This window comes from Macrobrachium nipponense, chromosome 35 (assembly GCF_015104395.2).
Source record: "Macrobrachium nipponense isolate FS-2020 chromosome 35, ASM1510439v2, whole genome shotgun sequence".
Lineage (NCBI taxonomy): Eukaryota > Metazoa > Arthropoda > Malacostraca > Decapoda > Palaemonidae > Macrobrachium > Macrobrachium nipponense.
This window is the reverse complement of record NC_061096.1, coordinates 42017786-42154210: the sequence shown is the minus strand read 5'-3', so window position 1 is coordinate 42154210 and position 136425 is coordinate 42017786. Positions and strand designations below refer to the sequence as shown.

Genomic DNA, 136425 nt, shown 5'->3' with positions numbered 1-136425 from the left:
CACACACACACACATTTATATATATATATATATATATAATATATATATATATATATATATATATATATATTAGAGAGAGAGAGAGAGAGAGAGAGAGAGAGAGAGAGAGAGAGAGAATCTTCAAATAAGGCTATTTGGACAATAAACTTCATTACTCGTTGTAAACATTAATGTTCATCCCGCCTTCGCCTTCCCCCATCACACCCCTCCCCGCAAAAAAAAAAAAAAAAAAAAAAAAACTTTCCAGCCTCGCATGACAGCAATCCTTTTTATTTGAGGAAGAGGGTGTGGGGTTGTTCATACAAGAAACCTCCCAACCTTCCCCCGCCTATATACTTACCTCACCCCGAGGTCTTTGTACAAAATCACAACCATATTTGGTATCATCAGGATGAGCTGTTGCTTAACCATACCTTTAGAGAAGAGAGAGAGAGAGAGATAAGAGAGAGAGAGAGAGAGAGAGAGAGAATGATGACGAAGGAAGGGTGGGGGTTATATCTCACGTATTCGTTACACGACAAAATCTCCCACCTCATCAGACTTGAAATGGGTCTTGCCCAACAACGCCAGTAGAACCCTATACCCACACCTTACACTATAGAGCTTAGGACGCCTCAGGGTTGGTGGGCAAGAAGCCATAGAGGACTTGAAGGATCCCGGGTGGATGTGTATGTGAGGACGGGGAGGTTCAGAAAAGAGGGCAGGGTAAGAAGGGTTTCATAGGATGGAAAGGGGGGGGGGGGGGGTGGGGGGATGGGATGTTGGGGGGGGGGGGAGGCCTCCCTTGTTGTTTCAACATGAGAGTTTCCAGACCGGCTTAACCTTCAGGATACATTGGCGCCATTCCGTCGCCAGCCGAAGGCCACGATGCGTAATGGGGTATTTGGAGTCGGTCTCCTATTAAGGAGGGAAGGAAGGAATGCTGGACTAAACTAATGGTTGCTGTCGTCGACTTTTGTCCCAGGAGACATTATTGTGCTTGCGGACCGTTTTTCCTTATCTCCAGTGCAAAAAAAAAAAAAAAAAAAAAAAATCTCAATGCTCAGTCTCCTTATTACTTTTCAAGGAATCGCTTGTTAAAATATTACTTTCGGGTTTTCCCAACCCCAAGGCTTCTCAAAACAGATTTATCCACTATGCACCACCATCTTCATCTAGAAGGACCATTAAAAGAAACTTTGTCTAGACACAAACACGCGAAAGTTATTGCTAACGTCAAATTAATCTGATATCAAGTGGTATTTGTAGCTCGATATTTGAGAGTTAATGAAATGTCACATGTAAATTATTGACAAGACTGGCGTATATATAATTAATTTCATGCAATAAATGCGTGGGTCAACGTGTGCATGCAGCAAGAGGCAAACTAATACCATAAACTAAATTGAGCGTACACCTAAGTTTAAGATTAGGCTGCGAGAGATTGTTTTACAGCCGACCAGCATGAGATGGAAAGTTAAAAGTTTAAGATTAGGCTGCGAGATGATTGTTTTACAGCTGAACAGCATGAGATGAAAAGTTAAAACAGAATTATATACAACGAGAGATGGTAAAAACAGAATATATGGAGGACATGAACTACGACAAAAGCCTATGCATCCACAAAGATAAGTAATTAAAAATTGGGCAAATCTTCAAAACCAAAACCAACCCATTAAAATACCTGCCTTCACGAGCTAAAAGCTACTATTAAATATCAAAATATAAACAGGGATATTCATAAATCCTTCACGCAGGAAAAACCAATCAGTAGTGAGCTCACACCGGCCAAGCGTACAATATTCGGTAAATTAACTTTTTGTAATTTTCTAACCAAAGCGGTGCGTGTTACAAAGATACTGAAACGTGTTATATGGTGCCTTTATTGTATTTTGTTAATATGAAAAACGATATCATATATAGGTAATCCCGCTAATTAAGAACTTGCAATGCATAAAATTAATGAACTTGACTTTTAAGTTAAAACTGATAAATGTAATTAGATACTGGGCATTATCATACTAGCATATCAGCAAAGAAAGGATGCTTAATTATGTAACCAATTATGATAAATTTAACGGACTCAAATCTGTGACCTTGTCTTTGACATTAATTATCCAGGAAGCACTATTATATCTTATTAAAATAACAATGACATTACAACTATGAAATCTATAAAATGTTGAAACTGACCTCTCGGATTTTAAGATCAAGTTGTCACTGTAATCTGTCAGCCTAAAAATATACCCCATAAATGCAGCTAGCTATGTTACATTTTAAAGTCCCATAAATCTGTGACCCTGGGCTTTAACCATGCATTGAAAAAACTAACCATATCGATTTGAGTTTTGTCATCGTGATTCATAAAAAAACCCTTGACTTGTTTCCATTTAAACCAGTCAACAGGTCAGTATGCTTTAACCCTTGACTGGTTTCTCCAGAACGCTACCTAACAATTATTTAACGTTTTCATCAGAAAGACCTTTAGCTACAAGGCAGTAAATCCCTGAACAGTCTAGTAAAAAAAAGTGGTATATATATGTATATATATATATATATATATATATCTATATATATATATATATATATATATATTATATATATATATATAGATATTATATATATATAATATATATCTTATAAGAAGCCAGGTACTATTTTAAACTACAAGAGGAATTTACTTCATTGTGGATTGTATCCCCATATATATATATATATATATATATATATATATATATATATATATATATATATATATATATCTTAGTCTAGGAGCCAAATGCCTCTATCTGTTAAAATAAGGGATTTACCCTACACGGTGAGCCCCTTACGTTTTGATGCATTTATAAGATAGAATAATATATAGCACACCATCATCGGGACGGCTCTTAAAAATCTGGCCCTTCGAACACCTAAATATTGCCATAAATAGCTCTCTAGATTAATATATCTTATTCGCGTTGGCCACTTTCAATAATTAAATCTTATGCCATATGATTGTTTGTTTATATTTTTCACGTAATGTTCTGGTAAAATGACCTTGACACATTAAAGATGGAAATGATATACCAAAAAATGACAGCTATAGGCTTTTGGATCCTCTTTTAAATTAAACAAATGATGACTGGGAAAATTTACCGAAAAATTCCTACATCTTGGTTAAATAATCAAACTGCAATTCATAAAATATCAACGCTAAGATAAGAAAAATTTACCCAAATTTGCTAAATTTACTAGAAATTATATATAAAAACCACCTATTAATCTAAACTATCGGTCAAGTTTGATATTTGCATAAAACTTCGCCCTACCTCAAAAATATCCATGTAGCACCAAGTTACACAAAGCATTATAAATAGTATAGTATGTCTTTAAATAATACTGTTTTCTCTCATAACTAAAAATTAAATCAGATGTAAGGGATATGAAAACACAGTACAAAAATATATTAGTTTCCTATGAAGTCTCATGACCAATCATTGGCCATAACTCCACCCAGTCTTTACAATTTAGTTATACTTCTGTTTTCTGATGCAATTCCAGATAATGTAGGTAAAAATTAACTTCTTGTTAATCCTCAAGATATTCATGAAAGTGTTTTAAACATCTCACAAGACATTGTGTCTGCCGTAACTAGTTTGGATACACCCAAGCATGTTGGTTTAGCTGTATATGTGTATCATAAAACTAGGAGCAAAGATATCATAACTATGCTTAGTCGATTAGGATTGTGTATTAGTTACAGTGAGCTCCAAAGTGTCTTAGCAACTGTAGAGGCTGAAGTTGATGAACAAACAAATGATGAAAATATATATTTATTCCTGCAAATACAGTTTCAGGTAAGTTCACTCACTTTGCAACTGATAATTTAGATTTCTCTGAATGTACACTTGATGGCTCTAGTATGCATATGACAAGCATGGTTATGTACCAGCCAGGGTTACTGGAAGGCCATGTATTTGGCAAGGTACCTGTAGATATACGACACAAGCTTACCACACATAGAGAGTATTATGACACTTCTATAATGTCAATAAACATAGTCCATTCTGTAAAGAAGTTGAAGCGTGAGGTGTCCCCAGAAAAGGCCAACAGCATGATACTGGAATTCTTTCAGGGGTCACAATCAGATACCCCAAGTATTAATCTCTGCTCGAAGTTACTCCACTTTGTCCTAGTGAACTTCTTGAGGTAGAAGTTGATTGCCCGAATGGAAAGTGTTTCATGCTATGCTGAATCATAAACACATTCCAGTTACAGCAATTGGGCACTGCCCTTTCATACCCAATTCACCAACTCAGCCAGCAGTAGTAGCAGAAGCAGTGAAAATATGCATGAAAACCAGCAAAAAGTTGGGGAGGAGACATACTGTTATTACCCAAGATGAATCTATTTATGAATTTACACACTCCGCAAAAATACACCAGATGAATACGAAAACCCGATTCTTAGGCTAGGGAACTTCCATTTCTTAACAAAAAATCTAGGAGCAATTGGGAAGGTTATGTATGGTTCAGGTTTGAAAGTACTGTTTGTCTTCAGCAATGTACTGAAAGATGGCACGGCAGAAAAAGTCCTCTCTGGTAAAGGTTACCATCAAGAAATTATCGCCCACATGCTTGTGTATGATGCGCTGGAAGCCCTTAGGTTTGACGCATTTGAACACTGGGTGATTGAAGAAGGAATCAGTATGGATGTAATGGCAGAAATGTCTGACTTAATGTCCTCACTGGGCAGGGACCTAAAAGAGGGTACTCCAATAATGCAAACAGTGCACAAACTTCAAAAACTTCTACCACATTTTCAAATTTTTATAGACAGTTTGAATCTTGTAAAAAGTAATGATAGAAATCCTATTGTCATACATTCATGCAGAGAGGAGTGGTGAATGGCAGGAGCACTTATCAGCAACTGCAGAAATGGCTGAGTATATAGCAGCTGCTGATCATACCAAATACGTTAAAGCAGTAATGTGTTATCTACATGAAATGGCGATCTTCAAACTGAGGCTCCTGATATTTATGAGGCATTTGAACGTGGATACTTTACTGTGAAACGATCTTCTGGAGAATTTAATGCAATCTGGATAGATATGGTACTGGAATGTTCACAGAACTGTGATGCAAAAGGTAGGTATGGTCAAGCAGGATTAAAGGGAATAACAATGAACAAGAATGCACAAACCAGGTGGTTTGAGACTCTACCATTTTCTGCTGCAATATCAACTTCAATTAGGGTGATGGCACATATACATACCCAAGATGAGTTTCATTATGAAGGCAGCTGTGCAACAAAGAAAGAACAATGTAACTCACGTGATCACAGTATATCAGCCATTGAGAGTGCCAGATTATTTACCCATTTGTATATGGCAAAAAGCATCTTGTCTCCATAGCTGATGGCAGTGTGGCAACAGAACAAAACAGCGGTGATTTACTTGAGTTAAAAAAAAAAACAAGGAAAAAAAGCATTAGCTGAGTTTATGAGTATGTACTGGTAAAGTTAGAAACTTAATCTTCACACATTCAAAGCTATCACCGTGTACAATGACAATAACACAAAAGAGGAAGGTAAATGAACTTGTAAATGAGATAGTGTACTTGAAACGAGTGGTGATGGAACTAGAAAGAGATGGTCACTCTGTGGAACTGAAGGAAGTTTTGAACCATGAATTGCACAACTACCCTCCACCTATTGCCTCTATGAACGCCTCATGTAATAGGATTGTACTAAGAACAGGGAATAAATCACCACTTTTAGGAATGTTGAAATAAAAGTGCAATCTGACTGAGTGGCCTCCAGATATAGCAGAATGGAAGAGCAAGTCTGGCATTGTGGTGGATGCAATGGCACTGGTACTCTCATATAAGCCATTCAACAATGAGCAAGGAGTTACATGTGCCTGCCGTATCCTTAGTGCTGTTGTGAGAGGAACAAGTTATAGTGAAATGCACATGGTAGCAGATAGGTATGATGGGAACATGGGAAGTGGAATCAGTTTGAAAGATGCCAGTGGATGTTAGGATAGACGAGGACATTCACAAATGGAGTATAGTATCAGCAGTAGTCATGTCATAAGAAATTGGGATAGCATTCTTGCAAGTAACATAATTAAAGCTCATTTGTAACAATTTTTTTATGAACAGTCGTCAAATCTGGCCCATATCATTCCAGATGGTGTAACTGTAGTCCTGACTCGTGGGTTTGAAAATAATCAAGAGGTTAGAATAGTGAGAAACAGAAATACAAGTCTTAAGGAAAAGGACAAGGATAATGATATCGTGAATTTGGTATCATCCACACAAAAAGAAGCTGACACCCGTTTATTCATGTCTATAGAAGCCTGTATCCACGTGGGATGTTCAAGAGTTGTAATTAAGGCATCTGACTCAGACAGTGTGGTGATAAGTGTATATGTATATGATTACTTAGCAGCAGGAGGCTTGAAGGAGCTGTACATGCAAACAATAGACTATTTCATCTCTATTCATCAGATCATTGATGTCATAGATGCTGATGAGGCAAGGATGCTTTCCTTAGTACATGCCTTAAGTGGTGGGATACTACTAGCTTCTTTTATGGTAAAAACAAGAAAACTTTCTATGCTGCAACATATATTCATAAAGTTGATCTAACAAGAATCTGCTCCCAGTTCGAAAACGATAACATCAGTACTTCTTTAATTGACCAAATAATTACAGAGACAAAGTCAGTCACTATTGCTTCTTACCATCCACAGGAATTTAGCAATCTCAATGCACTTAGACATCACCTATATGCTAGGAAGAACATAAAATTACTACCACCTACAGATGATGCCTTTCGCCAACATGTTTTAAGGACCATCTTCCAAACATGTGTTTAGGTAAAAGCCATGCAGACTCACCCATCTCTTCCATCACCACTCGAATTCAGCTGGATGATGCTACCGAGTGGTGCAGTACATCCTGTAGTGATAACAAAAGATTCACTACCATTATCAATGCAGAGCACACTATTCTGCAGTTGCAAACAGATGTGCTTAATAAACTTCCCTTGTAGTCATAAGCAAATGAAATGTGATGTAACTTGTTCATGCCGTGGGGACATTAGCATGTGTGTGCGTAAGCAGATGGACATCTTTGAGGAGTAATATATAACTTTTTTCGGTAAATTGGGAGGAAGAGTTGTTTAGCATATGATAAAAGCAGTTTAAATGTAAATATATTTTATTCTACTATATATTGTCACAAAGCACATTGCCTTACCAAAATATTAAGTGGCTACTTGAACAAACAAGCATATGGCATAGCAGATAATCAGAGTACCCAGTGCTACTGAGATAGATTTATATGTGGCTCTATGGCAATATCGAGATGTTCGAAAGGTCAGATTTTCAAGAGCCGTCCCGATTATGGTGTGGGACACACTAATCTATCATACAAATGCATAAACTCATAAGGGGCTCACCGTGTAGGGTAAATCTCAATTTTGGTGACTGGCTCCTCGGCTATATATATATATATAATATATATATATATATATATATATTATATAATATATGTATATATATACGTATATATCTATCTATCTATCTATCTATCTATCTATATATATATAGTATATATATATATATATATATATATTACAAAACGCGAAAAGATTTTCGCATGGCCGAGACAAGACACAAGATAAACTATAAACTAGACAAACTAAGATGCCGCAGAACAAGTGTCCAAATAAAGGAAATGTCAGTGCTCTAGAAATGTAATGTACTGAATCTCACAAAAACAAAGGCAAGGGTGTTATTGTTAACTGCATAACTAGTACTACGAGGGGGATGGGGCAGTCCTGGAAGTCCTATAGTTTGAGGTTGAGGTTGTTATTACACTTCCCCCCCATTTATCACTATGCTTTTTATGGCGTCCAAAAGGGTTCTGTCCTAAACCTCCCATTTCCCCGGCCTTATTCGCCTTTTGATCTATACCATTCTTAAAGCCCTCTCAGGCACTGACGAATCTCTTAATCGTTAGAATCTTTCATTGAAGTTCGGTCTATTTTTCAATTAATCCAGCATGGCGGGAATCCCAAACTAGATGAGAACAGTTCCTGCTACATTTAATCTACCTCTTAATAGGTCTTGAAAAATACGCTAAAAAATGTTGATGATCCGCAGCAACATGTGCGGGAATGACCAGTCTGTCCTTCAAACATATGTATGTCTTTAGGTTTAGGGGTAAAAACTTAATTTCTGCTCTGAGAACGATAATACGTGCAGAGATACAGGCGTCTTCCCCTAATGGTCTATGAAAAGTCACATCAGTCAAACGCGTTTTGACCACAAGTACTACAAAGGCACTAGCGGCCACCGTTCCCGGAATGTGGCCACCTTCCCGAAAAAGTACTTGAATTCGCTGTCATGATCATAAGTCAAGAGTTGTGGCCCATCTTGCCAGCACATCGAGACCTCTACGTTCCTCTCGAAGTAAGTGTTTTATCCTAAATTACGAAATAATTGCATTATTCAAGCGCCTTTTCGGGAAGTGGCCGCAATCCGAGAGAGGTGGCCACTGTGTCGCCGTTCGGTCAATTATCTTATCTTGGGTGATGAGCGCATTATAGCAACTTGATCTTGACAATTTCTAGTTATAATTGGGGTACCTGAAGTTTACTTTTTCTATCAATTTGTTTACCTTACTTGGAAATAATGGGGGCGACCATTAACAAATCACAATAGCATTCAATTGGAGCTTTTTCGCGAGATATAATTCACAAGAAGCTCTCGGTAAGTCATAAGTCTACTGATCTAACTTTTGCGTTATCGCATCCTAACCTAAACAACCATAAAGGTGAATGGTTTTCATCGGTATTTATCTTAGGTATATAGCTACATTACAACGTGAAAATACATTTGCGATGTAACCTACAAAAACTAAATACATAAGCTTAACCCATTACGATAAATGGGCATACATAAAATATGGAAAATTAAATGTCATGAACATAAAATGAACACTATATAGGTATCCAATATGACAAGCGTATGTATGACTGACAACTGAGAGTAGAGTAGCAATCGTGTGGGTACCTATTTTGAGCCATAAAGTTAACTTTTTTGTATTAACCCTTCACAGGGAACATGAATGTTAAAATCAATGGAATGAAGGGCTGGGTAATGCGGCACCTAAAGGTATCCAGTTATTCTCTACAAATGATCCAACCCTACTATTTCAAAACAATGCGCTCCATCTTTAAACATGGGCGCCCGCAGCATATTTTCCAAGAGGTAAATTTCATATATAAATATATATATATATATATATATATATATATATATATATATATATTATGCAGTGGAACTGCGATGCCAATAATTTAAGTGAAGCAAGATACTATAAAGAAAACATACAATGTTGTTAGATTGACTTTTTTTTTAATAGTTCCCTATACTGTTCAGCTGAATTCAAATATTTCTGGAAAGAACGACACAGTTATATACTGCATATACAAATATCATACAGTACATAATGATACCCTTAATTTATATAAATTGAAAGAATATAGGTAGAGAATATATTGTAAAATAGAAGGAAAACAAAGTGATGTAGTTAAATGTAATAAATGTAATATATAGATAATTTTTTCCAGGATTTCAGGGGGTGGAGGGGGGCAAGTACCCCTCTTTCCTTTATGTGCGGGCGCCCAAACTTTACACAAACTAGGCTATCTAGCCTAGCCTTTTCTTTACAAAGGTATTTCTATCACTAATGCTTTTACAGGCTCTGTGATACCACTACAATTCTATAACTGGTACAGTGTTCTGCAGACGTTTCATTCGGCACGGTGGGAATAAAAACATACTAAATATAAGTTAACTGCAAAGCTTACTTGATATAGGTATAGGTATGTGAGTCTATCAAAACTAACATTGGCCTAGGCCTAAGTTGAGGCGACGTCAGCTTATTTCAAAATAAAAACACACTTCAAGAAAGATTCAATGTCTTACCTCGCTTTGGAGAGCAGACCAGTCCGTCCTTCAGTAGAAAGTTGCAGAATCTCCCTGATACACAGAGCCGAAATGCTTTACATACAAAGTTCACCGTCATTAGCGTATTAGAGCTAGCAGTACTGGAACAAACTAGGTTGCACTCCAAAAGCCTATTAACACACGTTTAAGCACATATTCAGTCTCCGGTAGCACATGACAAAATGAATAGAACTTGCCGTTTGTGTAATCTGTCTGGTTTTGACCGGAGATCGAAGTACAAACCAGAGACTGCTTCAAATAGCTTGATATTAAGGTTCCTCAAGGTTTCCAGTCTTTCGCGTTACACCCAATGGCTATAACTGAAGGCTGAAGAGTAAAATCTTCCTAAAACGATATAAAAAACTGTGTATCTACTTAATTTACGTTAGTATGAATGAAGATGTAATCATCCCTGTGCATATTTGCAAACATAAACCTGTAAGTCGGCTGGAGAAGCGATTAGATCATAATCGCTCACATCAGGCATTCAATGATGGCAACAACAAAAGCTGATGGCGAAAGTAACCGTATGCATCTTCAATATATCAAACGCTTTGATTACCACTCATTCTAATTAGAAATGTCAGATGTCGTATTTCGCTTTGATTGCTATACTGGTTCCAAAGAGCGGTGTCAGATGTATTTTTACGACTTTGCACAAGATTAATTATAAAACTAGCTCATCGAAGCTTTTGAAGGTTTTCTACGACATTAAATGAAAGTCAAAGGATATTGCTTCTATCGTTCGTTGGCTTTCGGGCATCAATGAGACCCATTGTCGCTTACATCAGACCCCAAGGCAGCATTTCATTAATTATTTCTTTACGCCCTTTTTAGCGGATTTATTCTTCTTGCAAGGGCAAAAATATAAGCTCAGTTAAGTGACATAACAGACTGGTACCAATAATGAAGGAGTAAAATCTGGTTAATCCTAGCGAAGCATTTGCCTTCGGTCTTAATTCTGGATTCTCTGCTCAATCATGACAAATCATAATAATAACAGTTATTGCAATTATCTTTAATGATAAGTACTATATTGTATTCTTGTGGAACCAACTGGGAGTCGGATTTATCTGCTAAGAAAGAATCCACTGAATAGGATGTTAATATTCTGAGGAAAAGCGAGGATATATTACGATGAGAAATACGGGAAGATAAATGTAAAAAAAAAAAAAAAAAAAAAAAAAAAAAAAAAAAAAAAAAAAAAAAAGAGCTAATACTTAAAAGGAGAAACACCGGATGTTGACTGTTAATTTGTTCATGATAGAAATCATTGAAAGATAGAGGCCAGAGGAAGGCAAGTTAGGTTTTAACTGATATTGTCGGCTAACATCCAAAAGCACCGCCTGTGAGATCATACAAACTTTATTCCCCATAAAAAGTATACACCTGTACATACACGAGAAATAACATACACACACGCCCACACACATAAAAGCAGGTTTTGAAACTTGAAAGAGAACGATTATCACCCTCGGCGGCGGAACTGCAATTTCGTGCACTATTCCTCCGCACTCCATCACCCTGCGAGTTGATCTCATCAATCATTATGTTGTCAATCAACCTTCTGAATCCCCCATCATCTACTTCATCATCACTCTTTTACCAGCTTCATCATTTCTGAGTTAGTTGCCCATTCCCAGGTTCCCCATCACCCAGTCTCTCTCCCCTCCACTTTTTTTTCCCCCCTACTATAAAGACGTAATCCTACATGCAACCTTCTCCGGGTGCGCCCTATCTCGCTCCTATGATCCAGAGAGGATCTGGATCCTGGCTCCTACAGCGGCCTAGGCCTACTTCAACCCCCCAGCTCTCTCTCTCTCTCTCTCTCACACACACACTCACACAAAACACCATCATATACGGACCCATTCATTCATACAAACATAGAATTGGCCGTTCGCCGTCCCCTTCCCATCTCTCTCTCTCTCTCTGAACAGTGATCGTACAGAATAAATAAGTTAAAGTGAGCGTCATTAGTCTCAAGCGATGAGGGGAGGACTTCCTTTTCTTCTTCTTTCTCAACTTTTTCCTTCTCGATTTCGCTTCATTGAATATTCATAGAAATTCTGATGGCTTATTTTAGAGGAATCATATCAGCTTCAATAGATCGTTTACGAGATATATTACCTCCCTTAGATCTCTCTCTCCTTTCTCTTTTTCCATCAGTTTTTGCGTTACGATTTTTTTAGACCTGAGAAATCAATGACTTAAGATGAATTCATATCAGTGTGGTCTTTTATTATTCTAATTTACCAGACTCAAACACGCATATACACAAATACAACATCAGCTCTCCTTAAACAGTCATCAAAAGTAACTTAAATCGTTTCCATCATAATTCCTCAACTTTGTTAACAGCTTTGCATACCATAGGCTATAGGCCTAATGTACGCTTAAAGATAGACGGCAATAAATGTAGAAGTTAAAGGTTAAACACCCACACACCCGCCCCCCCCTCTCTCTCTCTCTCTCTTCTCCTATCCATTATTGGTTTTAGCAGGTGGTTTACGGGCAGGTATTCCAATCTCGACTTCATTGGGTTAACCCCCTCAGCAATTTCTGAGAGAGCGATACGAATTCCCGCTCAATTTCCCTTATGATAAACTTCCGTATCCCCCGGGATTAGAACTCTCTCTCTCTCTCTCTCTCTCTCTCTCTCTCTCTGTCCACACGTGAAAATCGAAGTGAGTAAAATCAAAACAAAAATTCAATGTAGCGTTTGGTAGGGTTCGCCGTGTTGTGTAGCATATATATATATGAGCCTTGCATATTTTCAAAGTTGGTTGGTTTCGTCTTCGTCTTAATGTCAACTTCTTCTAGCTGTATTGCAGTGTTATTATTATTATTATTATTATTAGTATATTATTATTATTATTATTATTATTATTATTATCATCATCATTTTATATATCTTTATAACCACTGAGAAATTAAGATGTCAGTAGAACAAAATAGGAGAAAATACTTTGGATAAAGTATGATAAGATGTTTATCAGAATCCTTACATTTAAACAAACTATCGCATCCACATATATACACACATACATAAGTACACACATACACACACAATATATATATATAGTATATATATATATATATATATATATATATATATATATATATATTGATCCATTTATACACAACCACACACACCACATGCACACAACCACACACACACACATTATAATAATGTATATTATATATATATATAATATAATATATTCTTATGCACCTATATTGTATAGCCACAATGTCTCCTAACATCTCGAATTCTTAACACATTTTTCTTTGGATACACTTGTCACTAAAAGCTTTCAGATACAAATGAAAGAAATATGAAATCATAATGGCCGGTACCAGACATCATAATTTGAAATTATTAATTTCTTCATATTTCTTGAACTAGGATCTCAAGGTTTATAGTGACAAGCAATTTTATCTTAAGCCAGCAGTAGAAATGATGGCGATTACCTCTAGTATGTCAGCCTACCTTAGATTTTATCTTCTGCCTCAGACCTTTGCTTGATGAAATAAAAGAAATGGGCCTTGGTCAGTTAAACATCACTAGACTACGTGAAAATAAGAACATGGAGGAAAATTCACGACGGTATCCGGATAATGATGATAAATTATTGCTTCAATAACATAGCATCAGTACAATGAGGTTTGATATCCTAAAAAGAACATGGTATGAAACTTGATTGCCTATGATTTATGAATACTCTGTGGTGTGCACAGTATTATGAACGCTGTTCGGGACCACAAAACAATCATAGAAAACTAAACACAGAGGGTAAAGAAAACGTAAATTTTTACTGTATACTATCACAAATATGCTCTCAACCCCCTCCGAACAGGTGAAATGTTTATCTGTTTGAATATGTTATAAATTCTAAGAAAAGTCCGTTTGATTTGATTTTTGAACATGCATAAATTTATTATTTTACAAAATAAAAAATTTGAATCTCATATTAAGAAATAGGTAATTACTGTTTTGATTGCCTTAACCATACTTTTCCCAAATTTGGGAAGACAATTATTACCAGTAGGGTTACTACTAAAAATTATTCCCTCTGCTTTCTTCCAGATACCCCATAGACAAAGCGAACATAATTGGCTGTTCTCGTGAAATGTACTGGTATCCAAGACGCATGGCTGGAGGAGACTCCCGTCGGAGGAATGTGGAAGAATCGGCCTAAGATCAGTTCGAGTACAAGGTCTAGTTCTTTTGAAGGAAAGCAAAGTTGGCCTAATACAACTCAACTCAACTATAGCTTTCATCAGCAAAGAGAAAGAGGGAAACTTGCAATGTCTACAGCAGCTCCATCGAAGTTTGATAATCTGAAATTTATATTTACTGTAGTTTTCTAATTTGTCTTCAGTGTTTCTGAACCTTTGTCTATCCACGAGTGCACTTATTCTCTTTCTGCCCTTTCTTCCTTTCGAAAGACAATTATAAAATATAAGAAACAATTTTTTTTGGAAACGTACAACGACCCGCCAGAGAGGGAATAATCCATGTGGGTGGCTGTCTACAGAAAACCAAACGATTAACAATAAAAATATTTTTTTTCCTTTCATCATTTTCATGAGGCACCTCTATACTTTTCATGCTACTTCAGTAACTTTTACCTCCCTCATTCACCTACAGTCTACTATTGTTTTCAATACTTAAAATGAACGACGAAAAGAGAGCACTGGACGTATGGCTTGAAAGGTCATTGCAAATAGACTAAATGAAGTTTTTCGTAAAAAGTTTGGCGAACAGGTACTTTTTTTATCAAGTGAAGATTTTTTTGTTTCAAAGAACGAGTGCCAAGTTCATAGGCTCCTCATCTTTGTAGTTATTCAGAGGTGTATTTATTCCGATGTGCAACATCTTTATGTATAATTAAAAAAATAATATAGTGTCTCTGTTTAGGTATTATTTATCAGATTCATGTATTCAATCCATTTCTTCTTACCTCTGGCAACTCAAGGTGTGTGCGGCAAAGGCGAGTTCACCAAATCGCAAACGAAAGCGTTGTTTGATCGAGGTTAAATATTTGTTCGAATGTAATAAAATGTCTATAAATTTTACTAAGAATTTATAACTGTGAGGTAGGCATTCAAAATATGTTATTATTAGGTATGAATTATGTGTTAAAATACGAATTATTGTTGTATATATCAATATAGCTCTATTATACTGATACGATATGAGAAGAAAGAAGTTAGAAACTAATAGTTTCGGACAAGTTTTAACCGCGAAGGGAAGCTGAACGACAACAAGGTTCCTGAACGAAACTATCGGTGTTGTACTCCTATCGGCCATTACTACGACCGTCAAAATAAAACGTGGAATTCCAGTGCATTTTAACAACAAGAGGACGCAAAGCGATATAGGAACGTAAGGTAATAACATAAGCGTCATATTTAAAGCCTGTATTATTGTTTAAGATGTGCTGTCTGTGGTGAAATCAACAGTTCACCGTAAACAAACACAAGCCATCGCAAATGAAGGGGGAGACCAACGGAATGCGGCAAGCATAGCTAGTACCTAGTATAGTTTACAAAACGCCTCATAAACAATACCAGAAATCCTCTAACCATTTATGACATCTTTAATAAAGTATTTTTGGGTGTTAGTTTACGGTTTCCTACGCTTTTGTGTAGAGATAATGTTGGTTATATAGGAAAATTCGAGGACTTTTACTGAGCTTGGGTCTTATGCAAAAGCCTACCACGTTACCGGTAGGGTAGGCTAGGCGTTGGCTAATATATACATACGAAGGGTATCGCTAATTTTATGTCAATATTTGGAGATGGTCTGAGATTAGGCTACACCCAAGTAATACTATTACCTTTGTTCTCACAGCCAAAGTTTAGGCTAGCTTATTGGCTTGTTTTACCTAGGTATCGTGGAAGGCGTAGACCCAGCTACCTTGCGGCTCATTTAACTCCTGGAGCGGATGCTGAGTATGGGGTCAGGGCTACGGGAGGCCTAGTAGGCTTGGTCAAACTTGAAACTACTACCACAGTGTATGCACCCTTCTAGGTTTGCAGCTTTCAGTTCACGTACAAAATGAGCTCCTGTGTTTAGCCTAGAAGGCATTAGCCCCTTGAGAGTAAGGGTAAGGTACTGAATGTCTGGCTCTACCGTACCGTGACCATCTTCCCAAAAAAGTACTTTAACACATCATGTAACCCAGGATAGACATTAGTCAAGAGCCAGTGTCTGTTGAAGCAGCACCTCGAGACCTCTGCTTTCCTCTTGAAGTAAGTTTTTCTCCCATGGCACAAATTAGTAAGGACCTAATTTTGAATTTTCGGGAAGGTGGTCGCGCAGATGTAGAGGGGGCCACCAAGTGGCAATTTGGTATGTTACTGTAATGTGAAACACATAACATTGATGGTAAACATAAAAGACTTAACCATAAACAAAACAAACTGGATATTGATATGGCAGCGCCATATCCCTGATATTGGTACAGCTGTGAATTGCACATGCGTGAACCCTTGTTTACCCCTCAGACATATCAGTGACAGCAAGAAATTAACAACCGAGCATCGTGAACCATGTAATAATACATCAGTTTTCACTGAAGAATAGATGTTTTCAGGTTTCAATGAGCTGAAAGAGGCAATAGGCATCTACGAAGGGTCAAGTTTCCAGAAATTGTATATCTGTAGGTCATGAATGATCAAATCAGCCCTGAAAAGAGGTCCAAAGAGGAGATTTAAAGAAGATTTAAAGCTTAGCTAGTAAGGTATTGCAGCAGTCAGTAGTGTCCATTATGGGAAACATGCTGTTAATATAGACCTGTTTGGATGATTACTTACGATTGATTAGGCCGTTTACCAGATGATCGACTTTGGTAGTTTTCCTTACTACCATGAATACAGCAGAGCACAATTTCTGTGTACTTCGTCTTCTTTGAATCTCCCCTCGGAGCTCTTTTCAGGGCCAATTCGATCGTTCGTGACCTACGGATATACAATTTATGGAAGTTTGACTCTTCGTTGACGTCTATTGCTTTTTTCAGCTCGTTGAAACCTGAAAACATTTGTTTTTTTGGCAAAAACAGGTGTATTGTTACACAGTTCAGAGGAGATTCAAAGAAGATATGAATGAAGTACAGAGATAGATTAGGGTAAACTACTGACAGATGATCCATCATCATCGCATGGCCAGGCCTTATTCACTCTATATTTAATTGGTGAAGCAAGAATACAATTACAACTTTAAGCATACCATTCAACCATTCAAAAGATTGAAGTTTCGTCAACATGAAAACCCCATACGAACTAAGATAAGCATGTGAGCCCTTCATAAAATATTTCAAGGCAGTTTTGAAATCCAATATGGCAGCAATAGCGTGACTGGCCGTTCTAACCACAGACAATCCACCATCTTTCCCAGCCTTCCCAGCACTCATTTGAACAATGTTAGCGTATATATGGAACGTTTATTGATCTTACTCAAGATTGCAGTTGTAATCAGCACAATAAAACAACATTTTGTTGCCTATATAAGTGTAAGTATGAAACTTTTTATTCCCGGGGTCATGGTTTGAACTGAAATTCTTTTTTACCTTGTAATCGGTGGTTTTATCCTTACTGCCATCACAACTGAAGCTCCACAGTGCTTATTTGATTGTATAGTGGTCCCCCCGTATTCGCGGGGATGTGTACCAGACCCCCCCGTGAATAGTGAGAATCTGCAAATGTTTGGAACCCCTATGAAAATGCTAAAAACAGCCTATTTTGTTAGTTAAAACTCAAGAAAAACCCACTAAAGATTTTCATACTTGGTTTTTTAATAGTTTTATCACAAAAAGTGCATTTTATGGTGAAATTCATCAAAAAAAAAACCAGGAATTTGTGGATATTTATCATAGAAAAATACCGCGAATGCGCGAATTTTCCGCGAATAATGCAGGGAAACGTTCCCTAGAGAAATCCGTGAATGTGTGAGTCCGCGAATCTGGAGAACGCGAATACGGGGGGTCCACTGTATATATATACAATTCGGTCTAAATTCACTCCAAATTGCACTTGAACCACGTTGTGGTTCCTGGCTCCTAAGCACTCACTCCACAAACACAGTTTCGAGCAGTAGACAACTAGTACACTGTTTACGAGGTGCAAAGCTTTATTCCCTTAATTGTTTACTTTACTCCTTATTTAGTTTAACTTTACTTTGTTACTTCAAAATGTTTATTTAATTCATGTCTATTATCCCTCTTTTGCAACCAAATTAACCCCAAAAAATTACAAATATTTCTGATGTACTTATAAGTAGACGACGCGACGAAAAATGACTTATCATTGCCAATTTAGTGGAGCTTCACACATATGCCGATGCATTTACAAACTGTTTCCATGAATTCTAGCTGTCATAGTAATGCAGTAATGATAAAATTACTGTAATATGCATATATGCCACAAATAGATACGCTAATTTCACTTATTTCCCGTTTTGTGTAAGTCTTATACCCAGGTTGGAGGGTAAACACATACCAATTGACAACACTGATAAACAGTTGAAGAGTGCAAAACGCCGCAAAGAATGCCATAGTTCCCTCAGATAAGTAGTGGTTGGAAGCCATGTTTACGATTGTTGTGATGAAAGTGCCCCAGCGTCTATGGGTAGTACAAGTGGTGTGCGGATTTAGCACAGGAAATGGGAAGTTTGTTGACGCAAGTGACTCCGCAAACATCGAGATGGCATCAATCTTCTAAACATTTTTAATTGTAAGTAAAAATTTCGAAAGCGTCATGGGGGTAGTGTGCACTGCGTTGGCCACGCTTTTCATTACCTCTGTTTAAATCTCAAAATATGGCCTTAATTTCTAACTTTGGAGAAAAATACTTACTTTGAAAGGAGAGTAGATGTCTTGAGCTCCTGCTATCACCACCAACAACTCATGACTGATGACCATCTCTGGTATCAGGATGTGTTAAAGTACTTTTTCGGAGGGTGGCCAAAAACAAGGTAGTCAGTGAGTTGGCCAGTCCAGTCGGTTGTTTACCCTAGTTTAGTTTTATTTTTCATGTATGTAGTCAAAATCTAAGTATGATTAAATATTATTGAGATTTTTTATATTTAAATTTACAGTCAAAATCTTTTGGTGCTTTGTTGATGACAGTATGGTACTTTACTTTGACATTTTGAATTGAACATGTTCATCGAAACAATTCAGTTTGACTATTATTACTACTGCCGCTGATCTAGTGCCATACCTATAGCTCTTAGCAACAGTGTACAGCAACTGTTGCATGATTAGCAAACTGCTGTACCTACAGCAAGTAAATAGCGCATACGGCACCACTGACAGAATCAGACGTACCCCCACTACTCTTATGTTATTTGTACGGCAGGAAGTCTGAAATTGATGCATGCGCAATTCACTGCTGTACCAATTATCGCTGTCAGGCATACGGCTGCTGTACCAACATCCTGTGCCTAAACAAAAACAAAAAAAAAAGTAAATATTCTGGTTGGCTAGTGGTGGAACCAGGCTTGGTAGTACTAGAGTAAATGACCAAATGGTGACATAGCAGCCACCTCTCACGGAACGTGGCGACTTCCCGAAAAGGCGTTTGAATTATGCTGTTATTTTGTAATTTAGGAGAAAACACTTACTTTGAGAAGACTTAGAGGTCTCTGTGTGCTGCTAGGATTGGCCATAACTCTTGACTGATGCACATGGCAGCGAATTCAAGTACTTTTTCAGGAAGGTGGCCGTATTCTGGGATTGGTGGCCACTATGTCGCTGCTCTGTCATTTACCCAAGTATCAAGTTTTACTGTACGCTTTTTTGTAGTAGTGGTAGTAGACATTTCAGAGGGAATAGGTATGACCTAACCAAGCTCACCTTAATGTAAGCTAACCGGACACTGTGCCCTGACCTGGTCTGGTAAGGGTTTTGTCTCTTTTGGACCCCCCCCCCCCCCCCACACTGCAATTCCCCTTCCCCTCCTCACTCTGCATTCCGAGTAGGCTACCTAGGAATTAACAAGAGAAAATGGTAGTTCAAGCAGTATTCTAGGTTTGACCCATAAGCTTGGCTAATGATTGTGTAAGATACACAACAAAAAATTCGACAGTATGCTATCCCATATTAATATTTTGTCAATTCGGGTAACTTTTCTATAATGATGAAATGATAAAACTAAAGACTACTGTCACACCCCTCTGGTTTGTTAATGATCAGCCTACTTGCAGAATGGCTGCTGTGTTTAGTACCAGCCCCTTGGTGATAAATGTAGCCTAAAAGCATAAATAAATGACTATCGTAAACATAAATGACAAATGGTCAATATTCCTTTTTAGTGCCTCAGTGGCGTGGTTGGTTTGGTGTTTGCTTCTCACCTTGGTGGTCGTGGATTCGATTCTCGGCCATTCCATTGAGGAGTGAGAGATGTGTATTTCTAGTGATAGAAGTTCACTCTCGATGTGGTTTGGAAGTCACGTAAAGCCGTTGGTCCCGTTGCTTAATAACCACTGGTTCCATGCAATGTAAAAACACCATACAAACAAACAAACAAACAATATTCCTTTTGGTCAATGGCAATATTCTAGGTCTATGTATAATAATGTTTATTGTAGCCTGTATTTCTGTTTTTGTCATTCAGATTCACTATTTCCAAGCTCATGATAAAGTAATTAGAATTGGCAATTTCTTTTGGTGTTGAAATATGGATTGGTTAATTTTTCATGTTGCACATTATCAGTTCACCAGGTAAATTTGATATTTCAGTTAATTCTCATATGTTGATGAGTATGACATAATTGACATTCATGTTCTTAGGAAAGGCTTAGGTTAGTTATGCCTAATTAACCCTTAACACATCCCACTCAAAGATCTGTTTAAATACATGTTGATGGGTATGCCAGGTGGGAAACTACTGTTTTAGGTCGAACAGATATGCCTATGAGAGAAATACAGGTATGCATCCTAATATAGGGTGTTGGATATTTTCATGGCCGATTCTGATTCCCCCACCTATCTTGACTTAGAGCACCAAAGTTACTGCATTGAATAGAATGCAGGAATAGTACCTCCAAAACTAAACTAGGCTAGGGAAAACCCCTCCAACCAAACCTTACTTACAGCATCATGAAATAGTATATATCATATGCAGCACTAGGATACACCCGCCCCTTTCAGTTTCATTGAATTGCGTTACATTACCTAGACCAGTATTTGCTTGCTACTGTTCCATATGGAAATAAAGAAATTGGATGGATGAGTTAACAAAGTTTTTATAAACATTGAAAATTACTGTCCAAATGATTGAAAACATAAAAAAAAAAATTTATGGGAAAACATTTATCTTGAGTGGACTGATATAATCACGAGTACTAAGTAGTTGATTCACATCAACCGTGCACTGGAAACTCTGTCTCTCGAGAGTTCACATGAGTAGGATCTATGTTCCACCTCTTCTGAAGGATGTCTTTGAAAAGTATCCCTCAGGAGAAGTGGAACATACATCCTGCCTATGTGAACTCTTAATTAAGAGAGAGACTAAGAGTTTCCAGCCCTGTGATTGGCTTATGAACAGCCAATCAGGAGCGTCATAAGGGACTGGCCTAGACATCAAATGTACGGTTGATGTGAATCTACTATAGTAATACTTATAGGTTTTGGGTGATTGACGGATTTACCCATGGTGAGTAACATTATTACTCCCCATCGATTTTGGGGGAATCGGGCAGGAAAGAGATGCCATTACTTCTATAGCCCATAAATTCACTAATGGCGACTTTTAGACTGGCTAAAATCAAGTGGGCTGCACATGAGAGTTAGTTATGCTCTTGACTACAAGGGAGGATGTACTGCCTCTCTGTCTCACATGGTTGTAGTTCTTATCATTTATGTAGTATGTCAGTTATAAATGTAATTTTGGAATGAAAAGTGCAAAGAAATATTAGAAAAAGCATGTATAAATCCAAAAAATTTACTCCATCTTCGTTCCCGGTAAATTTATGTAAATATTTTATAACAAATACCCTCGGAGTTTGTTACTGATTTTATATCTTATCTATTTTTTTGATACTGTGTAAGCTGTAATTATAATTTTACAAAATACTAACATAAAATAAAATTAATTTTTAGATAAAACATGTGTAACTAGGTAAAATTTACGATTTTCTAAAAGAGGTCTCACAAGGGGTTTTAAATAGTTACTTTCAACTTCTCGTGGAATTTAGGGAAACTTTTTTTTTAAGAATTTTTTTATCTTTCACTTTTTTTTTTTTTATCTCACACCATTTGCATTCGCATATCTTCCTCTTTTCAATGATGCATTTTTTTCTTAAATTGGCCGACCTCAAAGTTACCTTGGCCTGGGTGCTGCATATTCATTTTTACCCTGGCTCCTAAGGGTTAAGAAGGGTGGTATTTCTGCATTTGGTAATTTTATGATGGTGTAATAATTTTAAGTGTATTTTGGAAGCTCATTTGTTCATGTCTTTTTGTTTTTCAAATAAGCTGCGTAGTATTTATATATTTCTGTTTCATGTTTCAGGATGCATCGTAATCAAAACCGTTCCAGATCCAGAGACAATTTTGGCAATAATCGCAATAGGTAAGGTTTTGTTTGAATGAATATCTGTGGTGTTTATAATTTTAACTTGAATAAAGTGACAGCTTTATATATTTATATAGTTGTAGGTAATTGTCAGTAAAAGGGGCTTACTGTCCACGTGTATATGTAGAGGATGTACGAATTGATTCACTTTGCATGGAGACTTTTAACCTGTAACATTGGTCTTTATTTCAGGCAAAGAAACAATGATAACAGACGAAGAGATGATTTTGACCGCAATAGTGGTCGATTCCAAGGTGGAGGAGGTCGGCGAGATGGTCAGGGTAATCAGATGTCTCAGATGGACAGAGGCTCATTTGGTTTGAATACTGGTGGATACAACCAGGGCATGGGGATGTATGGGAACAACCAAAATCAGATGGTTGGTTTTGGAGGAGGGTTTGGAGGTTCTGGTTTTCAACAACAAAACAGGTAAGGAATTTTATGGTTAAAGTTTGATTGCACATAAAATTACTGAATTTCCCCAAATTAGTTTTGTTTAGTGGGAGGACCAGTGAATAGGCTAATGAAGAAGAATGTATGTGTCCTCTGTTTCAAAATTAAAATATGTCTTATTGTTGCTATTGTCAACATCAGTATTCTTGTTACTTTTGGATACCCTCTTTTAAGTTCTCATCAGGTCCATTTGGAGAGCCTTATTTTTTTTTTATTATTTACTGATATATACATATATTCTTTTTATAACTGCTTTACAAATAAAAGATTGTTTTAGTGTAATAAGCTTTCTAGTCCAGAGAGTTAATTGAGTTATTTCCACAGATTTGGTATTAACCCACAACAAATGATTAATCCATGGGCAAGTACTAACATGATGGCTCCATCAATGGGTGCCTCTGGCGATGAAGCTAAGCTGGCAATGAACATTTTAAATGCAGTTTTGTCATCAGTAAGTTAAATTTTAGTAATAAATACATTACTACTCATTGTTGGATTCATGGTGTAAAGAGTTTTAATCTTAATGGTTATTGTTTGCTTTTATTTCAGTGTGCTCTGTGATAGTTTATTCTTTCTTTTACTTGAGGTTTCATTGTGGTGTTACAAAGTTAAATATTAATAATTTGGTTAGCTTTTCCAGTGTTAGTCAATCTGAGCACTGATTTCTATGAAAATCCTGAGTGAGTTTGACTTAAAGGTTTGTGGTCTGTAATTGATTTTTCCTGTTTTCATTTTGTTGAAGTTTGTATTCAGCATTCATTGTCCATATCATAGAAAGAGTGAAAACTCTTGTAGAATCAATTATTTTTGTTATTATTGTTTTTACCTAGTATTGTTGTCTGGACATTGTATAAGAATCCTATTTGCTTGATATTACTGTTTAATTTTGATGTAACTGATTTAATCTGAAGACATTTATTTTTTGTAGTCATGCACAAAGTTCTTGAATTTATGGTCATTTTGCAGAGTGGGCCCCAAGCATCAGGTAGAGGTATGAGTCCCCCTCCAAATAAGATGAGACGCATGGATTTAAGGGTAAGTACCCCTTATTATGTCTTCCTTATAGCTGTTACCAGGATCCTAAACTTACTCTTTATCCAACAGTGGCCCAGTATTGAAATACAAAGGATTACTGTATTATTTTGTATTTATGAGTTCTGTATGTAAATTTATTGCAGGTATTGTAGTACAGTCAAATATTATTTAAAACTGGAGGAGCTTTCATTTTATAAAAGTAAAATAACTCTGTTAGGGCAGTTTTCAGTTAGGGCTGGCAGTCTTATTCACTGGAGATTTCAGGAAAGTGCCAGGTGCTGATGTTCTTGAGATTATTGCACCATGAATTGCACAGTCATCATTAAGGCCTAGTTTTTTGGAAGTGGTTTCAGCCCAAGTCATATTGTAGAAATAGGGGCATCTGTGAATTTGCATGCCTACCTCACTGCTGCTTATGTAGGGAGATTATGATCAAGCTCCAATATGGTGTTGAATGATTTTTATGAAATCATCATATCAGGAGGGTAGACCTATGGTTATTGAAGTGTTGATTTGTTATATGATTTCCCTGTGAACTCCAACAATGGTTCTCATCCTTTGGTATGCCTCTAAAATTTCTATATAATCTAACTGCTTATGTCCACTACAGTAGGAATATTTGTCTATTACTGTTCATACATAATGATTTTGTTTTGTTTGCTAATGAGGTGCCATCTATGTGTCTGTAGTCCTCTAGTCTTCCTCCATTTTATTCAGGTTCTTGCCTGTTTTCCTTACTGCCCTCTCGATATTGTTTATGCAAAACTGTGTCCCACAAAGGCAACAGACTTGTTTTATTTTCTCCAAGGCTTGCCTATTTTGTACATTATGGTCTTCCTCTTCCCTTTAACATTGGCTCTTGTTATACTTGTAGGATATTGAAAATCCTTATTCCATGTACATTGTTCAGTCTTGAATGCTTCCCTCAGTGCTATCTGATTCATGTGATACATAACATTGCAGTCACCCTGACTTCTGTCCTATTGCTTCCACACAATATTTTCCTGACTGGATTTTCTCTTTTGTTTCTTCTTCTTGTTGCCATAAGGTGGGACTTGTTGACACTCCTCTCTTTTCAAAGACTTCTTACTTTGATTCTTCTGTTAGAACAAGTCGTCTGCACACAGTAACCTCCAGGTATGTCTGTTTTTGTACCAGTACTTTGTAGATTTTTGTATACCTTAAACAGTAAAGAGATCTTTGCTGATCTTTAGTTAACACCAACATTTATCACAGATCCTTTTGGTTTTGTTGCCGCCGTCTCCACTCATGATAGCTTGTTATACCTTAAACAGTAAAGAGATCTTTGCTGATCTTCAGTTAACACCAACATTTATCACAGATCCTTTTGGTTTTGTAGCCACTGTCTTCACTCATGATATCCTGTTATATAATCTAGCTAGCACTTGATCAGTGAGGCTTCTCGATGCCTTCTGCCTTTGAGTGCTTAAGTGATTTTCCCCCTTTTTGCTGTCAAATGCCATCTTATAATCTACAAAATGTGTTAATCTTTCCTTTTTGCATGGTACTTTTACAGTTACTTCTTTATTAAGATTACCTTTGTAGTTGGTTTTTCTGGCATGAAGACAGCTAAAAGTATTCCTCTTTCACCTTGTAGCACCTTGATTCATTCATGATGTGGTGCACTCACATTATGGTGCATCATTTTTCTTTGCATTAATGATTTAAAACTCATTTTCAACTTGTTGAATCTCTCCATGCTTTTATGGATTTTCACCGCTTCTCTGTTTGGATCTTTGGGTGCTTTTAGCAAATCTATTGGTATGTCTGATGGTTTATATAAATTGAGAATTTGCATACCCATTTTTCCACAGGAATAATAATTACTATCATAATAATGCCCTTATATATCTTTAATTAAAAAATACTGCAATGTCAGAAGTTTTTCCTGCACTGTATGATTTACATGTTGAAATTCTTATTTAAATTTTTTCAAATTGTCCTCTTATTGCTTTTCTTGAGGAGTTTCCACCTACCAAATTTTGATTCTGTATTTACTGATGCTTTTCTTTATACTCAGGTTTCCCCTTCATTTCTGTATATTGCATAGGCATGTCTTGTCTGGTATAATGGTGAAATCCTTTTTTCACCAGCATTTTTCATCATTAAAGGAGCTTAATTGTGAGACTAATTCTGCTTATGTTATCCTTTTATATAGTGCAGGTAATTCATGTTGAAAATACCCATTAGTAGTTCAAAAGCCAGGTATGAGATGGTTGATATTTTATTTTATGGAATGTGTATAGAAACAGATTTCTGGTAAGCCAAAGCTGAGTTTTAGAAAAAATAGGTCATTGTTTGAGAGTCGATACAAAGATGCCATAGGTAATTTGGTTTGTTTAATTTTCTGCCTGTTGATACTGCAGTGTGCACAGTTTTAAATGTTAAGGAATGTGTTGATAAAGAAATGAAGTTTTTTCTGCGTATTTCAATATGGGCCATTGTTCTTTTAACCTTTTTTTGCATTTAGATTAATCAGCTATTACCTCTGTTACAGAACTTGGAAAAAAAGTCATATATAGCTAAAATTCAAAAGAGAGAATGACAAAGACATTCCAGTAAAAGTCACCTGTGGCACAGGCTTCCTTGGAGGTGTGTGATGAAGTGGCCTTGCACTCCCTTCTTTGATCCATCCATCAAAATTCTTGCTGGCTTCCTGCTGCAAAGGGTCACAGTTAATTGAAAGGATGGTAAAGCTATGGGTGTGCTAATTACGCCAGGTATCAATGATGATGATGATGATGGGATGGGTCTTTTGGTTGATTTTCTTCTTAAGCAGATGGTCATGGAATGCTGCAGCATTGAAGTTAACGTTTTGAAGGAGTCTGAGATGCTACTACTGCTACTACCACTACAGCTGCTGCTGCTGCTGCTGCTGATGCTGCGGTTGGCTTCTACAGTGAAATTAAAAAAACAAAGACTGTGTTGTTGTACAGCAAGGTTGAAAACTAAACTTCCTAGGACTGCATTTGTGATGGATATTGTACAACAGCTGTACATCTTATAAGTGCGCCCTTTCTCTCTTTTATTATTTTTCAACAATTTGGGGGAAATTTATAGAATTTTTTTGTGCCTAATGAAGATACACTTTCTCATCTTACTTCTTGGTCGATGTCACTGGATGATGCAGCAGCATCCCAAGGAAAGGTCTCTTGTCACATTGCTTCTTATTTTTTTCAATATGCTGTCATAGACTAATAATATCCCCTGTGTCAGTGCATTTTAGATTCATATTTGAAAGTCAAATGTGGTAAAAAAAAAAAAAAAAAACGACTCCAATTAATATGCCCATTATATAGTATACTAAATTTTTTTTCTGAATCACGGCATTATAATTAGTGATGTATGTTAGTTGGATGTGAATTTTTATCGGTAATTCCACTGTCATTTTGAACTAGGAATTTGTATACTATATTAAAAGAATTCATGACATAATGTGTAATTTTGTTTGCACTCAAAAACTAAGTACTCTTTGATTATCTGAGTCTTAACCTCCTAACTAAGGTTTTAAACAGGATTGCATTTTTTTTTTATAGCTGTAGTTACTGCTCATAGGTAATTTTTAGATACATGTGCTAATGCACTAAATGAATTAATTCTTATTCTTAAATGAAAAAGATAAGTTTTAAACATTTTTATAGATATTTCTCTGTAGGTTTTATCATCTCTGTATGAAATCATAAATGCTAAGCTGTAATGCTTTCAGCATTTTTGTTCTGAGAATTATCACTACACAACTGGGTAAATTTAATTTATGACATAACACCAGCAACTAAATAACTACAGTACATATTAGCAACAAATTGATTAATATTTCTTATTGTAGCCCTTACACTGTGTGAGTTTCATACCACACTGTAGATTATACTAAAGGTTCTTTGTAATTGTTCACTTAACCTTTAAGTTTAGACTATTTAAATGTTTTTGACAAGCCCTATGAAAGTGTTGTACTGCTCACATGATGAATGAACGGTTAGCTCTCAGTGAGATGTGTGGAACTCGGAGCAAGATGGAATTTGGAGAAGTTTGACAGTTAGGTGAGCAAAGATTGTAGGGCACAGATGAAATATTTAAGGCAGGAGGCGATGCTGTCAAGGTTGGATGGGAAGTACAGAGAAATTCATGCTCTGTCTGCAGTGAACTGTTTGAGGCACACAATAGGCAGCATCTCTTCCTCTCAGGAATGACATAGCCCTTAATCATAACTCTTAATTGCTTGTGAAAAACACTTTTTTGACAGTGCCTCATTGAGTGCCAGACAGTTCGTGCTGTACTTAAAGAAATATTAATACTAGTATTGTGTTTGGAAATAATTTTTGGGTGCAGTAAAACCCAGAACTTCAAAGCTTTTGGTTATGATACATATAGCTATAGTCACTGCCAAGTTACGCTTGATAAACTGTTAAATCTTTTGTTTTGTCCTGACAACTTCTGTAAAAATAGGATTGTAATTGTTTTCTAGAAATGCAACGGCTCTCTCTCTCTCTCTCTCTCTCTCTCTCTCTTCTCTCTCTTCTTCTCTCTCTCTCTCTCTCTCTCTCTCTCTCTCTCTCTCTCTCTCAAATGTTGTGCTGGATGAATTCTCTTATTCATGGTTGACCCATAATTAACTGTAAATTTTTCTTATTTCTACTTAACAAATCAGATAATACAAACATACATTGCCTCAAATAGTGACGGATAATGGAGTACAGTAATGTACCATTGCACTGTTGTTTTCCCACTGAAAAACAACAGTTTTTGGCATTATGGAAAGGAAATTACTTTGATTAATTTTAATAATTCAGTTATAAATGTAAAGGATACACAATACATTATTGCTTAATTTTACTGAAAGGTTAATACAAATTTTGTTGTTTATTTTAATATCACACCATTGCCAAGTCTTACAAATGCTTTTCCAGATATGAATAGCAAATGCTTTCAGATAACTATCATTTGGTATGATAATCGTTAGTACTTGCAGTTAATATGTAATAGTAAAAACCTCAAATTTTGTGGCTGGTTGTAACTGTATGAGTCATGTAATTCACACTGCTACTCTTTCATAATGATGTGATCTGTAAATAGATTGTACTATATGGTATATGTGATGTTTTCTTTAATGCCATGTCTCAGTTTTGGTAATGTAAGAACTAATTTATTCATATATTTTGTGCCTTTTCTGTTTTACTTGCCACAATTTAGGGAATAGACAGTGCTTCAGTTACTTTTATTTACAAGATTATAATTTTGTTTTCTAGTCATTGAAGGACAGTTTACCTCTTTTATTTTGGTTCCTAGTTGCTGCATCATTCTCTTTGTAAGCATTAATTTTTCTTAAATGCTCCTAATGTGGTAAGGTAACGACAGTTTTGGTACTCATTATTTTTATGTCAGTGATATCTTTAGATGAGTGTAATGGGATATATTAAGATGGAGTCAGTTTGGTAAATTTATGTTGAAAATTTTAAGTCTGTGGCATTTTCATGTTTCTCTTCCTATATTTTAGGGGATATTTTAGTCTCATATGCAAATGAGCATTAAAGTTTAAGATGACACCTTTCTTGGTATAAGTAATGAATTTTGGGCATTGGTATTGCATGTTTGAGTGCTAATATCATCTGCACAAATTTGAACTTTTATCAATCCCACCTTTAGGAATGCTTAAATTTTGTAACCTGCATAATTGGATTTTAAACTAGGTAGTCTTTTACCATGACCTTACCTTTGTAAAGGTACAGGAGAGTTATAGAAAGTGAGGATGATTTTGGTCATCGTTTCCTTGAATAATGGGAGAGTGAGAATATTTGCTTTTCCCCAACTGTTGGTTCTGCTGTTTTTATTCTTTGATGATGTCATCAGATGCAGCATCTTCAATGAGAACCTCCATGCTGAGGCTCTTTGTGATGAATGGCTGTATTTGCTTGGTGGTGACTGAGTGGTGAGTGTCTTCTACAGGATGGGGGGTATGATGATCGCCGAAGAAGGGCACGTTCCCCCCCAGGCCGCTCTCATCAAAATCGGCAGCAGTCCTCTCAGCGTGGATCGGATCGCCGTGGGAGAGACGGCCATTCCTCTTCCCAAAGAAACGATGACCATAGGTTCAGGAATTCATTAAGCAAGAGTCCTGGAGTGTCTAAGTCCTCCAGACAGAGGTAAGGTCATATTGGATGGTGATTGATGATGATGTGCTGACCACACATTTAGGTCTGTTAAAACCAGTTGCAGTTGAAGGCTGTCTGTTGCACAGCAAGTCAACACATTGTCGAATACACCAGGAAGTTTATGTTGTTGATATGTCATATACTCAGCCAAGCATACAAAATGCTGCCAGGTTGCAGCTGCCAGTACTATATTTGCAGCATCATAGGGATTTAAATATTTATTTTAAAGATCATCCAGCAGTTTGCTTTGAAACTCTAGCTGACTCACTATTTTTTCCTTTCTCATTGGCAATACAATGCCATACAATGCCGTTTGTCCATGTGAATGGATGTGGCCAAAACCTTGAATTTGTATGTGTGGTGTCTCATCTCTTGAAATAATTCACTTTCTAACCACTTAGACATGATCAGCTGTTTTATGCTAGACAGTGGCAGATTCTTATCCGATAGTGTTGATAAGACCATCTCGAACCAAACTGCAGGAATCATTTTTTGCACTGTTTCATGTCCATGTTATGTTAGTTATATGTTGAATTCTCCATGCAATTGGTTATCAAATAACCATGTTCATTATTTTCCATGGCTCTTTGAATACATTATTTACTCCATGAGATGTGTTAACTTTTTTTGCTAAAAGTACCCAATGGAACCTCACCCATGTTATTAGTGTTTTGTGTTTCCCTTGCTTTTTTTTTTTATATTTTCATCATAAGAAAGTATACATTTTTGTATGTAGGTCGGTTGTTGTAATTAATCCTGATATTTGAAAAATAAATATTTTTCAGCATCTGGTATTCATAGTAAGTGCCTGTGCATTCTTGTTATTTTATGCTTGTAAAAACGTAATGAATTTCAGGTGGGGATTCAGGTTCATGTTTAGTATTTATTTCAAAGTGAACAGTATTGAACATTGTTTCACTCTTTCTATTGACAGTAAATATGATGCATATAATGTGATGAGTAGATAACAGTTGTATTTAATTTGGTCAGTAATTCCGGTGGGTTTTAAATTGCTTAGGGATATTTATTAAGGTTACAATATTAAAAATTTGCAGGGGAAAAGGAAATTCTAGTGGCAAACCTGTTTTGAATTTAATCAAGGTTGAGAATAACCCTTTTGTCTCATGTCAAAAGAATTGTGAATTATAAGTTTCCCCTATTTCAACTAGTCATGATGATAGTGGAATTAGTGTGTATTATAAATGAGATTTTCAATTATTTAGTTACTCTTAGCAATGAGACTCAGATCTTTATTTTGAAAATATCATAGTTATTTTATGTCTTAATTGTTTCAAATGGTAGGTTAGGTATAGAAGTAGCAGTATCTTTGTAGGGTATCACCAGTATCATCCTTGATGCCCTGGTAATGTGGTTATTTGGATCCTATTGCGAGGAAGGAATTGGAACTTGTGAGAGAGAGAGAGAGAGGGAGAGGGAGAGTTTAATTTTCATGAGAGTTCTTTGATGTCCTCTTATATCCATATTGTCTTAATATTTTGCAAGATCCTGCAGGACTGTTAAGGAAATAGCACATTTAATCACTTTGATGGACACTTCCGTAACTTGTAGAGGTATCAGTAATAACAGAGTGATTACTTTTGTGATTAGATTTTAACATTGCAAGTGTTTGCTTTATGGTATTCTTAGACTGTGCCATTTCCAATTTCTGCCATTGTGTGATGTTTCTGTTGGTTGTTCCCATACACTTAACTGCTTTGCATAATGTAGGTTTCATAGGTAGTGTACTACATAGTTGACTACTATCACAGTATGTACTTCTGAAACTGATCACAGTATGTGGTCATTAATTAGATCATTAGCCCTGCCCCTGATAGAAAAAACCTATTATGATATATCTACGTCTTTTCTGTATGTTGGCTATTACAATGACATGCTGTAAGTATGTGTAAGAATTTTAAAGTAGTTCCTCTTTGTCATATCCTGTAGCATGCACAATTCCTTTCGATTAGTTTTTTTTTAGTGTACGGAACATCAATTAGACATATACTACTTAGTTACAGATCCATATAGTGTGTAAATTTTTACCTGGATAGTGATTGAAGTCATTTGAAATCTTGATAGAGGTCCCTCCCTAGCCTTTAAAAGTGTTATCTTCACCAATCAAATTTGGTGAAAATGTTTTGAGCAATGTCTTACAAAATTGTATTTCATGCGTAGACTTACCTGCTTCAGAAAGGTCTAGTACATGGAAATAAACAGCTTATCAGCTAGCATAAATACTGACCTGTATGCAGCAGAGGAATGTTGCTGTTTAGTCTTCCTTCGCATTAGATTGTTTTCTTCATCATGTTAGGTCTTTTGTTTTACCCCTTTTCCTTATTTATGCGAGGCAGTTTTCCTGTTTCTTGAACATTGTGGTTAGTTATTTAGAGATGTATTTTGAAAGTAAATGGAAAGAAATTGGAGTGGCACTTATGTTGGGTTTAGTTTAGAAGGTATTTAGGAGTTTTTGGGGAATGATGTATTTGGAAGATGACAATATCAAGTAAATTAGTATTGAAAGTTTAATTCATTGCAGTTGTGTAATTAAAATGTTGCCTCCTACCTATCTGTGTAAATATTTTTTGACATTCAACACTTACAGTTCAGTTGATGAGAATTCAGAATTTGTCTTCCGTAAGAGACTGACCTTTGAAGAAAGGGAGCGAGAGACCAAGAAGGTATGACTTATTATTTCTTATTATGTAACATGATAGATTTGAAATATTTTATAGTAGCACTATAAGATTTTGCCTGTCAAATTAGTTTTTTTATCCATGTTGCTAAAATCAGAAGCCTTTAGCATAACAGTTCATAAATGTTCAGAAATTAAATGTAATTTTTTGAAAAAATTGCTATTTTTCCACCCATTGCTCAGAAATTTGACAAGACTTGTATATATTCTGTTATGTACATAGGTAATCCTAAAACATCAGAATTACCAACTTTTCTTGAGTAGTCATGCAGCTGAGTGATTGTCTTTGTTAGAGAATTTGTCACTGATGTATAAATGTTTCCCAGACTTTTTTAACACAGTTTTTTAACCCAAAATATTTTCCTTATTGCAGTATAAAGACCTGCCAGCAAAGGCTTTGAAGTGTCGCATGTGTGAGAAATCAGTATTTCACAATGTTATGGTGAGTATAATAGCATTGTTGCATGGTGAAATTGTTGTGCATGGCTCATTCTCAAATTTCAGATCAGATTTTATGTTTTTTATGGGTTTCCTTCAAAGTAAATGGAGGATTTTTTGTCACTTTTGAGTGAGTGGGCACAGCCAAGTCTGATACAAGAAGTACTTTAATATAACAATAATTTATCAGGATTTTTTTATGTATGTGCAGTATATGGTAACTCCCCAATTTATGAGCCGTCTCCTCTTATCAGGTACATTATTTTATTTATTTTAATTGTTAAACATGAGGCATTTTGCAGATAACTTAGTTTAAGCTAGAAATTGTGTTGAATTACTTTGAAGTAAATTGATTATTTAATGTACAGTGGGTTCCTGCTAGGTTGTGGATGAGCAGTTGGGCTCTCAATTAATTGTGTAATTGTTTGGCACTTGTCTCCAAATATGTCACAGAAAATGCACTACTTTGCAGATTTTTTCATAGACCAATATTCACTAGTTACTGTATTTTCATTTTATTTTTGTGACTAAATACACTTTATGATAAAAATGATTTAGTAATTTAAAAATATTAATGTGAACAGCAAAATATCAATAAAATATTAGAATAAAAACCTTCAAAATCACAAAACAGCTTACTGATATATTCATATCCTTTAATGAAAAACATTGCAAAATATCAGTAAAAGGCTATTTCAATTACAGAATCTTTTTACAGTGCCCCTGCATTTTTATGCAGGAATAGGTTCCAGAATGTACTGCGGGAATGGAAAATCCCCTCTAAAAATGCTTATAGCGGCATATAACTGCCAAACACCTTTTACCCTTGAAACCAAAATGCTTGTAACTGTCTATTTTAACATTTCACTGCTTCATAATTTGATAGTTCAAATAAAAATATACCTTTAAGAATAAAAAAATTTAATATTTCAAACAAAAATACATCCCAAACCATCATCGTAAAGCATCCAAAGTAACCGTACTATACTGTTAAGTAGTCTACACCCCAAAAATGCTTTTAACTGCTTATTTTAACGCTTCATTGACAAACTTGATAGCTCAAACAAAAATGTACCTCAAGCTATCATCCCAGAACACCCAAATATCATTTCAAAGTCATGTTGCAAAATTAAGTATCAGCCTAGAACTGTTACTCTTGAGTATCTCCTATCGCTCAGATGCACATTTTTTGGGCCCACGGCATCATTCTATAGTGCACTGGTTGTACATTGTACATATAGTATTGGAATTTTCCTGTGTTGTAAGATGATTTTGAGTTATATTTACTGTACAGGTACATATTGTACAGGTACATATTTTAGGATAGTACTATGTATTGTAGAGAGCATATCTAAAATATTTGGGTGGTTTAGAACAATGGAACACAACCCCCATATGTTGATATGTCATGTTAGTATATTTCCATGATTACTTACAAATACACTTATAATAGAGAAAAATTATTTGTACTACAGTAAGTTCTTGGGTTACATCATTATGTGGTTAGTCCTCACCATCTTCCATAAATTAATTTAAAAATTCTTCTATTGTCATTCTCATAGCAAAAAATTTTCCTGTGACAATGTAATTCTCTCTCTCTCTCTCTCTGTACTGTATATTTCATTTAATGAAAATAATATCAATTACTGTACAGTAATACCTCAATCTTGCGTGATTTGAGTTGCGCGAATTCACAATAGCGCAAACTTTTCATTAATTATCATACTTGAGTATTTCACAGGATTCGAAAAAGCAACATTTTCGAATCCGGGAGAAACCCTGTTAAGGTGTTTGTTCGGTTTTTTTGTAATTTATAAGTTTTCAAGCTTTTATGTGTAAATTAAATAACATTAAATAATAAAAGTAATATCTCTCTCTCTCTCTCTCTCTCTCAGGAATATGTACTATCTTTATTAGTATTTTAAAGTATTAATAATTATAATATAACTGTAATTACAAAATCGTGATAATATTTTAAAGAAAGAGGGGAAAAAAAAAGAAAGAACTATGTTGTACAATTGGACACAGGTTTACTTGGTACACCGTATTGAGAGACTGAAAAATTACATGGTAACAGTGTTTACTGAGGGAGATGGGGGGGAGAACTCCTTCTCTGCTAGCAAGAGTTCTACCAATAAGCTCTGGAGTTTGTTTGGTGGGCAGTTATTAGGTATGGTTGGAGAAAGACACACACACACACGGTGTAAAAAAAAACAAGAAATCTGAGCAGTTTATATCGTAATGAAGATTGTTGTCTCACTTGTAATATAAGTTTGTTTATTAAGGTTCCATTTAACTTTCGGCCAAGATATTATCTTGCCACCGTGTCTATTATTATATATCGGTCATATTCATTACACAATACTTAAAATGTATCAAAATTTTAAAGTTATATTGGTATTGCCGAAAATCATGAACATCATAACAGGATATTTTAACCTTATCACTTGGCCAAGTTTACAGCATTGGTTGCAGTGTGTTTCCTACAAACTCTACAATAGGAAGCTATAAAGAGAAGCGCAGCAGCACTTGATTCAAGTTGATTGAATATACCCAAAAACTCATTGAACGTGTTGAGAGTCTCCGACACTTAGCTCCTCTCTCTCTTATACTAGCTAACTTTCTCTCTCTCTCTCTCTCTCTCTCTCTCTCTCTCTCTCTCTCTCTCTCTCTCTCTCTCTCTCTCTCTCTCTCTCTCTCTCTCTCTCTCTCTCTCACACACAGCTATACTAGCTAACTTAGTGACATGTTGCCATCTAGAAAAACCCCTGCGCTCAGTATGCAGTTCTGATATGTCAATAGTGTATTCGGGAGAGGATCAGTGACCCAATAATTTCGAAGATTGCCCTTCCTGACAATACCCATAAGCATAACCAAAGCAAAGAAATTTCTCATCTCTGATACTGTAATGTCATACCACTCTTGTTCCCTTAAGTGCTCGCTTGATATATTACCCCATTTCATAACATGAAATTAACGATTGGATCTCTCTACAGTCAGTTCCATTATAGAATCATTAAAAACAAAATAGAAAAACTTTATTCCTGATATACTTTCATCAAAATCAAAGGTGTACAGCAAAAAATGATCACCACCAATCCTTTGCCACACAGGATTAGCTGGTTTGACATTTCTGACAACATCCTATGGCCACCCTTACTTCCCCTCCCTGACGCAGTTCATACAAATGGAAGACGAGCAGTGCAAATGGCCAGCAAGACCTCTAATAAGGCACTAAGTAGTACAGAAACAATATCGATACAAGCTATGAAGGCGCGCAAATTTAAAAACTTAAGAACATTGCATGACGTAAACAACGTGTGGGACAACTTCTGCAACTCATCATATGACGTGGTTGACCTTTTAAGGGTTAACTTGTTTTGCTAAAATTATGTATGCACTGATATATTATAGACTATATATTTCATTGACCTCAGGTGATAGGTGAAGTCATTTGGGCTTTCCTTATAGTGGCTGACATAAAGAGAATATCATCTACTGAATTGACAGTTACCTTTTAAAATATCCTACAGAGCATATGACCCCTATACTCAGAAACGACAATGACGTCCAAAAAATACGCCACATTTTTACTCTTGTTCATATAACTTAGGTTTTAACCAAAAATACATTGAAAATATCAGTAGCATATAAAGCATTACATTTCAAATAACGCAAACTATTTTAATAGACTCCAAGAAGCTAATAAGCAGCGAAGTATCATATCTGTATTGGCCACACCACATTGAACAAGTATACAGGTTAGGCAATTTGCCAATACTGTTACTGACCTCACAGTATGAAAACAGTGCTCGGCGAGTCATTCAGTTCTATAATTCAGTGCTGTTAACAAGAAACGGTGATTAGGAAGACACATCAAAAGCATGTGGGGCCTGAGTAAGTAGGAAAGTTTGCTGCAATGCTCTCAATATTGTATGGAGGTATTATGCCTTTTTTTTTTTTTTTTTTTTTTTTTTTTTTTTTTTTTGCAGATACTGCGAATATTATATCAAGAATATCTTGGTTATAATAAAAACTTGTTGTGAATATGTTTATTAAAACATATAATCAAATAACTAGTGAGAACAAAATGAGAATATTTTATGTCCTATTACAAAAAATATAACATTTATATTATACAATCTAATACCTTGACCATCCACCCTCTCTCTCTGTCACTTCCCTCAATCTGTCGGGCATCGAATGAACAAGGTTGAAAATTTGCTGCAGTCTCCGTCTACAAATTCCCCAATGAGAGTTGATGTGAGCCATGAGTTGCTGTGTTGTTTTCTATGTTCCATTTTCCATGTTTTCACCATCTGGGCCCACAATTGTTCAATCACATTCATATCTGCTCCTTTGCTCGGCCATTCAAAAAGAAGCAGGTTATCCTGTCCGGCAAACCACTCTTGAACAACGCGAGCAGTGGGAATGGGACTCCGGTCGTGCATGGACAGGATGGGCCCTGGTGGGAAGGGAAAATTCCTTTCTCGTAACGAAGGCAAGAAAGAGGTTTGCAACACATCACCCATGCCATGCAGACACACCCAGCCCATACGTTGCCGGTGACATGGCCGGATTGAACCACCTCAATGATGCCACTGTCCCTTACCTAATATTTATCTCAGAAATAGCACTCTTATTTATGTTTACTCCCTTTATATATTTTGACAGTCCACTTCTGTAAAACAAAATCTGAAGAATAATAATTAATGTAAAGAAGAATGCAATTGATAATTGATGCAAGTAATGATTTTGCTTATTATACCGAGTTCTATTTGTTCGCCAACAATGCAGCTACCCATGCGATGTGGACGAGAAGCACTTCTCATCAGTAAAGATGACCTGGCCCCAAAAGTCCAAACCCTTATCAGCATAACGTTGGGCAAAATCAAGCCTTCCCGCCATATGTCACTCCGTCAAGAGCTCCTTCATCGCTGGAGTTCTGTGATGAATCCCAGCAGCGTGGAGTCTGCGTCGTACTGTCATCGATGACACTTCTAATCCAAGGTCTTCACGAATGGCCTCGGCGTTGGTTAAGGGTTGCTCTCGAGCCGCCCTGATAATGGCGTCATCCTCAGCTGGGGTGGTTTTCTTTGGACTCCCTGGCCTAACTAAGAGAACATATTATCTTAATTGTTTAACTTATAATTTATATAACATCGCAATCAATTCTAGATTCTTCCAATTTTATACTTGAAGGATTGATCATAATTTAGTTAACATGGCCGTATATTTTTGGTTTCAAAAGCATATCAAATAGAATGTGATTACATATTTCCATAATATTCTCAATTTGGTTGGTGGTTATTAAAACTGTAAATCATTCCTGAGCCATCACTGAAATGACATTTAATATATAAACTATAGCTATCATAAGACGCACAATGACTGTGATGGGGTAGGCACAAATAAAATGCTCTTATAGGCATAATTTTACCGAGACAACTCAATCGACTATCTAACTTTGTTCATGGTTGAGGTCGGCAAGGGCCAACCACCCACCGGTGTGGAATTATGGAGGTGCACCTGAAATATTACTGTGGTGTTGGAATGGCTGCGGATATCTAATCTAACCAAAATTATAATAGTGAGACGAAATACATTTAAGAAAGAAACTTTCACATTAAATAAGCAAGATTAAATAACCGTGAACAATGTAACATATCCACCAATCATTCAGCATAAACGACTTACGCAAGCCGTTCAAGTTCCTACTCTCCTCCCACCTTCTTATTCACAACTGTATGGTTGGGGACACACCAACATCAGGTGCAATGGCTTGTATCGAGAAGCCATTGTCGTGTAAAGTGACAATTCGTCCTCGCAGCTTCAGATTTATGTCCCTTCGATTCATTGTGAGTGGTTATGAAGTCTGACCCATTTAAAAGTCCTACTGACGACCTCACCTCCGTTGGGATTCAGACTCTGTTTCGAGTCGAGTAAAACAATACCATGCTTCATATATCATTATATCGTTCTTTGATTGTAGGATTAGCCAATAGGGATCATAATCACCATGGTATGAAATAAAGATACTACTGTTAAATATAATATGCTCACATAATTATTGTTCCTGTTAATAATTACATTGAGAACTGAATACTCGTTGAGCAACTGCTTCGTAAAATGAGCTCGGTAAAAGTGTTCGCGAATTCTCTTACCTATTTCTCTGTAACTAAGATTCGTATAAGTACGAGCTTTTGCTATAGTGTACTACACCCAGTACTGTAATTTATAAGAGTATCATGAATCACAAATTATAAAGAATAGACACTTGTCCTGTACGAAGAGGCAAAAGGCTCGATTAGCCAGAAATGGATATGAACACAACAGTATAAAAAAAACTTCGCTACCATTCCTCCCTCCACCCCCACTTTCCACCCCCTTCCTCTCCTTCCCTCACCCTCCTACTCTCCTCTCTCTCTCTATCTCTCTCTCTCTCTCTCTCTCTCTCTCTCTCTCTCCTTTTCATTCTACGTATATGTATTTACAAGAGAGCGTGAGTTTAACCCAATCCTTCTTGTAAATGTTGTTGTTGAAAATCTGCAGTACTATAATAATATTAGGATAAACACTAAAAACACACAGGCATTAAAGATAAACAAGAAAATATTTCAAGTGGAGCTTTTAGTTAGCCGTACACTATCCACGAGCATATCTACTTCGTCCACTCATCGGGGTCGCAACAGGCCCACCTTACCCCTAGTCCCCCACCCATTTCAGTTGTAGCAAAGTCAGGCTGAGGACATCGGTACAGCAAAAGCAAGAAGCTTGTCAGTTTGAATTACATTTTAGAATTCCAAAACCTGTAAGACGGCTTAACAACAAGAACTCAATCCCTGACACCACTCCCCCCGCCCCCCGAAAAAATATATATGCATATATTAGTTTAGTCAAGATTGAGGGTATTAATGAAATATCGAAACTGCATACTTAGCGCAGTGGTATTTCTAGATGACATGTCACTTTAAATTAGCTAATATGAGAGAGAGAGAGAGAGGAGCTAAGGTGTCGGACACTTTCAACACGTTCACTGAGTTTTTGGGTATGTTCATTGTAGTGCTGCTGCGCTTCTCTTTATAGCTTCCTATTATATTATTGGTTGGAAACACACTGCAACCGATACTACAAACTTGGCTTACGTGATAAGGTTAAAATATCCCGTTATGATGTTCGTGATTCTCTCCAATACCCGTATAACTAAAATTTTTATCAATTTTAAGTATTGCGTAATGAATATGACCGATATATAATAACAGACACTGTGGTAAGATAACACCTTAGACAAAAATTAAATGGAATCTTAATAAACAAACTTATATTAAAAGTGAGACAGTAATCTTAGTTACAGCGATATAACCTGCTCAGATTTTTTTTTTTCTTTTACTCCGTGTGTGTGTGTCTTTCACCAACCATACCTAATGACTCCTTCCACTGAAAGAATTCCAGAGCTTATTGGTGGAACTCTTGCCAAGAGAGGCAGAGTCCTCCCCCCATCCCCCTCAATAAACGCTGTTACCATATAATTTTTCGAAGTCCCTCAAGAAGGTGTACCAGGGAAACCTGTGTCCAACTGTACTTATGTACGCAATCTTATTACCAATCATTTATGTATTTCTTTTTTTATGGGTAACGTATTAAGCTAAAACTTTTAAATGAAATTACAGTACATTTAATTTCATTTAAAAGTTAGCTTAATATTTATGGAGCATGATTAGAGTCATATTTAGTGTTCAAACTCTAGAAGTAAGCATTTATTAGCATTTTTAGACACCGTGCCAAACTTACACAAAACTTCCCTTTGTGCGAGGGGTCTGGAACTTAACCTCGCGTAAGTTTGGGGTATTACTGTATCATAAACAAAAAAATAAAAACTTGAAAATAAAAAAATCCTGGAATTTCACTGCTGGTAATAAGAGGTATATTGTTGACATTTTTTTTTTTTTTTTTGCTTTGTCTGGTTTATTGTACTGTATTTCATTACAAGTTTAGTTGACTATAATTATCACACATATAACAGTAGTACACAACAGAATGATTTATCACTGTTGATGTTACATCTCCAATCACTATAGGAATGTTTATATTAAAACAAAATGTAGGCAAACTCCACATTCTACTCTCATCCCAGCCAGTTTAAGTGTCTCTGAACTCTTTTCTCCTACTGCTCTCTCTCTCTCTCTCTCTCTCTCTCTCTCTCTCTCTCTCTCTCTCTCTCTCTCTCTCTCTCTCTCTCTCTCTCTCTCTCTCTCTCTCTCTCTCGCTGTGATATAGTAATTATATCATTAAAGGATATGCACAATGTAGAGAGAGAGAGAACTGAGGCAGTAGGCTCAATCTGAAAACATAAACATTTCAAATGGCTGGATATTTTTTTTTTACCTCATACGTATTACAATGATAATAGATCAATATAAAACAATAGTGTAAAATGATCCTGTAAGTGAAATAACATTATATTGATATTCTGCTTTTTACACATCATATTAATGTTGATATTATAACTGCCTAATGAAATAGGCAGTTATAATCATTTTTAGGAGTGGGTGTTTGAACTATTAAAATAGCCAGTTAGAGATAAGCATTTTTGGGGTGGGGATACGTACCAACTTAACGCAGGTTGTGGTTCCTAACCCCATCATTTATGTCTTTGGTTGTCTTAATAAATCTCCAGGAAATTAGTGGAAAAGTTTATACATTTTGTGGGTGTTCTATATACAATAATTTGCTATTATGTCTTTCAGGCATATTTGGCTCATATTGACAGCAAGGGCCACAACAAAGTTGCTCGCGCCTATCATGAAAAGATTGCAGCTTCCGCAAATCTTATGAAACAAACTGCTCGTGTAAGTAGATGCACTTTTGTGGTCAGGGAAATGCTACAAAATTTACTTGATTAAAAAAAAAAAAAACAGATGTGATAAGCATCATTCGTGATATAAAACCCTCCCTTTCTTAGAATGTTCTAGACATTTAAGATTGCTATAAAAGCAACCAAGTTCTTCAGTTCAGTAAAGGTACTGCATATAAGTGTCAGTCATCAAGACTGGACAGAGTAGTATTAGTATTTTAACCCTTACTGGACAGGTAAATACGTATATCAATATGCAGCACCTCATGCTGGGTAAACTTTGAGGTTGGTAAATTTACAAAAAAAAATACACATCAATGGAAAGAGGAAGATATGCAAATGTACATGTTGGAAGAAAATTTTTTTAAAATATGCAATTGTACATGGTGAAAGAAAAAAAATTCTACAAAATTTTCCCTACCTCCCACGAGAAGTTGAAAGTTATTATTTACAACCCCTTTGTAAGATTGTAATTACTGCTCACACAATATCAAAACATAAGAAATAAAAGCAGTAACAAATTCTTAGCATATTTGTTGAAAAATATTTATGTAACTTTACCGAGAACAAAGATTCAGTAGCTTTTTTTACTTTTACATGTTTTTTCTAATATTTCTTTGCACTTTATGTAAAATTATATTTACAACCAACATACTATCGTAAGAGACAAGACAAAAAACAACAACAACCCCTTGGTATATTTATGAGCAAATTTACAAAAAGACGTCGTGTTAGAGAGATGCAAAACATTCTCCCTTCAAGTCACAAGCACCACTGAAGTCCTGAGATGCCTACACTCGTGATTTTAGCCCATGTAAAAGTTGCCATTGGTGAATTTATTGGCGATAAAATTATTGGCACCTCTTTCTCGCCCAATTTTTTCCAAATAGATGGCGCATAATATTGTTGATCTGCAGGATCAGTTCATCCACCACCCCAAACCTGTTATTACGTACTACTCCCGAGGATCAATCTGGGTCTTAATTTGGCACTCAAGGCTAGCAAGAATGAAATTTTTCGATATTTCTGTGTTTGATTTTTCTTTTGTTTTTCATTTTGCTGCTACAGCTTGCTCTTCAGAAGGAAATGAAAAAAGCAAAGGCTCAGGGCTTAAAAGTTGTTGAAAAAGAATGCAGAGTGTGTGAGGGCCCAATGATTTACGGCAACTTGAAGCATAAGAATATACTGGCATGTAAGGTGAGTCATTGCAGTTGTCATATTTGATGTAGTGTTTATTTAATCATCTTTATTCAACTTTCAATAACTAACATTAAATTCATTACTTAGGTCACTTTGAAGCATGAAATGGTACCCTGAGACTCATGCAGTGACATAATTTTTTTTATTCAGTACACATGTTTATTATTAATGCGTTTCAGTTACCATGAATAAGTTTGCAAAGGAGCTAGGTGTGAGGATTTTTTTTTTTTATATATAAGGTGCAACATCAGTTTACTTGTCTCAGCTACCTCCAGCAAGGGGATTCTGGTTTGTGAGGTTGTTTATTTAGTGAAATTATGTGTTTCCCCAAGTTGGGTGAGGATTATTTTTTCTGTTCCTCCCCTTTTCATGGTATACGTACATGCGACCCACAATAGTTGACTAACAGCTAGGCATATAATTCACTGCGTAGGTTTACTTTCAAGTTTAATTACCGTTCATGCAATAGATGTTACGTTACTACTGCCTCTCCTGTTTACTGTAATCAGTAGTTTGGGATTAGGAACACTTTTAAGTCATTGTATCTTAGTGAGTCCCCAGTGGGCAGAGGGTTATCTGTACCCAAAAGTGAAGGGGAAGTTCTATGGTATCCTCTGGTGATAATGGCATACGAGTAGGTGATGGAATGTCAGGGGAACAGGCAGTTGATGTTGATGGATAGCACGTCTGCTTGAGCCAAAGGGAGTACTATATGTCTGGCACTATGAGCTTTCACTCCTTGAAAAACTGGAAAATTGTTATGCATTGTCAGACAATTTGGCCTTATTTTTCTAGTGCTAGAGATTGTTCATGGTTCATATAATATCTTTATGACTAATGAGTTCTTCCTAGGCATACTCAGTAACTGTGTCCAAACCTTTTAGCCTTCCCCCAAATGGATATTACCTAAGCACTCCCATCTTGGGAGAACAGCAGTGGATGCTAATTTATTGTGGTATTATGGTAGTTGCAGCTTAAAGTTATAGTTATTAAAGAATTTTTGTTGGAAATTAGACCTGAACCTCAATGGAGTATATCTGTATAAGAGTATCATTCTTTGATATATAGGTAAAGATCTTGCATGTAAATTTAAGGTTAAAAGGATGAATGGCATTTGATGTCAGAAGCTTGTAGTACAGTACATGTGGTTTGCTAAATATGGTGGCAACCTAATGGAGATTAGTTAATGTAAATTAACTATTTAACAAAGCTTTTGCCATCTGGTTCTACAGAAATATGGTAATGTCAGTGGTCTATTATGGAGTGGTTTTACTTATTAGCTCAAATTTTATGCATGACACTTACCTGGCAGGTATATATATAGCTATATCCTCTGTTGCACTGGCAGAATTTTCAAAACTCGCGGCAACCGCTAGTTCACTGGTAGTTCAGGTGATCGCCACCCCGTTCCCGTGGCGCTGGCGCTCGGAACCATTCCCATTTTCATCAGATTTTCTTTGCCTCAGATTTTCTTTGCCAGCCGAACCGTCAACATCGTTGAGGGTTCCCTGCTAGAATTTCGAGCTCGTTGGCTGACTTTTCTCTGTGTTTGGACTGATTTTGGGTATCGTATTGGAAAGTTAGCTTGGCAATCGCTTTTGGATTTTCCTTGAAATGTCTGATTCAGGTATGATGTTTAGAGTATGTGTGAAAGAAGGTTGTAAGGTGAGACTACCGAAAGCTTCGGTAGACCCTCACACTGTATGTAAGAAGTGTAGAGAGTTTGTGTATTTGGGAGAATAGGTGCAATGAGTGTGGGAATTTGAATGAGAAAGAGTGGAAGACTCTCACTAAATATGTGGAAACATTGGAGAAAGATCATGTTAGGAGATCTGTGTCTCGGAGTGAGAGATCGGGTTCATCTAACAAAGCCTTGAATGAATCAGTTTCTGTTTCTTCTCCAGCTCCTTCCCAAGTAGAAATTGTAGCACCTTCTCCCCAGGTTGCTCCTGCGCCCGCTGCTGTATCTGAGGAGACGAAGGATTCACAATATGTGAAAGTGTTTGCTGCCCTTGCTTCGATGGGCGATCAGATCCAGCGTTTAACGGATAAAGTGGGTTCCATGCAACGTAAAAACACCATACAAACAAACAAACAAAGTGGGTGTGTTTAATGTTTGTGACAGTGTTGTGGAGGGGGCGGCTGACCGTCTCTCTCATGCTCCTAGACCTAGACCGCTTCCAAGCTCTCAGACCCAAGGGAGAAGGTATGTCGACAGTCGAAGGGAGGCGAGAGGGGTTTTCATACGATCAGTCGTCCCTTCAGGCAGTCCTGTCGTTGCATCCCAGGCTGCAGCAGTATGCCATAGAAAAGGCGTTACTGGGAAGTGTTTGTCCTCCTCCGATAGCTCTGCGTCAGGCAGGAATCGGCGCTATTTGGAAGAATCGCGTCCCCTCAAGAGGACATTCAGACCATCCTCGTCTCAGGATGATCTTTGCTACACTCAAGAAGGATGGAGTAGCCCCGAGATTTTCTCGTCGAGTGCAGATGAGGACGCAATCCCCGTCAAGAGGAAGAGAATGTATCGTTCGAGAGAGGACGCAAGACGTTCTGTTGCCGGCTTTTCTCCTGATAGAGACTCTCCTTCTGCATCTTGGGTGCCTCCCCTGTCTCCTCTCCGTCTCGTAGACCTCAGGACCGCTCTCCTCATCGTCCCAGCTCTGCGCGTCTTCACTCTCCTCCTTCTTGTGTGATCCGTCAGGAAGCGGACGCTAGGACTTTTTGAGAGAGATGCAGGCAAAGTTAGCCGACCTTGTTAAGTCTTGGGAAACAACCAATCAGCCGTCCTCTAGACGTAAGGATGCGTTTCTCCCCGTCAAGTCCTCCAAGAGGACGCAGGACAAGATTTTGCAGCCTCCTGCTCGTACTTCGTACTCTCGGACACCAGGACGCAGTGTGCCATCAAAGACGGACGATCGCTCGATAGCGCAGGACGCAAGAGGAAGCTAGATAAACGTCCGGTGGACGCAACTCACGCAGTGGACGCAAAACGCAGGCGGCAGGACATTGACCCGTCCTCCTCCCGAGAAGACCGGGACGCTTTTCGTCAGGACGCGATCCCACATTTGCTTTCCAGACAAGTTTTAGAGCCAGATTCGGCGGCTAGTCTACAGCAGGACTTCGACTTTCAGGATGTTTCTTCAGCAGAAGAGGACGTAGAAGACTTGGTTTCTGAAGATGAGAGAAATGTCGAAGCACCATCGTCGGATTATAAGAGGCTGACTGATTGCCTCCTCTGTCTGTTCGAAGGGGACTTTCAGCCTTCAGCACCGTTGTCCCCCCATTCGCAGTTTTCGAGGACCAAAACCCCCAAGAAGTCTTCTTTCTTAAAGATGACTCTATATCACGGCCAAGAAAGCGTTTCAACAGATTAATGACTGGTTGAAGGAAAAGAGGAAGCAGGGAAGACTTCTTTCTCCTTCCCTCCAGCCAAGTTGGCTTCGAAGTCTGGAGTGTGGTATGCTACAGGGGAAAGTCTTGGCCTGGGAGTTCCTGCCTCCTCCCAGGGGGACTTTTCCAATATCGTAGACAGTTCTCGTAGGCATGCATTACACTCGGCCAAGATTTGGTGGACGTCTTCGGAGTTTGACCATCTGTTGAAGGGCATTTTTCGGACTTCAGAAGTTTTCAACTTTCTCGACTGGTCCTTGGGGGCTTTGGCTCGCACCTTGGAAGCGAAAGAATCTACTGACTTAGAAGTTCCGAGGAGTATTATGTCTTGTATGGACAAGGCCCTGAGAGATGGGGCGAACGAGCTTGCTTCCCTCTTTACGACTGGGGTCCTGAAGAAGAGGTCCCTCCTGTGCTCATTTGCAGCTAAGGGGGTGTCGAACGCTCAGAAGTCAGAGTTGGTGTTCTCCCCACTCTCAGGACAGCTTTTTCTTTCGGAAATCATCAAAGACATCTCTCTTTCTCTAACTCAGAAGGCAACCCAGGACCTTCGGACTTCTTCAGTGAGGAAGTACTTGCCTCTCCCAAGGTGATGAAGAAGACACCAAAGGAGTCAAGACCAACCTAACAGCCCTTTCGGGGTAAGACGTTTTCTCGCCCCTCCTTTAGAGGTAAAAGAGTTCCTCCCAAGAGAGGGTCGAAGACCACAAGCAAACAATGATGCTCAAGTCCTCCAGACGACAGTTGGGGCCAGACTCCAGGAGTTTTGGGAAGTATGACAAAACAAGGGAGCGGATCCTTGGTCCGTGAGTGTAGCCCGGGAAGGTTACAAGATTCCCTTCCTGAGAAAGCCACCTCTTCCTACATCCCCGAGAGCCCTCGGGGCTCATTACATCGATTTAGAGAAGAAAGAGGCTCTATGGGAGCAAGTCGTCAGCATGCTCAGAAAAGAGGCCATAGAACCTGTTCTGGATCACTCATCTGCAGGATTTTACAACCGTCTTTTCCTGGTACCAAAATCTTCGGGAGGATGGAGGGCCAGTTCTGGATGTGAGCGACCTGAACTTGTTCGTAGAAAAGACCAAGTTTACGATGGAAACGAACGATTCGGTGCTGGCAGCGGTGCGTCCAGGGGACTGGATGGTGACCCTGGACCTTCAAGACGCATATTTCCATATTCCCATTCATCCGGGATCCAGGAAGTATTTAAGGTTCGTGATCCAGAACAGGGTCTTTCAGTTCAGGGCCCTTTGCTTCGGGCTTTGCACAGCTCCTCAGGTGTTTACAAGGATGATGTCGATCGTGGCGAGGTGGCTACACCTGCTAGGGATCAGAGTCTCTCTCTATCTAGACGATTGGCTTATAAGATCCCAGTCAAGACAACAATGTCTGGAGGACGTAGAACTTACTTTGGATTTGACGAAGGAATTGGGTCTGATGGTGAACCTAGAAAAGTCGCAACTGATCCCCAAACAGGAGCTAGTCTATTTGGGGATTCTGAGTTCCTTAGCAACTTTTCGGGCTTTTTCATCCCCCGACAGGCAAGTCCTATGCCTTCGGAAGGTGCAAGCCTTCCTAGAGAAAGACCAATGCTCGGCGAGAGAGTGGATGAGCTTACTGGGGACTCTCTCTTCGCTGGAACGGTTCGTTTCTCTAGGAAGGCTTCACATGAGACCCTTACAATTTTTCTTGAACGAAGTCTGGCCAAAAAAATTGCAACCGTGTTTCAAATTCCTTTCAAGATCAAGGAGGAATTGGAATGGTGGCTAACTCCGGGAAAGTTGGCAGAGGGTGCATCGCTCCTAGTATTATTCTCCGACGCCTCGGACGCAGGCTGGGGAGCGACGCTGGGCCCTCAAGAAGTGTCAGGTCGTTGGAACAAGGAGGAAGCGTCTTGGCATATAAACAGGAAGGAACTGATGGCGATTTTCTTGGCTTTGAAAGCGTTCAAGGCGGTGGTCCGCGACAAAGTAGTGTAGGTCAACGCAGACAATACCACAGCTCTGGCGTACATCCGCAAGCAAGGAGGGACTCATTCCGTCTCTCTTTGCAATTTGGCGAAGGAAGTCCTTCTGTGGGCAGAGAAGGAGAACGTCACCTTGTTCACCAGGTTCATTCAAGGGGAGAAGAATGTGAGATCAGACCTGTTGAGCAGGGAAGGGCAACTACTTTCGACAGAGAGGATCCTACATCAAGAAGTATGCCAGAGTCTGTGGAATCTATGGGCCCGTCCAGTGGTGGACCTTTTTGCTACCGCAACGGCGAAGAGATTGCCAACCTACTGCTCTCCAGTCCCAGACCTTCAAGCAGTCGCGGTAGATGCCTTCCTACTAGATTGGACGGGTCTAGATGCTTACGCCTTTCCCCCGTTCAAGATTTTAGGAAAGGTCATGAAGAAATTCAGGGAGAGGCAAGGGACAAGACTTACTCTCATAGCTCCCTACTGGCCGGCCCAAAATTGGTTCACAGAGGTACTGGAATGGACAGTGGACACACCAAGAACACTTCCCGAGAGTAGATCTACTCAAACAACCTCACTTCGACAGGTTTCACAAGAACCTCCTCGCTCTGGGTCTGACTGCGTTCAGACAATCGAAAGACTTGTCAGAGCGAGGGGGTTTTCGAGAGAAGCGGCCAAAGCAGTGGCTAGAGCACGAAGAGCCTCAACAATCAAGGTGTACCAGTCTAAGTGGGAGACCTTCCGTAAGAGGTGCAAGAATCAGAAGGTTTCTTCATCCAGTACCTCTGTGACCCAAATTGCAGACTTCCTTCTGTTTTTGAAGAAGGAAGCAGGATTGTCAAATCAACGGTCAAGGGATACAGAAGTATGTTGGCCTCTGTGTTTAGACACAGAGGCTCAGATATTTCTAATGACTTGGATCTTAGAGACCTCCTCAGGTCTTTTGAAACAAGGAAGGAGCATCAATACAGAGCCCCTTCTTGGAATCTGGATATAGTACTGAAGTTCTTAGGAACTTATAAGTTTGAGCCTATGAGTAAGGCGTCTTTGAGAGATATCTCGATGAAGACAATCTTTTTGTTGCCTTGGCCACGGCTAAAAGAATTAGCGAGCTTCAGGCGATTAATAAGCAAGTAGGCTGGAAACACAACAAGGCAGTGTGCACGTTCCAGGAAGACTTCTTGGCCAAGAACGAGAACCCATCTCATCCTTGGCCAAGGTCCTTTGAAATTATGGGTCTGTTTGATCTTGTGGGTCAAGAACAGGAAAGAGTTCTTTGTCCAGTAAAGGCTTTGCGCCATTATGTGGAGAGAACCAGAAGTATTAGAGGGACCTCAGGATCCCTTTGGTGCTCAGTGAAAGACCCTAGCAGACCCATGACAAAAAATGCTATCGCCTTCTTCCTAAGGGAACTAATTAAGGAAGCACATATGCTTTGCCAAGAAGAAAGCTTCGGACTGCTTAAAGTCAAGGCACACGAAGTGAGAGCGGTAGCTACGTCCTTGGCATTCAAGAAAAATATGGCCCTCAAGGATATTATAGAGACGACGTTTTGGAGGACCAATTCAGTTTTTGCCTCTCATTATCTTAGAGACGTCAAGAAGACGTCAAGACAACTTTTGACAACAGTCAAACGTTGGGCCCTTACGTATCCTCAGGTGCAGTATTGGGCAAAGGAGTTTCCACCCCATAACCTACTAACATGCTAGGGTATTTTTAATTAGGTTGTAGTATTTTTATGGTTGTCTGAGAGGGTTTATTCCCTCTTCAGTCTATGAAGTGTCATTTGTTAGTGGTGGTATGTGTGTGTGGTTCAGGTGGTCTAACAATTCCTAGCATGAATGCCCGTGGTAAGAGAGGGCTAGGGTTTCCTGTCAACACATTGGTCACGTCCAGTTGTCAGACCCTTTTGATAGCTTCTTCAACATACAGGTCACGTCCTAGTTGAGAGCTACTAAGGTTAAGCAGGCTAAGAGGCAGGACCTATGAAGTCAGCTACCTTAGCAGGTAAGGAACCAAGGAGTATTTTAAAATTTATTATTTTAAGTTTTAATCTCCAACGATGTTGCTGTCTTTGACCCACCTCCAAATGTGTCTGTCAGCTATATATATACCTGCCAGGTAAATGTCATGCATAAAAATGATGTTTTTATGATAAAAAAAAATTTTATGTATACTTACCTGGCAGGTATATAAAACCCTTAAACGCCGAAGCGGTAAAAAAAGAAAAATGTCTCTTGTGTGCCGGAGGTGTTTCAGAGTGAGCGCGGAAGCGGAAAAAATACTTGTTTCAAAAAATCACAGCGCGCTTAGTTTTCAAGATTAAGAGTTCATTTTTGGCTCCTTTTTTTGTCATTGCCTGAAGTTTAGTATGCAACCATCAGAAATGAAAAAAATTATCATTATCATATATAAATAATGCGATATATGATAGCGCAAAAACGAAATTTCATATATAATTGTATTCAAATCGCGCTGTGCGCAAAACAGTTAAAGGTAACAAGTTACTTTTTTTTCGTTGTAATGTACACTAAATTGCGATCATTTTGGTATATAACACATTGTAAAACTATAAAAGCAACACAGAGAAAATATTATCACAAAATAATGCATGAATTCGTAACGCGCGGACGTAAACAAATATTTTTTTCAAAAATTTACCATAAATCTAAATATTGTCCTAGAGACTTCCAATTTCTTTCAAAATGAAGAAAAATGATTGAATATTACTATACTTTAAGAATATTAGCTTACAAATGCAGTTTTTGACCATATCTGACGAGTTAAAGTTGATTGAATGTCGAATTTTTGTATATATATTTTTTTATATGCAATTTTTTCAGTAATAAGAAAAGCTACAACCTTCAAATATTTTTTGTTTTATTCTACATGAAATTGCGCACATTTTCATATATAAAACTCTATGAAATGCCTAATATGAAACTGAGCAAATATTCCGAGAATGGGACGTACGGATTTCGGAGATTTTTGGCGGAGAATCCACGCGCGGAGGGAAGGAAAGTTTTTTTTTTAAATTCACCATAAATCTAAATATTGTGCTAGAGACTTCGAATTTGTTTCAAGATGAAGATAAATGACTGAATATACTAGACTGTAAAAAAGAGTTTTAGCTTACAATTGCGTTTTTCTACCATTTCGGTAGAGTCAAAGTTGACCGAACATGGTTTTTTTTCTATTTATCGTGATTTATATGCAAATATTTTAAAAATGAGAAAAGCTACAATCTTCAAGTATTGTTTGTTGTATTTTACATGAAATTGCGCACATTTTCATATATAAAACTATGTAAAGGCTAATTTAAAATGGTGCAAACATTACCACAATCGCATGTATGATTTTTTCGGATGAGTTGCCGCGCGGACGTAAAGAAAATGTTATTTTTTTCATAAATTCACCATAAATCAAAATATTGTGCTAGAGACTTCCAATTTGTTGCAAAATGAAGGTAAATGCTTGAATATTACTAGAATATAAGCGTTTTAGCTTACAATTGCGTTTTTCGACCATTTCGGTAGTCAAAGTTGACCAAAGGTTGAAAATTTGTCACTTATCATTTTTTATATGAAAATATTTCAAAATTGATAAAAGCTTCAACCATGGGTTGTTTTTAGTTGTATTGTGCATGAAATTGCGCACATTTTCATATATAAAACTTTATGTAACGGCTAATTTAAAATGGTGCAAACGTTACCACAATCGCATGTATGATTTTTTTCGGAAGAGGAACCCGCGGACGTAAGGAAAAAGTTTTTTCATAAATTCACCATAAATCGAAATATTGTGCTAGAGACTTCCAATTAGTTGCAAAATTAAGGTAAATGATTGAATATTACTAAAATATAAGATTTTTAGCTTACAATTGCGTTTTTGGACCATTTCGGTAGAGTCAAAGTTGATCGAAGGTTGAAATTTTGGCACTTATCGTTATTTATATGAAAATCTCTCTAAACTGATAAAAGCTACAATCATGAGTATTTTTTTGTTGTATTCTACATAAAAATGCGCACATTTTCATATATAATACTCCATGTAACGGCTAATTTAAAATGGTACAAAAATGATGTCAAAGTGACTAAATAATTTCCGAGATGTGTCACAGATACTTTTTAGTGCGGCAAGAAAGAAATTCGCGCTTGCGCGCCAGCGTAAAGATTGAAAACAAAACAACACCTTGATCCGTGAACTCCCAGCATCCCCCAAGGCGCGTGATTCAAGAGTTTCCGGCTGGTAGGCCTAAACGTATTTTTCCTTTCCCGCGAATTTTAAAAAAATTTTTTTAAAAAAAAACTTTTGTATGTAGACGTAAAATACGTCCAGTCGGCACCCAAGAGACAAAAAATGTCGACATAAAATACGTCCAGTCAGCGTTTAAGGGATAATTAAATTCCCACCCTCCTCCCCTCAGGAGACAGGGTTCAGAGAAAATCTGATGATAATGGGAATGGTTCCGAGCGCCAGCCCCACGGGAACGGGGTGGCGATCACCTGAACTACCGGTGAACTAGCGGTTGCCACGAGTTTTGAAAATTCTGCCAGTGTGACAGAGGATATAGCTATATATATACCTGCCAGGCAAGTATACATAAAACTGTTTTATCATAAAAACGTCATTTTTTTTTTACTTAGTAACCTATTAGCTCATATATTTGTACTTGACTGTACTAATCTTAAAGGAAATCATTTTTCTTTTTTCAGATTTTGCACAAGCATCATAACCAAACACTGTGCTGTGGAAAAGATCATAAAACTCGATCAATGGTTGAGGAGCACTGCCTAAGTCTTGCCCATTTGAAGGTAATTTTTGTTTTATGTTACCAAATATGTTTCTAAAGAAACTTGAGTTGTTCATACATGGAACAAACCTTTGTTCTTAACAGGATAAATCATCTGGTGCTAGCTGGAAACTGGTTAAAAACAACAAAAAATTGTAAATGCAAGGGATGTGATGCATCTGGCATCGGATATGTAGTTGAGGTGGAAGCGAATCAATGACCACGATTGAACCTTTTGACACATCAGTCTTTCTTCGACTGCCTTGGAAAGCAGATGTTCGCTGTGCTCTCCTCCTTCCCAAGCTGGTTTTTTTAAACTAAGGCCATACTGTTGTTTCATATATTCTCATATCCAGCCTAAAAAGTTCCGTGAGCGTCAATGTATTTGTTCTGGCCCTCAAGGATTCCTGTGATCACGCTTCCTCTTGAACAGATGCAACTTGCAGTAGATGTGCTACCAGGCCTATTCCTACTGCTTCGCCATTAGCTGTCTTATGAATAATGCTCTCTCTCTCTCTCTCTCTCTCTCTCTCTCTCTCTCTCTCTCTCTCTCTCTCTCTCTCTCTCTCTCTGGGAGAGCAGTTGGGGGGGCAGCTCTATCTTGTTTCTCTATTAACAAGCTTGCAATGTGAAAATTTTTTGAGGGGATATATTGAAACTTGTTTCTGACTTGCCGTTGAGTAGGATTTAGTGTGGAGTTTTTTCTCCCTTTATGTCATTATTCTTATTTTGTTTCAACAACACAATATCTGGGAATGTGCTAATATTTTAGTCAGAGATTTTGTGTGGTTCGGGATGTTTAAGACGTTATTATGAGTTCGTGTTGCAGAATTGGTTCATGTGCGAGGATTCGTCTTACTTAACATAGAAGTATTCCTCCACTTCCTCAACAAGAATTTTGTTGGCGGAAGTTCTCCGATTGCGGTGGCCCAGTCAGAATTTTCTGTCTTTTCTCTTGCCCGTTATTGGTATCATCGAATGGATTTCTCCCCACTCAGAGTTTCTGTTCAGTAGATAAAGAACTTTGAGCAGTCTTGATCACCTAAGAGAGCCAGACCACCTACGTGGGATCTTTGGTACTGAGTAATCTCACTTGAGCTCCATGCGAGCTCATGCATCAATCGTCTTTCAGGAAACTGACTTTGCAAACAGTTTTCCTTATGACCTTGGCTTCCTTGGAAGAGTTGGAGAGCTCCATGGTCAAAATTATGATGTAATTCACAAGGAGTTGGGGTCTGTAGCTTTCAAATTTGCCCCGGAATTGGTGGCTAAGACCCCGATTCCTTCAGTTCATAATGGCAAATTTGCTTCCTTTTCCATTCCTGACAGTGTTGAGTTTATCAGCAATCTTCCTTTTCCATTCCTGACAGTGTTGAGTTTAGCAGCAATCTTCCAAAATTTTCCATTCCTGACAGTGTCGAGTTTATCAGCAATCTTCCTTTTCCATTCCTTACCGTGTTCATTTTATCAGCAATATTCAAGAGTTTCTGCTTTGACCCATCAAAGCACTGTGTTGTTAGCTAAAGGACTTGTCATTTAGAGCTTAGGTGTCGCAGACTTTGTGTTAACATAGCCCAGGACAAAAAAAGAGGTGTCCTAGAATACCCTTTCATTTTAACTACATGAGGTGATTAGGCAAGCCTCCTCGTCATTGTCAAGTTCTGTCTCCAATTCTGGGCATGCAGAAGTGCATGACATCAGAGGAATAGGTTCCTCCCTAGCATTTAAGAAGAACTTGACTGTTCATAGAATTTTAAATACTGGTTTCTGACTGTGTCTGAACACTCACTTTCTTCTATCTGAAGGGTGTTGCCCACAGTTCCAAGTTCCTCATTGGATGAGTGGGTTTTGCACTCAACTACCAATTCGATGGTTCGAAATTCAATTCTCTTCTTGGCCAACATGGAATTAGAGGAATTTATTTCTGGTGATTGAAATGAATTTCTCAATATAGTGTGGTTCGGCTCCCACAATAAGCTGTAGGTCCCGTTGCTAGGTGACCAATTGGTTCCTAGCGACGTAAAAAATATCTAATCCTTTGGGCCATCCCTAGGAGAGCTGTTAATTAGGTCAATGGTTTGGCAAAACTAAGATATACTTAACTTGCTCACAGATCCTTGGATGCTTTTTCCTTGGGTCCAGTGGTGGCTGGTCATCAAGTGTAACTCATCCAGTGCCCCTGGCAGGACAGTTTGTATCTTGCCTGAGATGATTGTGTGGAGTAGGGAATGAGTGAGATGACTGGTCAATGTTCTTTCCCTTTTCTTCTGTCATACTTATGGGCAGTTTGAAGAATAGCACATTATACGCTGGAACTGGCTTGATGCAGGTGAGTATTGCACCCATACTGTTACAGAACCTCTATGTTCCATACAACATACAAATCTGCTTCTCAGTAGTTTAAACTCCTCTCCCCAGCAAGAGGAGTGAAGAATGGTGACAAACCTGGTACGTGTGATTAAAGTGGGTTGTTGCTGAGAAGAATGATTGGGTGTGCCAAACCTCCAGTTGGTTCAGGATTCTCGTACCTCCCTCCATGTGAGTCTATCCTACTGTTAAAAGTGAAGGTTGGTTCTGCGTATGAACTAATGACAAATTTATTAATTTGTATTTTTCAGAGCTAGCAAACCTGAGGTCTTAATATTGACTGCCCACCTCTAGCCACCCCTCTTACTTTCATCCTGGGTTAGAAGAAAGACTGATGCATCACTTACATTCAAGTGTGGTCTCAGACTCACTTCCACCTCAACTACGTATCAGATGTCAGGTGCCACAGATTCTTTGCATTTACAATTTTTCATTGTTTTTAACCAGTTTCCTGCTGGCACTTGAAGATTTATCCTACTGTTAAGACTTCAGGTTTGTTAGCTATGAAAAATACAAATTAATACAAAATTTGTCATATTGTAGTTTATGCACTGCTCAAAAGAGCAGCAATGTGTTGGCATAAGTTGATAGTATTTGAAAAAGTATAAAAATCAAAAAAGTATTTTTAACTTGAAACTGTAATATAGTATAGTAATAACCTGAACTTACATGAGGTTAAGTTCCAGACCCCTCACACAAGGGGAATTTTTGCTTAAGTTTGGCACGATCTCTAAAAATGCTAATAAATGCTTACTTCTAGAGTTTGAAAACTAAATATGACCCTAATCATGCTCCCTAAGTATTAATCTAACTTTTAAAAGAAATTAAATTCATTGTAATTTCAATTAAAAGTTAGCTCAGTACATTACACTTGAAGTAAGAAATAAATGATTGGAAAAAATATAGGTGTGTGTGAAGATTACATATGTGCAATGTATTTCTTTCTTCTTTCCCCTTTCTAACTGACCGATCAATCTTTTTCTCTTTGTTCTGAAATTCCTTTTCATGAACAAACAGTGCTTTTTATTTGGACTAATACAACTCTCAGTTATGTGTCTATGTTTTAGAACAGTGCATTTAGAGTTCTAGACGGTAAAGATAAAAATAGGTCAAATGAAAATTATCTATCGCTAACTAAGAATGAGAGAGAGAGATAAGAGATTGTCTTTACATAAGTATTAAGCTAACTTTTAAATGAAATTTAAGTTACTATAATTTCATTTAAAAGTTAGCTTATCACATTACCCTTAAAAAAAGAAGTAAATGGTTGGTAATAATATAGGGGAGAGAGAGAGAGAGAGAGAGAGAGAGCGAGAAGAGAGGCGAGAGAGAGAAGAGAGAAGAAGAGAGAAGAGAAGAGATGGAGGAGGAGAGAGAGAGAGAGAGAGAGAGAGAGAGAGAGTTACTAAAACTCATTGACTGCCAATCGGCAACACTCCCCCTCCTGTCACATTACTTGACGTATTTGACAGCTCTTGGCATCAAGCTTCTCGTGCAGTTGAAAAGAAAGATGGGGGGAAAGTATTTTTCATAGCCTTTTCATAATTACCGTTATATTATTATTATTATTATTATTATTATTATTATTATTAGAAAATATCAGTAAACAGTACATACATGTACCATAAAAATTCTCTCATCTCGGTAAGAGAGAGGGAGAGAGAGAGAATTATTATTTTTATTATTTAATGTTATTTAATTTACACATAAAAGAGTGAGAACTTGAATTACACAAAAATTGAACACTTTTGCAGGGTTTCTCCAGGATTCAAAAATATTGCATTTGCATTCATGTCTCTGTGAAATACTTGCATATGATAATTAGTTGTTCCAATGTAAAGTTTGCGCTATTGTGAATTCACACAAATCGATCGTGTAAGATTGAGGTATTACTGTACTACTTGGTTTACAAAACCTGTGAAAAATTTATTGAAAGGCTAATTTCTGGAGTAGTATTATGTACCATATACATTCACATGTAGTAGTGTCAAAATAAGGTATAACATGGATTTAGGGGTATGAAGCATGCAAGTGTCAAAGAACTATTGGACTGCACTTAAAATGTGAAGGTGATTTAATCATATAATATTGTTTCCAGGCCAAATTTGAGTCTGATGCACATGATGAAGATAAGGAAGCATCTGAAGGGGAGAGGGGAACTACTGAAGAATTTGCAGAAGATGAAGAAGAGAGCAAGAAGCGATTGAAGAGAGACGTGGCGAGAAGGAAACGAAAATTCGGAGATGATGAAACTGACGAAGACGAGGAGGAGGAAGAGGAGGAGAAGACTGGCAGTGATCATCAAGATGAAAAACAAGAGGTTGATAAGAATAAGGAAGAAGAAGAAGAAAAGGATAATTCAGAACATGTAAATGGAAATGACACGGAAGAAAAGGACAGTGAAGAAGTGGAACAGATGGAAACAGAAGCAGATAAGGAAGAAAGTAAAGAAGAGGTTAAAGAAGTAGATCCAGAGTCAAAAGAGGAGCAAATGGAAACGGATGTAAAAAAAGACGAAGATAGTAATGAAAAGGATGATGATAGTATAAAGAAAGAAAGGAGTAACCAAAACCAAACCAAGGTTAATGAGGAGAGTGATAATGTAGAAAATGATGACGAAAAAAGCAGAGGCAATCGGAAGAAAGACAACAAGGCAAAATTGAAGAAAGAAAAGGATAATAAATATCAAGGTAAGAATAGTATTTAGTTTAATGTAATAAGTTTGCTCATGTGCAAGTCAGTCTGGTAAGTGAAAAATGATACCATATTCAGTGCTGATAGCAGTCAGGAATGCTGGGTAGTTATTAAGGTAATTATTTAGTTATTGCTAAGCATCTGTGTGTTGAATACTGGTTATCTCGGAAGTGATAACTAAACTAGCTTCTTGTGAAAAAATATGTTGAACTTCTTAAATTATATGTTTAATTTGTACTAAGTATTTAACTGGGCTTTTTTTTTTATCTTGAATTTCCATTGTAATTAGATGAGCTGTCTATTATGAGCTTGGAATATCTTTTCCCAAGTTTTTGAGCCTTTTCTTTGATAGGATTTTTGAGCCCCTTTGTAAAAGGTGTGTGTGTGTGTAATTGTATTTGCACAAAGAAAGTTTGTGTCATGATGGTCTTAACCTTGCAAGAGTGATTGTTACTTTGACGATTAAATAGGAACTCACTATATGTAGAAGTTTCAAGGATTCAGTGATAATTTTTTTCATTAATGAGATGTAATTTTACCCTATAGATTTGGCTCAAGTTATTCAATTGAGATATTAGACGCATGTTTTTTGTGTCATGTTAAGGAAATATTGATGTCTGTGATATAGTCTGGAGGCTTTGAAAATTTTTTGTTGATAACCAGTTGAGAGGGTAGTAAGAAAGAGTAGGAGTATGGTGCAATGTAGAAAGAAGTAGATAGTACACTACTGATAAATTAAAACATCTCATTACTAGAGAGAAGCAGCTGAAGACTGATACATAAGGCCTTCTCCCATATTATGCTGTAGTCTAGTTTAGTAGTATGGTAACTGGAATCTATGCATTTGACAGTGTTTTTTCTTACAGGTAAAACATTACAGCAATTAACATACCATGAATTACTAGAATTCCACAAGAAAAATATGGTTGATGATCCTGAAAAGCTGATGGTTTATGACCCAGCTCAGCCAACAGGTATTGTATTCTTGTCTTTCCAAATGTTATGTATGCAAGTTAATCTTATCCTAGTTTATTTATATAAATAAATAACTTAAGTTTACAAGGACTGTTCTAGTTCATGTAAATATAGTGAAGTGCTGTACTCACATTGAGAATAAGATTTTCTTACAACAAAACTTTTATTTCACTGATAATTTTAATATACAGGCAGTCCCCGGGTTACGACGGGGGTTCCGTTCTTGAGACGCGTCGTAAGCCGAAAATCGTCGTAAGCCGGAACGACGCTTGGAAATATGTCTTAAACTAATAAAAAGTTATAAAAACCTTACTTGTAATCCTTTGGTTACATTATATGTTGTTTTTTCCGTAGTTTTATGTACAACCTGGAGTATTTTCATAAAAGAATGCTGGTTCTTGAAGGTAAAAACTATTGTAATCCTCTGGTGACACAACATTCTTGAAGTTTTATGTACAACCTGGAGTGATTTTGCCAAATCTTGAGGGCTACAAGAACAGCTGATTACTATTTATGTATCATATAGACTAATTAAGTAAACGTATATTTAAATCAGGCTTATATATTAGTATCAAACAAAACATTTCCTGCCATGAGTCAGGAGGCCGTTTAATGAAACGAACACTTCTCTGTCCTATCTGTTCAGAAAATAAACGTTACGTCAATCCCGGGACCATTGTTGCCAAGGCGTCTCTTTCTCTCTCTCTCTCTCTCTCTGATCAAATTACTACTGGATAATGTCTCTCTTTGGATATTTCGATTTTGCCAAATCTTGAGGGCTACAAGAACAGTTGATTACTATTCACGTATCATATAGACTAATTAAAGTAAACGTATCTGTAAATAGGCTTATATTATTTGTATCAACAAAACATTTACTGGCATGAGTCAGAGGCCGTTTAACGAAACGAACACTTCCTCTGTCCTAACTCGGAGCGTCAGAAAGACGCTCTCTCCTCTCTCTCTCTCTCTCGTCTCTCTCTCTCTCTCTCTCTCTCTCTCTCTCTCTCTCTCTCTCTCTCTCTCTCTGCTCTCTCTGATCAAATTACTGGATAATGTCTCTCTTTGGATACTTGGAATTTGCGTTGTAATCTAACCAGAAACTTCGTTTGTTATTATTACTGGAAACAAGCAATGATTTTTTCATTATTTGCGCTTTTGGACTGTTATATGTAAACTTTGCGCACCGCAAGCTAGTATGTATTCATTCGCTCGGAAACTAGTTCCGCATATGAGGCGTCACTAAAAAACATAGAAAAATACGACATAAGTGTTGAAAATCATCATAACCTCAAAATTTTTGTTGTAATCTAACCAGAAACTGATTTTTATTAATATACTGTGCTAAACTATAAAGGATTTTTATCATAGTATGCGTTTTTTAAAAGCGTCGTTAACTCAGAGCGTCGGAAGCGTCAGCGTCGTAACCTCGGAACAAGCGTCGTAACCCAGGACGGATTTTTCCATTGAATATTTAAGAAAAAGCGTCGTAACCTCGGAACGTCGTAAGCCGGAACCGTCGTAGCCCGGGGACCGCCTGTATTTGAGAGATAGCAGGTAACCAGTCCTTATTTTAGATAGAATTTTGCTATTAAGTTTGATAGTACAATAAAGAAATTGCTCTCCTATTTTGTATATGTGCTCCTTGTGAGATTTCCTGTAATTCCTCCAGAACTAGGACTTTCTCCTCATTGCTTTGTTTAAAGGGCCTGAACTTGTATGTGTTTTATATAAATAATTATGGGTAAGCTAATAGACAAAGGGTCAGGTACCTTGACCAAGACAGATTTTTTGGTGTAATGACTGATTAATGAAAATAAAAAATTAAACTTAATACAAGTAATTGTGTCGCTCTCCTTGAATCATTTGGTTAAGCAATGGAGGCTACAAGTATGACTGGCTGTTTATGTAAAATTACTCCATAGAAATAGTATGCATATATGTCAGTCTTTAATTTTGATTGTTTTCAGGTTTGAATTACATTGACACTCGTGTCTCTTACCACTGTATGGCGTGTCTTGAATATTGTCCTGCATTTCCTGATGACCTGACAGCTCACAGTTGTTCCAAAGAGCATTATGACCTCTTTAGAGTAAGTTTCATCCTGTTTTGTAATTTTCATCTCTTGTTAGGAAAAAATTGTAGATGTATTGATCACACATGCCCTGCTCTGTTTTTGAATATCAGATTTAAAGAACTTATGTGATCAAAATTTACCTTTTCCTCTCATTTTGAAGAAAAATTTTTAATCTCCAAGGGAAGGTGTACTAGATAATTTTTTTCATATCTTTTATTTAAGATGGAAGGAGGTTCCATCCTAAATACTTTTTGTTAGGTGTGGAATCTATTAAGACTTAGGAAATGGGAAACAATGTAGTAGAAAAGTTTTCCATCCTAATGCTGCTTTGTTTATTAGTTTTTCTTTTGTACAATTTTTTTTAAATGTATAGGAATTATTGAAATGGAGTGTAATTTAAAAAAGGAACTTGTATTCACATCAGTCATATACTATATCATTATTTCATTCATGAGTCTTCCCATATACTTCAGCCCAGTTGTTTGGTTAAAATAAATGATGATAATTTCTTGTGTCCAGGGTGTTATTTTATTCTCTCCAACTAATTAATTTGAGCAAGGATACTAATGCTCTCTCTCTCATGCACATATGAATTTAAGATTTTTTCTTGACAGAGTAAATATATGAAAGTCAAAGGTGTAAGAGACTCTCCTACAAGCTTGAGGAGATTGAAAAATTTGGGCAAGAAAAAGGAAGATGATAAGGATAAAAAGGACGACTCTAAAGATAACAAGACAAAAGAAGATACAAATGACAATGACGATGAAAATATTGAATCAGAGAAGACTGGGGATGAAAAAGCAGGATCAAACGAAAAGGCAGCATCACAAGAGAATGAGGAAGTTGGAGGCGATGATGCGCTATATGACCCATATGAAGGAGAATCGGTGAGTACATATACATAGGCATCATTTTCTTAAGTTCATACAGGTACTGATGAGGCATTGACACTGAGCAAAGTTGCTTGTGAAAAACTTTCATCCTGGACTATGAGAAAAAGAAAAGGTTTATATTTTCCACTCAAAAGTAATAGATTACTAATGTGAAGTTGCTTTAAGAATGGTGATCATAATCTTGGCTGTCTTTCAAATAATTTACCCCATTCTATTGAGTTTTTATCACACCATTATATTGAAGCAATAGATGTGATTCCAAATACAGGTTGTGCTAAGTAACTTAAGGAAGGAGCTCTTGTGTCAGTGGTCATTAGTTACTGATCATTTTTAACAGCATTTATTGTATTCCTTCGAGTAATGACATTTCTGTGAACCATCTAAATGAGTAATAGGTGAAATGGATTTTTGTTAGTTGGAAAGTTTTTTTTTTATATTTACCTAGAACCACAAGTGGTTGAGTGTAGAAATCAAATCTGTTAGGAATGTGAACCTTCTTGGTTATGTCCAGCTTGATCTTTCAAAAGTGGATTATAAATAAGGAATTCCTGATTTGATAATTCCTAAATGAATTCCTTGAAGTCTTTGGCACAGGTATGTATGAAGTGTTATCATGATCTCAAACAGTTTTAAGCCTTAAAGCTTTGCATATTGAAAATATATGATTTTCATAATTAAAGCTGTTTTGGATTATTTTTTAATGATGAAGGGCAGCTGTATGTTAAACTTTTGTTAAAACAAGTTATGAAATTGGCTTTTCAATAAGTGTAAAAAGCACCTGGAAGAGGCTTTTATGTCATAATTACAGTGAATCATAAGAAAAATGAGATAACCAAAATGCTTGAATATGTTTTCCTTCTATAGTGGTTGCTCTTGGTGTAATGTAATGGAAATGCATGTACGTAAAACCATTCAATGATGTGTGTATACTATACGTTTTTCCTCTTCGAAGTTCTTTGTGAAGTAGTTTGGCACATTTTTCAGTTGTGTGGTTTTTAATATCAATACTTCATATCCTCTCAGGTATGTAATGTTGAAATTGCTCAACATTGCAGAGATATCAAATATTTATTTTTTTCTTTCTTACAGGGTGATCTAACAACAATGCTGCAAGAAAAGCAAGCTGCTAGTAAACAGGAGGCAGAATCCACGACTGGTTATGAAGGTCATGACGAAGCCCATGAAAGGTATATGCTCATTATTGTTTAGTTGTAGCCCATTCCTCTACATGTAAATACATGAATAATATATTTATTTTTCATAATTATATCTTAGAGCATTTTTGTCATTACATCCATTTCCTTTATTGCTGACACAGACAATGTCCTACAGATTTTAGCATAGTTTCCTTCACTGTCAGTTGGGTCACAGCTGTCAGTGTTGTGTTGTCTCATTTGGTATATAACAGTTCAGTATTTTTTGTTTTTGTGATGGTATATTTTATCACAATGAAGTCTGCTTAGCTCAGCTCGCTTCTTGATCTTAATTTCATTACAGTTTCTACATATCCTTGAGACCAAATGTCAGTTTCTATATTTTCATTCAAGTAAAAATATTGGCAAAATTTAATTAGGAGTCTCTCGTGTTCCAGTTGTAAAGTTGTTAGCTCTAATGGAAACTAACACATTTTTTTGGAAATGCTGAGAGAGGTTTGTATTGTCTTGGCCAGCTTGGTTACTGTCGATTAGGATGCTTTGTAACTGCCATCCTTCAAATATTTTCAAGAGGTTAGCTAGCATTATGCAACTTCTATGTGGATTTAATTTTAACCATAACAACTTATATTTCCCTTTCAGTGAGGCTGAAAATTATGAGGATAATATCTTGGACTATGAGGAGGAGGATGTAGAAGACGACGACAAAGAAGAAAAAGACCATGGTGAAGAGAAGGAAAATCAGGGTGAAAATGAAGAGTACAATGAAAATGAGGAATATCAAGATGATGAAAACAATGAAGGGGATAATGATAATGCAAATGAAGAAGTAGAAGCTAATGAAGATGAGGAGGAATATGGAAATGATGATGAAGCAGAAGGCAATGAATATGGGGAAGAATACGAAAATGAAAATCAAGAGTATGATGATAATGAAGAGTATGCTGAACAAGTAGAAGATGAAGAGGAACAACAGGAAGAGGAGGACGAGGAAGAGGTGGAAGAAGAGGAGGAGGAGGTGGAAGAGGTACCACAACCTACAGCTAGAAGGGGACGGTCAAGAAGAGCATTTTAGTGCTATAGTCTTCGTCGTTGTTTTTACGTCTTAATTACCGTATGTATGTGTGGTTAGACACAGAATGAGTTTTCCCTACTCTTCTGTCTTATGAACTCCCTGCGTGAAATCCTATCTTCTGTAGGTCCTCATCCATGCCCTTTCTCCATGATTTTCGTGGCCTTCCTACTGGCCTGTGTTATGCTACTTCTGTATCTACTACTATTTTTAACTGCTCCCTTCCCTGTCTCATTCATGTGTAATACCAGAAATTTCCTTGTATATACAAACAAATTATTTACAGCGGTGTTGAATTATGAACTGAGTACTGTATTGTGAAACCAGTACACCTTTATAGATCTCTTATACCAAAGTAATATGCCAACTTGTGGGTCTCTGCCATTGTGAAGGAAGGAGTGCTTTTGAGAACGAGGTGGTAATAGAACAGTTTGGTTCATGGTACAAGTTCTTTGGTAAATGCCATTGCAGTGTACTTTTGAAAGATACTAGGTGATTTGGATGGAGCGTTTTGCTATTCCATTCATGGGGAAATAAATGCATCAAGTTTATTGCCTTGGTTTTTTTAATACTGTTTTCAGTGTATGAAAAAATTATTTGCTCCTGTTGTGAAATATTCTTGTAGAGGGTTGAATTTTTACATGAAATAGATACAAACTAAAATAGTTTTGTTTGCTGTGGATCATTCAATATTAGTTAGCAAATAATTTCCCTTTTATGGATTTTCAAATACCGAGCATTACATCATCCTGCAGAATTTGCTATTGCACATTAATGTGCTTGTTAAATGCTTAATGATCATAGTCTTCTGTGCTCTCAGAATTTTTCAACTTGGACAGTCATAAGCAATAAATATGACAGTTTTTATTCATTGATTTACTGTAAGTCAGCCCATGATTTCATGCTTCTGATAATGTTCATATAAGGAATTGGCTGTCTTGGTAGGGATTATTGTGAGAATTGTCTTTCAGAGGAACCATCTGCCCATAGATATATATATAACTTGCAGAGAGCTCTAAAGTCATCATTTGGCTTTGCTTGTACCTTACCTGAATTACAAATGTAGGCTTAGATATGTCAAAACTATACTGCTGCCAACAGCTGAGTTTTTGTATATTATATTAAGAAAGGTGTGATGCTAATATTTATACTTGTAAAAATTTCATTTTTTCCTTATAAATGATCTATGAATCAGTGTACATTATTTTTTCTAAAATTTATCCATTGACACAGAAGATGTGCCAGTTGAAAATTTGTACTTAGTGTTGAAGGAAGGTAGTTTACTTTTGGCAGTGTCCTCAGATGACTGATTTCAGTAGCTGAAAACATGAAGAGTTGTAATGGGAGCTCTAAAATGTTCTAGATTGTTTTGTTTCCATTTTTTAAATTCTCTTTACCTCGTTGAATGGTATCAATCTCTGCTTTACTTAAAGCTGTTAAATACATCACTTGAGTTCCTCCTGGTCATCTACTACAAATGATAAATACACACCAGGATATTCTATCCTTTTAAGTTTTCTTGAATATGCTTCCCACTAGCTTCTTACACATTCCTCTGTATATTATTAAACAAATGTATGCAGTCTTATGGGCACTGATTTCTGTTTTTCCAAATATATCTAAATTTTAGATAACTTCTTTTTTTTTATGCAACCTATATTTTTAAGAAATTAAGTACGTTCATTGAAGTAGGTTGTGAATGATATGGTTTAGTTCAAATATCTCTCACAAAAATTCTCTAACAAAACATTATGCAGAAATTGTGATCATTGTAATGATTAGTTCCACTTACAAATTGCAATTTTGCTAAGGGTTCTTTTAAGTGACCCTCCAATGCCAGCTGCATTGACCTCTGCCTTTTACTTTCCAGCAGTTCTTTTCAGCCCTTTTCTATTCAGATATTCAACGCCAACTACAATGTTCATACTTTCCTTTTTTTCACTCAACCACAAAACCTTTGGGAAAGCCTGTAGGAGTAGGAATGTGGCTTCATGGTCTTTTAAAAATAATACTCTGAGCATGTTGTGCTGGATGGGGAAATGGTCCTCAGTAATGTGCAACTTATAATGATGTCAGGGTCATCAGGAAGTGCAACAATTATTGGAGTAGGAGTTTAAATAAATGAAGCCTCCTACTGTTACCTCACACAGTGAAATAGGAGTTTCTGACTTAGTGGCCTGGTTGAATTGTAATGATAACTGCATCTTTAATGGTCTAAAATACTTCAAGCTTTATAATCTGTATTTGCATTATTGAGCTATTGAAAACTTAAGATACCTATAGTTCTGTATTGCAATTGGTTATAAGATTTCTTTGCTGCATTTACAGTTAAGATCTTCAAAGTACATCAAAAGAAATTTTTATTTATTAAAAAATTCTTACAAGTTCACAACAAATAAAAACTGTAAACAATACACTTAGCAAATGATGGATGAATGGATGAAGACGATAAAGTATATACATAATGTACAAAATCCAGCATTATGTCTGTTGAACAACATACCAACAATATCACTCTTCAGGTACTATTCATATTTGAGAATAAAAAAAAAAAAAAATTGTTCTGTGTTTGACTATGAATACGTAAATAAATTATTGTTCCCAGAGGGTTATGGCCCTTTGGTAAGTAGCAAAACTAAAATAAACGAGTAAGGGTGAAACAATATATTTACGTTACTGTAATGAGCAACCACATTCTCATTATTTTTGGGTGTGAAAAGAGTTGTGGAGATGATTAAACTTTAGTTAAAAAATATCAAACTGGAAACCACTGCTCCTAATGCTGTTACCAAAAGTAGCAGAGTGTACATGCCACTTCCTTACATGTTAACATGTTGGGTACCACTTTAATAGTGTTACTCCTACATATTCTTTAAAAAAAATGTTCAGCTAAAAATATAACTACCTTGTTACAATATCGTAAATTCATTTATAACTACACATTGAAGAGACAAAGATGTAGATACGTACACAGAACAGTCTTTTAAATGGCTACTTTTAAGTGAACAAGCTATTTGCTGATTTTTTCAAGTGTAATTTGGTGTTATACGTGCGCAGGGACACTATCCAGAAAGTTCTGAGTGCTCATTATGACAATTGCTTTCATATAATGTAAGTATCAAGTTTAGCTGAATTATATTCCTGCAGTTACTGACAGTGAGGAGGGAATGTAGCTTTTTTTTTTTCTCTTTCTTGCTTATGCACTATAAACATCTTACAGGACGGGTGTAGTATGGGTATATCAATTATTTACAAGTACACTTCACTATGTGGATACAAAGTTGGGAAGATTTCATCCATTGCTGGATTACACTTAAAACTGACACTGATTTCTTAATGTCTTAAGAATCCTTATAAAAATAACTTAAAAATAAAATAGCAATATTATTAGATACACTTCTGTTTCATTTATTTAAATTCTAGCCCAAACATTTTCTTTGTCTAACTAGAGTTGTGTATCCCTTCAGGCAAACGGTGTTGAATTGGAGAACTTGTAGCTGTAGTGAATTGCTGTGTTTGTAAGGTAGTTGTGTTTCTTAATAATAATGAACCTTCAGAGCCCTCTCTGCTGTATGACTGAGAACTACTATTTTGGGGGATTTGTTTATCACTGGCATTGACCTGTGAGGATGATTGCCTTTTATCCTTGTTTTCAACTACATCTTGACCTAATATTTTGAAGGGGATATCACCTGAATTTTGAGAATCCTCCTCTTCATAATCCCCTTTTAATGCAATGGACATTGAAGTCTCAAGGATGAGTGGCAATTTTCCCGATATCTGACTTGACATAAATGACCCCTGCTTTTTGGGCAGGTTATCAGAGAACAGATCTGGGTCATATTCGTAGGCACCACTTTCAACAGCTTCAGCATCAAAATTATTTTGGTTACTTGGCAATAATCTTGATGTAATAGTTGAAGTATTAGTGGTGTTGAAGCCAAATATATCGAGTAATGAATGAATTGGTGAAATGACATGAGCAGCACTCTTGGGTTCACTCTTCTTATAGTCTTCCCTTGGTTCATGTACTGCATGTATACCTTCAAAATTCCTTCCTTGAAAGGTATTTCCATATGTGCTAGCGTATGGATGCATTGCTCTAGCTTTTGGTGGATGAGGAGTTGACAAAGTTCCAAGTAGGGGAGACACTGTTGTGCTTTCAGGAACTGGTATGTTTCGCATAGCTTCATTAAAATTAATTTTTGGAATGATCATGGGTGAGAATTGATCAGGCAGTACAGTGGATCTTCTCAGGAAACCTGACGACTTGTAAGAATAGCGGGGTCTGTGAGTATTTCCTGATGGACAGACAGATAACGCTAAATTTGTTCTGAAAAGAATTTTAGAAAATTTATAGGGTGTATTAGAAAGGTTATAGAAAATTCATAGGGTGTATTAGAAAGGTAAACTATTAAATTAGCAATAAGTTCTGTGAATATTAACTCTTAAAATATTTAGGCAGTTCTTTTTATTGCATTAACATCCCATGACAAAGAAGTTAACAAGACAAATAAAAAAATAGCAAATGATTTTACCTGATAGCTATGTTGATTATGTTATTCCCCCTGAAAAAATCTGTTGCCACAATATTAGCCAAATGAGCCCAACGTTCTCTTAGCCACATTGTCACGGGCCGATTGACTTTGTCGGACAGTCCACGAACTCCCTCATGAGAACGGAGAATGAGATCCCAAAAGGAAGGGGTGAGGTGAGCCATGGCTGCCCATATTCTTGGAGATGACTGACGCAAGGTCATTTGGCCATCTAGATAGTGCTGAAGGTCACCTAACATTTGAGCATTAGCCCAGGCTTGTGGTAAAGGGGGCCAGATCCAGTCTTCTTCTTCAGCTACATCAGCATCTATGTAAGCAAAGATAACACGTTTTCCAATAGACCAAATCTGATCTAAGGTTACTTGAGGGCCAAGGCGATCAGGCAAGAAGTCTCGACCAAAGGTATTATTCAAGAGAGAGAGTAACGTGGGCACAGCCTCTGAGAACTCAAACCCAACAGGTGTGCGATGAATATCAATGATAATAGGATCTTTAGAAAGAGTTAGAAAGGTCTGGATTTCACTTAAGACCTCTTCAAGGGGTCGCCACTGAACGAGGTCGTGGTTAACCCACAACTTCTCTGGTGAGTTAGAGTAGTATGCAACACGTAAGTCAAGGTACCTAGAAGTGCAGTATTGTTAATAACAGTAAATGATAATTACTATTTACACAGGAAATGAGATTTAACAGTTAATTGCTTTCTAAATCTGTAATCATGTTACTCAAAGATGAAGCTTTCAATTTCATATAAAAATGTCACAAGGAATTCATACCTAATTCCATATAGCAGTTGACTAATAATGCTTTCATCTTGGCACACTACCCAGCCAGATACGACATCATCTTCATCTTTTAAAGAATAGGAACCAGAGTTATGAGATCCTGGGATAACTAGGGATCGAAGTGATCTGGACCCCAACACGTCCCTGGAAGAAAAGCAGAGTTCTGCATAGTATTATGAAATTAAAGGGGAAAAGAGGAGAAAAACAAATAATATCTACCCCTGTTTTTCTATCACAACCTGCAACTATAAGTAAGAAAACAATGTAAACATGTTATTTACGAAAGACACCAGACAAAATTGGAACTGTATGTTGACTAAAGTTGCCTGAACTTATAAGGAACTAGAAGAGAGCTTAAATTATGAACAATGAACTTGAGCAGTTCAAATTGGCAGCAAGTTGAACAACTTTACACTTGAAATCAAGCACAATGTTCCTAGTGAAGGAAAATGAACAACGTGAAGCCCTTTTAGTCAAATCTGTTCAAGTAGTAGCAGACCTGAGAACTTCTTTTTCAGACCATTGAAAGGTAGCCAGGCTAATGGTATATCTGCCATCATTTTTCATTGCTTAGTGGAAAGGAGTGTATCTAGATTGTTCCATGGGTGAACAAAGGTAGGCATGCACTCATCCATTACATTTCTAATGTTTTATTGCTAGCTGAAAGGGAAAATAATCTCTGCTAACTTCTCAAATACTCCATGATGCATAATGCAGGATGCAAGGACCACACCAAGAATATGACCTGATCCAAATATGGACTGTGATACTTCTTTCAATTCTTACTGAAGACTAATGATGCAACAAGGAACACAATATAATTTCCGTGAAATTGCATGACTGTGGCAGGTGTTGGAAGCTATGACTCAAAACTGCCAAGATACGTTTGGAATGCCACTCTTGACGATTTTTTGGGAAATCAACTGAAGACGTATGATGATCCAAGTTGCAAAAAACATGATGACACAAGGCAATATCAATCAATCAACCGTCAACAATGGCTGTTGTGCTGGAAAAACTAAATCACCCAGCACCATTGACTACACCAAAACTAGTGTGCCGAGTGTGGATAAATGACGGTGTCATGCCCATATATCATTACTCCTACTGGTACATTATTAGACACTGTCTGAAATTAGGATAAAAGCAAAGATACAACCACAGGTGACTAAGATTAAAGCACTGATAATCAATTCTTGGTTATGGAATGAAAGCTGGAACTGAGACTTTAGGAGAGTTCTTTAACTTTTTCTCATGTGGAATTGGACACTGAATGTTGTTACTTCACTGACTGTGAGTACTTATTCCAATTTCGTCTTGCAGTATGACTATACTCTGTTTTTTTCCATCTGTCCACCCGCCTGTGGTGTTTGCGTATGGTAACACTGTGTCCCGGGCTTTAGATAGTTACGTTATGTGTAAGTTTTAGGTAAATAAAAGGTTATCTGGGTGTACATTTATAACTGAAAAGTGTTTAATAATTTACTGTATGCGAATTACACCGTTAATATTCGAAATAGGATATTATTATAATTGCTGAATGTAACTATCTAAAGCCCGGGACGCAGTGTTACCATACGCAAACACCGCAGGCGGGTGGACAAATGGAAAAAAACAGATTATAGTCTCATGAACCATGACCACTGCTTCTCCATCCAATTACTTTGTTTGACATGGGTCATACAAGATATTATTTTTTTATTATTTTTAGAGTCATAAATATAAAGCATGAGAACCATCATCAAAGACTGGCAAAATGGCTTTGAACATCAATTTCCTTTCATAATAGTTAAGATAGATTGTCTTCCTGAGAGCAAAAAAGTTGCCATCTATACATGCTAGGAAAGCATAGATATTACATAACATTTGCATTCAGCACAAATGTTGGAGTATGCGATGTAAATAAAAATACCCCATTATGGTAACCATAAAGGCATGCCCATAACCTGGACAAAATTCAAGTTCATGCTAGAGTTAGGGGAAAGTTTGCTCTAAGAAGACAAAAGTGCAGAAGCTGTCATTACATAAAGACATACATTCGATCATTGTATTGGTAAGTATGGGGGGAAAAGGTATTTCAAAGCTTGTTTATTTTTTGAAATAAAATTAGGGATAAAATTATCAAATATATTTATATCTATAAATGGGCTACCTTTGCATGCTTCTAAAAAAAGAGGTTCATCAATATATTATATTTGCACTGTTCTGAAATAAGGAAATAAAAACAATACAGTCTGTTAAATTTCACAATATATACCGAGTTAAGCAACTGCTCTCCAGTGACGAACTCCACTGCATTTAGAAATATAATTATTATCGAGTCTTAAATAGCAATTTATTAAAAGGAAGTCACTGTAGAGTATATAGTATTATATGATGTTCAATAAAAGTGAAAGAAAAGTCACTGCAAAACCCATACTCTGCAACATAAGCAGGTCTTGCATTAAGTAACTTTTCTTCCAAAACTTCAAAGAAGGGTTATTTCTCGTCCTCAAAGTATGTAAGAAGTAACGAACCTGTTTTGCCAGAGCCAATTTGGATGAGATGCTAAGCAGTCAGCTGCGACGGCTATGCCATTCCTTATGAATCCAGTCCAAACACCAACACAGCCACCTGCTGCTAACATCTGCAACTGATGAATTGGAAAAAGCATGGTAATCCACTGCTGCAAAACAAAATTAGACTAAAGATTACTTGAATTTTCAAAATCTATTCAGTGATGTAGGATTCAAACAATTACAGTCTTCTGGTAACTGTATTGGGCGCTTGAAGAAATCTCAACAAAGACATTAACTAAAAAGCATGAAATATCTAAATCAATTTTATTGGTGGAATGTTTCAACTTGCTTGCAATTCATTTATAAAGAGATAAAATAGGGGCACACGTTACACTTAAGAAAATGAGTGGTCTAAACACAACAACGGAAGTGTTTCGATATCAACAAAACATAAAAAAATTAATAGCTAATAACAAACAAACGAAATAATGACAAGGAAACATAGCAACAATTAACTAAAAATATATTCAATGGACATGAAGCACTGTCCCTACTACAGGCTAATATAATAATAATAATAATAATAATAATAATAATAATAATAATAATAATAATAATAATAAATAATAATAATAATACAGTAGTTAGCCTTTATGCCCAAGACATTTAAAGAATGAAAATCTATTATATCAGCATTTAACACGGAAAAACTGTATAAGAATGATTTTCGCACCAACTACCAAAAAACACTTTTTCAAATAATATAAATTTGATAAATAACGTGTTAACACAAGACTGCATTAGTTAAAACTTATCAATTATCTGGAATTCTCTCTTACAATAAACATTTCTGAATTCTCTCTCTCTTTGAACGAACTTAGGGCTAGTAAACATTACTTAAGGTTCTTTGCAGCGTCCTTTCGGCCTATAGCTGCAACCCCTTTCATTCCTTTTAGTGTACTTCTGTTCATAATTATCCTTTCTTCCATCTTACTTTCAACCCTCTCCTAACAATCGGAGGTTTTCCTCTTGTTACAACTTTAAACTCTCTTTTACTCTCAATTTTCTTTTCAGCACTGAATGACCTAAACAGGTCCCAGTGCTTGGCCTCTGTCCTAAATTTTATATTCCAATTCCAGTTCCAAACTAAAGGCAAAACATATTTATGTGGAAGAAGGAAAATAAACACCAGACAAATATCACAAACAACACTTACCTCAACCCTTCCTTGGGTGACATTGGAAGTAAGTTGACCTTGGGTTGAGTAAGGGGTATCCCAAAACAGAGGAGCCGGCATCTCCCATGGTGGCAGAGATTCCTCTTGGGGCACAGGAAGTCCTAGAGGATTTGATCTTCTCACTGGGGGACGGGGATCCTTCGGAAACACTCCTACCCAGTCACCTTCAAAGATTTCTTCAGCTTCCCAGTTTATCTGTTGGCAAAGATGACAGTGAGACGTTTGTCGATTGAATGTTATAGACTGTGAAGGGTTAAATGAAACCACAAAATTAATAGTTTATAATTTAAAGTTCACCTTTACAAAAGGGAAGGAGCTTGGCACCAATCTTAAACAGTTTTTCTTTACTCCATACATTATCTAAGAAGAAGAAGAAGGAGAGAGAGAGAGAGAGAGAGAGAGAGAGAGAGAGAGAGAGAGAGAGAGAGAGAGAGAGAGAGAATATTTTTTTCTTTCAGCTAGCAATAAAATGGGGCAGCCTATATACACAATATAGACGTTATGCCAAGGACAGTGTTTGGACAGAGGGCAGTTACTTGAAAGTGAAACATACTTTAGACACTGAATAAGTAGACGTGATCCAATGAGAAGATTAAATACAGGATCCACGTTCGACTGAGGGAGAGAGAGAGAGAGAGAGAGAGAGAGAGAGAGAGAGAACCCCCTCTTTCTCAACCTCAGTAACCACAGCTAATGTTAGTAAATGAATAACTCGGTTGAATAAAAACCTATTGATGAATACACATAACACACATTTTGCAACGTTTGTAACTTCTGTGAAGACAACTCTTTTAATTAAGAAGAAAGGGATGGTAAAAGATAAAAACACATCTTGAATTTCAAAATACACTATAGTATATATTCCAGATTCTAGCCTAACTATCTCATAGAAAAAGGATAGAAAACTTGATAATTACTATTAGTCAAGTCAGTAAATGTTTTGAAGAAATTTAGATACTACCTGAACCAGCCTAAAGGTGAGATGGTGCTGGATCCTTATTGGAGAGGCCTTCAACGTAGGCCATATTCTAACACCAACTCCACCAGTGCCTACCAAATCCGCACACACTGAAAAGAAATCAAACATTTATTAGTCTTTGAAATGTTTTCATCTATGTAAAATACCTTTAACGTTTCAAGTAGAAGATGTGGAAATATGATATATACGAAGTGGAACTGGCATTTGAATGCTGCCATATGACAATTCTCAGAAGCAATACATACTTTCATTTCCCGATCCACAAAATATGTGAAGATGAAGTAATGATGAAAAGGAGATGGAGATGACTTTGACATAGTCTTTGCACAACCCGTAGGAGCTATAATTATAGGCTCCTATGGGCAGCAGAAGAGTTGTAAGACCCAGACCTACTTAGATGAGAGCTATGAGAAAGAAGGCTGAAGATTTGTGGAAAATAAAGCACAGGAAAGACCTGAGTGGCAGAACGTGGCATTTACAACTTTCTGTCAATATTTTGAGTACTACCTCAAAGCCTCAAGGCTGACGTCTTCAAAGGGCAAACTACACAACTGTTCCTATTTGGATCAATTTATTCAGTCACAGAAAGACCAAGATTCAAGACTGAGACAGCTTGGGCTCGAGAAGACACGAGGGACAAAGGAACAGACAAAAAGGAGGACACAAGATAGAAATACTGGAAAAGGCTCAGTGCAAACAGCGATCCCAACTATAATAATTTATAAGGTTTCAACTGAGATAAAGACAAAGATTCTTGTCTTTAATCAGTTTTTGGCTCCACGTGACTTTCTATTGAAGTGCAATTCCCTTTTGCATCTAATGCAGCAGTGAAGAGCAGCTGAAACAGCTGTTAGCTTTGTAATGAATAAATTGAGCATTGCAGCTGCAGTTTTTGTTTGCCGATTGAAGGCTTCAGCCTTGAGAATTAGATGAATTACTATAAATACTGAACATGTCTGAAAGTTGTAGAAACCACGTGTACACTAGGATTTAATAATAATCATAAAAAAAAGACGGTGCCTATAAAAGAGATCACATGGGGAGGTCTCCAGCCCTACACTGGGGATGTTTTCGCAGAGGAAGCACGGTAACTCCTGGAAGGGGGGTGGGGGCCTCACCTTGAGGTAAGGGTCAAGGGTTCCTACAGAAAACATCCTATGAGGATATCTTCCAAAAGGGAGCTAGGGCGTCCCAGAAAGGGATCCCAGAGAAGAGTACAGACAGTCCTCAAAGGATGCCTTCTTGAGGAAGCCGTGGTTCTCACCCTCGTTGTGATGCTGGCTTCCAGGGGTGCTCCCCAGCCCAGCCAGAACCCAGCCTCCCTCCTGGGAGGGCAGCTTCAGAGGACGACCTTCCTACTGGGAAGGCATCTTTGGGGAAGGGGCTGGAAGTCCTCTTCAATGGATGCCTTTCGTAGGAAGCCTTGGCCGCCACCCTTGTGGTCAGGTGTTTCCAACAGGGACGTTTCCCGGCTTTTCAGAAGCCTTGCCTCCCTCCAAGGAAGGTAGATAGAGGAGGAACTAATTTCTGTGGGTGGCCTGCCTCTCTCATGGAAGTTTCCTTTTGGGGAGAGGATAAAGTCGCTCCTCATAGGATCCCATGCATAGGAAGTCTTGGTCCCAAGCCCACATGATGAAGGATTCCTCCTGGGATGCTTCCTGGCCTGGCGGAAGCTAGGGAAAGGTAACCCACCATCTGGATGGTGGGTACCCTCGGACTTCATGCGGGAAATACCCAAGGAGGAGAGGTTTTACGCTTCTAGGCTCTCTTGGGTTCCTAGACCACGCATGCCCAGGGAATGCTCTCCCAGAAGAGGGTCTTTTGTTGCCAGACTAAAGCACTTCTAAAAGATTAAATGATGGCATGTCAATGATGGTCATCCTTCTTGTTATCAGGCATTTTGATTCTGATCATAATACGTTCTCATTCATCAATTCATCATCATCATCATCATCATCATCATTATTCTTATTATTATTATTATTATCATCATCATCATCATCTCATCATCATCATCACTCTCATCATATCTCATCATCATCATCATCATTACATTATTTATTATTATTATTATTATTATTATTATTATTCGTGGTTACTTGCAAGTCTGATCAATATAGATTCAAAGAATATTATAAAGAATGTTCACTGATTTTTATCTGCCTTCGAGTATCTTCCGAATAATAATTACATAATTACAAAAAACATTACGCGCTAGCATTCGTTTCGAGGATGGTGCATTATTGCTTGAGCAACTGAACATAAACAGAAAAAATAGGTTGACTACAAGAAATTTTTAATATCACATTTGCACGGGTGCGTGAAGGACGTATGGTATATATAGTACTATTTTTAGCACTTAATAAAGTGTTATCTAAAAAAATTTTTAGTATTCATCGATCCTAACAATTTACTTAGAATTTTATGGACGTTTCTAATGCTGTCTAGTATGTATGTTACTTAATGGTTAGTAGCGCAGATCATTGAGGAAAAATTCTTTGATGTAACATGATCGTCATTCAAATATATTTCCATTGCCTACAGATACATAGTATACGAAAACTATGCAAATTCTGCATGTCATAAACTCTCAGAAGCTCTTAGGACCTGGTGTACTCATTAAATGATAACCGCATCAATACTTTTGTGAAAGAATTTTGAAAGGTCTTTCTGCATTTTTTCTGTTTGTGTGCATGACTCTTTCTTCTAAAGACGAACAAAGTGCGTCTTTTTTTCAGTGTTAGACCAAATCATAATTATTATTAAAAGGCACTTCCCAGGGGTTCCTAAGGAAGTTAGGGAGAAGATCTTTGGGTACATGATTTGGCAGGGGGGCCCCTTTTCTGGCTGTTCCCATGGGAACCCAAAGGCCACTGTTCAAAAGATTAGGTCTTTCTTTGTTCATGGCTGGGAAACCCACAGACAAATGTTTTGACTGGAAGGTCAACGCCCACCCCCCCTCCCCCCTCCCGCCGCCCCACCCTAAACCCCCAAGTTTCCAGTAGAGTCAAGGCTTTAATGTTAATGGTTTAAATGGCGATGTCATTACATGAATGTCATCCAAATCCAAGACATGCACTAAAGTATTTCCGCATTCTCTACACACTTGCCCCTTAATTATCAACAAAACTTAGGTAGCATGAAACTCTAAACAAATATTTTCATATGTTTTAAGATGAAGTCGAATTGGGTGCTCTTTGGTTGCATAGTGCAAAAAACAGTTTCAAATATCTATCATGATATCACTTCCATCCTTCATAAGTCCAACCTATTCTTAGTGTTCGAAAGGATGCACTCCAAACATATTTGCCAGATGTTAACAATGTTATTTATGTTTTAGGGCTTCAATTAAATTTAGTAAGTCCACGCACGCAATAAACAACTATAACATTAGAGCCAGGATTTGAGAGATTTTTAGGGTTTAATTCTTTTGCTTATAACATCTTAAGAGGAATCAACAAGCACAAAAAAGTACATGTTCCCCCCTCTCTCTCTCTCTCTCCTCTCTCTCTCTCTATTACAAAATCTTTCAAGTTCTCTTACCAGACTCATAAATTTTTCATAAGCATGAGCACACCTTAAACATTTAGAAAACTGCTGTTTTACCGTTATTACACGGATTTATGCAAACACGTACGGAAATAATAGTGCTGACATTCCCAAATGACGATCACAAACAAATAAATTACCGTAAACAGCAGTCTGAGTGAGAGGAAAAAAAAAAACTTTTTTACACAAGAGATTTAGAAAATGCATGAATATTGGTCATGCACATGCTCAATAAAATGTATGAGACCATGATACCTCTTGCTTGGAACACTTAAGGATTATCAGAACATTGCCATAAAGAACACTAAAAAGGAGTTTTGAAAAGTGAAGACGACCCAGACATAATACAAATTCTGAAGAGTTTTTCTCAAGTCAGAAATTCTCAGGTTTCAGAGCATCCAAATATCATTTCAGGAAGAAAACGAAAGTACAGAGATGGATGAAGGGGAGCACAAAGATGATATCCCAGATCTAAAAGCAAAGTTCTCAGGATAAACATAAGCCTGTTTCACTTGAGGTTTAGGAAGGCGGAGTATAAACGCAACCTGCTCTTTCTTAGTGGTTTCAGGTCACTGCTCAAGAAGACCTACATCTATTACTTTTAATCTCATTAAAAATCCCTGGCACCTCAGCATGAGAGGAACTTCATAAGGGGCATTTTCAGGACTTGAGTTAGAGACTGATCTTTCTTTTTCTCTCTCTTCTGGTTAATAGATCCAATTTATATACATTTCTTACTTGTTTTGGCAGCAACTCTCAACAGATGTCTCCTTCTATAACCTTTGGCCAACCATCTGCGTCTAGCCAGAACTTGCGCTTGCTTTCTCTCTGCTGACAAATTTGCCTTTTTCTTGTTGGCTTCTATCGCAACATCCACAATATCCGATGAGAGCAATGATTCGACGACGATGACGTTCACCATGTTCCACCATTTTCTGCCGGACGTGGATTCCACTTCGGGGTTCTCAGTGGCCAGGGCACTGCGCCAACCTCCCCACTGCAACAGTTTTTCCACAGGAAATTCAACGATCAGAGCCCACAGCGACCTCCCGCGTTGCTGGGGGATGCGGTCGTAAAGGAGGTGTATAAGGTCGTCCTCGTTCGTGATTTTACTCCAGAGATGGTAAATACTCTCCCATAAGTTCAATGATGCTGATCTCTCGCTGGATGGGTATGTAACAACCAACCTTGACCTTCGTTGCTGAAGTTCCCCAAAGGTGGGTTTGGGGGATAAGGCGTCGGGCACGAGCCAGTCTTTGAAGTTGGTTTCTATCAACGAGATCAGAACTTCTCGCTTTTCTGGGTAGTCGTCAAAGTCATGCGACAAGTGATTAATGTCAATGACAAGAATTTCATCCGTCTGGGACATGAATCTGACTACATCGTATATCAAAGACTGGAGGGGTATATCACACGATAAACCAACACTGACGTAAAACATGCTTTCGGTTCCCGGGTTATACGAAATGTTTACTTGTAAGTATCTGGAACCAAAGACCAATTGCTGCCAGACGATATTATTCTTCGAATGATTTTCTGCAGTGGAATGAGTGTTGCAAGGGCCGATGTGATTTCCCCATCTCGAAATGTATGTCCCTGGTAATACAATATCACCTAATCTGAGATGCGACAGCTCATCCGTCATCTCAGACATCCAGTGAAGTTTCATTCTGAGACAAGACGAATAGAGGACCCTTCCCTGGCGAATGTATCCGGCCCAGTATGGCAAACACGAACGCATTCTGGATGTTGAAGAAGGGATAATAGCATCGTCCCATAATTGACCCGTCTGCAATATGCCGTAGGAGGCGGACACATTCACTGCAGCAACGAACGATCTCCCTGCGTCTCCCTCCTCGGGCTTATGTCTCCAAAGGCCAACCACATCATCCTCCTCAAAGTCTGTCACGCCGTACCAGTGAATTTCCAGCGCTCTGACTTCGCCGGTACCCGAAGCGTTCTCGCTCACAGGAGGAGCAACGGCGACATAAACTCCTCTGGCAAGCGAGCCACGGTCTGCAATGTGCGAGAAAACAACATACACTCGTAAACACAGGGGGAACCTTCAAACTGGTCTACATTTTCCGTGGTCTTAGTGAGACCACAGAGGATGAAAGGTCTAGCAAATCAGAATGTACAAGGGGAACGTCATTCTTTGGTAAACTTATAATATGCATGTTATACTTTCACTGGAAACGTGAAATATATAGAGATACATTGCGATGTACGATATTAACTTCTAAGAAAGCTCTCTCATCTAAAGGTCGACTTGTAAAGGAATCTGAATACTTTCCGGAAAAAAGCAGTAAAGAAACAATTCCGTCTATATCCGTTGAGTATTATGTTCAAATTAATTCATCAACCATTCTACCTAACATTTCGGCTTCCAATAAACGCCTGAGACCAATTCCTAGAAAGCCACATTAAATAGCATACCATACTAAGCAGATTGAGAGAGAGAGAGAGAGAGAGAGAGAGAGAGAGAGAGAGAGAGAGAGAGAGAGAGTCTGTACCTAAAGAGTGAATGAACCTCAATTTACTACAAGCCATTGTTTTCATGTCAGTGTGAGAAAAAGACAAAAAGAAAGTCTTGGTTCCGGTCAGTTTTGTTTCAGGAACAATTTCTTGAAACGATGAAATTAAATTTCTTTTAACAAGTAAAAGAGCATTTGCTCTACATCTCTTTAGCAGTCATTTTATAATTCGAAGTTAACAGTTAACTCTAATCCAATTAATGTTGATAAGAACCACACACACACACACACACACACACACAATTCTGGGTCACTGCGCTTACAGGTGCATTAATTTGGTAGTTCAGCTTTTTTTTTCAACTGAAGTACAAGGTATATAGAATTCTATTATAATATATATTTATATATATTATTATATATATATATATATAGATATATATATATATATCCTGACTTAAATAACGGCAAAAATATCTGCTAGAACCAAACTATAGTAGATTTAACCGTGCCTCTGATGTCTAGGCCAGTCCCTTACGACGCACCTGATTGGCTGTTGATAAGTCAATCACTGGGCTGAAAACTCTCAGTCTCTCTCGAGAGTTCACTCAGGCAGGATGTATGATCCACCTCTCCTGAGGGATACATCTTTCAAAAGTATCCCTCAGGAGAGGTGGAACATACATCCTGCCTATGTGAACTCTCTCGAGAGACTGAGAGCTTCCGGTCTTGTGATTGGCTTATCAACAGCCAATCAGGAGCGTCGTAAGGGAAGAACCTTGACATCAGATGCACGGGTGATATGAATCTACTATAGTGCATTACTTGATGTGAATCTACTATAGTGCATTACTTGATGTGAATCTACTGTAGTGCATTACTTGAAGTATGAATCAAGATTCCGTCACCAGCCAGAGGCTTCTGCCCAGACAAAGCTTCAGAGCAGACAGGCCATGAGGGTCAGATACACCCGAGTCAGGTCAATTCCTATGCTCAGCGCCGAAGCCACCAGTGGTGACAAAAGGTGTACTACTGGGCTACCCACATCGATTGGCTTCTTAAAAACGACTAAATGCAGTCACTGGTATTTAGGATATAATAAACTTCAATTACACATTCACTCACACACAGATGAGAAGAAAGAATGATGAATGATATACAGATGTTTCGAGAGTGAAAGTAGTTGCAGACTGAAAGCAAGCAAGACGAGAAAGGCAGCGAGCGGGAACGCCTGCAGAGAAGTTAAAGAACAAAAGAATGTCTAAAGAGGTAAAGGTTCAATTTTCTGTATGGACTGTTGGATCGCGTTTTCTTCATGGGCATAAAGTAAAAGAAAATAGCCTTTATTGGGTCTATGAGAACTGCAGATCATACCGCAGTATGACGTCATGGTTCAGTAACCGTTTTCTACCAAACTACTATGAGATTCAGGGCCTCTGTAACACGGTTTTTTCGCAATAACTTTTTATCTATGCATTTCATAAATAGAACCCTTATTCAGAATACACATTATATCTACACATACATTTTGACTGTATTCTGCATTACATAGGTTGAATAAATTTGGTACTTATCATGTAAAAGTGATTATTTTCGAAGACGGGCCAACTTACTCAGAGAAAAGGTTTCGAACGCACTCGTTACGTAACTTATGACAGCATTTCTTCCCTTTTTCTCGATGGCTGATTGGCTATACGTAACGAAGGCTAGACCTCTGGCAACAATGACATAAAAATTTAAATACAAGCAAAGCAGCACACCTTTATGAACTCTGAACCTCTCCACTGGTAATTGTCATAATGAACAAACCAACAAAATATGTTAATAAATACAAAACCACTTCGATTATTAGTCTAACTCCCAAAATAAGTGTCCTAAGAAATTACAGTCTACTTTATATGTCACAGTCAGATTGACAAGATGTAAGGAATAGTTGGTAATTTTCAAAAACATATTAGACAAGCTTGATTTGATAACTGCTATATCCAATGTCAAGCAATTTTTATTTATTGGCTATCTACCTATTTACTGAAAAAAAAAGCCGGTACCGTATTTTGGCTTTAAACCTTCACCAATAATTATCGTCAGAATGATGACTACATGAGGCTCCACCCACTTTGGCCTCGTTATAATTCAGGATAACACTGCAGGCTATCATGGGCATTTTTGGATTAGAAAATTTAACTTCTGGTTATAAAAACTCATTTCTCGAGTAGTTGTAAGAAGAGCTAAATGATCCTCAAGAATCCCAGCAGTTGGCCTAAACGTTTACTGCTATTACTACTGTTGCGGCGGCACTACTGCTACAGTAGTATTACTATGCTAGGACAGATACCCCACCCACTTCTATGTATCATTCCGCCATTCATAAAGTCTTTATATCCAACACGGTCGTACAGCCGAAAGAAGAAGAAAAAAATTATATCGGATGATCCGTTGGTCTGCTGGAGATTTTAGCACATATAAGCTTGTATTTACTTTGGATAAAAATCTTATTTTAACAAAAATAGTTATATAAAGACTGTTTACATACTCTTTCCCTCTCTCTTGGTGGCATAGTGAATAGTTAATGGAAATGTTCAAAATCCTGAATGATATTACAAGTATTATAATCACGTTACGCTAAATACAAATCAGACCATAAACATTGGATTTAAACTAGAAACTGAATAATTACCTATTCAGGCTACAGTAAGTATGGCCACGGGCTTTTTCTTGACTGTATAAAGTTGTAAGTCGTAAGACAAATGCAGTTTTGCAACCACGGGGACGATTCCAAATCCTGTTAGCCAGTCTTGACTGCTATGGGTTTCAGAGCCGATGGAACAAGGTGAATGAGTTTCTGTCTGGTGGATGGGAGGGGCAACATTTCGTAAAATAGTGTTTACCTTGCTTACGTAATGAATGTTTTTCGACTCTTGGCTCGTTATCATTGGCCATGGCGTCGGCTAGAGAATTTTTACTCTATAAAAATCAAAACTATCGGGTTTAGGTTATTGATAATGGTGACAAAATTTGTGTGTGGTTGTACAATATACATGTCAACTTTCAGCTACATCCGATGCTTTGATAAGGAGTAAAGTCCAAAAAACCGTGTTACAGAGGCCCTGAATCTCATAGTAGATGATTGTTTGTATAGTGTTTTTACGTTGCATAGAACCAGTGGTTATTCAGCAACGGGACCAACGACTTTACGTGACTTCCGGACCAGGTCGAGAGTGAACTTCTATCACCAGAAATACACATCTCTCACACCTCAATGGAATGCCCAAGAATTGAACTCGCGGCCACAGAGGTAGCAGGCCAAAACCAAACCGACCACGCCACTGAGGCGCTCAAACTAGATGTGGAATCCTAAATTTCAATTCGAAGTAGTCTGGAAACTTTGGGTATAGGTTGGTCAATTTTCACAATGGGTAATATTTTGTTTTTCCTTCGACATCCTCAATTATAAGTGTTTACAAATACAAGAGAGGTTAGAGGAGGAGGGAATAGGGCCTAAGAAAGAAGGAAAAAAACCAGATTACCGCATGCAGCATCGCAAGCTTAATAAAACAAAAAAAAAGTACATCCACACCTGAGAGGTAGGAAGAGTACGTGGGAACAGGAATCTGGCAACGCTGCAACAGATGGCATCCTGGAACGTCTCAAGGTCATGAACTTTTTCTATTACAAAATAACGGGAAAAGCCGGAGTTATTTTCTCTCTCTCTCTCTCTCTCTCTCTCTCCTCTCTCTCTCTCTCTCTATCTCTCTCTTGTATAAAGAAGCGTCTCCCGATTGCCAGTGGTTTTGAAAAATGTCTCGATTTAGTGGATGAGTTAAAGATTATTTTGTGTGTGTGTTTTTTATTTCTTTAAATTTACTTTTCATTTGCCTTGAAAAATTCGATATGGAAGCCAGGCTCGCAAATAAGGTATACATACTTATCCAGTCTATATATTCAATACTAAACATTCCTCTAATACAAGGAATATTCACAAACTAATTACAATCTGGTTCCTTGCATACACTGGAAACCTAAACGTGATTATGAAACGTACGTAAAAATACTGTACTTTCTAAGTCGTTAAAAAGTATCTAGGACTAACATTAGGCTTTAACATATACTAAGACAATTTGCTCTCAAAGAAAATACCGCATTGAAACCACCTATGTCCATTCCATGCATTGAAGGGTTCACCGAAGAGCACGTTAAGTGGCCATACTTCATACTTACACGAGGTTTCACTTCAGCCAAAATGAAATGAAATTCTTGAGAGAGAGAGAGAGAGAGGAGAGGGAGGGAGAGGAGGAGGAGGAGAGGAGAGGAGGAGGAGAGATGAGGGGGGGGGCGGGAAAGTGTATTCTATTCCTCAAGTTCCCGGGAGTTTTTTTACTTTTAGCCAAAATAAAAAATGAATCGAGAAGCGTGGAGAGGGGAGAGAGCGAGATACAAGAGAGGAGACGAGAGAGATAGAGAGAGAGAGAGAGAGAGAGAGATGAGAGAGTGTATGGGGGGGCTATTCTTTCAAGTTTCGAAGTTTTACTAGCAAAATAAATTAAATCTGGACGAGAGAGAAGAGAGAGGAGAGAGAGAGAGATTTAGAGAAGATAGCGAGAGAGAGGAGGAGAGAGAGAGAGAGGGGGAGGGGGGGGGGAAGTTTTGGACTTTACAATCTTGTTTCTAAAATTTGCCCCAAAATGTTAATCGAGAGAGAGAGAGAGATGAGAAAGATAAGAGAGAGAGAGAGAGAGTAAGAGGATACTGAGAAGAATTTGATAAAACGAGAGGACCTTACATCTTGTTCTGGTTGCCCCAGGTCCCTCAGAGAGAGAGAGAGAGAGAGAGAGAGAGAGAGAGAGAGAGAGAGAGAGCCAGCCAAGTGCATCTATTTATTCTCATGTTCTCAATAAAAAGTCAGAAAATTCTCCTCTCCTAGGCGAGTTTAGCTTAAATGAATTAGGTAAAACCAAGAAGTCGTCTGGGGAGTCCCCTTATTCAAGGTCAACACTTTTTGGGTGACTAGGTCACGCACCTCCGCTGTAATATTGCGCAACAGACGAAGCACTTAATCACTAACATTACTAACATGATGGTGATACCTGACGATAGTTTTTATTTGGTATCTATGTTACTACCTACATCTATGACACTTCCATACCATGACATGATAACGTATTTCATGTCATTAAGGAAGGCAGAAAACAGGCAAAGGTTGTCTATGAGAGAGAGAGAGAGAGAGAGAGAGAGAGAGAGAGAGAGAGAGAGAGAGATCCCAAGTTTCGATAGTACTAATTGCCTGGCCTGGGCAGTTTGTGTGAGACATCTTAATTAATTCCATGCCATCTTTGAAAAAAAGCCTAAAGAATTTTATAGTAGATTCTCTTTACGCCACTAAGTTAAGTCAACTCCGAAACAGCGTCCCTTCCAGATGATAAATTTTGAAATAACTAGACATGAAAGGAAGGGATACAATAACTGGACTTAGACAACTGATAAACTAGATTGTGGGGAGGCTCTACACATCAGGATGTTTGTAAATCTCCTGAAAGGTTTTGCGGCGATCAGAGGGAATACATACTTACATATGAGTTTTATGGCAAAATCCTAGACTTCTTATACAATTCTTAAACTTAAATTAGACAAAAATACTAGACTTCTAACACATAAATTAGACAATATTACTATTCTGCATACCTCACTGCAATTGACAGTTCTTCCTCACAGACACCCCACCGCCCCCACTCACATCCTACCCCCTTTAACACTGCACTATCACCGTTGCTGGCTACTTGCGCCAAGTTTCTATATTTTTATTTTTAAAGATTGTATTCTTTCTTAGTCGTTGCTGACTGGAAGCATACGAGATAAATCTTGTGTCTTGAAAAACTTTTTGAACTTTCTTGTTAATCAGTATTACAATTTTCTACGTAGGGAAGGAACCAGTATCGTCACACCAACAACGGAAAAGGATGAGTTTTGGATAAGGTTAATAAAATAACCACAACGCAAGTTATTATTTTTGACTCCATGGCATGGCGAACATTATGTGAATGCCTGCCTTTTGACACTTAAAATTATATTTTAATGATTATATATCCCCAGTAGTTAAAAATATGTCATATATCTTATTGCTCACATCGCAACTAGACACATGCATGTTTGTATATCCAGGTATAATATTAATTTCGTTGATAAATGTGGAATAAAGCATTCAAATTCAATGCAGAGTACAGCTAAGTGAATTCACAAGTACACAACTCTGATAAACATTATTTCTAACCGATGTAAAAAAAAAAAAAAAAGGCCTTGTAACAACAGTCCTGTGACGAAAACAGCATAAAGGGTTGGGGTTTCGTTATCCCCAAAATACCAGAAGCTAGTGAACTTTGCCCTTTCTGGAGTTTTCTTAATCTTAACTTACTTATTTGTAAAAGTATCAGGGAAGACTTCTGAGTTCTAGATACATGCCTAACTGAGAGTTAGGCATGCAGCTGAATAGAAAAATAAAACAAATGTAGGAATGAACAATGTTCATTATAATGAAGTTACAGTAGTGTACTGAGACTGCTAACATTAGTTAACCTGGCCACTAGATACATATCTCATAGTATAAGTTACTATGATAATGACATTTCTTCATTTCCTCTGAGAAGCATACTTCTTAAGACTCGGTTGCTATGTAAAATGGAACTGAAGAATTTTTGATACCGTAAGAGTCTGCCATAAAAACCGCCACTTCTTAGACGAGTCTTCAGAAAGAATGAAAAATAGTAATTTTATAGAATTCCTAGATAGATGTCTTAAACTACGTTCAAAAGAACTTAATATAAATTTATGTACCAGTACCAATGACTGACACGACTACCGATACTGCCATAATAGCAATGGCACATTTCATTAAAAGATACAATACCCAGTACAATGAACTGTACCGGTGCATGCAACAAGGACTCCTGGCAATGAAAATATCAATGGCTGCTACACCTTTCACAACTCTTGTACTGATGAAAACTTTATTGGAGAAATTTTTTTGCTATTTAGATATATTGGCCGGTTGTTGTTGTTGTGAATGTACACATGATACGATCTACAGGCCAAGAAAGTGCTGTTTATAACCCAGTGATGATAAGACTTCAGTGCATTAGTACACAGAGTCCTCTTCAGGGCAAATCTCTAAACCATGTACCCAGTCACCAGCTGCGTAATAAAATGTTGCAGACAGGCAAGCCTGATTGCACAGCTCATTTCTCTAGAGTAACACTTTCTATTAATGCAGCAGTTAAAGAAAATTTAACAATTACTATAACTGTAATACAAAGCGTATATAAGAAAAACCTTAAATTAAATTGAACTTTAGTCATCGACTTCAGGGAAGGTCTCTTCCACTGGAAAAGACGAATTTGTGACCCTGACAACCTCCCTCCTTTCTGCACAGCGAAGTCGCATCTCATTAGCTTCCACTGCTACCGAAACGACATCGGAGGACAAGAAAAAGTCCATCGAGACGATATTAACCATATTCCACCAGTCATTACGGAACCAACTGGTCACCGGACTGTTGGTTATGTTAGCAGCTCCGCGCAGCCCTCCCCAACGGTCTATGGCCACGTCTAATGGCGTTGGGGTAAACTCAGTCATGGCTGACCACAAATACCCTGCGCCAGCTTGCTTAGGGATTTCTTCGTACATGAAATTCTTCAAAGCTTCTAGTTCGTTCACGTCGCCCCACACATGGTGGACGCTGTCCCAGAAGGAAGGCGATGCAGTGGGCTTTGGATAAGTAACAATCAGTCTTACGTTATTCTCCCACAGTTCTGAGAGGGTGGGATTTGGGGCGAATGATCTCGGGACGATCCAGTCTCTGAAGCTCGATTCTAGTAAGAGAAGGAGGTCCACTTCTCTCTCAGGGTATCCGCTAAAACCGTGTTCCAGTGAATGCACATCGAAAACAACGATCTCATTACTCTGGGACATGAAATGAACAATGTCATCAATATAGACCTGCAGGGGTGCAATTCTCACGTCCCCATGATTGACGTAGAATTTCTCCGCCGTGGAATTATAGTAGGCAACCCTTACGTCCACGTATCGAATGCCAAACACCAACTGCTGCCAAAAATGCTCATCCTGAGTAAAGGTCCATCTACCAACCAACGATCCGATGAGGGTAGCAAAGTGCCCGGCCGATCCGGCATCGTGGGCACCGGGTAGGGCAATCTCGCTGATTCTCTTAGAGGAAATCTCTGATTTCAGAGCTGACATCCAGTGTGGTCTTATCATCAAGCAGCTTGAGTGGAGAATGACGCCGTTGCGCAGGTATCCTGCCCAGTACGGAAGGCAGGAGTCCTGTAGCAGATCTCCTTCAGTAGGAACCTGACTCCCATTCCATCGCTCTTGCGTCATGAACATCCCTTCGGCAGCAGACACGTCCTGCTTCTCGACAAGGCTCTCAGGGGACACTGCGGGATCTTCTCTCCAGAGGCCAATGGCGTCCCCATCCTGAAAATCACCAATACCAAACCAGTGGACTTGCACCCAGCGGAGGTAGCCTACGCCGTCTATGAATTCGGCATCTGAGGATATGGCTACGTACACGCCAGTGCTGGCCAGTGCACAATCTGCAACGTATGAGATTTCGTTTTTTATTGTTTGAATTTCTCGTGGCCTCGTACAGAATTGTTGTGACATGACACAAGACATACCACGAGGAAACACGCAAACCAGTGAAACGACAGTTTATATATAATCAGTTTAGGTAAGTTTTTAATAAATCAAAATGTTAAAATTGATATAGTGAGAAGTTATAAACGCAGTCTTCTAAGATAAAAGCACAACAAGGCGCTCCTTTACGAGAAGTTTGAACATAAACATCCATAACCAATATGTTTCAAGCTCAGACGAAAAAAATCCCATTTACCTTCTTAATCTCTTCCCAAATTATTCCACAAAAATAAAATAAGCGATAAAAAATAACACACACACACACAAACAACGGGAGATATTAATTTTTACCAGGGTGGAACATACAAGTCTCTGATTAGAAGTTCTTCCAGATAAAAGCACAACACAGCATTCCCTTAACATCCCACAACCAACAGATTCCCAGCTCAAACATAAAATCCTTTCATTATCTCTTCCCAAATTATCCCACAGAAGCCACAGTACACAACATAAAAAAAACACGCACACACAAAGGAGATATTATTTTTCCACAGACAACAGCATCCAGGTCTTTGGTTAGGGAGAACCCACCACCCGTGTCCTTGTTCAGAAAATAAAAAAATAAACTTCTCTACTTTCAAGTGTACGTAAGTAAGTGCGTACCTTACTCAAGTTGAAATATGAAATTCACTTCTGATAAACAGGGTTGATAATACAGAGGGTCAGTGAAGACTGGCTTTTACAAGTGGGAAAATGACAGCTGGAGTTATCATAGTTTTTAAAGCCAGCGTTACGAGCACTGTAAAATTCCTTAAGAATTCTTTTCAAGAAGCCGTATCTCCAAAACCGTACAATTTCTAACCATAGTTACTGCTTAGAAAGATTAAAAGATAAAGAAGTCAGTATTGCTTATCGAGCTGAAAATCTTCAGTAACTCTTATTCTTTTATAAAGCACTCAAGAACAACATGCAGATGCATTTACACCTAGATGGCAGTTATCAAAGATTCCAACTACTGATTTCCCCACAAATGACGCGACTTTGGAGTTCAAAATGAGTGCCATGAGAAAAGTCTGTCAAAATATTCTTATGTGATGAGACTGAACATAAACAAATGTCCCCGAAAGATAAAAATGAACTCGGAAAAGCCCACCATTTCGGTTGATATCACTACAACAGCTCTAAACACTGGGGAGTGTTTACATAAGCCCATTAACTCATACCAAATTACTGCAATACTCAAATAAGGTGTTTCAAGTCAATAGATCAACTGCAAGAATGATCATTGCAGCTTTCCAATACTTCAACAGTCATTCGTTTAACAAATGCTCTGTTCCTATTTATAACTGTTATCTTCTCTTTCCCACTGTCACTACAGCAACTTCACAAAAATGTAAACCATTTACACTTCTACAAGCACGATAAAGTGACAAGCAAAGCAAGGCGCATCGTCCTTCCCTCAACTGACACGAAAGATAAAATGATAATAATTATGTAACGATCACGCCATGTCCCGCTTCTCCCCTTGACAACCAGGTGGTGTTAAGAATGTCTTGGAAGACACTGAAAGTAATTTTATATCATGTTATTTATCTCAACTGAGATATGCATCTTACAATGCACTATGCTAAGAACCACAGGCTGGGAAAGAGAAGAGAGAGAGAGAGAGAGAGAGAGAGAGAGAGAGAGAGAGAGGACAACAAAGTTTGGTATATAGATATATATATATATATATATATATATATATAATATATTATATATATTGATACTAACTGATACATTCATAGCTGGGGTCGACTGATGGGCAGCAGACCAGGATCAAGTTATGGACCTTACCAACACAAGCTCAGTGTTATATCATTGAGTCACATTGATACTGTATTCATACTCCTTTCCTTCCCTTACAGAGGATGGCTCCAGAAGTCTTTCGCCTTCTGTTTCTCAGTTATGGGGGTCAGATGCTGTTAGTCAAGTAGGTTACGTGGCAGGAGTCTGCTATTCCTCAGTTGGTCACCCACCCAAATACTGACCAAACCCAAAAATTGCTTGACTTTGTTATTATTATGTCAGTAATGAAGAAATAAGTCGATGTCCATTCTGCTACATAGGGAAAAAAAGGAAATCAACCAATGCAATTGCATATGCATGGAATCATAGAGGGTAAGGGCACAACTGCATCCCCACATGGTTTCATCCCCCTCCCCACCCCACCAGCTTTGAATGGATGCGTTCAAGTCCTCCTAGCCAATGGGCCCAAGGTGGACTTAGCATCGAAATGCTGCTTCGGTGGTCAGCGGTTTGAATTCCCATAGAAAAGGGTTTACGTCAGCATCTATTTTCAGACAATATTGTCTGTTTATGGTGTATACGTCACCTCAGGTCCATGGGGGAGGGGGGGGGAGGATAAATATTCTCGCCAGGGTTAACTCAAAAAGCACACCAGAAAAGGTGAATACATGGAACTGAATGAAAGGAAAATTCTATTCCATCCTGAAAACTAGGTGCTCACCCAGATGCACAATGCCTTTCATGAAAGTTCCCGTTCACAATCACAACAACACCTTGACTCTTAAAGGCACCAGACTTATAAAAAAAATAAATAAATAAAAACAATTGCCCAAATTTGCATAAAATTCCTGGGCCTTATGAATTAAAAGCATTCGATTCCAACACTTCTGCAACACAAGTTATCTACCTAGAAATTTCAAAAGTTTCCAATTAATAATTCATCAAAAGCCCACCACTTTATATATTACACACGCAGTACATACGTATAAAGGAGTGAAATACGAATACATTAATACATGGCACATATTTTTAAGCAAAATGATAAGATGAAAATAAAGCCACTAATGATTATAATGAAATGGAATGGAATATGGAATTTAAGTTTGAAGCCAAGCACTGGAATTCAAATGAGCTAATGCTTATAATGAAATGGGAATCTTTCCTCGTAGTAAACTTCAGACATCTGTTTCGAACAGCAAAAAAGCAAACTAACTTCCTCACGTGTTTCCAAATGGACTTCCTTGAATCACAGGACACGCGAAAAAGACATTACAAAGAAATTTCCAAATTCAAGTTTCAATGGCAGTTGCATGGCTTTCTGAACGACATCATTTCTTAAGTATACGTAAATAGGCAGAAGTAACAAAGACGTACATACATAAAGGAGGGGAATAAGGACAAGGAAACCCGCAAAAGGAAAAATGAATAACGAACAATAAAATAAAGACAGGAATAGAACATGACTACGAATGCAGAAAGGAAGTCAAGGACGCAAGCAATTGAGGCAATTTGTCAAAATCGACTCGCGTGACGCGCGCACGAGCCGACGACAGTCGTTTACCAAATGACGAAAAAAAAAGAAAAAGTAAATATTAAAAACAAAATAAAGGTTAAAAAAAGTTCTTACCTTTTTCTTTGGCTGCATATGACAGACGAAATAGCGCTGTCAGGCCCAGATACCATCTCACAACGGCGGATAACAATTTCATGTTTCTGTGGGGAAGAAGGAAAGATGGTATCAGAGAGGTTTTCTTTATTGAGATGGCAGCGTGTGTATTTATCCTATTCACGTAAATGTCCTTGTCTAAGCAACACGCACACACACACAAACGCACAAAAATACGGATATTTATGGACCTGTCTGATAAATTAGTTAATGTCCGTCTCCGTCTGTCCCGAAATGCATTCTGCAATCATAAACATAGGAAGGCAAGCGTTATCTTGATGTTTCATCTTAAACTAATGTCGTTTAGTTGTTGTATCGCAAACGTGTCCGGTGAGCAGATGTCAAAACAGGAAAGTAGAGGAAAAATAAATGAAAGAATTCACCAGAAAAGGAAACCAAGTCACCTAATTTCATCTCTCACATCTGATGCTGCCAATTGATAGTAAAGGTTAACGAATAATTTTGTGATTACAATTAAAATTTTACTCGTGAAACGCAAGACCTTGTATCATAGTAACCTCTTCCCACTTGATGGAGCTTCATTTTCCCATCTTCCTGGGATTTATAATCTTCTCAATTTTAACTTACATGAATTCTTCGATTACTACAAACCTAAGAGTTTGAAATAGCATATTTTTACCCTTATAACCATTAAAAGCCACGTGTTCGCAGACCTACGTCTTTCACAATTGTTACCAAATATTTACGGCCTTTCCTGCAAGCTCTCCTAAGATGACCACATCTAATTTTCCAATCATTATCATCTCTGTAACCCAACTTCTTTTCTTTTAATACCTTTCAGCAAAAAAAAAAAAAAAAAAAAAAAAGCGATTCAGTTTGCGATCATTCTTAGAATAAATACATTCAATTCATTAGTAGTTACTAGACTGACGTGGAACACTTTTCCTGTAAGCATTACGCCAGTGAAAGATGAGAGGAAATGAGTGATCAATTTGCCTTCATGAAAGGAAATGTCTCAAGTTAATCGCAGGCATGCATGCATTCAGGGAGTAGAAACTTTTAAGTCAGGGTCACACGAGGAGGTCTCTGGCATCTTGCTGTCAAACTTGGGACCAGTTAGCCATTAACTGGTTGATTTGTTTCCAGGAACAACCGTCACAAATTACCCTTATAGTGGTGACAAAAATTAAGACGTCTAGGTACTCGTTTGCGCGAAATCACTGCAATGCACATAGGCAGCTACAAGTGCAGAGAAATATGAAATGTATTGGCTATTTAGTACATTATTTTACAACTGTCCTTCCTTGAAACACCTGGTCAGGTAATCTGTAGGCTTTAAGATATTAAGCACATTGGCAAAGAGCATGAAAGTAATCTCATGTAACAAAAACAGTATTGCATGATCTTCAAATGAATGGGATTCGAAATTTTCAAATATATCAAGGACAGGCTTGGAGTCCAAAGATATTGCACATTGAGAGGCAAAGCAAAAGTAAATGTAGCGAACACCCCCAATTGACAGACTATACTAATACATCATATAGGCATATAATGTGTGTGTATATATATATATATATATATATATATATATATATATATATATATATATATATATATATATATATATATTGTGCGTATAATTCTAATTTCCGTTTATTCTCCGTATTCTAATGGACACCAAAAGATAACAATAATTAACAGGATATAAACAATTACCACTCTTGTACGATAAACATGAGTCATGAACTCAATTGCAGCATATCTTTTGAACAAAAATAATGGTGATGAATTAAGCTAAAATTAAACAAGTCTGAGATAAATACAGAGAGAGAGAGAGAGAGAGAGAGAGAGAGAGAGAGAGAGAGAGAGAGAGAATGGACATCTGGGTTACCACGACTACTGCCCATGATTGTAAATATAATGCTAATTGTATTTATTCCATTTATTGTCAGAAATACATACACATTATTCTGAATTTTGGCAATGACCCTGATTACTCTTGGTGTTGGGAACAGACACGTTGTTTACAATAATTGGCAAGGCTCCGTGCTGTATAAAATATCTAATAAAACTTGCTTATCATACACTCGCTACCGCGAAAAACACGCTGTTTACAACAACAGATAATGCTCATTCTACTACACACACACACACACACACACACACACACACACTCAGCAACAGACACAAGGTAAATAAGCAATATCTGATAAAAGTCACCACTGAGCTTAAATATCTAGAAACTCTTGATAATGAATACAGAAACTCACAAACAGGCCCCTTCCACGACAAAGGAAGAGAAATGCCTTATGCCTTGACAAATCTCTGGAAAAAACCCCCACAAAAACACACTTAAAATCCCTATTATACCATACAGAAAATACTGAAAAAAAACAGAGTATGCAATCAACAAGGAAGGTCATTCCAGGGGCAAGGCATAGCAAAACTATATACATAACCTTTACTGATAAAACTTGGCAAAGGACTAAAAGGCCAGTAGGTGCGTCTGTACCCAATAGGGCCACACAATGAGAGTATCAATTGGAAAGGGGGGTGGGGGGAAGGGGCGGAGTTAGTTGTAAGGGAGGCTCAAAAATGAGGAAACTCCAACTGGCCCGTGTGGAAGAGTTTGGTAGGAATTAGGGAGACTTACACTGGCGACTGTCTTTTATTACACAGAATTCAGTAAGAATGACAAATGTCTCTTTGGTATTTGTAACAAAGCATCCAAGATACACTGTCATAGAGAGGGAGCAGTGAAGAGGAAGAATAGGGAATCGAAGATTCAGTGTAAGAGAGATAACAGTGAATCTTCGATGCACCATTTGTAATAAAACAACAAAGATTCACCGTACCTTTCTATAACAGTGAATCTTTGATGTATTATTTCTAGGACAACATCAAGGATTCACTGTTACGGAGAGATAACAGTGAATCTTTGATTTATTATTTGTAATTAAACCCCAAAGATTCACTGATGGAGAGAGATAGTGAATCTTGGTGATATATATTTGCAATACATGAAAGATTCACTATTACAGAGATAACAGCGAATCTTTGTTGTATTAATTGTGAGACCGTCAGTGATTCACTGATGTTTAAGATGTTTTTCTAACGAAACATCAAATATTCAGTATTATAGAGAGATAACAGTGAATCTTCGAAAAACAATCACAAAGATTCACTGTTAAAGAAAGAGAACATTGAATTTTTTTATTTATTATCTGTATGAGAACATCAAACTCACTGTTACAGAGAGCTAACAGTGAGTGTTTCATGAATTATTTTCAAGATATCAGATTCACTGTTACAGTGAGATAACAGTGAATCTCTGATGTATTATTTGTGATAAAACATCAGTGATTCACTGTTATCTCAATATACGTCTCTAGTTAGAGAAAATGGTGAGAAAATGACCTATAAAATGCATAAGATTTAGCACATTTTAACCAACCAATTTTATCCTTACCAAAATCGAGAAGGTAAAAAAACCCAATAAATTTTGAATTCCACGAATATTAAAAATCAAGCAACACCTCATCGGAGAGAGGAAAACAGATCGTTCCAATGGAGTTCCAGAAAGACACCACACACGCAACACACAGGTTCGCAGAAACACCAGGAGCTACTAAGAATACCAGAAAATACCAGTATCACCTCCATCACTCGGTATCTAAAGGCTGGGCACTTCTATGAACCCACGCCAGGGATCGCACAGGGTGGTAATGCATCTGTTGGTCCTATGCATAGTGTTCGTTTGAATTGTCCTTCGAGAAAGAGAGAGAGAGAGAGAGAGAGAGAGAGAGAGAGAGAGAGAACTTTTCCAGCCATGGCATCCCAACCTCCCCATACCAATGAAACAGAAACAGGCCATTCCGATAAAACAGAGAGAGAGAGAGAGAGAGAGAGAGAGAGAGAGAGAGAGAGAGAGAGAAACTTTTCCAGCCATGGCATCCCAACTCCCCCATACCAAAGAAACAGAAACAGGCCATTCCGATAAAGCAGAAAGAGAGAGAGAGAGAGAGAGAGAGAGAGAGAGAGAGAGAGAGAGAGAATATATATTTTTCCAATACATGAAAACCATGGTGGCGTGAAGGTATCATGCTTCCCAACCTCCCCATTCATTCTCTCTCTCTCTCTCTCTCTCTCTCTCTCTCTCTCTCTCTCGTAAAACAAAATAAAACCAGTCATTTAACGCAGCCCAATTTAGAGACAGCACTGTGAGAAAAACAACAAAACAGCTCGTGAGAGTTGATGGACATACGGGCGGCAGTGACATCCACGAAATTCGGGTTGAGAGGACGTCAGCATCAGGGTTATCTAATGACGAGGAAGTTGAGAAAAAAAACCTGTTATTGTAAGGTAGGGCTGCTGCTGCTCTGTCAGAGAGAGAGAGAGAGAGAGAGAGAGAGAGAGAGAGAGAGAGAGAGAGAGAGAGAGAGAGAGAACTGGGCCGGACACAGGCAATAAACCATGATGAATGAAGGGGATCTACTTGGCCTACTGCTATTAGGCGCAGCGGGGTTGTGGCGTTTATAATATATATATATATATATATATATATATATATATATATAAATCTATATATATAATATATATATAATATATAATATATTAATATAACTATATTAATTATATATATACATATATATAATATAACACCACAATGTCCTAACAATTTTTTACTACAAGCCGTGAATCCAGAAGGAATATCCGAATCCACATAAGATAGTAAAAGTTAAGTAAAAACTCAGCAAAAACGTATTAGGAAGAAGGATATGTGTGTGTGTGTTTCACTACATACATACACATCTTGCAACCTCAGGTACATTTTACTTGAGCTGGGATAAAAACCATCTTCGACATCGTTCCAAGTGTTTTAGCGGAAATGGGATCTCGTAATAAAATGTGCGATTGAAGAGATACTCTATGAAGTGAATGAGGTCCCGAGTTCATTGAGAGTATCCAGAGATCTGCTGACAGCGGAAGATAGAGGAGATGCAGAACTTAGTCACTAAGGAGGAAAAATGGTAGTGAGAGTTTTAGAAACTGTGTTGACGTTACGGCTGAAGGTGTAAGGAGGACGTCAAGAGGTTAAAGCATAAAAAAAAAAAGACACCGGTAGTTGACGGACTACAAGGGAAAGATGCTCCAGAAAGGTAGTGAAAGTGGCTGAGACTAGGGTTTGTTAAGTATGTCTGTATTTAAATGGTGGCTGGGTTTGGTGTAAAGGAGGGTCTAAAGTCAAGGGTGAGTTATGTCTCCATGATTATTCATCTTTTGGATGGAGTGGTGAGAGAAGTACGGGACAGGAAATTAAACGTCGATGTAAAATTGCTGAAAAAAATTAATAAGTACAGTGAACAATGGCTGACGTTTGCAGATGATACAGTAATGATTGGAAATAGTTAAAGTAACCTTCTAAACTTGGAAAAAGTGTCTGGAAATGTTTGCAACAAGAAGAAGTTGAGAGCAACTGGAGACCAGAGGGCGGAAGGCAATCCGGAAGCCTGATCAATGAATGTTAATATGGATGCTGAAAGAATGTTCGCCGCTGATTCTTATAGGAATTTCAAAATTAATATCTAAACCAAGGAAGGCCGCAGGTATTTGCTAATGATTAAGAATGATTCTTAGGTTCCAACTGACGAGAAAAACTGCTGATGCCCTACGTATGACTACTACGAAGAAAATGCAATAAAAACAAAGTGGAAAAAAAAACAAATGTGGCGTGCAACAATTTACTATTTTACTAAACCACAGCAACGTAAAAGACACACTAGCGTAATGAGGATATGTCAATGAACTAGTACGTCGGCGAGTGTAAATGACTTCAATTGTAATCTCTCATCTTCTAATTAAGCAGGGCGGCGGGTTTGTGCAGTAATATCCTGGTGGTTTAATATATGACGTAATCGATGACGCTCCCAATGACACTGGAGTTCGATACGAGAATACCGAACGAGCTTGGTCTGAGTTTTAGTAGTTTCTCATTACCGAATATGAGGCGCGATCATTCATTGCTCGCAAAATGTTCCTTATAATATGTATATGTATGTGTGTGTATGTATGTAATAATAATATATTTATATATATTAATATATTATAAATATATATATATATATTATATATATATATATAATATATATATTACATTAATATATAATAATATATTAATATCTATATATATTATATTATAGTATATAAATAGTATATTATTATATATATAAATCATATATATATATATATATATTATACATATATATACCTATATATCATATATATTATATATATATATATATATATATATACTATATATACTATATATAAAGACGTTAATTGTCAGTCCTCTGAACATAAAATTTCTACTACCAAGCACACGACGGTACCCACCAGTCTCATGAATTTTAATGGAACATATAAAATCCGGAGGTCCCTCCTTCAGATTTCGAACTAATGCCTCTGGAACAGAGCTTTCAGAAGGTAATATAAACCTAAACATTCGAAACTTATTGTTGCCATCGTCTGGGTCACATTTTATAAAATTGTTCGAGATGTGGATATTGTCAGACGAGAGTTTCATTAGACACTAAAGATAAAAATTTTAAATGTCAACATCGACGATCTATAAAAAGTTGCTAATGTCAATAAAGCTAATCAAGTTTCGAAGTTGATAAGTGTTGGGCTAATTATGCTACTTTTAACATCGACGATAAATAAGAATGAGGTAAAAAAGTATTCAGGTCCGGAAAAAACCCTTAAAAGTGACGAGTGTTTTTATTTACGTCAAGCTGTGACAGATGATGACGTATCCAAAATGTTAGAAGTTATTAATGAGATTATTATGTTTGTCACAAAAATGTGTTTGAATTTATAAGTCTATATATAACAATCTTTACACAAACTCTATATACATATGTAAGTTAAATAATGATATAAAAATATATATTATAATATAATAATATATAATATATTATATATATATAATTCTAATATATTTTTTAATTACGTATTTTCATACATACGTAAACATGCTAAACACACACACACACACCACACACACACACACACACATATATATATATATATATAATATATATAATATATATCTATATATAAGTGTGTGTGTGTGTGTGTGCGCGCGCGCACATCTGTGTGTGTGTTTGTTTGTGTGTACGTTTGCTCGTACAAAATCTATCACTTTAACTTAAAAGACAATTCTTACTACCGTCAAAGACAGATCACAATTCGGAACACCATCAAGAGCAACCTTCGGCTGTTGCAGAAGGCAGGCGAGACAAGACGTACTGGCACACGACGTTCCTCAAGGCATCAGCTGTGAGGAAACAAAAACATCCTAACGAACTAATATTGATCAACTTAAGGTAATACAAACTCCGATAGGAAGTGACGCCATCGTCCTCATACCCTGTCTATGTTCTGCTTGTTGCGTTTGTTTCGTTGGCAAGCTTCTCTTGTTTGTTGTTTGTCCATAGTCAGAGTCTTTTGTTGTTTGTCCTTTGGTTTTAAATTCCAGAGCAAAATTGGTATTGCGTAAACGAAATACTGTAGCAGGTAATTTGGGGAATTTCTTGTGACTTGTGATGATCGTTTGTGGCCAAGAGTGACCTCTAGTGACCCTGAACACCGTTTGTGACCTCATATGACCTAAAATGAACCATCAAATGTTGACCTCCATGATAAAACTAGCACTGCGTAAACAAAATACTTTTAGTAAGTTATCTTGGTCCCTTCTTGTGACATATGACGATCTTTGGTGGCCTAGGATGACCTCTCGTGACTTTGAACAACATTTGTGACCTCAGATGACCTACGTAACATAAATTGAACAACATAGCAAAGCAAACACAGTATTTATTACTGTATCCAGTTCTCTTAGTAATTTCTTGAGACCTGTGTGACCTAGGATGACCTACGGTGACCCTGAACACCATTCGTGACCTCAGATTACCTCAGGTGACCTAAATTGAACAACATAGCAGAGAAAATACAGTATTTATTACTGTACCGAGTTCTCTTGGTAATTTCCTGAAACCTGTGTGACCTGGGATGACCTACGGTGACCCTGAACACCATTCGAGACCTCAGATTACCTCAGGTGACCTAAATTGAACAACATAGCAAAGCAAATACAGTATTTATTACTGTACCGAGTTGTCTTGGTAATTTCTTGAGACCTATGTGACCTGGGATGATCTACGGTGACCCTGAACACCATTTGTGACCTCAGATGACCTCAGGTGACCTAAATTGAGCAACATAGCAAACCAAATACAGTATTTATTACGGTACAGAGTTCTCTTGGTAATTTATTGAGACCTACGTGACCTGGGATGACCTCTGGTGACCCTGAACAACATTTGTGACCTAAGGTAACCTGAGGTAACCTAAACTGAACCACTGAATTTTTGCCTATTCAGCAATTAAATAAACTAAGCACAAGATAGTCGTAAGTATCAAGCACTCTATAAGCGCAGCTTCAAAGCACTATTTATGCACTCCATAGCACAGCTCCGGAGCACAATTAATCAGCTCAAACAATCGAAATGACATAATTACACAGGAATTAATTAAGTTCAGAATTCACTGCCACGGGAGGGTTACTGAAGCCTTTCACGACACCTGATGTTCCATTCAATTAAGTGGTGTTTCTCAGTTGGGCTGATGGCAACGGGTTTCTCGTTCGGCTCAAGACTGATTAACAAGGGGGACGCCTGCCGATGTCGATTATGTCGAGTGTGTAGGTGTAGGTGTAGTCTGTATAGGGTCTGCAACAGTATATTATGTGTTCGTGCTGATTCTACACCGGTGTAGCTACTGTGGTGATATATCACAAATGGCTGTATAATTAAGATATATATATATATATATATATATATATATATATATATATATATATATATATATTTATATATATTATTACACAACACATACACACCACACACACACACACACACACACACACACACATATATATATATATATATATATATATATATATATATATATATATATATATATATATATTTACATATATATACTATATATGTGTGTGTCGACAACACAAATATCTTGTCGAAACTGACAAGACCAAAATGGATATCGGCTAAAAAGTGACAACCCTACGAAATATTTCCATGGCCAACGTTAGTCGTAGAAAATAAATCATGACAAAAAACGAATTAATTTCACTACCGGTAATGAACACACAAGTCAGTCATGGAAAAGAAGACTCTATTAGTTATCCTTAGTAAAGCATTAAAAACTCCACTGAGACAAACCCACAAGTAATGGTGTTATTCAGTAATCTACGCTGGTGACATCTTGCGACCCAATGTTGCACTAAGCAGGCGATACTACGGTTACACAGGCGACAAAATTAGTAGGTAACCCTCATGGCCGTGTGACCCGCTACATGACCTTGAATGACCTCGATAACGAGTCATAGCGATACTTTTGTGACGACTGAACGAAGGAAAGGAAAATGATATACGACGTGAAGATAATTTTGCAAAAAAAAAAAAAAGTTAGACTGCATATTCTTATATGATGAAACAAAATGAAGAATCTTATGGGCAATATTCATATTTTTTAAAACTGCATGATAAGCTTCACGAACATAAACATAACACGAACATGAAACTGATCGGATTTAGAAAAACCTTGTGGAGGTATATTTATCGACCAATTGTGTGCGTTTGTGGGCACAGAAGGAAGGAGAGAGAGAGAGAGAGAGAGAGAGAGAGAGAGAGAGAGAGAGAGAGAGAGAGAGAGAGAGAGTCCAGGAAGCAAGCCTCTGGGAGTCACCGAATACACTCATTAATAATTTAAGCTGACGAGAACCATGCGATGATCTATTTCAGTCAATTCCTTATTTACTCACTTCTCTATACTTGACTATTCTTGCCCCACATCTATATTTCATAATTACGTAATATTCCGTTGGAATAATCTTGGAACGCTCGTTTTTTTGTTGTTGCCAAAATTACGAACTCATGTATTCCAAGTCAATACTGGATTCTGAAAAAAATTCTAACTTTATATTTCACGAAATTCCACATCTGGAAAGTTTCCTGTCTATCGGACGGTATCGGTGCATCCCTGAGAGAGAGAGAGAGAGAGAGAGAGAGAGAGAGAGAGAGAGAGAGAGAGAGAGAGAGAGAGAGAGAGCGCGCATCGGTGCATTTCGTGGTTCCTTGGGGAGAGAAAGCATCGGTGCATTCCTTGGTTCCTTGAGAGAGAGAGAGAGAGAGAGAGAGAGAGAGAGAATGTCACGGCTAATGCATTATAACCAAATGGCAATCTCCCTTTTCGCTTTTTACCCTATGAACTCGTAGAATCAATACTTAGTGTGTATTTTCAGTATGCGGTCGTAAATTATTGAAAGTAATAAAATTGGTTTCTCTGAGTATGGAAATTTATTTTATATGTTTATTAATTAAGATTAATAAAAATAGATAATCAATTATTCATCCCTTTCACTGTCACTATGACCTCGATGTGGCAGTTTGCCAGAACACTAAATTACCATTTTTTTTTACTGACATTGTTTACATCTTTCAAAAAACACGATTCCAGGATGATTTTGAAACATTATTCTGACAATATGATGAGATGCTTTCTGTTGCAATTAAGGTGTTGGAACAAAGCTAACCTAGTAGGAATATTCTGAATAAAATGAAATATCCCATCAAAATTAGTTTCTTCCCCATCCGCAACACACACACACACACACACATATATATATATATATATATATATACATATATATATATATATATATATATATATATATATATATCCTACTTTTGTCAGTTAAAGGATGAATGTGGCAAAAGGCAACTATCTTCTTATCTCTGGAGTCACCTCCAATCCAGGGAATCATTTTGTTCTCTACAGCAAAATACACAATTGCACGCAATTTTTGGATGCCTGTCAAAAAATACTGCATCCCAAAAGATACATAATATCAAACCTTAAAAGATACGGTTAACACCATAACATTAAAAAAGATACAATTTGAATTTGAAAAGGGTAGGTGTTATACATTCGTTTGTTTGTTTGTGTGTATGGTGTTTTTACGTTGCATGGAACCAGTGGTTATTCAGCAACGAGACCAACGGCTTTACGGGGTTTACGAACCACGTCGAGAGTGAACTTCTATCACCTTAAATACACATCTCTGACCCCTCAGTGGAATGCCCGAGAATCGAATTCGCTGCCACCAAGGTGGCAGGCCAAGACCATACCGATCACGTCACTGAGGAACTTTATATACATTTTCCCGTTTACAGAATATACTGAATCTTTTGATGCAACCAAAATGTGAGACATAAGATGAAGAAGCCATCCTTAACGAATCTCAGCTCTAAGGTCTCGTCATGAAAAGGCATTCATTTTGCTCCAAATGTTAACAGGTCACTATTATGGGCAACTTTCAACTTTCCTCAGCCATGCAAAAACAAAAACAACGGCTCTGTGGCTTTATTAGGGGGTTGGGCAGACACTCTATGACTGTAAACAGAGGGCCAGTGACCTCTGAGCAGTCTGTTCATGTCACCATCTCGATGAGGGCTGGCATTGATGACCGACTGTCCGAACGCGTCACGGATTGTGAGAAGTATTCCCATACAAGAATCAAATATGTGAAAGAACCAGTTCAATTTACACCAATTTGTCCTTCAACATTATATATATATATATATATATATATATATATATATATATTATATATATATATATATATGTTACTAGTAACTCGAACATTAAAAGACTGTTGTAGGAGAATGAACATCTCAGTGGTCTTTAAAATACACACACACACACACACGCACACACACAGACACACACACACACAGATATATATATATATATATATATATATATATATGTGTGTGTGTGTATATATATATATATATATATATATTAATTTATATATATATTATATTATATAATATATACTATATATATATTGGTTGTTTCTTGGCTAAACAAGACTAACATCAAATATTCAGATTTACCTTTCCTCTAATACCACCAAAAGGCACATAATTTGTGTGTGCCTAATACTGACGCAAGTTAAGGAATAACATATTCCATCACAACTGTCATTCACACTTTCATTTATCACGCCATCTCTCCTTATTAACTGGGATGTAGAAAAGTTTCCACGACCAAACAATAAATGAAAGCAAAAACCCGTAAAAATGCTGCTATCTCTCCAAATTACGTTTGATGCATTAAAACGTTAAATACCTTCCGTAAATGCAGCAATTTCAACATTATGATATCTCCAGGACAAGTCTGAAGCATGTAAATTTTCATAAACACTTGTACACACACACACACACACACACACACACACATATATATATATATAATATATATATATATATATATATAAATATATGCAAGTATACGCACACATATATACATACACACACACATATATATATATATATATATATATATATATATATATTTATTTAATTATTTGTTTATTTATTTATTCTTATTGATACTTACTTATTTTGTGTGTGTGTGTGTGATCGTGTATACAACGTAAATGTCAGACCTGACAGAGAGAGAGAGAGAGAGAGAGAGAGAGAGAGAGAGAGAGAGAGATAGAGAGATAGAGGAGAGTGTGTGTCTGAGTATCAGAGCAAAACGAAACTACTTCCTGTCTATGATTTTATCCATGACGATGTCTGATGATGATGATGATAATGATAGAAACCGGACGACAATCATCACGAGAGCATCACAATGCGCGAAGCGACCAGAAGAAAAAAAAAAACTAAATTAAAGCAAAAAAAAATAAAAAAAAAAAAAAAAAAAAATAAAAAAAAAAAAAAAAAAAAAAAAAAAAAAGTTTGGTAATGATGACTGAACGCCATCCATACATCCTGGTACTTGTTGTTACGTGACAGTCAAACAATTAAGTGATGGTCTCCCTGAAGGCGCCGTGGTCTCCAAAAAGCAACAAAAAATAAGTAAATGAATAAATAAATAAACAAATAAATAATAAAAATATACCAATAAATACATAAATAAAAATGAAATAAAAATAAAAATATCCCATCAGTAAATCAACGAGCAGGTAGCAAAGAGGATATAAATAACCGTGGTTTATTTGAAATAAAAGAAGTAAATAGTTTTCGAAATAGCAAAAAATAAATAAATAAAAACTAGATTCACAATTACCCAAGCGAATGGGTCATAAAGGTCACAAAAGCCAGCAGGGCTTCATTAAACTTAGAGAGAGAGAGAGAGAGAGAGAGAGAGAGAGAGAGAGAGAGAGAGAGAGGCCTATCAACTCGAGGAACATTTGACTCTTAATGACACCTATTCACGTCACTTGACATTGTCCCGTGGCACAAAGGGTGCGGTACCATAACATATCACATCTTTCCCACAGTACACGTGACGTCACACAGCCTGCTGAGCTCAATCTGTCTTCGTTGAGTGACGTTTTATTGAATAAATAACACGTGTTATGCCACTTGATGCCATGATGCCTCGATCAACGTTGGCCTCTGTAATGGCGCGTGGAATTCAAGGACAGAAGCCTACTTGCACACAAGCACACAAATGTGTGTGCGTGCGTTTGTGTGTGTTGACACGGGGACACACACACACATTAATTCAGGCTACTTGCAATTCGTGTTACGTTCTGCTAATGAATCTGTGAGGAATATTTATCGAACAAATGTGTGCGTTTATGGGCACGGAAGGAAGGGGAAGAGAGAGAGAGAGAGAGAGAGAGAGAGAGAGAGAGAGAGAGAGAGAGAGATTAATAAAGGCTACTTGCAATTTGTGATACGTTCTGCTTGAACAAATGTGTGCGTTTATGGGCACAGAAGAGAGAGAGAGAGAGAGAGAGAGAGAGAGAGAGAGAGAGAGAGAGAGAGAGAGAGGCTACTTGCAATTTGTGATACGTTCGGCTTGAACAAACGTGTGCGTTTATGGGCACAGAAGGAAGGAGAGAGAGAGAGAGAGAGAGAGAGAGAGAGAGAGAGAGAGAGGCTACTTGCAATTTGTGTAACGTTCTGCTTGAACAAACGTGTGCGTTTATGGGCACAGAAGGAAGGGGAGAGAGAGAGAGAGAGAGAGAGAGAGAGAGAGAGAGAGAGAGAGAGAGAGAGAGGCCCCTCAGAACGAGGAACGCTGAATTTTAATCAGAGAGAGAAAGATAGATTGCTCCAGCCTTGGTGAATTTTCCTTCAATTCTGATCCCAAACAAGGGAACTGCATTACAGAATGTCACCTGAATCACATCTTGTAACTTCTCCTACTAAGGAAATTAATTTCCTAGTTTGCATATTTAGTCTATCGGCATCTTTACCCCCACACAACCCTAATATGCGAAAACCAATACAATCACCATTTGCTAAACACCCACTACATTACGAGAATCGTTTGCAATAGTGTCAACAAGTCACGAACTATATAATGGTTAAAGGCTTTTATAGCGGTTATGATAACTACTATCTGTTTTTACCAAAGGTATTCTCGATGAACTCCGATCACTGAATTGGGAATCGGACACAATTTTATCACGAGAGCGGAGACGTCCTAGAAACGTACTGGCCAGATCAGTCTTCTTTGAGTTCTAAAGCACTGAAGCCATGGTTTGTTTGTATGGTGTTTTTACGTTGCATGGAACCAATGGTTATTCTGCAACGGGACCAACGGCTTTATGTGACTTCCGAACCATGTCGAGAGTGAACTTCTACCACCAGAAATACACATCTCTAACCCCTCAATGAAATGCCCGACAATCGAACTCGCAGACACCGAGATGGCAGGCAAAGACCATACCGATCACGCCACTGAGGCGCTAAACCTGCCAAGGGAAAACTTAATATTCTCAGCGCCTCAGTGGCGTGATCTGTATGGTCTTAGCCTGCCTCCTCGAAGGCCGCGAGTTCGATTCTTGGGCATTCCATCGAGGGGTGAGAGATGTGTATTTCTGGTGATAGAAGTTCACTCTCGACGTAGTTCGGAAGTCACGTAAAGTCGTTGATCCCGTTGCTCAATAACCACTGGTTCCATGCAACGTAAAAACACCATACAAACAAACAAACAAACAAAACATTATTCTCAGGCTAAAGCAAGCAAGATTTTACACGAAAATCGTAACGAAGTCATTGTGATAAAAGTACAAGAATGAGTTTCAAGCTACTATTTGTTCTTGTGTCAGTATCAGAATGGTAAGTACGTTTACACTCTGTGCTTGTGTCGATCTGTATGAACATCAAGTATTTTAAGTACAAATATAGATATGAAATCTTACGTAATCCTAACGGATGTTGACATTATTCTAAGAGATTCCTTACCTACGAAATATCCAGACACGAAATTTTATGTCATCCTCACGAATGTTGACATTATTTTAAAATATACTATAAACATGAAGACTTATGTGATCATCACGAATGTTAACATGATTTTAAGACAATTTACGAAACATGTAGATACGAATTCTTACTTGATCCTCACGAATTTTGACAGTGTCCTAAGATATGCTTTACATACGAAATATGGAGATACGAATTCTTACTTGATCCTCACTAATGTTGACAGTATCCGAAGATATGCTTTACATACGAAATATGTAGATACGAATTCTTACTTGATCCTCTCGAATGTTGACAGTATACTAAAATCCGCTTTGCATACAAAATCTGTAGATACGAATTCTTACTTGATCCTCACGAATGTTGACAGTATCCGAAGATATGCTTTACATACGACATATGTAGATACGAATTCTTACTTAATCCTCACGAATGTTGACAGTACTAAGATCCGCACCACAAAAATCTGTAGATACGAATTCTTACTTAATCCTCACGAATGTTGACCGTATCCTAAGATATGCTTTACATACGAAATGAATACGATTTCTTACTTGATCCTCTTGAATGTTGACAGTATTTTAAGATCTGTTTTGCATACAAAAGTCACCCAGTAGACTGTTCGCGACAAAACAGTTTCATCCACGAACCCCATCAATCAAATCCATAACAGATGTTGTGATTATATGACTGACCTTTGAGTATCTACGACAAAATCAATTGGACAACGTCTTTCGAAACAAACACTTCTGTCCCAGTGCGACGGTTCAGAGAAAGATAACATCGAAAGGGAAAAGAAGCGTTTTCAGTCGAGAATACCGGACTGACCTGGCTGGCTGAGCTGTGGTCGGATGGTTCCACCGTGAACTAAAGTCTTACACTGAACGAGTCTCATTTTTATTTATCTGGCGAGTGGCGGCAGGCAGCAGCAGCAGCAGCAGCAGCAGCAGCTCTCTCTCTCTCTCTCCTCTCTCTCTCTCTCTCTCTCTCTCTCTCTCTATATTGGCCTTTCCTCACCCTGCCGCTACTACCTTCTCACAACCTTATTTTAGTACTGTACTTATTCCATTTTTCTCAGCATCGCTCTCTCTCTGTCTCTCTCTCTCTCGGTGAGTTTAGTTATTTTGACTCACTTATATTTCAGATACTAGTTAAATATTCTTTAAGATTTACTATTATATAAAAGATACAAATGTATATATTTCTGCATTCTGGCCGTTCAGATACAATGCAAACATCATGACCAAAATTACGTGCATGAGACACAATAATCCTCACCCAGATACATTGTTATTTGCTTATATGTGATTAAACAAGATATTACTCAGAGACACGCAACCGCGCGCGCACGCAACCAGCACGCACGCACACACGCACATACACACAGACGTACATCCAAGCATTCTCTTGCTGCTTGGATGTTAGGGCCCTTCTCCTCTAACATCTCCATTACTGTATTTATCCAGCCATTTCTAAATCTTCCTTTTCTCCTTCCTCCAAACACTTATGTATTGCAAACGATTTTCACCAAATTATCAGCCCCCATTCTTGCCACGTGACTGAACTATCTCAAAACATTAAGACCTACCTATCATCCTTTCACCTTCGCTAACACTTTTACCACTCCTGTGTAACCTAGTTATCAAATTCCACCTCTTGTGAACTTTCACTATTTCACCAGTCTCTGCAGTTTCTTTTCTCTATCGCCTGTCAATACTGTAACTGTTGTAATATCTATCAACATGCAATTCCACACTCCATTCTTCCTCTGCCACAAGACTGCATCTACAACCGTTATCCTTTTCTAAAACCTTGCTTCACTCCTTCCTTAAGTATATTTAATCGCCATGCTGTTGGCATTTGGGACAACGCTTCCTAGTGAGTAAAACAACAGACGCACTACGCAGGCACAGCTCAGCTACCTCATTCAGAAATGCATGTACTACCCTGGTGTCATAGCGAAGACGCCATTGTCGTCAGAAGGATGCCAGTTATAGGTAAACTGGCACACAGAAACCAGCGCCACTGTTGACCAGAGTGGCTGTTCATAATCAAGGAGCGATGCAATGGACCCCCAAAAAGAGACGTTAGCAGTAGGGAAACAGTTGAAGGATAAGATAACCAACTGTGGAAAGTGAGAACTACAAAACTATACACCTATTTATATAGTCAGCTGGTAAGCCCTATAAGTAAACTGCTTTACTGAACTGAATATGGAATTTAGGCCAAGGGCCAAGCTCTAGGACCTATGAGGCCATTCGGCGCTGAAATGGAAACTGACAATAAAAGGGTTGATAGGTGTAACAAGAGGAAAACCTCGCAGTTGCACTATGAAGCAATTGTTAAGAGAGGGTGGAAAGTAAGATGGAAGAAAGATAATATGAAAGGAGGTACAGTAAAGGGAACGAAAGGGGTTGCAGCTAGGGGCCGAAAGCACGCTGCAAAGAACCTTAAGTAATGCATACAGTGCACCGCATGAGATGCACTGACGGCACTACCCCCCTACGGAGAAAAGTACACTGCTGCTGGGACCTGTGGTCAATGGAGAAGAACTTGACCTTCGAGAGGCCGGGCATATGCCCAATACAGTAACCACTTAGCCACTACTGACAAACTGTCACTCTTCAAGTCATCTCCAGTGCTGGCTCTATGTGGTAATCGCTTTACAGGTGTGTCTCCGGAGACACATCTGTATTCTCAGGTGTGCATATGTTAGGTGGAGCTGAATCACTGTTAGGCGAATTACTTTGAAGAAGTGGATTCCACTTCAAGGAAAAGAACAGTATGAAGACTGAGACAAGAGTTAACAACAGCTATAGAGGCTGCAAACGTTTGAGGAAAGCAATTCCAAGAAACAACTGGTCCCGCTTTCCTAAGGTGCGTTAGCCCTCTAAACTGGACCTTAAAACCGCGGTTCTTTCCAGTAAATATAAAGTGATGCTTGTTCGTTTGCCCTACTGCAATATTAGTAAAATGGGATATCTATAAATAAGCGGGAATGACTGCAAAGTTTTCGCATGATTAATTAATGAAAAACGTTGGTTACCTGAAGTGACCTGACACATATGTACACAAAACACGCACACGACTTCCCCATTTGTCTGATAATAATCGGGTACAAGAACAACGATGAAAATGTTTTTACCAATGAAAATAAACATTCCACGTTTACAAAATATATGTCACGGTGGTTTGGGGCAATCTGACATACAGAACTACCGAAATTGATTTATTATCTAGTATATCCAACTGTTTATAAGTAAATATCAATTACTCATGTTCACTTGGGAACATCTGGTGAGCAGGATGTTTAATGTCAGCTCCTCTCTATACATGGGGGGGGGGGACTGCATTCTGCCAAACCTGAGTCAAAACAGACGTAGAAAATTAAACAAAATCATCTTGATTAAATGACATTTCTAAAAGTGCCCATATAAAAAAATTCTCCCTTGAAATAATAATAATAATAATAATAATAATAATAATAATAATAATAATAAAATAATAATATTATTATTATTATTATTTTATTATTATTCGGTGTCGTCCAGTCCATGACTACCTTCCTCTCGAAGGGCACCAGGACGAATACTGCTATAGGTTCCTCTCCTACTCCACTGGTGCCGGGGCTGCTTCTCACTCTCTCCCACTCCTGCCGCAGTCTCTTGGTCTCGTTTCTGGAGGGCACGCAGTTCGGTAGTCTTGATCGCTATTTGCCGCTGTAGGAGGGATTTTCTAAAGCTCCGGTGTCCTCATTATTTCTGGCTGACGGGTCGTGTTAGCCGAATATTAGTGTACTTAGGAAGCAGGTGACCCTCTCAAGCATACTTTATTAAAAAGTAAGGCTATTTGTTTCAGCAGCGTTACACCTTGTAGAGATTCTTCTCTATTGCGGAATAGCGGGCTTTTCAGTGCCTACTTAAACAGGCTAGTAGAGCGCCTATAGAGGTCATGGTTAAAATACAGGGTCAAAAAAAAAATAGGTGTATATATTTGAATTTTAAACAGATAAACTATGATACCATAGTCATCAACAAAGTCATTAACGATTTTTCTTCTCTCTCTCTCTCTCTCTCTTCTCTCTTTTCTTAAAGCGAGCTTTCGTCTGGAGCTGCCAGACATCCTCGGGCTGGGGGAAGCTGAGGGTGGAACTCGATCTTGGACGCGGTGTCCGACTGTCCGTCCTCCTTATATCTGTGGTTGATGGAACAGCAGGGGGTCTGCCCCATGCTTGTCTCCTAATTGGCTGGTTGCGGTGAGTCTTGTTTCATTGGCTGCCTGAGCCAGGTCTCAAGCCACTTTCTTCGGGCCGATGGTTTGCGTTGCAGCATATCCTGCAGCCGCCTGGACCTCCTAAGCGGCGCTGTAAAACATTGATGGGCGTTGCGCTACGCTGTGGGACGTCACGGCTACTTTGATTTCCATCGGCTGCAGGAGTACCTCGTTCGGGGGGGGCGTTGTCATCCATAGAGTTGTCATGATCGGTTGGTGTCATTGTTGGTGGCAGGTCCTTCTTATACTCGTAGGGAGGAGAAATTCTTCCTGCGTCGTATTCAGAGTAGGTTTTATTTGCTGGATGAGTAGCGCCTCCAGCAGGCGCAACCGACGGGCATCAGGGGCCTTCCGATGATCTTCGTGTTCTTTATGATGACATCTCGGGAGATGGCCTCGTGATGTTTGGTGCGGGCGTGATTCTTTATAGCCCCCTCTTGGGCGTGGCACGAGAGTCTCTTCGACAGTCGCATGGTAGTCATACCTACGTAGGCGCCGCTGCATTCGCGGACTGGGCATGTATATTGGTACATACATGCGTCTGCTTCAGGGGTTCTCGTACCTGTGGAGAGGGGTTATTTTCATAATAAGATCGCGCGTCCTCCGATTCTGGTATATATGATTAGGTCGATATTCTTGGTGTCGTCAGTCGGGGATACATTATCGGAAATAATTTCTTAATGGCGTCCTCTTTCTTCACGGTAATGGGAACTCATGAAGGCTTTGTAGTACAGCTTGATATTATCCTGGGGGCGGCTGCGGGCTCTCACTACCGTACCATTTCTCCAGGGCTGTGCGGACTTCCTTGCTGATTAATTTATTTTTTGAGTACCCATTATTCAAACAAAGTATTATTATTATTATTATTATTATTATTATTATTATATTATTATTATTATTATTATTATTATTCAGTAGACGAAACTGCTCTATGGAACAGGGCCCTAATTTCAAGTCAGTGGCCCCCTTTGGTAGACTTGTTCCATTATGAGTAGGTTTCATCTACTGAATAATAATAATAATAATAATAATAATAATAATAATAATAATAATAATAATAATAATAATAATAATAATAATAAACTAACGAAAAACTTATTATTGTCGTGTGAAAACATATCTTCAACAAACTGAATTCTAATGACTGAAAAGTGTGATAGGAAGAAAGATAAGACTTCTATTTCTTTGACTGGTGAAATTTGAAATACCAAGCCAACAATCAATCACTTCTTAACTTCCCCTACAAAGACCGGAAAATGAGTTACAGTTCACAATGCCAATTTTTTTTGTAGACTGACCTAAGTTCCTTTCTGAAGACATCGTGGGTAATCATAAAAGGAATAGAATTATTGAATAAAGAGGTCATTCGACGCTGAAACGAAAACTGCCATGAAAGTGAAAGTTTTGGATGGTGTCACGGGAAGAAAAACCTCAAAGCAGTTGCACTATGAATCAACTGTTGGGAGAGGCTGGAAAGTCAGATGGATAAAAGAAAATATCAACAGAGGTGCAGTAAAAGGAATGAAAGGGGTTGCAGCTAGGGGCCCGAAGGGACACGTGCAAAGAGCCTTAAGCAATGCTGTTTGTTTGTATGGTGGTTTTGCGTTGCATGCAACCAGTGGTTATTTAGCAATGGGACCAACGGCTTTACGTGACTTCCGAACCACGTCGAGAGTGAACTTCTATCACCAGAAATACACATCTCTAACCCCTAAGTGGAATGCCCGAGAATCGAACTCGCGGCCACCGAGGTGGCAGGCCAAAACCAAGCCGACCACGCCACTTGGGGCGCTTTTTACGTAATGCTGTACACTGACGGTATGCCATTTATTTTCACGTTATATGCGAAGTCCAATATACTTTTTGTAGTCCAGGGTAAGTTCGTAGAAAATGATAATCAGGAATAAAACAACAAGAAATTGGATAACTGAGAGACTCCACAAAGGGACAGAACAGCAGACACAGATTTCTCGACCACCTCAGACGGTAACAACGAATCGTTTCGTTCCCAGGTCCCTCCACTTGGCCCAATTTTCCTCTTTATCCTTTAGTACAATTCCTGAAGCGTCTGGTGGCTGGTGCGCCTGTGCGCTCTCTCTCCTGTCACGACAAAAAGCGAAGTTACGGACTGGCAGAGTACAGTTTAGGTACATCCGCCTGCTCTTATTGCTTGCCTTCTGCCAAGGTCAAAGGAATCCTGGGCATCTGTACGTGCCCGCTATTCCTCTGGGTATTTCTTCAAGGGGGTATATTCGTTAACACTTCTGATGTTGTCATTATCAGTATAAGAATTATCATTATCAACAACATAACAAAGACATTTAGAAACCCTGATAAAAGCAATATAAGGGATTACGGGCAGAATTGATGCACACGTAAACCAGGCGGTATACAAACTTTGAACAAAGCATAACAGTCTAATCCCAGTGGCAACGAATCCCAACGTGTGTGAAAAAGTATGAAAAATTACCTATTTTTAACATGTTTATATGAATTTGCCTTCGACAAACTAGACGAAATATTATTTAGTGAAAATCTGACAAGATTTAAGCCCCATATATCCTAACACACACATACACAATATGTATAACATAAAAACTAAAGGGTAGATTTAAAAAGCGCAAACCTCCATCTACTTCAAGTTTCGTCTCCCTTCATTTTCGTTCTCCCACGGGAATCTTCCACGCCAAATAACGACACACTTGATATTCAATAATAGATGTTCTCCAAGACTCAAAGCAATGTATGAAATGCGCAAAAGAACTTGGACAGAACTCCTTGATCACAACTCCGTGAACATACTCGTAACTTCCCATGACGGTGGTAATGCATCCATGCCGCTTTCACGGTTATTCCACGCCCTTGAAAGGAGCAAGTAACGGTGAACAATGAAGAAAATGTTTTTGCCTTTAAAGAGAAGAGGTAACGAGCTGACCAAAATCCAGGGATTTCACGAAATCCCTAAAGGGCATATGTGAAATAACCAATTCGTTTAGGAACATTTGATTCCAGAGGGTTAGTACTAAACACGGTGAAAACAGTTTTGTTTGTATGGTGTTTTTACGTTGCATGGAACCAGTGGTTATTCAGCAACGGGACCAACGGCTTTACGTGACTTCCGAACCACGTCGAGAGCGAACTTCTACCACCAGAAATACACATCTCTCACACCTCAATGGAATGCCCAAGAATCGAATTCGCAGCCACCGAGGAGACAGGCCAAGACCATACCGATCACGCCACTGAGGCGCATTCATCTATGCTGTTTCGCCGTGTTTCGGACTAGTCCCTTGGGGTCGAATGTGTGTCGAGTTTAGTACTAGCCCCTGGGGGATCAAATGCACTAAGGGACATATGATCCACCACGGGCTAGTAATAAACACGGCGAAATACATTTGACTCCCCAGAGGTAGTACCAAACAAGGCAAAACAGTGTAGATAAATCACAGTTTCATTGTGTTTAGTCCTAGCCCTCGGGGTTCAAATGTTCCTAAGCGAATTGGTCATTTCACATATTTCCTATAGATTCCGTGAAATCCCCGATTTCACATATTCCCTGTAACATATAATGTATATATGTATATATGTATGTATGTATAATATAATATCATACTTTTATATATACATATATATATAGTATATACATATATATATATATACACTATATATATACATATACATATATATATATGTATATGAATAACTTGATCACGAAGTATATAAAACGTGATGCTATGTATAAATAAAGGTTTTTGCCACCTTTATATATACGTATATAGTATATATATATATATATATATATATATATATATATATATATAATACAAAACTTTTTTAACGAAAGCAAATTAATATTTTTCGATGCCAATGGCAGCCTTAAAAATTAGTAGCTTTGGTAAAAGGTCACACGATCTGATAGGATTCAATTAAGAGATAATTGGATGTATAGATGAATAGATCAAAGTAAAATAAGTTTAAAATATCTATTAACAGACAGGCTATTTAAAAAACGGCATTCAAAATAACCCCTTAGCTTTAAGTGATTCAACAGTACCCTTATTTTATGCCTCACTGGAATCACCCATGACTGAGCGCGTATAAAAATAACCAAGACTCATTTTAAAATAGCGCGGGCTAAAAGAGGGATTCTCCCAAACCCCAATTTACGATCGTGGGATACCTAGAAATGATTTCATGGCGATGAACGATATCTATAGTTCTCAGAAACAGGTGTGTTGCTCTTCGTCTAATTTTGGAGAGATAAAATCCTGGATATAAGAGGTTACTGTGTGTGTGTGTACGTGTGTGTGGACGCACACACACACACACACACACACATATATATATATATATATATATATATATATATATATATATATATATATATTATATATATATATATATATATATGTGGAAGTAATCAACATATAAATATACGTACATAACAATATATATATAGTGTGTGTGTGTTACCGCACATATAAATCCCAATACGTAAAACGTTATACGAATACTTATAATTTATTTTCCCGGGCGTAAACCCGACATTCCAGGGAAAATGAACGCCACTTCCAGACCTGCCGTAATCCAGCTCGGGTCCAGCGTTTCTCATCACTAGCCCCTATTAAAGTATTAAGAAAAAAGAATAATAAATATATGAATAAATAAAACTACCCTGGCCCGAGCTTCGGGACGGTACGTAGTGTCTTTAGGGTCAAGAAATGCCTTCTCGGCCATCTCTTTTATAAATAGTCAGAAAAATCATCATACTGCTTAACTCTGTTGTCCTTGAAAGCCTAAATTAGGTATACGGGACTCCAAATAATAGAATATTAACTTGTATTAACACTCATCATGTATTTTTATGAGATTACGAATTGAATACATAACATTGTAATGAAAAATATCAACTATGGTCTATTCTGAGAGGGAAAAATACGCCATGACCAAAAATGCCCAATGACATTAATGTTATTGTCATGAAAATCAATGTACCTTATCTAATGTGCATACTGACCGGCAATCAGAGAGAGAGAGAGAGAGAATTTAAACACATCAGGATAAATTAAGCAGTACAGACAACGCCCCTCCCCCCCACCACACACAATTATACTGAAACCTATGTGTATCAAAACAAGTGAATTCGCACAATCACTCGTATCCTATCCACATACATAGTAAAATTCAAACCTCTGGATATATGAGTCTGCATAAATGAACATACGCTCGCACAAACATACCATACTGCATGTACAGACACGCCTAAAAACAAATACACATACAGAGAGAGAGAGAGAGAGAGAGAGAGAGAGAGAGAGAGAATAAAACTCAAACTTCAGGACATGCGAATCCAAACAAGTGAAACACACACACACACATCCACCTCGAGAACAAAACTTAAAACGTCAGGACGCATGAATCACAAGACTTGACATTTACAAGTCGAAGAATTGGCGTCGATGAGCGACGTGAAAGTACCGAGAAAGAGCACCTCGAAATAGTCCCTTTCCGCGGCTGCAAATTTAATGGGGACCAGGAAAGACATTTATGAGAACCTTTTCCCGTGGCAGCCGCGGTCGATATCTCGTTGGGATGCTGACGATGGATGATGGTTCTGGTCGCAAGATTTCGGTATATGGATGGATGGATATCTGCAACGCCTCGCATGACTTGATTGCTTTGTTTCCAAAACACGAATTCATTTTTTTTTTATATATATAGCCGGAGAAAATGCCCGTAGAGATGATATAAATAATATTAATGCCTGTTATTACACCAATATAAAGTTATTTTAAGTGTCAGTGTATAGCGAAATATAAGGGACATTAAAAGATACCGTAGATAAAAAAAAAAAACTTTGTAGAATTTAAAATTAAGGGGGTAGTCCTATGTTTGTGCAATACGCATAAATACCCAGTAGAGGTATAATGACAGAGATTAGAAAATGCAAGGCCAACCAAAAAAGAAGAGGGAAAGCCTGCAGATCTTATTACCGACACACAGAATGCAATAAGACTAATAAAAGCCACTAGTTGACAAGCTGAGTTTCTAATGTATTTAACGATGTTCTCTACGATGGCCATTTTCGTTCACAATACTTATTTTAATTTATAAATATTAGCCGTTAAATGGCGTCTAGTCATAAGCAAGACTGAGAATTTGGAATTTCGATGATACCGTAATGATGAAACAGTAGCCTATTAAATTTACTTATTTTCACGGGTTATAAAAAACGTTTTAATAAATGTATTAAAAATTATAAAGAATATTTCCAAGTACACTCACAAGCAAATCCTATAGGCAGAAGTAATGAGAAGATACTACGACGTCATCAGCCCTCAGGCTTACGTAGGTGGACTAATCTAGCTGGCCATGATACAGGTGTGTCCTTGACAGGACTTGACCAGTATCAAGGTTCCACTGGATTTGCATCATCAACTGACGTGCAACCCTACATTTGATGGATTTCATTCGGCGTCATTAAGACCATGGTGTGGTTTAGTTTATCTTTTATTATATTTCATTGGAAAAGCAATGCCCATTGCTATTAGGATCTGGGGTATCTTAGCCAAACCTATTAGGTAAAAGCTTTACTCATTTTAGTAGAATAAGAACTACTACTTAACGAATAATGAATAGGAATGAACTTCTTTCAAGGATAACTGAAACAAGTTGAAAAGCACAAAACGATTTAACCAATACCTGACTGATAAGAATTTGTTCCAATCATCATCCCTGATGAGGAAATTGTTAAAAAAAAAAAGTTTATGAGGCTGACATCTTGAGCAAGTTTGGCAGAATACCCTAACAAAAAAATAATAAATAAGAATTTGTACAAGCCGTTTTCAGCACCTGATGTTTGAAAGGGTAATCGGCTACCCAGTCAATTTTCACGAAAAGGTTTCAGGGTGGATTTTGAATCTATATACTCTATATAAATTCATATATGTCAGAAATAATAACTGATTACGTCTTCTCATAAAGTCAAAATAAACCACAACGTATGTGACACTAAAAAAAATCAAGGCCATCTATTTTAAGCTAGATATAATAAGTCATTCAAGGAAATTATAAACTGTAATTGACAATTAAATTGGAACCACCTGACAGACCAAAGAATGCCGAAATTGAGGATGCCAAAAATAAACACGGATATGATGACTGACTTCCTTCTTTCAGTGATCAATGAAAGACCGGGCATTAATAATAATAATAATAATAATAATAATAATAATAATAATAATAATAATAATAATAATAATAATAATAATAATAATAATAATAATAATGACATGCTAGATTTTATTGCTTTTTGACATTAGGATGCTTTGTGCAATGCTAAAAGCAATACATTATTTGCAAAACAATTACTTGCCTTAAATTTAAGATAAACTACAGATGGGTCAAATGCAAGTGGTACCTTATTTAGTTATCCAAAGTGCAAGTACAATACAGTGGAAACAAGAGTTCATATACTTAAAACACTATAAAAGTATGCATTGAGTTATTCAATTTCTCAGCTTAAGAGATTGTGTGAAATGTGGAAGTTTTACAGTAATTGTCAGTAGAATACTTGATACACAGTCCAAAGGTTAGGTTAGGCTGCATCCTGTATTTTACTCATTTCATTTTCCCCTATCTTGAAAGAATAATTTCCCACTATGGTCCAAAGTGTTTGTTTAGAATATGGTGGTCATTTTTACTAGACATATCTTAATTCCCACAATGACCTCGTAAACTCTGGAATTCCTTGCATTTAAAAATGTTTACCACTCCAAGCTAGCACTCAAATTCCCTCCTGATAGGCAGAACACAGCACCCTAAGTTAGGTTAAGTTACTGGTGGTTAGGCTAAGCTAGGTTACATCCCAGTACTTCACAGGCTTTACTTCCCCAAGCTCAGATTTTTCACTTTTCCGCCGTGGCTAAGATGGGGGGAGTGGGGGGGGGTGCGTGGTTTATTCCTAAAGATGAGGATCAAAATCACATCACCATGAAAAAATATGTTCTTAAATGAATTATGCTATGCTAGTCTAGGCCTAGCCTATTGGATGAATATCTACAATTCAATGTAATGAACCTATACTCTGTTTTTTTCCAACTGTCCATCCGCCTGTGGTGTTTTCGCATGGTAGCACTGCGTCCTGGGCTTTAAATAGATACGCTATGTGTAAGTTTTAGGTAAACAAAAGGATATCTGGGTGTACATTTGCAACTGGAAAGTGTTTTAATAATTTATTGTATGCGAATTACACCGTTAATATTCGAATAGGGTTATTATTATTGTTGAATGTAAGCTGAATGTAACTATCTAAAGCCCGGGCTGCAGTATTACCATACGCATACACCACAGGCGGATGGACAGTTGATGGGTACCAAAAGATTTACAAACCCATTTCATAGGTACTACTACAGCTCAGCAACAGGCCTTCACTAATTTTCCGTGATGACCAACCACAAACACGATGACTTTTCACAAAAACCCCTGCCATATGTGACGAATCTTGATTTGGTGTTCATGAAAATTGCGAATTTAATAGTCTATATGTAAGAATTACATATATATAAAAAAAAAAAAAAAAAACCAGTGACCTGGGGTCATGGCATTAGGAGGGTTTTACGTGACCAAAGCAGACCTAGATTACGCTATGCGCTGTCTGCAGTAGCCTGATCTAGCTCTAAGCTTTGTCAACATTTTTTATGTTTATGATAACTTTGCACAACAACTTCCATGGGAAGAGGTGACTGTTAACCTACGCCGGAAACTTGTAATTCCGAGCCGGCAGATTAGTATGTGTTTTTATATGAATTGCTGAGATAGCTAATGTTCCGCTATCGACGCGATGCTTTAGAATGGCAGTTCCACGCCAACTATCAAACATACTGGTCGTCCGACCGAGCTGCATCTCCTAGTATGGAGTTACAGAATAAAGTTGTTAACTTGTTCAACTAGCCTGTTTGAATCATCTCCTCTAGTCAAGAAAGAACCTCTCTACTAAGATATCCAAGGGAGATGAGAGGAACCAAAACATTACTTACGGATGACAGCCGTAAGGAAAGAACAAAAAGTCTATCGCCAAGCGATAAGACATAAGAAGTGGGTGGCAGCGTATAAACGAAGAACTTATCTTACCCTTAAATTATGCTGCCTTAACCTTTGTAACACTAACTCCAATTTACGTAAATGTCTTCTAATGTGTTGGAAAAGATTACTAAGTCATCCATGTAGGCATGTAGGATATCTCCCAACAAGTCTCCAAACACACGACGTTTATCATACGAGTAAAAGTTATAGGAGCACAACGGTAAACCAAAAGGCATACGCCAAAAATTCATAATGTCCCCTTGGCTGTGCTGAAGGCAGTGTATGGGATACTCTCTTGTTCCATCGGAATCTGATGAAATCCTTTTAGTAAGTCTAGGCTTGTGAAATATTTATTCTGGCCTAGTAAAGATAGATATCATCGGTACATGGTACTGGGAATCTGTCAGGGATTGTTTCTTCGTTTAAACGACGAAAATCTACGCATATCCGCCAAGTTCGATCTTTTTTCGGTACTACTATTAACGGAAAATTATAAGGGCTGTTTGATTTCCTAATGACGTTCCTTAACTCTTTTTACATACTCCTCTCGTTATCTCATCTGAAATTTCATAGGAAGTCGGTACGAAGGTACATAGATTACTTTCTGTTTTGTCCTTGAGCCTGATTTGATGCTCGATGACATCCGTTTTTCCTAAGGTTCCATCCGTAGTGGAAAAAACATCATGATATTTAGTTAAACAGATTCAAAAATTTCTGCTGAATTCCTTCTTCTTGAATGTCCTGATTGATTTTGTTCTTGATAGGATTGCAAGGAATAGAAGTGATAAGAAAAAAGTGAAAGCCGAAATGGCAACTACTCCGGCTGGCAACCCCAACGTGGTGACTCTCGTTAGCGCGAGGTCAGCGATTGTCCCTTTTCAAGGTCGGGTCAATGTGTTCCTGCCTCAAAATGTTGAGGCATGGATCTCATCTGTAGACGCTCATTTAAATGCAAAAAGCATCACAGACCCAGCAGTACAATTACAGGAGGCCAAGAGCTTCGGTTGACTTTGCGAAAGCGACGCAAGTGCGTACTAAGGGGGGTTTTCTTTCCAAGAAGCGCTTACATGGGACGAGTTCAAAATTAAGATTACGTGCCGTGTATGGGGGTGAAGAGGCTTAGATGTAGTATTGGCATTGAGAGATATTCCTTAACCAAAGCCTCCATGACTCAGCTCAATGTTGTCGAGCTGGGCGGCGCTAATTGCCGACCGGCTAATGATATCAGGATAGTTTAAGTAACTCCGGGTGGGTTGCGGGTGCTAAAATCAAAGTGAAAGATTTTATCCGTTTGATCTACCTTACGTCTATCACTGTAATGTTTGCCTGAAGCGTTAGTACGGTGTTTTGATAAAAAATTGCAGCCCGACAGTACGGAATTAGATGTGTATAAACAAATAAAAAAACACATGTCTAAATGTACCGACTAGATCCTTCGCTCATTCAAGTTTTTGCAAAAATGAGAACAAGCCACAACAAGTAAGTGTGGTACATAATAATAATCAAGTTTGCAGGGATGGTTTGTATAACTGTAAACGACCAGGTCACATGATTTCAGACTGTCGGACGCGTTTTTTGTTCAATACACAATAGTTCAACTCATTCATATAAACGTTGCTACTCGAGGATCAACAGCAAAATGCTACAAACACGCAACCAGTGCTAGTGCAAATAAAAAGAAGGGTCCTCAGTACTATAAGAAAGAAAAACAACTAACGGAAAATTCTGCACAACAGCAGAAACAAACAAATCGTGCTTCAGGTACCTCTGTTCCTAGGCCGTCTAGCCAGAACCTCGCAAGGGCAAGCGAATTTTACAGGGTGTGATAAACAAAAACAAATACCACGTAGTTCTCAATCCAAGGGGGGAGAGGGCGATGTTGGGTCATCAATCAACATCTTTTGTATCAAATAATCAGTTAATCATTTATCAGATCATTGTGAGACAATTGATTTCCTATGAAACACACGGCCGAATCAAAAAAATCTGTGCAGGTTCCCGTAGATTTGCAACAAATTCATGCAATTATTAGTCAAAAACGAGTTGCGACCAACCTTACATGCAGTAAATTTGGACCATAAGTTCATTCACTTTGTTCTTTGATTCTGGTAGTCCACGTAATATAATGGATTTAAGGACTCATCATTTACTCTTTTCAAATTTCCCTTTTATATATAAAAGTCCGGAATAACGGCTCTCAGGCATTGGGAATAATGAATTAAATGTTTTGTGGGCGTACTCTGTACAGTACAAGGTCCGGTAAGCGCACGTTTGCTGATACCTTTGTCGTTGTACAGAACATTAATATGTATCCCGCAGTTAATTATCGGATACCCGTCTATGGGCACTCAAAATATTATCTTAGCACCTGCAAAACACGGCGTGTATATCAAGGGAAATTCTATAGTCCTTCTAATACCCTAAAATCTGTTTTAGATAATAAAGAGACAGACAGAGTTGTCACTTACATTACGGAACCAATCACCTGTCTCATGACCAAGAAATAATACAGGCAACCCACAGAACTCTCGCTCACCCGTAATATCAGCTTGCACGCCAACTCTCGAGCCTAACGTAACTTCAAATATATTAGTGCGTGTAAAAAGCAAAACCTTCCGCAGGATCTGAAACATTAATCCTTTCCGAAATTACTCAATGAAAACACACGGATTATCCGTCACCACAAGCCGTTTATACAGTCGGCTCACAACAACAATGTAATATCGAAGTCTGTAATCATTTGAATACACTTAGTAATCCCAAAAATAAAAAACAAACATATCTTGGATGCCGAAGTTTATAAAACATCGCATTCTACCGTAGCTGAGATAAATCACGCTCAATCAGTCGCGGATGAAACCCTTTTGGCAATCTATAAAGAACAAAATCAATCAGGACATTCAGAAGAAAGGAATTCAGCAGAAATTTTTTGAATCTGTTAACTAAATATCATGATGTTTTTTCCACTACGGATGGAACCTTAGGAAAAACGGATGTCATCGAGCATCAAATCAGGCTCAAGGCAAACAGAAAGTAATCTATGTACCTTCGTACCGACTTCCTATGAAATTTCAGAATGAGATAACAGAGGAAGTAGGTAAATGTTAAAGGAAGGCGTCATTAGGAAATCAAACAGCCCTTATAATTTTCCGTTAATAGTAGTACCGAAAAAAGATCGAACTTGGCGGATATGCGTAGATTTTCGTCGTTTAAACGAAGAAACAATCCCGACAGATTCCCAGTACCATGTACCGATGATATCCTATCTTTACTAGGCCAGAATAAATATTTTCACAAAGCCTAGACTTACTAAAAAGGATTTCATCAAGATTCCGATGGAACAAGAGAGTATCCCATACACAACTGCCTTCAGCACCAGCCAGGGGACATTATGAATTTTGCGTATGCCTTTTGGTTTACGTTGTGCTCCTATAACTTTTACTCGTATGATAAACGTCGTGTTTGGAGACTTGTTGGGAGATATCCTACATGCCTACATGGATGACTTAGTAATCTTTTCCACATTAGAAGAACATTTACGTAAATTGGAGTTAGTGTTACAAAGGTTAAGGCAGCATAATTTAAGGGTAAAGATAAGTAAGTGTGAATTTTTTTAAAACAGAACTAGTCTATCTAGGTTTCACGGTTTCTAGTGAAGGTCTTAAAGTCGTCCACGATAAGGTGTCGGCTATCCGTAACTTTCCGATACCTACTAACGTCAAGGGAATACAGCAATTTTTAGGATGCAGCGGTTACTATCGCCGCTTCATCCGCAACTACTCAATCATAGCCGTCCCCTAACCGATCTTATAAAAAAGGGCGTAGATTTCGTATGGTCTGAAATTCATCAACAGGCGTTCGATAAATTGAAAGATGAACTGTGTAGTTCTCCTATCTTGAAATTTCCTGACTTCGGTAAGGAATTTTTCTTTTTCATTGCAACAGACGCCTCAGACCTATGGAGTAGGTGGGGTATTGCTTCAACAATATGATAGACAGTTTTTTCCCTATAGCTTTTTATTCACGTAAACTGAGACCTTCCGAAAGTAAATATGCAGTAATAGACAAGGAAGGGCTCGCTATTGTTAATTCACTCGTGCACTTCAAATTCATAATCTACGGTTATCCCGTCAAGGTTCTCACTGATCATAAGCCCCTAACCGACTTCCTTTAAAGGCTTTAGTCACAGCCCCAAGCGAACTCGTGGCACATGATCATTCAGGACTTTGGCGCGAGGATCGGGTATTTACCTGGGAAAGGGAAAGCAAATATCATTGCTGACGCATTATCACGCAACCCCTCTTCATCTTGTACCGAGCCATTAGCTGAATTAATAGATATCTCAACCTCCATGCCCGTTGTTAAAACTATATCCGAACAGGAAGATCTGGGCTGGAGTGCTGAACTATTACAGACATAACAAAGAAAGATCCGCAAATAGAAAAAATCATCATTGCGTTAAACGGAAATCCGAAGGAAAAAGAATACCTAAAGTATAAGCAGCAGAATTATATCCTACAGGAAAATATCCTGTGTAGATCCGTGACGAGGAAAACCCGCAACACACCGCAGTTGAATAACAACCAGGTGGTGGTGCCTATCTCACTCATACCCACTGTCTTAAAGTGGTTGCATGAAAATCCACTGCACGGACACCCGGGTTTATACCTTGATGTCACAGAAAGCCAAATCCTTATTTTATTGGCATACGATGCTTACAGATATAAAAAAGCACATAGCAAATTGTCGCACCTTGTCAAGAATACAAAGGGCACACGAAGACACCTGTCAGCCTAGGGGCTTACCCCCGTGCCAAATCAACCCTTTGAAAGAGTACATTTAGATTTATTAACAGGATTTTACGAGTCAGACAGAGGAATAAGCACCTCCTAGTAATTATAGACGCTTTGACTCGATATACAGAACTTATAGCGCTTAAAACAAAAACCGCGGTCGAGTGCGCTAGGAAGTTTACGAGTGCTACTTTTGTAAACATGGAATTCCACACATCATTATCTCAGACTCGGGCGGGGAGTTCAATAATCATTTCCTTAACTCCTTGTGCGAATTCCTTTGTATAAAGAAAATCAATACCATGATCTATCACCCAGAGTCTAATGGGCTAGTGGAAAGGGCAAATCGTAAGGTTTTAAACATTTTAAGGGTCACCCTAGGGGGGGCAGATCCCAACTGGGACATTGCCATACCTGCGGTGCTAAGCACACTTAATCACTCGTATCATGTGTCTATTAAAATGACACCGCACGAGGCACTGTACGGTATCCCGGCCCGAACGCCTTTCCACATCTTAAAGCCTACAACTAATTTATCAAATCCTCTAAAGGATGTTATGGATGCAAGCATAAGTCGATATAATATAATTCGTAAGAATTTAGAAGAAGCACAGATCATAATGAAAAAAAATCATGATAAAATAGCTAAGCAACTAGAACATATGCCGTGGGCGATCAGGTATACATACAAGTATACGTGCGTAAAGGTTTAAATATACTGACACCTAAGTTTTGAAGGCCCGTTTAGCATTTTAGAAAATTTAACGGCCAATAGAGTTAGGGTTCAAAAATGTATCCAAACCCACTGATGTGAGAATAGTCCCATTGGCACATATCAGAATTCTAAAGAAAGGTAGATGGAGTGAGGGAAAAAATGGTTGTATTTATGAAACTTGTATAATAAATTATATCTATATATCTATTAATCATATTGTATGTAAACATATTCTTTTACGCGAGTTATTACATCTGTTTTTACTCATTGCAGGTTTTCAAAAATGAATCTGTTATTGTTAGGAGTGATATTGTGTATTCAGACATCTTTGTTGTATTGGAAAGAGCGCTAGGACTAAAGACATAGAATTTAATCATGGCTCGATTATCGAGAGAATCGATGATGTATTCATCGTGTCAAGTAATATTGTTATCGAGGTAGATATGCATGCTATTTTCTTACCTGAAGATGACGTCCTTAACTTAAAGAATGACCTGATGAGGTTTGGTATTTCCCTTAAGAAATGCATGAACGTAATTTTTCATGCTAACTCAGAGATTTCACTAGCTCAAACGCTAAGCGTCGCGGAAATGTTGTCTTATGACATACAAAATAAAACCGCCGAGGCAGAAGAACTCGCTCGTGACCTGCTGATGTGGTCTGTGCGGCACAATACTTTTGAACGTCGCAACCCGCTTATTCTAGCTGGACTAAACATCTTAGGATCAGTTGCGAATCTAGGCTTAGGAATCTCAAATCGCCTCAAGATAAATAATCAAAATAAAAGAATTGAGTTTTTGCAACACAAAACGGAACTGGCCTTATCAGAACTTCGCAGCCAGTTATCTTCGATCAATCAAATAATGAATATCGTTAATGAACATTCAAATAATATCGATCAGGTCATGGAAGTTCAACATTTGCTGGCTACTTTAGCTTATAGTTCGAAAATAGATCATATCCGTGTTGAAAATATCACATTTTATTGAAAAGTCAAAGATTACGTAGAAGCAATTACGTTAGCAACAAAGGGTGTGTTATCCTCACCTCATGCCTATTAAAGATCTGACGTTAACTTTAGAAAACGGACGGGAGAAGCTAGGTTATATTCCTTTATTAGATGCCCATAAAGTAGAATCTATTATAGCCTAATATCAGTCAGCGTTGAAAATTATAGAATTATGATCACAATTCCTTTTGATTCTTCGATGCTTGGCAATCATACAAAATAGTCACCGTTTTCCTACTTTTATGACGAATAACTCAAAATCCAGTAATATCCAATTTAACGGGGCATGTACTGATTTCTTCTGATAAGAAATCATTTACAGTCATTAAAAAAGACTTAGATAAACTCACTCACTGTTCAGAAGCCCATGAATAATAAAATTTGTACAGCTGACTCTTTTGAATAATTTCTATCCTATATCAACGGATTCATGTGAGTTAGACATAGTGCTAAACGGCTCTCTCTCTCATACAAGCGAAGGTTGTCTGGGGTGGGAAACTTTATCCCTTTTACGGTAATAATTCAATTACAGGATGAATAATGGTTCCTGGATCCGTTATGATAATGCCGGATTCGACGTCGTGTGTCCGGACACATCCACCGCCCAATGCCCCTATCTTCGTAGCAGCCGATGGTTGTACGGGGACATCTACAAACTATACCGTTAGAGGGTCAACACGATAATACGTGAGAAGGCGTATTTCGCGAACTACACGTGGGCTACCACAATCATCCCATCACTACCTCTCCCATACAACGCGCGAGTAGCTCATCGTCTGACGCAACTGGCTGAGATGACCCACGCGTCATCGACTTATGCAGGTGGAGAACATCTTCGCTACTACATTCTGCTAGCCGTGTTCAGCGTGACGGCCATATTGGTTATCGCCGTCAACATCTTTGCTTGCGTAGGCTGAGCGTAAACAGAAGGATCTCCAAGGGAACGTACTGGCCCGTCTGGATGACGTACCCGTTAAACTCAAGTCGTTTGCGTTTAGGGCCGCCTGAACCTGGCCACTTCAGTTCGTGCCTAGGGAATTGTCTGGAATTGTGTTTGTGTGTGAAAAGCGGTCCGTATGCTGGCAAAAATGTAGGACAAGAAAGACTCACGCCTTTTGCATTTGAACAGTTAAAGTATCTCCAGGGCGCCTAATAAATCATTATGCCCAATATTATACATTAATATATTCCTAAAGGTATTTTTCGGGCACCTAATAAAATATCAGCCCTATATATTGAATTTCTGCAGAATTTACATTGTATACTATTATACAATTATATTTATCTATTACAAAGAGTGTCAAGTACTCTTTAACAATTATCCATGATCATGCTATAATCATTATTTAGTAACCATTATCTTAATCAGGTTATTCATGTTATCATATTAATCATGTATACATGTTTTGATTTTTGTTTTTACCATTTTATTATTTTTTGGGTACATAATCCTTATTATTACCAAAAACATGGATCCTATATTTTCCATGCATTTATCTTTGTTTATGAATATGTCAACAAAGGGTATGTAACAGAACCTTTTTTATGCATTTAATCACTTAGTATGTTACGAGCACGCTCCTATGGACAATGTTTAAAGTAATTTTTTTTTGTTATTCAAGGCTTGAATAGGTAGCAGACCGAGCCTAATGTAAGAATTACATTATATTATAAACCAGTGACTGGGGTCATGGCATTAGGAGGGTTTTACGTGACCAAAGCAGACCATAGATTACGCTATGCGCTGTCTGCAGTAGCCTGATCTAGCTCTAAGCTTTGTCAACGTTTTTTATGTTTATGATAACTTTGCACAACAACTTCCATGGGAAGAGGTTGACCTGTTAACCTACGCCGGAAACTTGTAACTTCCAAGCCGGCAGACTACGTATGTGTTTTTATATGAATTGCTGAGATAGCTAATGTTCCGCTATCGACGCGATGCTTTAGAATGGCAGTTCCACGCCAACTATCAAACATATCGGTCGTCCGACCGAGCTGCATCTCCTAGTATGGAGTTACAGAATAAAGTTGTTAACTTGTTCAACTAGCCTGTTTGAATCATCTCCTCTAGTCAAGAAAGAACCTCTCTACTAAGATATCCAAGGGAGATGAGAGGAACCAAACATTACTTACGGATGACAGCCGTAAGGAAAGAACAAAAAGTCTATCGCCAAGCGATAAGACATAAGATATACACCTTGTAATCGCCATTTCTTGTTCGAGACGAATGAATAACGGGAAATGCCGACCACTGAGGCACTGACCATAGACATGTCATTATTCAAGGAGTCAGCTCACTTTTCCCTCATCATGTTCCTGTACGAAAACCTGCTCTCACTCTGAACAACCCTTTTTCTTAACAATTAAAGCCCCTCTTTGATTACTAAGTAATATTAATCAATGAAAAATAGAATTAAAGTTTTAGGACGAACTTGTCAGATTGCTCTCAACATTGACGGATTGCGTAAAGGTCTGTGTTGCGAAATCCGTATCGTAAATAAGCCATATTACTATACGGTACAATCTGCTGTTATTCGGAGTCGCTGAAATTATATAAGTATTCAGTAGTAAGTCCTCACTTTTCTATTTTATTTCAAAATCTGGACACCTAGTCTACAAGCTTGTCGATTAAAATAGAATTGCTTATCAAAGTAGGCCACAGTGAACATCCCAGTTGTTTCCAAGTGAATATCTGATTTTGTTGAAATTCATCGCGGGAAAACAAAATCTACAAGTTAAACATAATTTAAAAGCCACACTACAAGATACACAATAGTCTCATATTTAGTACCCGAATGAAATTATACAGCCATCGATTATCAAGTAATCATAAAGCTTAAAAAGAAGAAGAAGAAGAAGAAAAAAACAGTTCATGCTGTTCTCCCTGGTACAAATCTATTGAAAGAATAATTGCTGGCTGGTGGGTCAGTTGATTATATCCGAATTTCGCATTGGCACTAGGTAAAGGCGTAAGGATATGAGAAGTCACTCCTTTATAAAACATCAAGAACCTGTTATATTGCAAGGACTTTGGTTTTATATAGTTTTTCATCTTTTATTCGGACTTAGGCCTAACAGATCTCATAGAGGAGTTTGCAAACTGAATGTAAAATCTTCAGGGCTCTTTTTAAATCTTGATCTGAACAAAACTTTTTCTTAAGTACTAACAACTAAGCCCATCTGTATGAAGCAAATATTTTGTTAAAGGCTATGTTCTTTTTTGTTCAAATTTCTGGAGTTTTTAATTTTGACATTTATGCCAGCATTGTCTGCAGGTAAAATGAAAAATATCCTGGCGGGAATGGAATTTTGGAATGTAAATTTTAGAAACAAAAAGGGAATAGTAATTTTTCCTTCTTCTTTTGTACTTTCCTCATGGGAATTAAAAAGGTTAAATAAATTTTGTTAGAATAAAAGGAAGACAGAGAGAGAGAGAGAGAGAGAGAGAGAGAGAGAGAGAGAGAGAGAGAGAGAGAGAGAATAAAGAAAAAAAAAAAAGACTGGAGGTCGTGGGAGAAAGGAAACCGCCAATTCCCCTACTCGCTCAACCTTCAACGTCATTTGTGTCTTGGGTCACCTCTGGGTATTCATGCTCTCTTCCTTACCCACTCATATATACCCATCGTTTTACTCATGCTTCTGAAACTGGCCTCTGAGGAACTGGCTCCGTGAGGCAAGATGGCCAAAGCAGAGGATTCCATAGCCGGCAAAGGTAAACGAGTTAACAAGTAAAATTGCTTCATACCAAGGAGAGTTACGTAATGACTTGATTGCGGCCATAATTTGTAGGATTACTGAGTGTGTGTGTGTGTGTGTGTGTGTGTTGTGTGTGCATCCTGGGAGACGAGAATAAAATGTAAAGAACGGTCATCCTTTGGTGTGAGAATCGAATGAGAACGAGAGCCGTTCGATGTGAGAACCGGATGACGTAAAACCAATTTTTTTTATTATGAGAATGACGTTTGGTCTTCCGTTCCTAGTTATATACAGAACATGAAAACGATCATCCTTTGATATGGGAATCATATAAAAATCAAAGGTTTCGTCATAAAATATGTCATTAAAATAAAACGCGCGTCCTTCCATATTGGATTACGTGAATCAAAACCCGTTCTAGAATTTGAAGACAGAATAAAAATTGTACGTCCTACGATTTGAAGACGAAACAAAACTCTCCAAATAAGGTATGAAACCACACGCAAATCAACTGTCTTTCAATATGACAACCAATTAAAATGTTGGTTCTAAAATAAGATTAAAGTTAAAACTCGTTATCCGGATAAGCGAAGTCTGAACAAAAGTTCCGTCCTTGAAAATAAAACAACTGCAGGACAGACTTTGCGCATTCATACCTGTGAGAAGCTGATAAAAGCGTCGGCTCCTGGGAGTAGAATCAGGTGGAAATTTTCACAATCTAATTGATACAATAACGAAATTAATATTTTGATCCAAGGATGTGTATAGCATGTAATTAACGCGTTCATCTGTACCGGAATAAAGGTAAAAATAGAAAAATTTATTTTAAAGAATACAAGAACAAATTTTTTTTTTTATTTGAATAATACAAGAACTGGGGATATAAATGTTGAATAAACACATTAGCCGTCAGAAGATGAATGAAAATGTAAAAAAAAAAAAAAAAAAAAAAAAAAAAAAAAAAAAAAAAAAAAAAAAAAAAAAAAAAAAAAAAAAAAAAGCTTTCCTTAGATATAAAGCCGGTCCCCCCCTCCCCCCCCCCCCCCAAAAAAAAAAAAAGTTGAGTTATTAATGTCTAATATCTCTTTTCCTGAACCGTCAATAGGATTCTCCTTTATATCAAAATTACACGAATCATTAAAAAGAATTTTTGCTTGTACATTACAAACCATTTGCATACCTTCGCAAATAACGATTACTTTATAACTCAGGAGATAATAATGCTTGCTTCCTCATTAAACTTAAAACATGCATTTGTACCATTACCGTTACTGATATAACCTGTATAAGTCATCAACAAAATACGTTCGTTCACTGACGAGATAAGGGCAAACATAAGGTACAATTATAAGACGCGATAACTATACTTTATTAACTCTTAAGTATTCTAGGGTCACCGATATATCAAATGTCTGCATTTTCGTAAGTGAGGGTTCGTAATCATTTATTTATTTTCAAAGTAAAGGCATAATTCGGTATGCCAAGTCTTCCAGGACAATTCTGTAATGGTAGTCTGCTATCAGTTTATTTAGTCCCCTATGGTAAATGTTGCAAACTGTTCAGAATACTAAAGAAATGTTTCAACCACAAACACATTCAATGTGCACGTACAATTAAAATGAAACATTTATAGCCAGAAATGTTCAATGCGAAAATAAATAGAAATTAAATAAAGAAATAAACAACACCATATGGACTCAAACTTCATTGCACCTCCCTTAGACTTAATCCATCCTCGCCCACATGATGTGAGAACCAGTTGTTATGGTGAAGAACAAGATCTAGGAATTTTCGAGGTTACGTTTTCTGCTTGTTAAATCATTATTGACAATTACTTAATAGCTTTTCTATCATATATAGTGATTTGTTTTTATATAAAAGCATTTGTAAATTCTTTCATGAATCTATGTTCTTCCTAAGATTTAATTTTGCTTTTTAGTGGCGAATTAAAAATTATATATATATATATAAATATATATATATATATATATATATATATATATATATATATACGTATATATATATATAGATATATATATATATATATATATATATATATATCTATATATATAATACGTATATATAAATATATATATATATATATATATATTTATATATCGTATATATATAGTATATATATATATATATATATATATATATATATATATATATATATATATAGATAGATAGATAGATAGATAGATAGATAGATAGATAGATAGATACTAAATCTTCATATATTTGTTAGGAAAATGGCAGAAATAAATAGATTTCCAGGGCAAATCTCGCTAAGTAGAATATATATATAATTTTTACTTCGCCACTAAAAAGCAAAATTAAATCTTAGGAAGAACATAGATTCATGAGAGAATTTACAAATGCTTTTATATAAAAACAAATCACTATACATGATAAAAAAACTATTAAATAATTGTCAATAAGGTTTTAACAAGCAGAAAACGTAACCTCGAAAATTCCTAAATCTTGTCTTCACCATAACAACTGGTTCTCACATCATGTGGGCGAGGATGGATTAAGTCTAAGGGATGTGCAATGAAGTTTGAGTCCATATGGTGTTGTTTATTTATTCTTTAATTTATATTCATTTTCGCATTGAATATTTCTGGCTATAAATTTTTCTTTTCAATTGTACGTGCAAATTGAATGTGTTTGTGGTTGAAACATTTCTCTAGAATTCTGAGCAATTTTATATATATATATATATATATATATATATGTATATATATATATATATATATATATATATATATATATGTGTGTGTGTGTGTGTGTGTGTATGTATGTATGTATGTATGTATGTATGTATGTATGAAAAACTTTATGCGCACAAACCTTGCAGGAAAGAAAACAAAGTACGAGCGGAGAGTTGGATGCGTTTTCTATACACTAAAATCTAATGGGAACCCTAGTGAGAGGTGTAGTACTACAGACGATCTGTACCTCCAGGAACGTTCAAAATAGTGCTGGATGTTTTTTTTATATATTCTTGAATAAAAAAAAAAAATGATGATGGTGACACTGTCATTAAGTAATAAAAAAGGAACTGGTCTGGGAGAGAGATGTTAGGTTAACGTAGCATTATTAGCGTAAAGAGGGAGACATTATTATGTCCACCCACCTAACAAGAGGAGCGTGAGTGACCGAGCATCCGCTTGATAAGCGTTAAACGCGAAGTTTAAAATTCTTATGAAAGAGAATTATTCCACGATAAGATATTACAGGAGAGAGCAAATAATAGTAACAATAATCATGTATGTCCTGCACGAATAATGCCAATATTGATATTATCGTCGTCTGAATAAATGAACTGTGTATGAGCAAGGACATAAATTTTCATCAATAAAACATTTACATGTACGTAAATATGTACGATTACTATTGACCTAAGAAAATAAGAGGTATTATACCGATTCTCTCGATAAATGCATATATCGTAATGCCAGCAAAGAATGAGAAAAAATAATTTGTATTCATATACCATCACATACGCACGTAAAGTGTAATCGATGTGCGTTCTTGAAGTTATATTTCTAACAGAGATAAATAAAAATAAAAGTAATAACAAAATAAAAGGGTAGTGTTGAAGAAAAACTACGCGTAAATACGTAAGCATACGTCTGCGTGTGTAAGAGAGAGAGAGAGAGAGAGAGAGAGAGTTTGTTTGTGTGTACACTCATCATTTACCTATCTAGCATATGCAAATGAACAGTTGTATTGTAAACAATTTACGTGTTCACAGAGCAATGTCTTTGTTTACTAGTTAATTGAGCTTAGTCTCAACACAAGTGTTGCGGTTGACAGATGTGTGTTGAAAAAGGAACAGGAAAAAGGAGGTTGCGTAAAATTATTTGTCCTTTTACATCAAAATGGACACACACACACATGAACACGCACACCAACACATAATTGATAGTAGTTATCAAGGGTATAATTGGGCATAGTGCTATCAACCTCACCCAATCATTTTAGCTAGTAGACAAAAGAGTCCATTATTTCCTGTCAGTTTATATTACAAATCTATACAATCGCCTAACTATCATGCACATATTTTACTATTCAGGCCTGAGGTTAAGAGAGGCACAGTAGCAATGTATTACTTAAACGCCTTTGGACTGTGCTCATACCTCTAGGTCCAGGGCAGGGATTCCATTTAGTTTTAAAACTTTAGTGGCGGTTATTTTTCTAGGAAAAAGTGACTAACGGGGCACTCGTAAATACCGACTAATCCTATACAATCACTTCATAGCAGGACTATAGAGAATAGAGGACATAGTTATGTTTCACCATCATGGTAGCCCTAATAAGTTTCTCCATCTTGGTAACCTGCATATTCCTTCCATATCGTTCATATACGCTCTCGAATAGATAATGATCGAGTAGATGTCTAGTCAAAGCTCTCACTAGGACAATGCAGCACTATTCGTTCAGTTGTACAGCTATGTCGTTAATCTTCCCGATCTGCAATGTTGGCCTAGGCACTTTCTAATCTTTTGAGCTGTTCAAACGAGAAGGATCCAGTGCAGGAATTATGCCAGC

At 37.5% G+C, this 136425-nt stretch overlaps 2 protein-coding genes across 4 annotated transcripts; one reads left to right on the top strand and one right to left on the bottom strand.

Annotated features, from left to right (window-relative positions):
- Positions 1 to 15235: 15235 nt before the first annotated feature.
- On the top strand, positions 15236 to 66420 carry LOC135208684 (glutamic acid-rich protein-like). Of its 2 annotated transcripts, none has more exons than XM_064241125.1 (17): positions 15236 to 15382; positions 22508 to 22567; positions 22763 to 22999; positions 23348 to 23474; positions 23990 to 24058; positions 30020 to 30216; positions 32831 to 32906; positions 33294 to 33362; positions 42106 to 42207; positions 43281 to 43409; positions 53478 to 53576; positions 58020 to 58611; positions 59482 to 59589; positions 61561 to 61682; positions 62282 to 62554; positions 63650 to 63747; positions 64357 to 66420. In XM_064241125.1, exons 2-17 carry the CDS (start codon positions 22509 to 22511, stop codon positions 64787 to 64789), a joined length of 2790 nt encoding a protein of 929 aa, XP_064097195.1. In that variant the 5' UTR covers positions 15236 to 15382; position 22508; the 3' UTR covers positions 64790 to 66420. The 2 variants fall into 2 exon arrangements, with proteins under 2 accessions (XP_064097195.1, XP_064097196.1); XM_064241126.1 differs by lacking the exon at positions 30020 to 30216 and adding an exon at positions 25107 to 25195.
- Positions 66421 to 67135: 715 nt separating this feature from the next.
- LOC135208685 (uncharacterized) lies at positions 67136 to 109250 on the bottom strand. 2 transcript variants are annotated; one of them, XM_064241128.1, is made up of 8 exons: positions 109128 to 109250; positions 92920 to 93005; positions 74821 to 74927; positions 73839 to 74054; positions 72641 to 72756; positions 70116 to 70268; positions 69325 to 69963; positions 67136 to 69119 (listed from the first exon to the last, which is right to left on the bottom strand). In XM_064241128.1, the coding sequence occupies exons 2-8, from the start codon at positions 92999 to 93001 to the stop codon at positions 68228 to 68230; spliced, it is 2205 nt and encodes a 734-aa protein (XP_064097198.1). In that variant the 5' UTR covers positions 93002 to 93005; positions 109128 to 109250; the 3' UTR covers positions 67136 to 68227. The 2 variants fall into 2 exon arrangements, with proteins under 2 accessions (XP_064097198.1, XP_064097197.1); XM_064241127.1 differs by lacking the exon at positions 109128 to 109250 and adding an exon at positions 97184 to 97235.
- Between the last annotated feature and the right edge of the window lie 27175 nt (positions 109251 to 136425).

Excerpts from the sequence above, each read along its gene's own strand:
- LOC135208684 (XM_064241125.1), top strand. The coding sequence starts at position 22,509 with ATGCATCGTAATCAAAACCGTTCCAGATCCAGAGACAATTTTGGCAAT. Across the intron at positions 30,217-32,830 it reads TCTAAGTCCTCCAGACAGAG|TTCAGTTGATGAGAATTCAG; the intron begins GTAAGGTCATAT and ends CAACACTTACAG. Across the intron at positions 53,577-58,019 it reads TAAGTCTTGCCCATTTGAAG|GCCAAATTTGAGTCTGATGC; the intron begins GTAATTTTTGTT and ends TATTGTTTCCAG.
- LOC135208685 (XM_064241127.1), bottom strand. The coding sequence starts at position 97,230 with ATGCTGACGTCCTCTCAACCCGAATTTCGTGGATGTCACTGCCGCCC. Across the intron at positions 72,757-73,838 it reads TCACCCAAGGAAGGGTTGAG|TTGCAGATGTTAGCAGCAGG; the intron begins GTAAGTGTTGTT and ends CCAATTCATCAG. Across the intron at positions 69,964-70,115 it reads CAACTGCTATATGGAATTAG|GTACCTTGACTTACGTGTTG; the intron begins GTATGAATTCCT and ends CTGCACTTCTAG.